Source organism: Oncorhynchus nerka, linkage group LG4, assembly GCF_034236695.1.
Source record: "Oncorhynchus nerka isolate Pitt River linkage group LG4, Oner_Uvic_2.0, whole genome shotgun sequence".
In the NCBI taxonomy this organism is placed as follows: domain Eukaryota; kingdom Metazoa; phylum Chordata; class Actinopteri; order Salmoniformes; family Salmonidae; genus Oncorhynchus; species Oncorhynchus nerka.
Genome location: NC_088399.1, coordinates 55,114,943 through 55,259,121, shown reverse-complemented (window position 1 = coordinate 55,259,121; position 144,179 = coordinate 55,114,943). Strand labels below are relative to the sequence as shown.

At 42.0% G+C, this 144,179-nt stretch overlaps 4 protein-coding genes across 11 annotated transcripts; all 4 read right to left on the bottom strand.

The window, feature by feature from the left end:
• Nucleotides 1-6,165: 6,165 nt before the first annotated feature.
• Nucleotides 6,166-30,257, bottom strand: LOC115128218 (ceramide synthase 2-like). Of its 2 annotated transcripts, none has more exons than XM_029657880.2 (11): nt 30,188-30,257; nt 21,002-21,184; nt 20,614-20,731; nt 18,852-18,970; nt 18,283-18,340; nt 18,118-18,168; nt 17,679-17,771; nt 16,103-16,231; nt 15,680-15,786; nt 15,221-15,374; nt 6,166-8,091 (listed from the first exon to the last, which is right to left on the bottom strand). In XM_029657880.2, the coding sequence occupies exons 2-11, from the start codon at nt 21,181-21,183 to the stop codon at nt 7,930-7,932; spliced, it is 1,173 nt and encodes a 390-aa protein (XP_029513740.1). In that variant the 5' UTR covers nt 21,184; nt 30,188-30,257; the 3' UTR covers nt 6,166-7,929. The 2 variants fall into 2 exon arrangements, with proteins under 2 accessions (XP_029513740.1, XP_029513739.1); XM_029657879.2 differs by lacking the exon at nt 30,188-30,257 and adding an exon at nt 29,150-29,682.
• Nucleotides 30,258-34,305: 4,048 nt separating this feature from the next.
• LOC115128216 (CUGBP Elav-like family member 3) lies at nt 34,306-67,104 on the bottom strand. Of its 5 annotated transcripts, none has more exons than XM_065017664.1 (14): nt 66,749-67,104; nt 65,922-66,198; nt 61,466-61,548; nt 44,563-44,611; nt 43,645-43,773; nt 43,099-43,178; nt 42,626-42,766; nt 40,864-40,996; nt 40,512-40,652; nt 40,245-40,304; nt 40,029-40,133; nt 39,706-39,849; nt 39,361-39,493; nt 34,306-34,983 (listed from the first exon to the last, which is right to left on the bottom strand). In XM_065017664.1, exons 2-13 carry the CDS (start codon nt 66,064-66,066, stop codon nt 39,366-39,368), a joined length of 1,338 nt encoding a protein of 445 aa, XP_064873736.1. In that variant the 5' UTR covers nt 66,067-66,198; nt 66,749-67,104; the 3' UTR covers nt 34,306-34,983; nt 39,361-39,365. The 5 variants fall into 5 exon arrangements, with proteins under 5 accessions (XP_064873736.1, XP_064873737.1, XP_064873734.1 ...); XM_065017665.1 differs by having other exon boundaries at nt 43,645-43,770; XM_065017662.1 differs by having other exon boundaries at nt 34,306-37,532; nt 40,029-40,304.
• Nucleotides 67,105-79,766: 12,662 nt separating this feature from the next.
• Nucleotides 79,767-137,323, bottom strand: LOC115128215 (regulation of nuclear pre-mRNA domain-containing protein 2-like). Of its 3 annotated transcripts, XR_003863486.2 has the most exons (13): nt 136,958-137,323; nt 112,684-112,813; nt 107,600-107,748; nt 107,361-107,413; nt 106,960-107,086; nt 106,479-106,654; nt 105,951-106,299; nt 105,585-105,815; nt 104,113-104,292; nt 98,878-101,050; nt 93,550-93,603; nt 88,676-88,769; nt 79,767-80,135 (listed from the first exon to the last, which is right to left on the bottom strand). XR_003863486.2 is itself a non-coding variant. In XM_029657871.2 (10 exons), exons 1-10 carry the CDS (start codon nt 137,142-137,144, stop codon nt 99,210-99,212), a joined length of 3,423 nt encoding a protein of 1,140 aa, XP_029513731.1. In that variant the 5' UTR covers nt 137,145-137,323; the 3' UTR covers nt 98,140-99,209. The 3 variants fall into 3 exon arrangements, 1 of the variants encoding a protein (XP_029513731.1); XR_003863485.2 differs by lacking the exon at nt 79,767-80,135 and having other exon boundaries at nt 88,386-88,769; XM_029657871.2 differs by lacking the exons at nt 79,767-80,135; nt 88,676-88,769; nt 93,550-93,603 and having other exon boundaries at nt 98,140-101,050.
• A 1,819-nt stretch (nt 137,324-139,142) lies between these two features.
• On the bottom strand, nt 139,143-143,411 carry LOC115128214 (uncharacterized). Its single transcript, XM_029657870.2, has 5 exons — nt 143,155-143,411; nt 141,966-142,282; nt 141,690-141,844; nt 141,455-141,599; nt 139,143-141,333 (listed from the first exon to the last, which is right to left on the bottom strand). Exons 2-5 carry the CDS (start codon nt 142,278-142,280, stop codon nt 140,917-140,919), a joined length of 1,032 nt encoding a protein of 343 aa, XP_029513730.1. The 5' UTR covers nt 142,281-142,282; nt 143,155-143,411; the 3' UTR covers nt 139,143-140,916.
• Nucleotides 143,412-144,179: the final 768 nt, after the last annotated feature.

Below are 144,179 nucleotides of genomic sequence, written 5' to 3'. Positions count from 1 at the left end.
AGCAAACAGCTGGAGGCAGGGCTTTCTCCTATAGAGCTCCATTTTTATGGAATGGTCTGCCTACCCATGTGAGAGACGCAGACTCGGTCTGAAGACTCATCTCTTCAGTAGGTTCTATGATTGAGTGTAGTCTGGCCCAGGAGTGTGAAGGTGAACGGAAAGGCAGTGAAGTGACGAACCGCCCTTGCTGTCTCTGCCTGGCAGGTTCCCCTCTCTCCACTGGGATTCTCTGCCTCTAACCCTATTACAGGGGCTGAGTCACTGGCATACTGGTGCTCTTCCAAGCCGTCCCTAGGAGGGGTGCGTTACTTGAGTGGGTTGAGTCACTGACGTGGTCTTCCTGTCTGGGTTGGCACCCCCCCTTGGGTTGTGCCATGGGGGAGATCTTTGTGGGCTATACTCGGCCTTGTCTCAGGATGGTAGGTTGGTGGTTGAAGATATCCCTCTAGTGGTGTGGGGGCTGTGCTTTGGTAAAGTGGGTGGGGTTATATCCTGCCTGTTTGGCCCTGTCCGGGGGTATCATCGGAGGGGGCCATAGTGTCTCCTGACCCCTCCTGTCTCAGCCTCCAGTATTTATGCTGCAGTAGTTTATGTGTCGGGGGGCTAGAGTCAGTCTGTTATATCTGGAGTATTTCTCCTGTCTTATCTGGTGTCCTGTGTGAATTTAAGTATGCTCTCTCTAATTCTCTCTTTCTTTCTTTCTTTCTCTCGGAGGACCTGAGCCCTAGAACCATGCCTCAGCATGATGACTCCTTGTTGTCCCCAGTCCACCTGGCCGTGCTGCTGCTCCAGTTTCAACCGTTCTGCCTGTGGCTATGGAACCCTGACCTGTTCACTGTGATTACTATTATTTGACCATGCTTGTCATTTATGAACATTTGAACATCTTGGCCATGTTCTGTTATTATCTCCACCCGGCACAGCCAGAAGAGAGCTGGCCACCCCTCATAGCCTGGTTCCTCTCTAGGTTTCTTCCTAGGTTTTGGCCTCCCTAGGGAGTTTTTCCTAGCCTCCGTGCTTCTACACGCTTGCTTGCTGTTTGGGGTTTTAGGCTGGGTTTCTGTACAGCACTTCGATATATCAGCTGATGTAAGAAGGGCTATATAAATACATTTTATTTTATTTTATTTGAAGAAACATGTCCCACCACCCAGAGCTCCTGCTCTCGCTCTCTCTCTCTCTCTCTCTCTCTCTCTCTCTCTCTTTTTTTCTCTCTCTTTTTCTCTCTCTCTCGAAATTGACATGCGCAGGTGTACAGATGCAATTATTGCTTTCAAATAGTTTGCAAATGCGATTACAACTACACAACTTTTTTCATGTTTACAACTCATCAGTTACACATTTGAAAAAAGTGTGTTTACAACTATACATATTTTCAATTTGTTCCATTCAAATTGTGACAACTTCCACATGCTTGATTTTCTCATCTTTCATTAAAATAAGAAAAGAGTATCAACCTCTGGTACAGTAAACATTGCAACGCATTAAACAGTCATCCCTCATCAGGGAACATACAGACTAGAGAAATACATACAGTACAGTTCATGCAAAAACTATATTTACAAAAGGATAAAAATGAACAGTGCAACTCAGCTGCCATTGTGGAAATTATTCTGATTCAAGTTTCAAGTTTTATTAGTCTTATGTGGCTTACGGGATAAGCATTGTATACATCGTCCAACGAAATGCTTACCTGTCGACAATGCAACAACAATAAGAAATAATAAAAGATAAGATTACAAACATAAATGGAATGGCAGTAGAATAGAAAAATACATTTTAGCATAAGTATATAATACAGGAGGGCACAATTTAGTGTCCAATATTTACATGTGAATTATGGAAGGGGGGGGATGAGGGCAAGCGTATAAATGAGAGTCTGGCAGTAGCAGCAGTTGTGATGTGTGTGTAGCATGAATGTATATGTGTGGGTATGTTTGTATGAGTGAGTGCATGTGTGCTAAGGTGCAGAGAATCAGGGGGGTCCTTTATGATGCTGCATGCTTTCCTCAGGCACCGTTTCGAGTAAATGTCCTGGATGGGACGGAAGCACGGTCCCAGTGATGTACTGGGCCATCTTCACCACTCGCTGGAGGGCCTTGCGCTAGTGGACGGAGCAATTCTCGTACCAGGTCGTGATGCAACTGATCAGGAGGCTGTTGATGGTGCAGCAGTTGTATTTGTAGAGGATCCGAGGTGGCATGCCGAATTTCAGTGGTGATCATCTTGTATTGTCATTTTGTCATTTTAATCCATAGAGACGTGAAGGAGAAGCTCGTCGGATGTTGATCTCTTCTCGGCTGGCCTAGCTATTTTTGCTGTATCTCCCAAATAAACCAAAGTTTGTTGCTAATTTAACTGACATCCCTAATTTAGGCTAATTGTATATCTCCAGCATGGTGTTGTGTCAGAATCAGAATTCTTTAGGTAACATTGATAAATAAGATGTTTTATCAATGTTCATAAGTATGCTTATGTGGGAAAGTTACTTGGGTCCCAGAGAGGGGAGAGGTCAGGTTTGTCTTATCTGTGAATGTGTCTAACTATTCCTAAACCATGTGAAGGGATGGTGTGATTAATGGGGAACCAGTTAGGTTGGCTCCACAATGTCTGTGTGCCAGTCACTCCTCTCCGTAAGCTTGTCCAGGAGGGGTTGTATTTTTTATGGGAGTATCTAGAATTGACAATTGATATATACCATTGGGTGAGGTAATGTTTTGGTCCTAAGTGGTACCAAGAACAAGATTAGAACCTCGTCTTAGAGGGCAAACGGAACGATAATTTATAGCTAATGCTGTCTGGCTATAGGATACTCCTTTTTTCTGGTAAAAGGTTCTTTGTGTAATTTTCCTAAGATCTGTTATTTGTCATGTAAGTTTAGATGGGTGTGTCTTGGCTATAAATTATACTAAGAGCTGTTTGTAAGCACTTTCAGAGAATTCATTTATAGACACTGAATTTATCTGAGAGTCACAGGACTATGGTGAAGCTCATATAATTAAAGATGGACTTTATGATAACTCTTGTGTGTGACTTGTGTGTGGTTTGCTCTCTCATGATTTGGTAATACAGGAAATTTCCACGACATTATGGTGAGTGGCAGAATGTCAACTCTCTCCAGCACATGATTTGTGAGGGCCTCTCTTTTGTGGGGGGCTCTCTTCTTAATTGGTGATCTGTTCCTCTTGATAGGTGGAGGTTGAGATGGCTCCATAAGGGTCCACCACTGTCTGAGCGCAGCGCACCACCGTCAGCAGCAGGAAGAAGAAGAGGAGGGCGAGAAAGAAGAGAGCAAAGCCCAGGTCCACCTCCAGCTTGGACAGAGTGGGAGTAGGCTGGTGCTGGTTCATGTGACTTAACGAGGTACGGGTCAGTAGTAGGTTGAGAGATGCTTGTATGCTTGTGTTACAGGTCCCAGGTGTGGGACGCCTTAGGCAGATAATAGTTGTCCTGGATGAACAGGATAAATTAAGAAAATGGAGAGTTATCTGCTTTTCCTATGACTTGTCTTCCAATGTATATTCACTGTTATGTTGAGATCAGTTGCCAGGTAAGTTGTCGTCTTCTCAGGTAGGTAATGTCTCGTCATGAAATTGCAATGCAAATCATATGATTAGAGGATATCTCATTAGAGATCCAAGGTAAGTCATTTGCAGCATAAGTGAACACCACATTGGCTCCCAGCCAAGCGGGTGTCCTCCTACGGGAGAGGAAACATCACTATCAGTCTAACCTGAATCAAACACACTCACTGGCTCTGAGGTGTACAATGTACCCTTGTTAATTTTTGCTCAGTGAAACAAAGAAGACATATTCATACAAACATACTATTTCAAACAGTGCTAAGGATTTAAAACTCACCGTCCCTGCTTATGTCTTTCGTATGAAGAAATGACACCTGACTCCCCGTTGTTTCACCGAACTTTTCCCTACCTGTCTGAACCCCTTTTAACATGAACCTAACCATCAAAGCTCTCAGGGATCTCTCCATTTGAGCTCCTCCCTTAAGTTCTCTTATTGCTTTTTCTTACATTACACTGTCCCTCTATTACAAATCATCCTCCCACAATCAGAGGAAAAATGAGCACCGCACAAAACAGTCCTCTACACATACACATGCAGATAGATACACACTCGGGGACACACACACATCCGTGGGCACACGCGACATCCCCCTGGCGCTAAAGCCTTTATAAATAGTTTCACAGGAGTTGAATAAGGGTCCCTGCAGTTCACACGTGAATCAAATACCCCCGTCCTTTGTTTCCCTGTCAGGAAGACCTTAACCATGGTCACCTGCTAGATTCAACACCTCGATAACTCTCAGCCACATCAGGCGTCAATGTACGTGCCTTCATCAAGGAAGATTGAAAGGTGAATAATGAGGCAGGGAAGGCTTGACGCGAATGAAGGCAAAGATTGAGGAGGAGCAAGAGACAGAGGCGTGCGTGACGTTGGGGAGTGTGTGCCAGAGAGAAAGACAATACACTGTAGCCGAGGGCATGAACAGGATTAAATTGAGATTGCTTCAGTTAGGCTACCAGTCGAGAGGAACGATATACAGTATACAGTAGAGGCCGAGGGTGCCGGCATGAAGTGATCTCGATCGTATGCAATTAACTGAGGCCTTTAGGCTGCAGCCAAACAAAGGGAGCGAGAGGTAAGAGAGAGTATGGTATCTAGTTTCATTGACATATGGATAAGAAACAATATCAAAACAATATTCTTCAATAGTCCAACCACTATCTTTTGGCTAGATCGGCATCTACTCAATTTGCCACTCAAATGCTGACAAGCGTTTCATACTTGACTATACCATTGTTAGGCAGGCCTAGCCTAAGGATCCAAAACGTGTCTTACCTGCCCCACTGACTCCTTAGCATTTATGTGCATACTTAATCCTTAGACTACTGGAGCCCACCACCAACAGAGAAACATTACTCTTATCTTCAAAGGAACAGTAACGTTTGGTCATGCAAACAAACCCAGAATAACATGGCCAAAGGCATATTCATTCATTAATTCATTCCTCCATTCTAATTAAAATGTCTGAAATAGCCCAAATACAAATAAAGTAGGTAGAAAAGGGGCAGTAATGTTGGTGAATAAGTGACCTCGTCCCCAGGCTCAATTACTTAGCATTTAGGTTCAACAGAAAAAGAGAGCCAGCTGGAGGATGAGCTTAGTGAAAAAGATCATTTGATCCACAAACTGTATGGAGGACTAGTAAGAGAAGATTGGGAAGGCGGAGGCAGCAGTGATCCTTCACTAAAGATCACAACTTATTTTATTGTCCTAATGTGGGCCAGCTACAGTCATGTCAGCTGGGGGGGGGTCACCTTAATTTGGAAGAATCTCAATTGCATACTCCTCACGGTCACGCTCCTTGCATCCTTCTCAAAACCCTCTGGCTTTCTCTTCCTGAGGTACCTCCCCTCTGACCTTCTCTTCAAATAAAATTGATTTATAAAGCCCTTCTTACATCAGCTGATATCTCAAAGTGCTGTACAGAAACCCAGCCTAAAACCCCAAACAGCAAGCAATGCAGGTGTAGAAGCACGGTGGTTAGGAAAAACTCTCTAGAAAAGCCAAAACCTAGGAAGAAACCTAGAGGAACCAGGCTATGAGGGGTGGCCAGTCCTCTTCTGGCTGTGCCGGGTGAAGATTAGAACAGAACATGGCCAAGATGTTGAAATGTTGGCAAATGACCAGCATGGTCAAATAATAATAATCACAGTAGTTGTCGAGGGTGCAGCAAGTCAGCACCTCAGGAGTAAATGTCAGTTGGCTTTTCATAGCCGATCATTCAGAGTGTCTCTACCGCTCCTGCTGTCTCTAGTGTTGAAAACAGCAGGTCTGGGACAGGTAGCACGTCCGGTGAACAGGTCAGGGTTCCATAGCCGCAGGCAGAACAGTTGAAACTGGAGCAGCAGCACGGCTCTTCCAATGGGTTTTGAGAAGAATGTGACCCCCCAGCTGACATGACTGTAGCAGGACCGCATTAGGGCAATGGAAGGGAAGTGACACTATAATTAGTACGAGGAATTAGGAATGGAACGCATACGGGACCATTCAGTCATCTTACCTAATTTCTACGGTTTGTACTTTGCTTTGAACTAGAGACACAAAACTTATTCATAAAGAAATAATCACAGGAGACGACCATTAAATTCACAATAACCTTTATCATATCTTTGCAACATGACAAAATAAGAAACTAGTTGGGGAGAAGCTTTTTTATTTTGGGGGAAAAGGGAGGGGTCATAGGGATAGGTCTTTGCGATAAGACATGAAGTGAAGGGGAACAAAGGACCTGTTACAGCACTGCAGGGAGATCATATGCATCCCAAATGGCACACCAATAGGGTCTAGTCAAATGTAGTGCACTATGTAGGTAGTAATAGGGTGTCATTTGGGACAGAAATAATCCATATTGGAGAGTTGAATAAAGAAAGAGAGCAAGATGGTAGACAGGAAATTAAAAAGAGACATGGTGAGAGATTTTATATATATATATATATATATATATATATATATTCTTTTACACGTAACATAAGGCACAGGCAAAACTAAAACATACTTTGGTGTTCATTTTATTTAAAAAACTTAATGAATTGAACCAAACGCTTTACAAAGAAATGGAAAAGGACTCCATGAAAATGAAATAAATAGGAAATGATAACTGTAGTGTAATTGTAAACCCCAATCATAATCCAACTCACTGTATGGCCTGGACGGTCATTTTGCTTTATGTTGTATTGGGTCTATGCTGATCCATAACTGAAACCCATAAAGTGCCTCTTTGGATGAATGGGCAGAAAAAAAACAGATGTTAATGAATATATTCTCCTCCAGTCTGGTTGAATTAAGTGTTGGACTGGTTTGGGTAAGTTGGACCATGTGTCTGGATAAATGACTGGACTTAAATAAAACAAATAAAACAAAATCAAATCTGACAACTAAAAAGTTATTTTCAAAACATGAACATTTAAAAAGTATTATTTCAAGCTGTGTGCTTTCTGCTCCCCAAGAGCCATTGCATTTGGAGACCGGCATAAACTAAGACAAATATCCACACAATGCAAACCCAACTCGTCAGCTTTTAAACCATTAAAACAACTTAATTATTAACCGCCACATTTTTTTTCAACAAAATCTTAAACCAAGAACATTAACAACAATGGCACATTCCAGGTTGAATAAGAATGCCATGGCAACAATAGTAGTGCCTGATCCAATAACAAAATGGCAGGGGCAAAAACCAATGACTAATTTTCCATTATCGCTAAAGTATGCTTTAGTGGTCTGACATGGTGATTTGAACACTTCTACTGACCTGTACCATGCTGTGGTCATTAAGAGCACCTCATCTCTCTTGGCAGTTTTAAGTGTTGGCACATTGCATGTCATTTACCTCAGTGTGTCATTATTTGGGAAGGGTGTCAGTGTACTGAGAAGGCAGCATTTGAACAGTCAAGTTTAAGTCTAGCAATACTCAGAGCGGGGACCCAGGACCCAGTTTGGGGAAACCCTGCCTTAGTGAATGATTTGCAATGTAAGGACTCAGAACAGTTGGAAATCGAGGGGGATGGATAGAAATGATAGGGAATAAAAGTTTGTTGCTAAGGCACTGGACAGCTCAGACCATGCACACAGTTTTACTGTGTGTTTGGGTCCATTGCAGTCTTTCCTGAACTCTCCCCTCCCTCCTTCAACTAGTGTGATCTACAGAGCAGTGAAACCCATCTGGGCCTTGTAAGGAGTGTGATCTTTAGCATTATTTGTGTCTATATCATTCAGTGGTGTGTGCGTGTGTTTGTGTGTGGCTTTTCCACCATCCATTCTGCCATACTTTGGCCTCTTGGCCTGGGCCACATGGGAGTTGTTCTTCCCCATTCCTGACACATCCTCCTTGGTCTCTGTAACAAATCACTCCATTTTGCTGTGGTGGTGGTGGTTGTTGTTAAGCACTGTGTGGCCATTGCCATTCTGCACAAAGCCATTTTTTGTTTTCTCCCTTTTCTCATGGTCATCATCCTCCTCGTCTGACTCAGTCTCTTCCCTGTCGCTCCTCTCATCCTCAACGATATCCTGATGGGAGAGAGAGAGTACATTTAGGTCAAATTAAGTTGAGGCTGCAGAGACAACTTTTCTGAACCCCGCTTCCTAGCAGCTGGAGGTCCCGGGGCTTCTTCTGCGCATGTGCAGGACTCGACTTTGCGCATATTCTCTGAACGTCCACGCAGCATCTGCATACCAACCAATCAGCTTCATGGGGATGTGTATTTAGATCGTCAGTTAAAGGCTACTTTGAAACTGTAGACTATAAGTCAACCACAACGTTTGTACAATCTACACGAGTCATTGTATTTTAGTAAGACCTGTCGCTCCGTAAACATGCCTGGGCGAGAATAAATTATACTAGCAAGTAGGGCCGACCCCATTTAGTCGACAGGTCGATTGTTTGATCGATAGGCTTTTGGTCGACCAAGATTTTAGTTGAGCAGTGGCAAATTTATATATATATATATATATTTAAAAAATGTATTGCACACAAGACACCGGTCTGATTCACACCTGTCTCCGCCTGTCAGGGAAGGCACACCAGTATCACCAGTACATTTACCATGAATTCCCATCATTTCTACAATGTTTGGTTACGGCAATTTCTGTTAATATATTGAATGCATTATTACAACAATCTTACCATTGCAGGAGTGGACACGTTGTTTGCAGAGTGCACAACCTAAGCTACACTTGTGAGAAGTGGTTTATTTCATTCCATTTACGAGTTGTCAATTTATTCATTGTCTTTTGTTTGGAGCGCTCCTGTCAATTTTGAGTAAGGACACACACCTGATTTGACTGGAGACTGGAGTGTCGGCCTTCTCGCCTGCTCCAATAGCACTCACTTCACCAGCACAGGCCATGACCTCCCCAGCATGCATTTGTAGTCTACTTGTGTGCTGCTAATAGCTCCATGCCTTAGCTACTGTCATGGAGTTCGCTAAATATTTTCATAATAAAAAACACACAGGTGCTAAAAGGTGACTTACAAAGACGAGGACCAACAGCAAGAGAGGGAGTGCATTGATGTCGTGTCCACAACTAAAGAATCATTGTGGAATCTGAAAAGACACATATCCTGAAAGCAGCATGGCGTACTTACTACATGCACATGCTAAAAGAAAGGAACAAGGCGGGTAGATCACCAAGTGTGTCATTGTAGCAACATATTTAGAAACAAGAAATCAGATCTCTTAAACGTGTCATTCATTTTTGGTCTATTATATTTACAATGGGCCAAAATTGATTTTGGACCAATAGGCCCTGCATATTCCCACGTTCAAGCTTTCCATTTTGGTTGGGTTATTTTGCCTAAAAACCGCCAGGCCTACCTATACAAAAATAAAATAAACAACTCTACATCTCTAACCAGCCTGGTAAGAGTGGCCAAAGGGTGTTGAACATCCCCAGTGGCTCTGCAGGTGTGGAGAGGATATTCTCTGCTGCTGACCTGCTCTCCAGGGACCATCACATGAGCCAGACTGGCCAAACTAGTGTTTCTAAAAATGAATTCAAAGGCACTAGCAAGTCATTTTTCATTTAATTTGTATTTCCTTATAAGTAAGTCACAGCCTATTAGCACAATTTATAGACTATAATCATTTAATACAACAAAATGTTTAAATGCAGAGTGCCCTATGTCCCAACCAGCCTATTGTGTCACACTCGAAAATGCTTCAAAGTATTTTGTTGTAGGCTATAGCCTTGAAATAAAGCCAAAATAATTCATTTTCGTTCCTTCTTTAGGCTCCCTGTCTGGCTCCTGACCTATTTAATATGACATGTAGTCATCTTTTTCAAATAATTTTTATTCAAATCCATATGGTTTGGTTTAAATGCTTCAAAACCAAATGGTAGCTCCAGGTAGTCACAAAAATAGATGGGTGCAGTTTATTTTTATTTTTACGGTGAGCGCGGAGTGGTTTTTAGCAGAGCGGTTGGAAAGGAGCTTGTGCACAGCTCCACGAAGCGGGATTTCCAACATCACAACTCAGCTCACATGCTCTGGTGGGAGGAGTAGCGTGTAACAGTTTTTTTCCCCTTCTTCTGTTAAGGATATATTGATTTCTGGCTCCTGCTTTAGTCATTTGTGTGTCATCATTTTTAACCGCAGTGCTTAAAACATCAGACAAGCGCAGTACCCTACATTTAATCGATTTTTTTTTCAATCATAGGGTGTGTCTAGATATGTATTTTCTTTGTCATGGACAGCACTACTAGCAAGCAAGCATCGTGACAGACACATCAGCAATGGAATAATTATACAGACAAAGTAGCCCTACTAAACAACACCATGTAGACAGACAAAAACAACCATATTAGCCTCAGCAAAGTCTAAAGGAAATAACTAGATTGAACAATAAGAAGACCGTGTCCCCTTTTTGGTCAGTGGCATTAGAGGAAAGGAAGAGCGGCCCTCAGTTTCTTGCGGTCTCCCCCCGCCGAGACTGACCAGAGGCAGGTGCCATCAACACAGTAAAATAAAAACAAGCAAATGATAATAATTTATGCTCACTCAGCCGTGCCTCACAAGCAATACAACAACTGATCTATTACCAATGTGATCATGTAGCCTACCTCCAATGTTGAAATATATCAAACAAAAATGGTCTGAGGAGAACAATGCATTGGCAGGGCAATTCAAGCATAGCCAACATATGGTGGTAATTTCTTGGGCCTAAAGCCTACTGAACAAACCCATTGCTACAGTAATGTTTTTAATAGGTTAATGTTGCATAGACTTAACATTATTTATTTTAAACACGTCAAAAACATGTTTTATCTGAGCGGTAGAACTCAGCTTGCCTTTTGACTCAAAAAATGATCTTGACTCATAAAAGGTTGGTGACCACAGTCTTTATATCCACCAACCAATGGCATTTCTTAAAGTAGGTCAACCACTAGAGGGATATTTTAAACCTACAAATTCAAGTTTTATGTTTGTGCCGTTGTGTGCCAACATTGCATTGACGCATCCTTGACTAGGCTACTAGCACCAACCAGGGGTGAAAGTAAGGCGGTATGGCAAAATAAATAGTGTGGGGGGGGGGGGGGGGGTAGAAAACAGAAGAAAACATGACTGGTTGTGTTTATGCCATAACAAAAGGTAATACGTTTTTTTTTAAGTCGCAGTGCCTTTAAAAATGATTAACATCCCTTGACTTATTCCACATTGTTGTTACAGCCTGAATTAAACATTGAATAAATATTGGGTAAGTCTAAGCGCTTTGCCCACAAAATGTACAATATTTGCACATAATTATTTTTTAAATTCTTCAAGCTCGGTCAAATTGGTTGTTGATCATTGCTAGACAGCAATTTTCAAGTCTTGCCGTAGATTTTCAAGCCAAAACTGTAACTAGGCCACTCAGGAACATTCACTGCCATCTTGGTAAGCAACTCCAGTGTATATTTGGCCTTGTGTTTAAGGATATTGTCCTGCTTAAAGGTGAATTTGTCACCCAGTGCATGTTGGAAAGCAGACTAAACCAGGTTTTCCTCTTGGATTTATCCTGTGATTAGCTCAATTCCTTTCCACCCCCCCCAAAATGATGGGTATGCTATGGGTGCCTGGTATGCTATGGGTATGCTGATGACAAGCATACCCATAGCATGATGCAGCCACCACCATTCTTGAAAATATGAAGAGAGGTACTCAGTGATGTGTTATTTTGGATTTGCCACAAACATAACGCTTTGTATTCATGACAAAGTTGATTTCTTTGCCACATTTGTTTGCAGTCTTACTTTAGTGCCTTAATGTAAACAGTCTTCAGTCTCTTGTTTTAGTCTTCAGTCTTTTAGGTTAGTATTGTGGAGTAACTACAACAGGGATGGGCAACTGGGGGCCTTTTTGTAGGCCCATGGACCAATTAAAATAACATTTTTTTTAAAGAATGGTATGTTAGTCTAGCGTCCAGCTATCTAAACTTGTAGTGAGCATGGTAAAATTACCGACCAGGGTGGGGTCCATTGATCATCAGTTATCATATTAAAAACCGCACCTTATTGCAAAATGTGTAGAATTGCAGGACATCAGCTGTAAAACTGATATTTTGTTCTCTGGCCCATGACAAAACTTTTACAATTGCATCAAACTTGCTTCAAAACAAACATTTTCTCTTTGCCCCATGGCAAAATGTGCAGAATTGCAGGAAATTAAGTTTAGAATTATTTTTGTGTATCTTTGCTGTCAAGAAAATGTTTTGCTTGCAAGGTGGTGGTGGGCCACTGCGGCCACTCTTCATGAGTTCTGTTTTTTTGTGGAACCCACCCCCATCAAAGTTGCCCATCCCTGAACTACAATGTTGTTTATCCATCCTCAGTTGTTTTCTGCTATCACAGCCATTAAACTTTTATTGATTTAAATCCCTGTGCGGCTTCTTTCCTCCGATAATTGAGGTAGGAAGGATGCCTGTATCTTTGTTGAGATTTTTTAAATATTTTTTACTCAACTACCAATAGGTGCCCTTCTTTGCAAGGCATTGGAAACCCTCCCTGGTATTTATGGTTGAATCTGGGTATGAAATCAGGGACCTTACAGATAATTTTGTGTGTGGGGCAGCAGGGTGGCCTAGTGGTTAGAGCGTTGGACTAGTAACCGGAAGGTTGCAAGTTCAAACCCCCGAGCTGACAAGGTACAAATCTGTCGTTCTGCCCCTGAACAGCCACTGTTCCTAGGCAGTCATTGAAAATAAGAATTTGTTCTTAACTGATCTTGCCTAGTTAAATAAAGGTAAAATAAAATAAAATAAAAAAGAGATGAGGTAGCTATGGAAAAATGTTATACTATTATTACATGTCTTTGGTCTTTTCTGCAAGTCCCGTACGGACTCGGGAGAGCCGAAGGTCAAGAGCCGCGCATCCTCTGAAACACAACCCAACCAAGCTGCATTGCTCCTTGACACAATGCCCACTTAACCCTGAAGCCAACCGCACCAATGTGTTGGAGGAAACACTGTACACTTGCGATCTTGTCAGCGTGCACTGCACCTGGCCCCCCACAGGAGTTGCTAGTGCGCGATGGGACAAGGACATCCCTGCCGACCAAACCCTCCCCTAACCCGGACGATGCTGGAACAATTGTGCGCTGCCCCATGGGTCTCCCGGTCGTGGCCAGCTGCGACAGAGCCTGGACTCAAATCCAGAATCACTAGTGGCACAGCTAACACCGTGATGCAGTGCCTTAGACCACTGAGCCACTCAGGAGGCCTAAACACTATTATTGCACATAGAGTGAGATAACATAACAAAGGGGTTGAAAACTTATTGACTCAAGAAATGTCTGCTTTAAATTAAATTAGTAAAAATGTCCAAAAACATAATTCCACTTTGACATTATGGGGTATTGTGTGTAGGCCAGTGACCCAACATTCGGAATTGTATCCATTTTAAAATTCACAACAAAATGTGGAAAAAGTCAGGGTGGGAATACTTTCTGAAGGCACTGTATATACACCCCCTCTCTCTCTCTTTTACACCGCTACTACTCGCTGTTATCATCTATGCACAGTCACTGTAATAACTCTACCTACATGTACATATTACCTGAGGTTACCCCGACTAACCGGTGCCCCCGCACATTGTACCGGTACCCCCCTGCATATAGTCTCGCTATTGTTATTTTACTGCTGTTCTTTAATTACTTGTTACTTTTACTTCTTATTCGTATTTTATATTTTTAAACTGCATTGTTGTTTAGGGCCTCATAAGTAAGCATTTCACTGTAAGGTCTGATGTATTCGGCGCATGTGACTAATAAAATTGTATTCAATTTGTTTTATTTGATAAATGCTTCATGAGCTTAGTTAAACTGTGTTGTGTCAGAATCAGAATCCTTTAGGTAACATTGATAAATAAGATGTTTTATTAATGTTCATAAGCATGCTTATGTGGGTAAACTTACTTGGGGCCCAGAGAGGGGAGAGGTCAGGTTTGTCTTATCTGTGAATGTGTCTGTAACTATTCCTAAACCATGTGAAGGGATGGTGTGATTAATGGGGAACCAGTTAGATGGCTCCACAATGTCTGTGTGTCAGTCACTCCTCTCATTAGATCTTATCCAGGAGGGATTGTATTTTTGACGGGAGTATCTAAAATTGACAATTGATATATGCCATTGGCTGAGGTAATGTTTAGGTCCTAAGTGGTACCAAGAACGAGATAAGAACTTCGTTTAAGGTTAAAAGCAATTCAATTATATAATGGATGGTCAGTCCTTGCATCCATAGCCCCGTCTATGAATTTAAAAGTGGCTACATTTCTCCAGGCCCATCCCTAAAGTTTATACCAAACAGAGGCAGGGTGTCGCTTTGTTATTGTTTCAATGGAGGACTCTAGGTTTAAGTTAGCTAGGTAAGACAACCACATCAAAATAATTGTAAGTAAACGTTGAGTTTGAGTGGTGATGTCAAACAGTAGGTTTACATGTACAGTTGGGTGATAGAAAGTAGAGCAGTCAGGCTCAGAACAGTTTGACATAGGGGTGGGGTTTCCCAGACACAGATTAATCCTCACCCTGGACTAAAAAGCACATTCAAAGGAAATTCTCCATTGAGTTTGCTTTTTAGTCCTTAGGGGCATTAGGGTTTTCTAAAGCTAGCCAGCTTCAGTTAGCTTCATATTCCAGAGCCCTATATTACGTACGTAGTTTGAGCACCTTTTTCTCCACTCCCATCGATAAAATAATGTGCACACAAGTTTGACTATACGTGAAGATTCAAATGCATTCTGTCATTACTAAATGTGCTAGGTATTTTTAACACGACTATTTTTTTACACAAAAAAACATTTGGCTAATAAAATATTTAATAAGTTGTCTTACTCAAATTAAGGTGATGATGATGATGATGCAACCTTTGCGAAAGGTAATATGATTTTATTTGTCCTCAACTCGCAGCTCAGACATTTCATTCAGGATAAATAGAGTTAGCCCTGAGTTAACCTGCCCGGGAGCAGATTAGTTCTGAAGTATTCGTTGCCATAGAAATGTACCTGGCTAAAAGGTGAGCCACGTTCGTAGTACCGGTTACCCCGAGTTGAACGCAGTTACCTTGCTAACTCCTCAAACCACATACGTAGTATAGGGCTCTGGACTAGGCTCAATCTCTGTCCAGGAAACCACCCTATAGTGATTAGGTTTGGGAATACATACATTTCCAGGTAGGAACTTGATGGCCATGCGCAGGATGAGGCCAGCCCAGAAGATGTGCAGACACTGCAGCACAAACAACAGCCCGTTGAAGAAGTAGAACCCAAAGAAAGGGGGATAGAGGGTCAATGGGTACACCCACGTAGTATGTATGATCCTGGGGGAAGAAACAGACAGATCTAGTCAATACGGATCTACATTAGCAGTCAAAAGGATTTTTGACAAAGACTTAAGCAAATCACTAGAATGCATTGCAATCCTGTATCACTGACAGAAAATAATACTTCACACATACGGAGGCAGTTTCCCAGACACAGGTTAAACCTAGTCCTGGACTAAAAAGCAAGCTCAATGTAAAAGCTCAGTTGAAAAGGCTTCTTAGTCCAGGATTAGGCTTAATATGTGTCCGGGAAACTGCCTCTAGGAGGCAGATGGGTGTCATCCAAGATCTGAGAGTCTTACCAGAAGGGGAGTATGACAAGGCGGGTAAGGATGAACACAGCTGCAAACAGGATGAAGATGTAGTTGCAGGTCTTTCTCCATCCTGCATAGTTGAACATCTTTGCTGACTTAAAAGGAACAGAAAAAAAACAAGGAAAAATAAATAAATAACAAATATATGGTTGCTGTTTCCTATATTCTCCTCTAGATGGCAGGCTTAACAGTATGACCAGTTCTGTGAATAGAAATTCTATATGCACCATTTCTTATTATGATGATAATACAATGACTTTCTGTATAGAAATAACACTCACTCTTCTATACTTATCATGGAATGGATATACTTTCTTTAGGATTGTAATGGTGAAATAGCTGGATGCCTTTTTGCTTGACATTGTATTGCATTGTTGGGGAAATAAGATTGGGTATGGCGGAGGGCTGTACCTCCAGTAGGTAGTCTGAGGCATCGTGCACCAGCATGATCAAAGTCCCGGCACGGATGTAGTTGACCAACCATGAAAAACTGATCAACAGAATAGTGGCCACGTGGTGAACAATCTGCTCCTTAAAATCCTTGAAGAGAGCGAGAGAGGGGGAGTTTGTCAGTTATGCAAATGTTTAGTTTACTTTGTGCACTGCACATCAACTTCAGTCATAACAGAGGTGGTGGTAGTTCCTTTTAAAATCTTGTTGAAACTGGTTCTGATGGATATGGCACCACCATGGTCGTGACATTCCTCGCTCGTAACTAGATCATCGAGTTTCTTTTGGATGCGTCGTTCTGAACTACAGTTATTTTAAATTAGAGCTTTAACACTGCGGAATATCAGCAAAACGTTCAAAGATTTAAATGTCTGGAGGGACACCTAAAGCTACGGTTACAGACACCTGGTTTCAACACCGAGTCATGTAGGTCTCAAATGTTTCCAATGATCCAGGTTTTTTCGTCAAAGTCAATGTCACGAAAATGTGTCATGGAAACAGCAGCTATAGGAGAAATTATCATTTTTTAAATCTGTTCGACAGGGGTTGATTTTTCTTTTGTCTAACTTTCTTCGTGACAAATGGTAATGGAAACTGTTTTCAAATAAATTATGATTAGGGAATCATTTTGAAGGTAGGCCTATGCATGGCACGTGGTTATAAAGCGTCACCACATTTCATTCTAAATGCCTACTGTTTGCTCAATTTTAAAAAATGCAACTATAAAAATAAATGTTTCTTTGCAGGACAAAGACTGTCTTGACTTTCAAGAATGCCTGAATGGCTTTGCCTTGCTTTTCTGGTTGGCTGGATGCAAGTTTCACCAGCCAATTATCTCAGCTTTACAGAAGTGCAAGTTTCACCATGGTTTGCACATGGTAAATTAGTACATACGTGCATTCTATCCAGGCTGGCTTTCGCGGGCTACTTGAGACATGTAACAGATAGTTGGGAAGTCATACAGGCTGACGCTGATTTATTAAATGTACAATTTTCATAAATGGAAACACTGAGTGCATGTAGCCATGTGCACTTTACAATTACAACTCAACTAAAAACCCTACAACAAAAAAAACTGAACAAAAAATAAACAAGCCCAATTTGGAATTCCACTGCAATTACAGCTAACTTAATGACACCATTGTTTTGGATCGGCCCCATTATTTCATTGTGTCTGTCAAATCAACCGACAAACAGGACTGGATTTCAGACAAGTCTGCTAACTGTTTTGAAGAGTTGCCCCCTTTCATTTGGACTCGCCGGCTGGAAAATAAATACGTCTGGAGAACATGGTCAATCAGTCTCCACTGCCATACCTTTCCACAGTGTGCCGGTCACACATTAACCCACAGATTCCCTAGACAAAATAACACCCCTCCCTCCATAACTTAGTTGTGATTCCTTAACTGACATTTGCCGAGATATGGTTAGCTGTCTTTTATCGCTCTCTCTGCCCTCTTGACAACAATCTCTCCTCTTACCACTGTAATGGTACTGAGTGTAAATTGTCGATGTTTCTGAATTAGGCTCCACGTACTTTGCGCTTGATATCCGTTGCCACACTGAATAGTAGCGAGATGTAGAATCCCAACTCAATCATGTAGTACCAGTACTGAGAAGGCAGCAGTGGCTATAAGAGGGAAGAACAAACATTGAATATAAAAGATATGCTATTTATCAGACACTTCTAAAGCTACTTAAAGCATAGTGCATGCTTACATTTTCATAACATTCATAAAAGGTGTCTAGAAATACCAAACTGGAATCTTCAATCAGGCAGCTCATTGAATTTGATAAACAAGCATCATGTACTGGGAACCTTTGAAAAATAATTTGCTTGTGACTCTCCCATATTGTGGCAGACACTGACTTTGTAAAGACTATAAACCAACTAAACATTTAAAACCAATTCAAATTTAGAGACCAACAGTCTTATAGAAAAGCGGGTGAAAAAAGGTGGCACAGAATGTACATACCAGTGTGGGGAAGCCATTCCACATCTCCTCCATGTCATAGAACCATGGTTTCTAGGAAGAGATTTCAGTGTCAAACACAAAATGGCACACGCAAATGTATAAAACATTACAAAGGCAAAGCATTGCTTGAGAAAATATATGCCAACAGTAAATTGTGATACTCACATCAATTAGGGCACCCAGGCCAGCAATGAAAGCAAGAACGTAAAAGGTAAATCTCCAACTGTAAGAGAACGCACAGCAACCTCAAAAACCCCATTTGAACAGAACACAATTTCACACAGCTCACAACAATTTCACATGTTCACACAACAGATCGCCAATAAACTATGGCTCCTTCAAGACAAAGTAAAACATAAGCTACAACTGCCTGTAAAACTATACAAAGGGAGCTTATATTTTGATCAGGTGAATAAGACTCACGTCAAATCACGGTAAAGACAATAGGAGGTACTTTTACAGGGACATAACATGTTACACAGTAGAAATACGCCTACATCGGAAATAAATAAATAAAAGGTTGTTTAATTAATTCAAATGTGGGCAAGTGCAAGTTCCATTGAACCATGTTCATCTGCTCCGCTACTATTCATTTCAGTTAGCGGTACTATACTTTCTTTGCTAAAACAATTGATTTCAACCATATTCAATACAGAAATGAGTGTAGCCTCTGACTGTATAACCACAGACAGAAAAATAAAGCTTGTGGGTTTGCACTTGGCTGCTAAGGGTACCAGGCTTCCCGGAACTTCTTGATCTGGCTCGGCCGTTCCTGGTTCCTCCGCCGTCGGAACCACCTCTGGACCTGCCGCACCGAGCAGGCCGACAGTTTAGTTAACTCCTCCACTGAACTCTGACAGAGAGAAACGAGGGTTAAGAGCAATATACACTTAAATTAAAGGGATAATCCACCCCCCCTCAAAACAAATACAAACATGAAACTCCTGTCAATTTGGTGAAGGCCTATGTTTCATTAGTGTACCAACGCAGTGGCTTTGTGGTTAGTGTCTGCCCTGAGATCTTAAAGTTGGGAGTCCAGACTGCAAATAAGGGGTAAGGCCCTGAACTAGACTAACGTCCTGTTCAGGGGGTGAACTTGTACATCAAGCTGCCGTACGCTACAGAAACAGGCTCTTATGAGTCATTCCAGATCACACAATGACTTAACCTCTATGTGGTCCTTCTGTGAAATCAGGAAATCCTGTAGGAACGTGTCATAGCTACCTGGTTCACGCTTTTAAAATAATTACATGCACTCCAGATCGCCAAATCAGCCAATAGATGGTATGGGTGGGTATACTTGACGATATGAACAGATGGATGTGTTCTTGACGTGACGAAGTACATAATATATTTCGCTTAGATGTGCTCAATCTAAACAGTGTCCCAAATGATTCAACTCAGGGTTTGTTCGTAAAGTCACTGTGGAGTGCCCGAGTGTGCTCAGAGTGTGCTCTGGGCGTTCGTAAATTCAGAGGGTTGTCAGATTGTCCAGTAGGGTTGATCTGAGCGTTCTGACCTCACAACGGCAGTCAAGCACCTAAGCTAACTTACCGAAGTTGTCTAGATTGCTAGCTACTTCCAGACACGAATGAGAGAACACCTCCCTCTGACCATTTTACTCACCTTAGCCGAGCTGGTTAGGTTGTCTACATGTTATCTAGAGCATTGGTGACTAACTGTGCTGCTGGCAACAATTATTTTTTGTTGTTGTTGCCAACAACGTTGACTGACACCCATCGTATTCAACGAGTGTTGCGCGTTTGCAAATTCCTCAGGTATTCTGCTCCATGGCACACTCAGACGAGAATGCTCTGAAACCGGAGTTGATAGCCAAAGTGAATTTACGAATGCACCCTCAGTTTCTCCAAGTACCATCTTGCAATGTGCTGTGTGTGTCTGTGGGAAACGGCTGTTGTTGCCATAGCAATGTACTCTGCACTCGTTTGTTCAGGTGATTTTACAGCTAGCTAGCTACTTCACCTACTGATATTGACTTTGGTATTATTGTGTGTAGTGTAGCTACGTTTGCTAACTAGCTAGCCAACCAGCCCAGAGAGAGCCATGTTTTGTATTCGACCTCAACTGCAGATTTCCAATGACTTTCACATTGCTACCAGCCTTGTTATAACAACAAAATGTGTTCACAAAAAACATTGTTTTTACATTAGTGTTATTTAACACAGTTAATCATAGAAATTAATGGTTTGGGGTGGATTATCCCTTTAAAATCTTATGTACTACTGTCTCCTTCAATTATTTTTTTACTGTAAAGTGTGCTGCGATTTTGAATGCACTTTAAATAATGGTTGATTTAACTTAGTAATCGTGCATGGATTTGACTAAGGAGTTGTGCAGTGTTTGTGTGAGCTATTGAACTGTGTGGTCATTTGGATTTGGTCAGTGGAACTGTATGGTAGTTTACTACATGTAGGATTAGGAAGGTGTTGGCGTTTGACCCCAGTATGTAGCATTACAGTTATGCTGTGCAATTACCTGTGAGGGGAACTTTGATGCATTGCAGAAATAGGATTCCAGTGTGGTGTTGGGAGCAGCTCTGACACGCGGTTTCTCCCTCACTCTAAGTAAAGAGGCAAGTTGAACGGCCACGGTCCTGGATAGTCAGAGGAAGCAAAGGAGGAGAGGAAAGTGTTGTAGGGACTGTAAATCAGTTATGATGGTTGTAGTGAACACAAGTCAACAAGGCTAGATGAACAGGAAAACGAGATTTGAGCAATACTGGTTAAAAACAACAGCAAACTAATGGAACATAGCAAGGCCATTGCAAAATGAGGAGGGGCAGGTAATGACACCCTTGGAATAGGGGGTTCCTACTTCTGACCAAGGCCCAAAGGATTCTTGGTCTTGGGCCTGGAGTACTGACCTCTCAAATATCTGTCTTATAATCAGGAAGCATACTGCGATGGGGAAGATGACCCAGAGATCCCTTCCTTTAGCGAAGACTTGGCCATCCCGGTCCTTGAGGTTGGCCCAACCCAGGCCCGCTGGGAACCACAACCGGTCCTGCCAGATCCAGTCACTAAGCACTCTAAGCCAGGTCAGCATTCTGAGAAAGAAAGAAAGATTCAGACAAAGGGGTAAAGGGACAAGGCTTTTTTGGTGTCAGGTACAGTCTGACGTCAAGACATTTTTGTTAGATAACATACCAAAATAACATCCAAAACGGTTCAAGTAAAGGAAAGCTGCCTCAAATATTTGTACGGAATTTATTGTTGTGTTAGTGAATTTAATGTGGGGGTGTCATGCCAAATGGTGTCCCCCTGCCAAAAAAGTATCCCCCGCTTCACAATGGTATTTGATGAGTTCTAGCTTCTGTTGCTAGGGCTGTTACTAGAACTTGCAAAATTCTGACCGGATTACGTAATGAACCAAAGCGTCTGTTGCTATGCTGGTTGCTTGGCTCTTGTAGCGGTCCGGAAGGATGGAGGACGCGGGGAGTTCTAGTTCCATTTCGCCTCAGTCCGCGCAAAATTATTACCTCAGAATTGCTCTCCAAGGACGGTTGGTGTTTTTAACGGTGACAACCTGCCTACTACCTGCTGCTTCAAAGGATCGAAAAGACGGGAAAGAGAACACTTTCTTAAACATACATGTCTTTATAAGAAAATATTGTTAAAGAGGAATAAATAATTTAAGCTGTTTTTAGACTGACGTTGTTAGCTAGTGTACTTATTTACCTCAGCCTGCCTAGTCAGCTAGCCAGCTAGCAAGCCAGACAGTTTTATTTAGCTACTGTTTAAATATCATTAGGTGAAAGAGGATTACTATTTGCATCCATAACTTTTATGCGATAATTTGTGATGTGATTATTATGTCATGTTGATCTTGTCGTGCTGGTGCATCCATCCATATTTGCATAGTCACTCAGCCATGAAAACATGAGCGAGCTGGTGACACTTAATACACTGACAACCTTATCTGACCCATCAACATTTCCAACAATGTGTTGGCCTGGTGTATAAGAATGTATAACACAATCTACAGATGCTTCAAACACCTACTGCAGGACTTCCTGACATTCCCCAGATGAATCCATTAGCGTTCTGAATACAAGCTTTGACAGTGCAGAGCAGCTGTTGTGGCATAGATGCAGCCATTGATACTAGTTGAGTGGGCAAGATGCTGTGTAGGTTTAATTACAACACAGGCAATGCGATATGCTGTGAAAGACTCAAAGCCACTATGACATCACTGCTACTGTCATTACTGGCTGGTTTACTCGTTTTGTTAGAAATGGCGTGTAAACAAGAGGGCCTGATTCTCATTTTACTGAGGCACCTTTGTGTCTTAAGTCTGTCAGAGCGCAAGAGGCCAGCATGACAACACTACCCGCTTGGTTATTTTAGAACACACACCGACTGTGACAATGATAGTTGTGCAAAGCCAGATCATCAAATTAATGCAGAGAGAGAGCAGATCTGTGCCCAACATCACACTTTTTACACAATCCTAGGCACAGGAGATGCCTTGTGTTTGTTTTTGTTTTTTTCTTTTTGGGGTGGGGGGGTTATTTTCACTTACGATGACAGTTCTTGGTACAAAAGGGTTTAACAGTATTCACATAGGGAAGCCTCAGTGCCAGCTACACTAGAGATGCTCCGAACAAACCAGTCACTGTGTGACACCCAGTGCCCCTCTCCTGTCTGTTGATTGATTGTTTAACAGGGATTGCATGCATGGACTTTGAACACTCCTATGCTTACTGTGAATTAATAGGGCTGTGGCGCTCTGGCGCCTGCCTTTGTTTGCACAGGAGGAAGGACCATTCTTGCAGTTTTCAGAGGAAGCTGGATTTTAAATTTAAAAAAAAAAATTAAACAGTAGAGTATATATGGGAAACATACTGACAATAGTATGCCACATTGTAGTCAGAGGGTGAAATGAGATGAATTGATTGAATACAGAGTAGACGGTCATCACCCCGGAGAGGAAACAATGTTGTGAGCATTCCAATAGTGTGTGCTTTTTGTGGCCTGTGATTTTAATGCAGGGAAACTGAAATCCATTTAACCTCATTTTTACCAGCATGTCACCTGTGCAACTGGAGGCGACAAAACTCTTGAACACCTTTACTCCACACACAAGGCTCTCCCTCACCCTCCCTTCGGCAAATCTGACCATAACGCCATCCTCCTGATTCCTGCTTATAAGCAAACAGGAAGTACCAGTGATGCACTCAATACAGAAGTGGTCAGATGAAGCGGATGCTAAGCTACAGAACTGTAGAGTCACAGTGGGGAGGACAGGAAATGGAGGGCAGACCACGCCCCCTCCACAGGACTATAGTGGAGCGGGTCGACAGCTTCAAGTTCCTCATTGTCCACATGACTAAGGAATTAACATGGTCCACACACCAACAATGCCTTTTGCCACCCAGGAGACTGAAAAGATTTGGCATGGGTCCTCAGAGCCTCAAAACGTTCTACAGCTGCACCATTGAGAGCATCTTGAATGGCTACATCACCGCTTGGTATGGAAATTGCTTGGCATTCGACCGCAAAGCACTACAGAGGGTAGTGCGTACAGCCCAGTACATCACTGGGGCCGAGCTCTGCCATCTAGGACCTCTATACCAGGCGGTGTATGAGGAAGACCCTAAAAACAGTCAGACTCCTGCCATCCAAGTCATCGACTGTTCTCTACTACTGCACGACAAGCAGTACCGATTCACCAACTCTGGAACCAACAGGAACCTGAACAGCTTCTATCCCCAAGCCATAAGACTGCAAAATAGTTAACCAAATACCTACCATACTATCTGCATTGACAAGCTAATCACATACGCTGCTGCTACTGCTTATTATCTATACTGTTGCCTAGTCACTTTACTCCCACCTATATATACATACCTACCTCAATTACCTCGTACCCCTGCACATCAACTCGGTACTGGTACTCTGTGTATATAGCCAAGTTACAGTTACTCATTGTGTATTTATTCCTTATGTTATCTTTATTATTGTTGTCTCTGCATTGTTGGGAAGGGCCCGTAAGTAAGCATTTCACTGTTAGTCTACACCTGTGGTTTACAAAGCATGTGACAAATACAATTTGATTGGATTTTGATTGTGGCCTGCAATGTGGGATGTTCCTGCAATTGGGCTTTCCTACACCTGTAGGAACACGCCACCTCAAGCATCCCAATGTGGGCATCTTCATGCTCGTGTTCAAAGTAACTGCTCAGTGAAAATTACTTTTAAGTTAATATGCTTCCTATTTCCTCTTAGAAAATGATGTAATCTCCCCTAGGAAGGTGAGCTGTCCAATCAGTCTACTTGCACAAATATATATAAAATATATATATATATATATAAAATCACCTTTATTTAAGCAGGTAGGCCAGTTGACAACAAGTTCTCATTTACATCTGCGACCTGGCCAAGATAAAGCAAAGCAGGGCGACAAAAACAACAGAGTAACGCATTCATTAACACGGTACTTAATTTTGTTTATCTGTCGGCCCCAGCCTCGAACTTAGACCGTGTGTAGCTAACTGACACTCTCTACCCATTCATCGCCATCTACCCATGTTGTTGTCTTAGATGTTTACCCATTGTTGTCTTAGCCCTCCCAATCAACATCGGTGATTGCTTTATTCCTCCCTCTAATGTCAATATGCCTTGTATACCGTTGTTTAGGGTAGCTCTCATTGTTTTGTTTTACTGCGGAGCCCCTAGTCCTTTTCTACATGCCTCGGTTAGCTCCCTTGCCCCACCCCCGACACATGCTGAGACCGCACATAGCTTAACTGGCACCTCCAGAGATGCAGCCTCTCTCATCGTCACTCAATGCCTAGGTTTATCCCCACTGTACTCGCACCCTACCATGCCATTGTCTATGCATTATGCCCTGAATCTATCCTACCGCGCCCAGAAGTCTGTTCCTTTTACTCTCTGTTCCGAACGCACTAGACGACCAGTTCTTATAGCCTTTAGCCGTACCCTTGTCTTACTCCTCCGCTGTTCCTCTGGTGATGTAGAGGTTAACCCAGGCCCTGTGTGTCCCCAGGCGCTCTCATTTGTTGACTTCTGTAACCGGAAAAGCCTTGAGTTCATGCATGTTAGCATCAGAAGCTTCCTCCCTAAATTTACATTATTCATTGCTTTAGCAAACTCCGCCAACCCTGATGTCCTGAATCCTGGCTTAGGAAGCCCACCAAAAATACTGACATTTCCATCCCCAACTACAACATTTCCCGTCAAGATAGAATTGCCAAAGGGGGAGGAGATGCAATCTACTGTAGAGATGGACAGAAATCTGCAGGCTTACTATCCAGGTCTATGCCCAAACAGTTCGAACTACTACTTTTAAAAATGAATCTCTCCAGAAATAAGTCTCACTGTTGCCGCTTGTTATCGACCCCCTCAGCCCCCAGCTGTGCCCTGGACACCATATGTGAATTAATAGCGCCCATCTATCGTCAGAGTTGGTACAGTTAGGTGACCTAAACTGGGATATGCTTAACACCCCGGCCGTCCTGCAATCTAAGTTAGATGCCCTCAATCTCACACAAATTATCAAGGAACCTACCAGGTACAACCCCAAATTCATAAACATGGGCACCCTTATAGATATCATCCTGACCAACCTGCCCTCTAAATACACCTTTGCTGTTTTCAAACAGGATCTCAGCGATCACTGCCTCTGCCTGCGTCCATTATGGGTCCGCGGTCAAACGACCACTCCTCATCACTGTCAAACTCTCCCTAAAACACTTCTGTGAGCAGGCCTTTCTAAATCGACCTGGCCCGGGTATCCTGAAAGGATATTGACCTCACCCCATCAGTAGAGGACGCCTGGTTGTTCTTTAAAAGTGCCTTCCTCACAATCTTAAATAAGCATGCCCCTTTCAAAAAAATGTATAACTAAGAACAGATAAAGCCCTTGGTTAAATCCAGACTCGATTGCCCTTGACCAGCACAAAAACATCCTGTGGCGCACTGCACTAGCTTTGAATAGTCCCCGCGATATGGAACTTTTCAGGGATGTCTGTAACCAAAAAACACAGTCAGTTACAAAAGCAAAGGCTAGCTTTTTCAAACAGAAATTTGCATCCTGCAGCACTAATTCCAAAAAGTTATGGGACACTAAAGTCCATGGAGAATAAGAGCACCTCTCAGCTGGCCACTGCACTGAAGCTAGGAAACACTGTCACCACCGATAAATCCACGATAATCGAGGATTTCAATAAGCATCTCTCCACAGCTGGCCACGCTTTCCTCTTGGCTACACCAACCGCAACCCCCACAGCAACTGACCCAAGCCCCCTCTTTCATATCATCTGAGATTCCTAAAGATTGGAAAGCAGCCGCAGTCATCCCCCTCTTCAAAAGGGGGAGACACTCTAGACCCAAATTGTTACAGACCTATATCCATCCTGTCCTGCCTTTCTAAAGTCTTCGAAAGCCAAGTGAACAAACAGATCACTGACCATTTAGAATCCCACCGTACCTTCTCCGCTATGCAACCTGGTTTCCGAGCTGGTCATGGGTGCACCTCAGCCACGCTCAAGTTCCTAAACGATATCATAACCACCATCGATAAAATACAGTACTGTGCAGCCGTCGTCATTGAACTGGCCAAGGTCAATCACCGTATTCTTATCGGCAGACCCAAAAGCCTTGGTTTCTCTAATGACTGCCTCGCCTGGCTCATTAACTACTTCTCAGATAGAGTTCAGTGTGTCAAATCGGAGGGCCTGTTGTCTGGACCTGTGGCAGTCTATGGGGGTGCCATAGGGTTCAATTCTCGGGCCGACTCTTTTCTCTGTATACATCAATGTCGTCGCACTTGCTGCGGGTGACTCTTTGATTCACCTCTACACAGACGACACAATTCTGTATACATCTGGCCCTTCTTTGGACACTGTGTTAATAAACCTCCAAAAAAGCTTCAATGCCATACAACAACACTCCTTCCGTGGCCTCCAATTGCTCTTAAAACGCTGGTAAAACTAAATGCATGCTCTTCAACCGATTGCTGTCCGCGCCCGCCCGCCTAGCATTACTACTCTGGAGAATTCTGACTTAGAATATGTGGACAACTATAAATACCTAGGTGTCTGGCTAGACTGTAAACTCTTCTTCCAGACTCATATTAAGCATCTCCAATCAAAAATTCAATCTAGAAATCGGCTTCCTATTCCGCAACAAAGCATCCTTCACTCATGCTGCCAAACACACCTTCGTAAAACTGACTATCCTGCCGATCCTGGACTTCGGCGATGTCATTTACAAATTAGCCTCCAACACTCTACTCAGCAAATTGGGTGCAGTCTATCACAGTGCCATCTGTTTTATCACCAAAGCCCCATATACTACCCACCATTGCAAACTGAATGCTCTCATTGGCTGGCCCTCAATACATATCCATCACCAAACCTACTGCCTCCAGGTCATCTATAAGTCTTCACTAGGTAAATCCCCGCTCACTGGTCACCATAGCAACACCTACCCGTAGCACACGCTCCAGCAGGTATATTGCACTGGTCATCCCCAAAGCCAACACTTTCTTTGGCCTCTGCCAATGACTGGAACGAATTGCAAAAATCACTGAAGTTGGAGACTTATCTCCCTCTCTAACTTTAAGCATCAGCTGTCAGAGCAGCCTACCGATGGCTGCAGCTGTACACAGACAATCTGTAAATAGCCCATCCAACCAACTACCTACCTCATCCCCATATGTTTTTTTCTGCTCTTTTGCACACCAGTATTTCTACTTGCACATCCTCATCTGCACATATATCACTCCAGTGTTAATTTCTAAACTGTAACTATTTCACCACTATGGCCTATTTATTGCCTTACCTCCTTACTTCATTTGCACATACTGTATACATAATTTCTATTGTGTTATTGACTGTACGTTTGTTTATCCCGTGTGTTGTTTTTGTCGCACTGCTTTGCTTTAACTTGGCCAGGTAGCAGTTGTAAATGAGAACTTGTTCTCAACTGGCCTACCTGCTTAAATAAAAGGTGAAAAAAACCATGTACAGTCAATAACAGTAGAAAAGGAAAATAGAAAAATATATGTACAGTGTGTGCAAATGTAGAAAGTGAAATATTTGTTTTATTAAGTAATGATAAAATATTGCACATGAATTATACACAATGATACCACAAAGCAGAGATGCTAAATAAAAGTGTTGCCCGTGCTACAGACATCATATAAGGCCGAGTGCACTACTTCTGTGAATACTTTTTCAATTATAATTGGTTTATTCTGATCTTTCACGGGGTGCTGCAGCACCCCTCCTTCCCGCAGCTATGGTCCTAGCTAGCTAGCTACCTACAGGTGTTGCCCCTGAAGGCGGGGGCGAAGGTCACCGTCTACCTGTGTCCTAACTAATTAGCTACTGGTGTAGCCCGCTGCCTCCCGCCAGCTACTGTACCGGAGTCCTAGCTTAAAAATTGACCAATAGAATTGGACCCAATAAAGAGGGGTTCCTGCGAATGAAGGAACGCTCCGAATTGCGGGCCGCAATCACACCCTTCTAAACATTTCCGGTAACTTTCCTTAGGGTGTGGGACCTTGTACGTTTCATCATATGTAGGTTATAGCTCGTTATAGGCTATTTCCTACACAACCAAAGTAAACCAAGGACGTCCAAAACATTCGTTTTCACGATTTTCTTCTTTCCAAACTGTTATTGTGCGATAGTTCGTGGCATTTCAAACCATGACCTTCATTTATCGCAGTGTTCCTAAACAAACATCATCACGAGATCAGCACATAGCCTATTCGGGCAAACTCCAGTTTACATGAGTTTCTGTCATCCTGAATTATTTGAAAACATTCAAGTATATTTCTCTGTGTGGCAAGTGGGTGACAAGTTTGCGGAAAAGCCATTACAGGCGCGCATCTTCAGAGGACTAACTCTCAAAGGGAGAGTGAATGTTAAAATACTAACAATGCGAGGTGAGTAGTCCAACGTAGCCTGTTTTAAAATCACAATTGCAAGAATTCAAACAAAACTTATCACATCTAGTTCCATATAACGGTGGGAACTTACCTCCGTTTTATCTTTCACGCAGGTAGGCCTATTCGCCGCAGTGTGAAAAGGCGGAAACTGGTATATTGCTGTATGTCTCCTATAGAATAAGCAATTGAGCTCTATGCCGACGACGCCATCAACGATAATCCAAATTGATTATGAAAATCGGTTGGAGTCTGCATTGAAGATTATTATCCGGCCACTCGATCGCCAATTGTCTGCATTTTCGCGGAAAATGTGATGCTTCCCCTTGGTTTGTAGAACTTTCTCTCTTATGAAATACTTCTACTTTTTGTTGGGATGAGGGCCCGGAACAGTTATTTTACATGCTCGGAGCAATATGGCAGATGTTTGCCGGGAATCGGCGTCGGTTAGCCCGGTTTCTTTTTTGGACAAACGGAATGGGAGTAGGAGCACTGAGGTAAGGGTAGGAGTCGGGACAGTGGGCGTGGCAGGGATCAGACTATTTAAAGTGACGTTGTACGGCATGCGAAAACGCCTGGACTTGTTGGGACGCATCTGCCAAACCCTAGCACAGTCGACAGATTATCCTTTATGTTGACCAGATACTATAGTGCCGGCTCTAACAATGAAAATACATTTCTTAAAAAATGGAAGGCAGTTGTCAAGGAGGCAAATTCAGGTGGGACCATTATAGCCAATGAGAAGGCAGATATGCGTGGGAACAGGCACACCGGTTTCCACTAATTACCACAGCCCCCCCCGAAAAAAATCATGAAAACAAACATTTGCTTTTTGGTCTTGGTTTAGGTTAGCAATGTCATTAAGATTAAGTTTAAAATCACATTTTAAGTAGATACATTGTAGAAATGGGTGGGGTTTGACTAACTAGTGACTACCAGACAATTTCAAGTGTTTTTTTCTCAAAGTTGCCAGGATGTCACGAGTCCGTCCTAGTTATATCCATACACTCGTAACAACCTAATGATTGCGACATTTCTATTCGATCAAATAAGTTTAAAAAAAATAAGCCATTACATAATTTTGTTAACCAAATTCAAAACTCATTGACCACCGTACAAATACTCATCTCACCGTGTGAGCAAAAACGAAAAATGCCACCTGCTGGAGAACAGATTTTGGGCCCAATTATCCGTCTCACTTCTTCTCTTCCTTCTCTGCCACAGTTCAGTTTTGAGCCTTGGCTACATCAGATAGGAAGAGGCGAAGCGAGAGGTTTTACTCCGCCCAAAATCTGTGGAAGAAAAATAAGGTAACGACGTGAGATATTTTTTTTGTATGGAGGTCAATGAGAGTGTCGAATTTTGTCAACAAAAAAACATTTATCTCTATACACCGTTCACACGCGTATAAGCCCTCTCATTGGCTAGAATGGTCCCACCTGATCTCCTCCCCTCCTGCATATTTCCATAACAGGCCATCTTTGGCTTCATGCACTGACCAGTGTACATTTTATCTGAAGGTATCTTTGGGGCTGACCTGTAATAAATGACTGAAACAAATTGTTGGTGTTCGAGCTAGAATGAATCACATTATTAGACAAAATCTTTAAATTAATTGTAGCCTATTATCTAAGCAGCAATTAACATGACAACTCAAACTAAATTATTCCGCTGCTCTCTTTTGCTGCATACTTTAGTCAGACTACCATCGTAGAAGTGGTTAATAGTGAGGAGGGGCGTTGTACAAAACAAAGTCATCAGCAATTGGATCATCTCTAACCAATCAGAGTATCAAAGCCAATTATTCATTTTCAAACTGCTGCTTTACCAGCATAGTCTGAGTAGACAGACAAGGCTGCAATATGAGTGAAAAAGCAGGGCCTATAGCTCTACTTAGATTCCTGTAGGCCTACTTTGTACATGGTTTTAGCTTAGAATGGGTTATGGATAGGGGACAATTTTTCACCTTTACGTGGTGATACTTCCTTATTTCTCGATTTGTAAGGGACTGGTGTCTAATAAACGCCTTTTTCCAGTTGCAGGTAGAAGTCCGATAACAAGGAAATATAAAGAAGTGGCACTGCATCACAGTGCTTGAGGCGTCACTACAGACCCGGGTTCGATCCCAGGCTGTGTTACAGCCGGCCGTGACCGGGAGACCCATGAGGCGGCGCACAATTGTCCCAGCGTCATTTGGGTTAGCAGAGGGTTTGGCTGGCTGGGATTTCCTTGTCCCATCGCGCTCTAGCAACTCCTTGTGGCGGGCCAAGCGCCTGCAAGCTGACTTGGTTGAAAATAAGTTTGCCATGCTTTCAATGGACCATCGGATCGAACTCCAGTACAAACTAGTTTAGCTATGCCGCTGGAGGTTCAATATAGATGCGTTAGGTCTAGGCCAATGGGAATCTGTGTTGTATACCCCTAATACTATAATCCCACATTGTGTCTTACTATATTCCAATGGGGTCTTTTCACCTCAAAAAGCACAAGAAAGAGGCTTGACACCCACCATCTCAGATGATTTTGAAATTGTTTCTGTTGTTAGAAACAGATAAGATTAGCATTTCTGCAACAATTTTGTTGAAGTATAATTTGATCTCTATGAAATTAAGATAATTGATTGCACCCAAATTGGCCACTTTAATTTATACGATTCATGTGGGAATGGCGTGGGGGGTCCATGGTTGGCGTCTGACCATTTCTTTGGATTCCTCATGTCTTACTCATTGTTAGAAAAAAGTTTGCTCCAAATAGAATTTTAGGTACAGTATTTATTGAATATCTGAATCCTGTAAATTAAAATGGTCAATTTGGGCGCAATCAATTAGCTGAATTTTTCAGATCAAATTATATTTCAACAGAACAATATTGCAGGAATGCTAATCTTATGTGTTTCTAACTAACAGACACAGTTTCAGAACAATTTGAGATGGTGGATGTCATGATTGACATGGAACCACCCAATGGGGAAGTAGGGGTACTAGAGTAAAGTGAAAGCCAGAAAATACATCTTTCAAGGTATATAGTTACGGACAAATATTGGCACCCTTGCACTTTTCTTTTGTCTTTTTATTTTTTTTATTTAACCTTTATTTAACTAGGCAAATAATTCCCTATTTCTTCTGAAATAAGTTGAAATTGAAAATACAACTTTTGGTCAAATCCTTATTGGATTTTCAACATTGCAAAACCTATTTTATTTTTGTAAGTTTAAGATTACAATTTTGAATTGAGAAAATAAAGGCAAATGGCTTGGACAATATTATCGGCACCCCGGAGCTAGTACTTGGTTGCACACCCTTAACCATGACAACTGCAGACATATGCTTATTGTAGCCATCAATGAGCTTGCTGCACATTTCTACTGACAATTTGGCCCACTTTTCAACACCAAACTGATCTAATTATTCAATATTTTAGGGTTTCCCTCCACCAACTGCTGTTTTCTGATCTCACCATAGGTTTTGGATGTGATTCAGATCTGGACTCTTAGATGGCCACTCCAAAACAGTCCAGTATCTCTTCTTAACGATTCCTGGGTGCTTTGTGATGTGTTGGGGGTCATTGTCCTGCTGGAAGACTCACAGCCTTCAATGGAGACCCGGTTTTTAGACTCTGGGTTGAACATTGGACTACAAAACACCTGATAATCTGCTGATTTCTTGTACACGTTCAAGACCCCCGGTATCAGAGGCAACAACGAAACACAACAGCATTATCAAACCTCCCCATCTTTGATTGTAGGGATGGTGCATTTGTTGGCATTTACTGTATCTTGGCCAAAAGATGTGCAATCAAGTACTAGTTCCAGGGTAACAATAACTTAATACAATCTATTTTCTTTATTTTCTCAAATCAAATTGTAAACTTAATCTTACAAAAATAAATTTGGTTCTGCAATGTTTCAAATCCAACAATGTGTGGAAACCAAACGTTTTTTTTCAATTTCTTATTTAAGGAAGTGCAAGGGTGTCTATATATTTGGCCGCAACTGTCTATATAAAAACCCACAGCTCTCTGTTACACACCAGGCACACATCATTTTCGAAATTGTACTTTATTTTTTCTTAAAGACATATGTTTTAAAACAGCAATTTTAGAGAATAAATAATGAAACAATTGTGATTTTGATAATTACATTTATGTAATTACAAATTCTACAATACGTGTATCCATAGTCTTGTACTGTAGAACATAGGAATATTCTATTTTCTAAAATAAAAAATAGCCATATCTCCCCCTTCAATTGCATAACAAATACATTAAAAGTAAAAAATTAAGATACAAAAATTCCACCCAATTACCATCCCTCACACCCCTATGCCAATAACAATAGTAGTGGTTGTAATAACTTACATATTTTTTCATTATTTGACTCCATTTAAAACAAAGATATGTACAGTGAGAAGAAGTTGATTGTTCTTCTTGCTTAATTATTCCTCGTCTTTAATTTAAAATAATAAACTAAATCTACATACCAATTCGACCAATGGTAATCATACAAAATAGCATTTACCCCCCCCCCCCCAATAAGGTTACCATCCCACTTCTCCATCCCATATATTGCCCTTCCCTCTTAAGTTATGGACCACAAACCACACTATTCAGTGAAACCCTGTTCATTAGAATAAGTGATATGCTTTTTCATGTAGACCTTGTATCTGATAGTACAGTTTGTACAGTACCAGTCAAAAGTTTGGACACACCTACACATTCAAGGGTTGTTCTTAATTGTTCTATTTTTACATTGTAGAATAACAGTGAAGACATCAAAACTAAGAAATAACACATGGAATCATGTAGTAACCAAAAAAGGTGTTTATCAAATCAAAATATTTTTTAGAATTTAGATTCTTTAAAGTAGCCACCATTTGCCTTGATGACAGCTTTGCACATTCTTGGCATTCTCTCAACCAGCTTCACCTGGAATGCTTTTCCAACAGTCTTGAAGGAGTTCCCACATATGCTGAGCACTTGTTAGCTGCTTTTCCTTCACTTTGCAGTCCAATTCTTTCCAAACAATCAATTCGATCATGAAGGCCTGACTCATGCAGTCTCCTCTGAACAGTTGATGTTGAGATGTCTGTTACTTGAACTCGGTAAAGCATTTATTTGGGCTGCAATCTGAGGTGCAGTTAACTCTAATGAACTTATCCTATGCAGCTGAGGTAACTCCGGATCTTCCTTTCCTGTGGCAGTCCTCATGAGAGCCAGTTTCATCATAGCGCTTGATGGTTTTTGCAACTGCACTTGAAGAAACTTTCAAAGTTCTTGACATTTTCCCGATTGACTGACCTTCCTTCATGTCTTAAAGTAATGATGGACTATAATTTCTTATTTGAACTGTTCTTGCCATAATATGGACTTGGTCTTTTACCAAATAGGGCTATCTTCTGAATACCACCCCTACCTTGTCACAACTGACAAAAGGAAAGAAATTCCACAAATGAACTTTTAACAAGATACACCTGTTAATTGAAATGCATTCCAGGTGACTACCTCATGAAGCTGGTTGAGAGAATGCCAAGAGTGTGCAAAGCTGTCATCAAGGTAAAGGGTGGCTACTTTGAAAAATCTCAAATATAAAACACTTTTTTGGTTACTACTTGATTTCATGTGTTATTTCATAGTTTTGATGACTTCAACATTATTCTACAATGTAGAAAATAGCAAGAATAAAGAAAAAACGTGAATGAGTAGGTGTGTCCAAACATTTGACTGGTACTGTACATAATGACTGAATCCAGCTGTGGAATGGTATGTGTACTCCGAACCACCCACCACATATGTTTTATTCTGTTGTTGCTGATTTTTAGATGATACATATATTTGATCTTATTTTTCGAGAAGTGTTGTTGCTCCTTTGCTATACGGTTTGGGCGAAACCAAAATGCTGGAAGTAGTTTCTTGATAGAACTCATATCTTCCCTGGGAGAGAGAGACAGAAAGAAAGAGAGAGGATGAATACAAATATTAAAATAGTTTAGATTAGCATATACAGTGGAGTCCGAAATTATTGACAAATAATTCTAACACTGAGCTGTATTGTATGCTCAAAATAATGGGGAAATTATATTATTATATACTAATACAGTTGTTCAGAGAAAGATTTAGTTTAACAAGTAATTATTTTTTTCCTCAGAAAGGTAGGGGTCAAAATGATTGACACCCGTTTTCAATACCTCACTTTGCGAGGATAATGTCGCTGAGCCTTTTTCTAAAATGTTTTATGAGTTGGAGAACACATTGGGAGGGATCTTAGACCATTCCGCCAATCAGAATCCTTCCAGATCCTTGATATTCTTTGTCTGCGCTTATGGACTACTCTATTCAATTCAAACCACAGGTTTTCAATGGGTTTAATTTTTTGGGGGGGGTCAATTAACAATTTCTTTGTGGGTTTTGATGTTTACTTCAGTGCTTGGGGTTATTGTCTTGCTGGAAGATTCACTTGTGGCCAAATTTCAGCCTCTTGGCAGAGACAACCAGGTTTTTGGCTAAAATATCCTGGTACTGGGTAAAGCTCATGATGCCGTTGACTTCTTTGACAAGGCCTACACGTAAGCTATTTTGTTTCAACTGGTCCTTGAGCCTTGTTAAGTTTAACGGCATCATAAACATTACCCAACCAGGCAAACCTGGCTGCCTCTGCCAGGAGGCTGAAACTTGTCTGCAAGTGGATCTTCCAGCAAGACAATCACAAGCACACATCTAAATCTACAAAGAAATTGTTAAATTTGCCAAAAATCTTAGGACTTGAAACCCATTGAAAACCTGTGGTTTGAATAGAAGAGGGCAGCCCATAAGCGCATATTAATGATATCAAGGATCTGGAAAGATTCTGTATGGACGAATGGTCTAAGATCCCTCCCAATGTGTCCTCCAACTCATAATTTTTTTTTTAAAGGCTCAGTGACGTTATCCTCGCAAGGTGAGGTATTGAAAGGTTTTGAAAACAGGTCTGTCAATCACTTGAACCCCTACATTTTCTTAAGAAAAAAAGTATTACTTGTTAAACAAAATATATTTCCCTGAGCAGTATTAGTATAAAATGATTTTTTTGATTTTTTTTGGAGCATAGAATATTGATCAGTATTTGAATTATATATTTTCTACAGTAATTTTTCCTCATCTTTATAAAGGGTGTCAATCATTTCTGACCCCACTGTATATTTAATATGTTCACACTCTTCAGTGTGGGAGAAACATCTTCAAACACGTTGGTTACACAGATATCACATGGATGTCCTCATTTTTCACTAAACAAGCACGCCTAGGGTACATGCAACTCATACAGTGACAACCATACTGCTGCATTGATGTGCATTTCTTATTTAAATCTTTTTTTTGTCTTGTTTTGGCAGGCAAATAAATTCCAAACATGCACAATAGGAATTCTGGGAGATATTTTTTCTAGTTCTCTTCTTAATACTCTTAATACTCTAGTTAAATCTCATTGACCAAACAAGTAAAAAAATATACATTCCTATTAAATAATTTTAAAAGATAACAGAGGACGATTTTCAAACTCATCCTCTAAAATAAGCAGTTATATCAAAGGTTGCACATGAGACCGTAGCCTATGGCTTCTTTTTTGATTGGAAATTCGTAGTAACCCAGAATTCCTACAGAGGAATGCTGTACCTCAGTCAGCAGCACGTGTGATGTGTCACAATGACAACATACAATTTTACCCCAAACTCTCACATGAAATGTTAGTGTCTCACTTGGTACACACACAAAACCACACACACTACTTTATTTATTAATACACACAAGTACTTTATGTGGATCTGCACAGGTACACATATGCACACAGCATCATTATGTTACTAATTTGTAGGTAGGCTACACATACTTATTCTCACAACGAGTCATACCAAAAACAAACAAAGTTCAGGCACAAAGTCACTTGGATTCAATTACAACCTCACAAAAACCCTGCGCTCCCAGAAACTAAAACACCAACCAACTAAACATGGGGGATATGTAAGAATGATAATCATGACAAACAACAAAAAGGAAACTAATCAAAAACAAAATCCATCAAAGGAAATATTTATATCCATGTTTGATTTTAGGGTTAATGCTTAATATTGCTCTGCGCAATAAAATACTTATATTACAAAAAAATATAATAGCATGTCATGATAATCAATTGCTTACAAAATCTTGAGTACAGTGATAGTATAATTGATCAGTGTTTGCAAAACAGGACAAAATAATAGAGGAAACTCACAATGCACCAAACACAATTCATGGTCGCCACAGCAACTCGCCATGCAGTTGAGCATGGTGAATAAAGGCAACGGTCAAAAATAAAATTGCTAATGGCAACCATCACAGGCAATATTGCCACAGCAACCAACACAGGCCAATTAACTTACAACGCTGTGAGAGGAAGGTTTTTTTAGCGGTTGCTAGGCAACCATAGCCACGTAGTCTCCACGATATATGTATGGACAGGACAGTCTTGACTGTGGTATGATGTTTTTTCAGGAAAATGACATATGACACAGCACAAAAACAATAAATAAAAAGTACAAAATAAATTAATAACGTATAATAGTTATTGTCTTCAACCCAATCATACAACACTTGCTATATTTGTCTGGACTATTTCAAATCTACTTTTGAATAATTAAACATTTTGTCAACCCTTTTGTCATGGCAGTGTTATGGCCATATCTCAACAAACCAAGTAGTCCTATGATTTTGTGTAAATGTTTTAAACAACTACTGCTTTTAGAAGACTGTCACCTCACTCACATGTGGATCTGGGTCACTTACACTATATATACAAAAGTATGTGGGCACCCTTTCAAATCAGTGGATTCTGCTATTGCAGCCACAGCCGTTGTTGACAGGTGTTTAAAACCGAGCACACCGCCATGCAATCTCCATAGACAAACATTGGCAGTAGAATGGCCCGTACTCAAGAGCTCAGTGACATTCAACGTGGCACCATCATAGGATGCCACCATTCCAACAAGTTATTTCGCAAATTTCTGCCCTGTTAGTGCTGCTATGTTCAACTGTAAGTGCTGTTATTGTGAAGTGGAAACGTCTAGGAGCAACAATGTCTCACCCGCAAAGTGGTAGGCCACACAACCTCACAGAAAAGGGCAGCGTAGCACGTCTGTCCTTGGTTGCAACACTCACTTCCGAGTTCCAAACTGCCTCTGGAAGCAACGTCAGCAATAGAACTGTTTGTCGGGAGCTTCATGAAATGGGTTTCCATGGCCAAGGAACCACACACAACCCTAAGATCACCATGCGCAATGCCAAGCGTTGGCTGCAGTGGTGTAATGCTCGCCGTCATTGGACTCTGGACCAGTGGAAACACGTTCTCTGGAGTGATGAATCACGCTTCACCATCTGGCAGTCCGACGGAGGAATCTGGGTTTGGCAGATGCCAGGAGAACGCTACCTGCCCCAATGCATAGTGGCAACTGTTAAGTTTGGTGGAGGAGGAATAATGGTCGGTCTGTGGCTGTTTTTCATAGTTCAGGCTAGGCCCCTTAGTTCCGGTGAAGGGAAATTTTAACACTACAGCATACAATTACATTCTAGACGATTCTGTGCTTCCAACTTTGTGGCAACAGTTTGGGAGGCCCTTTCCTGTTTCCGCATGACAATGACCCCGTGCACAAAGCGAAGTCAATACAGAAATGTATATTTGTCATGATCGGTATGGAAGAACTGGCCTGTACAGAGCCCTGACCTCAAACCCATCTAACACCTTTTTGGATGAATTGGAACACCGACTGCGTGCCAAGCCTAATTGCCCATCATCAGTGCCCGACCTTGTGGCTGAATGGAAGTCCCCACAGAAATGTTCAAACATCTAGTGGAAAGTCTTCACAGAAGAGTGGAGGCTGTTGTAGCAGCAAAGAGGGGACCAACTCCATATTAACGCCCATGATTTTGGAATGAGATGTTCGACGAGCAGGTGTCCACATACTTTTGGTCATGCAGTGTATTTTATCACAGTTGATCATTTTAATACTGATCTTCCACAAAATTAAAACATAAAATTCTCCCTTTATCCCATAATGCCCTTAAGACACCGAAGCCAGTTCCACTGCATTTTTTCATTGTTGCCCTCTAATCAGATACTGATTTAGACCTGGGACAGCGGTTGGGTGCAATTCATTCTCAGGTAGAACAGAAAACCAGCAGGCTTCGGCCCTCTTAGGTTATAAGATGAATAACCCTGCCATAACCTACCTTTAATAGTTTCCACTCCCTGTCAATCGCCCTGACCATCCATCTCACCCTTCATTCTCATCCCACCTTGCTCACCTCATTTAGTAGGGTCGGTTGGCATCCTTGGGCCTCTTAAGCTGCACCTTGAGTCTCTTCATGCCAATCTGGAAACCATTCATGGCCTGAATTGCTGTCTGAGCACTGGACGGGTTGTCAAAACTCACAAAACCTGAAGAGAAGCAAACAGTTATAGACAATTCTGTGAAAGTATTAATACTACAAGAAGAGAGCAATCCTTCCCAGCACTGCCTCCTCAATATCATCATTGACTGTGTTCCCAATGTGGCACACTATTCCCTATGGGCCCTGGTCAAAAGTAGTGCACTACATAGGGTACATTGTGTCATTTGGGACGCATTCGTTGTCATCGCCGTCACTCACCAAAGCACTTGCTCTGATTGGTGGCACGGTCAACAAAGACCTTTGCTGAGATGACGTTGCCGAAGGGGATGAACATTTGCAGCATCTCTGAGTCAGTGAACTCCTGAGGCAGGTGATAGATGAAGATGTTACACCCCTCAGGCCCTGAGAAGAAGAATACAGTGCAAGGTTAGACCATCAAGGCTCCCTGAGGGGTTCTTACGTGACTTGAGATTATCAGGATGAGGTAGTGATTGAGGCAGTGTAAACTTTGTGGGAAACCAACATTGAAAATAGTCAAAAGTGAGAATTCATAGGAGGGAGGACAAGTAGGTAGAAATTACCTTCTCGTTGCTGCAGTTGCTGAGGCTGCTGATGTTGCTGTGCAAGCATTGTGTGTTGGTGTGGGAATGGCTGCCCCACCATTCCATAGGCAGCAGGGTATGTTGCTGTGGGTGTGTTCGCATAAGTAAACATTAAGGACTGTTGAGAGGGCATTTCAAACCTAAAATTTCCTCTGGGAAATTTTAAGGACTCAAGCGGACTCACTACTGTCCCACCTGTGTAGTGCTGCATCCCTGCGTATGCTTGCTGAATAGGATCCAAAACTGGACTCTGAGCTGAGAGAGAGAATCAAAGAGAAAAATAACAGCATGATTTATCAACTACTGTACAAACAAGCTTTTAGGAGGATGAGTACATGCTCTAAATGGCATTGGGTGCCGTGCACCAGGATTCTTAGTAAACCAACCAAAATCCTAGATAAGGTTCATTGGATTACATTTTCATAATGATACTCTTGACTTTCATCAGATTGAGTGAGATACCTTGGTAAGAATGAATTCCATTGGTGTACAGGGTTTCAGATGCTGACTGTCCATTGGGTGGAGCTGGCACTGGAGGGTAGCTGAGTGGTGGAGGCAGAGCAGGCACTGGTGTGGCTGCCATGGTGGGCGGAGTGCTGGTCCCTGCACAGGAAGAGCATTCGGGGACAGACAGACATGGTCAAACAAACACAATAACAAATGCAATAAAATAGTATCAAAGGCAGAAATATATGGGGCAAAGACTCTAGAAAAACAAAATATATACTGTATAAAGAATAAAGAGAAACTGTGAGACGAGCAGAGAATCCTGTAGGAGGGGATGAAGTGGTGGAGGATGAGAGCTTCTTATTACCTGAGGTAGTGAGTGATGCGATGGGCGTGGCCATGAGGCTGCTGGGGTTGAGGGCAGCCAACTGCTGCATGGTGATGGTGGATACAGGAGACAAATACGCCGACTGGGCCACCAGAGCCTGCTGCTGCACCAGCTACAAAGAATGAAGAGAGAAAGAGGGAGTCCTTCGATGTCATTCACTGTCAGTATGCGTCCCAAATGGCACCATATTCCCCATATACAGTACATTCGGAAATTATTCCCCTGACTTTTTCCCAAAAAATGTTACGTTACATCCTTATTCTAAAATGTATGCATTTTTGCAAATGTATTAAAAATGAAAAGTATTCAGACCCTTTACTCAGTACGTTGTTCAAGCACCTTTGGCAGCAGTTACAGCCTTGAGTCTTCTTGGGTATGACGCTACAAGCTTGGCACACCAGTATTTGGGGTGTATCTCCTATTCTTATCTTCAGATCCTCTCAAGCTCTGTCATGTTGGATGGGGAGCGTTGCTGCATAGCTATTTTGAGGTCTCTCCAGAGATGTTTGATTGGGTTCAAGTCCGGGCTCTGGCTGGGCCATACAAGGACATTCAGAGACTTGTCCTGAAGCCACTCCTGCATTGTCTTGGCTGTGTGCTTAGGGTTGTTGTCCTGTTGGAAGGTGAACCTTCTCCTCAGTCTGAGGTCCTGAGAACTCTGGAGCAGGTTTTCATCAAGGATCTCTCTGTACTTTGCTCTGTTCATCTTTGCCTTGATCCTGACTAGTCTCCCAGTCCCTGCCGCTGAAACACATCCCACAGTATGATGCTGCCACCCACCATTGTTCACTGTGCCAAGTTTCCTCCAGATGTGACTCTTGGCATTCAGGCCTAAGAGTTCAATCTAGGGTTCATCAGACCAGATAATCTTGTTTAGGAGCAAACTCCAAGCAAAGTCTGGCCACTCTACCATAAAGGCCTGATTGGTGGAGTGCTGCAGAGATGGTTGTCCTTCTGGAAGGTTCTCCTATCTCAACATAGGAACTCTGGAGCTCTGTCAAAGTGACCATCGGGTTCTTGGTCACCTCCCTGACGAAGGCCCTTCTCCCCCGATTAGTCTTGGTGGTTCCAATCTTCTTCCAGTTACGAATGATGGAGGCCACTGTGTTCTTCGGGACCTTCAATGCTGTAGAAATGTTTTGGTATCCATCCCTAGCTCTGTGCCTCGACACAATCATGTCTCGGAGCTCAACGGACAATTCCTTCAACCTCATGGCTTGGTTTTTGCTCTGACATGCACTGTCAACTGTGGGACCTTTTCTAGACAAGTGTATGCCTTTCCAAATCATGTCCAATCAATTGAATTTACAACAGGTGGACTCCAATCAAGTTGTAGAAAACATCTCAAGGATGATCAATGGAAACAGGATGCACCGGAGCTCAATTTCAAGTCTCATAGCAAAGGGTCTGAATACTTATGTAAATAAGCTATTTCTGTTTTAAAATGTTGAATACATTTGCAAACATTTCTAAAAACCTGTTTTCGCTTTGTCATTATTGGGTATTGTGTGTAGATTCATATGGATTTTTCTTAATAAGGCTGTAACGTAACAAATTGTGTAAAACGTTAAGGGGTCTGAATACTTTCTGAATGCACTGTAGTGCACTACTTTTGACCCATATAAGAAATAGGGTGCCATTTGGGACATAGCCATTTTACTACAACTAGTGTGTTGGCCTGCGTATTACAATCTCTGCATAATGCCTGTGTTTGGGGTTCAGTACTACTAGTACTCACTACCTGTGTGTAGGCATTGTAAGCCCCGAGGTGTAAGGTCATGGGACTGATGACCCCCAGCTGGGACGCCACCTGCTGCATGCGCCTTATCCCTCGCTCTTTCTCAGAGTCGGCGAACTTCACCACCAGGCTGGAGGAGGCACCCTGCAGGGGGAGATTACAGATATTACACAGCAAAAATGACACACATCTCTGTAACCAAATGACCTATATAACCAACACGAGGACTGATGAGGGCATTCCACAAATATGTTCTCAACTCCTATAAATTACAGTAGGCCATGGAGTGTTTGTGTAGGAGGAGGTCTGACGGTAGCAGTGTTTAACTGTTGATGAGTCCCTATGTTGTGTGAGTGAGTGAGTGAGTGAGTGAGTGAGTGAGTGAGTGAGTGAGTGAGTGAGTGAGTGAGTGAGTGAGTGAGTGAGTGAGTGAGTGAGTGAGTGAGTGAGTGAGTGAGTGAAAGAGAGAGACTGACCGGTAGAGTGCGGCTCCCATGCAGAGTGCTGATGGCTGCCGCAGCCTCTACGTTGTTCTGGTACTTCACAAAGGCACAGCCTATAAAACATGACACATCGTCAAACCCTGGCCTCCCCTCACGTGACACAACATATCCCTAGAAAATGCATCAGACAATCGGCGCTTCATTAGTTATAGCTGCGTCATTAACTGTGGTCCACAAAACATTAATTGCTTCATCAATCATAGCTCATAAACCACGTTGACCAATATTAACTATGACCTATAAAACATATTGCATCATTATATTCCCCAGGTCTTTGCTGTACATGAGAATGTGTTCTCAGTCAACTTACCTGGTCCACTAATAGTTAAATAAAATTATAAATGAGTCATACCTCGTACAACAAACACAGAAAATGAAGCATCCATCTTTGTAGTGGTATGAGTTTGATTGTGACTGATTCCTGACCTTAATGGTAATATTTTAGTGGTGTTGATGTTGTGGTGTTGATATAAGGCTAGACGTTGTAGCGGTCAGTGTTGCAGTAATGGTGTTGGCTACCTTTGCTAGTGCCGTCAGGCCCGCGGAGCACTGTGCACTCTTCAATGCTCCCAAGCTCCTCAAACATCTTCCTCACGTCGGCATCCGACTGCTGCTTCCCCAGCATGCCAACAAACAGCTTCCTGTCTTCTAAGGGGAATGTGAGGTGAGGGGCCAAAACAGGAACGAAGAGAGAGGAATATGGACAGACAGTGATGGAGAGAAGAGCAGAGAGAGTGGTTGGTTGAGGCCAGTAATAGGTAGAGGCAAAGGGCATGAATTAGAATGGAATTATTTAATGGTTGAGAGAGAGAGAAAGGATAACATGTAGGTAAAGAGAAAAAGTTATCATACAACACAAGAACATGCTCAGGAATTTGCACCTTATAAACCAAAATGTGTTAATCAATCAGCTACATTTTTAATTGGATGTTGTTACAATATATGTAGTATATTGACGTCTGTGAATATTGTGCTATAACCCTGCTATATATGGAAAAGGCCACCAGAGTGCAGTATCAATAAACCTGCTGCACAAAGAGCATGATCTGGCTCAGACTGGAATGCTTCTTCGTCATCCAGTTCTGTATGCTTAGGTGACAATGTCTTTGAGGTCATGAAAACAGCAGTTGAAATCCTTATTATATTTACTTTCTTTAGTCTGGCACTTAAGAATAATTCTACTTGAATATGGGGGGGGGGGGGGGGGGTTAGGAAGAATTTCTAGAAGTGTTATTTAGAGGCAGGTGGTGCTTAGCAGCAGTGACGAGTGGGTATTTTTGTTGAAGCTGGGCTGAAGCCATTTCAGGGTTTAGTCTTGATTGTTGTTTAAAAAATGTAACACGTTAGACAGGTGTTTTGGAAAGGTGTTGATTGAACAGTTGCAATTCTCTTCAGGGGTTGTTTGAACAGGTGTTGCTATGGAGGGGTGTCTCTTACCCCCTCTGCCCTCGCTGTCTGCTGGCTTCACTTGAATGGGCCGGTTCATCTGAAATAGAAAGCCCACATTACATGGTCCTCTTATCCCAAGGCACATCCATAATTATGAAGATTCTTGTTTATTTGCTTTACATACAGTACCAGTCAAACGTTTGGACACACCTACTCATTCGAGGGTTTAAAACTATTTTCTACGTTGTAAAATAATAGTGAAGACATCAAAACTATGAAACAACACATATGGAATCATGTAGTAACCAAAAAAGTGTTAAACAAATCAAAAGTTATAGTTTATATTTTGAGATTCTACAAAGTAGCCACCCTTTACCTTGATGACAGCTTTGCACACTCATGGCATTCTCTTAACCAGCTTCATGAGGAATGTTTTTCCAACAGTTCCCACATATGCTGAGCACTTGTTGGCTGCTTTTCCTTCACTCTGCGGTCCAACTCATCCCAAACCACCTCAATTTGGTTGAGTTTGGGTGATTGGGGAGGACAGGTCATCAGATGCAGCACTCCATCACTCTCCTTCTCGGTCAAATAGCCCTTACACAGCCTGGAGGTGTGTTTGGGGTCATTGTCCTGTTGAAAAACAAATGATAGTCCCACTAAGCGCAAACCAGATGGGATGCCGTATCGCTGCAGAATGTGGGGTAGCCATGCTGGTTAAGTGTGCCTTGAATTCTAAATAAATCACCAACAGTGTCACTAGCAAAGCACCCCCACACCATCACACCTCCTCCTCCATGCTTCACGGTGAGAACTACACATGCTGAGATCATCTGTTCACCTACTCTGTATCTCACAAAGACACGGCTGTTGGAACCAAAAATCTCAAATTTGGACTCATCAGACCAAAGGACAGATTTCCACTGGTCTAATGTCCGTTGCTCGTGTTTCTTGTCCCAAGCAAGTCTTTTATTCTTATTGGTGTCCTTCAGTAGTGGTTTCCTTGTAGAAATTCTACCATGAAAGGATGATTCACTCAGTCACCTCTGAACAGTTCATTTTGAGATGTGTCTGTTACTTGAACTCTGTGAAGCATTTACTTGGGCTGTAATCTGAGATGCTGTTAACTCTAATGAACGTATCCTCTGCATCCTCTGGGTCTTCCTTTTCTGTGGTGGTCCTCATGAGAGCCAGTTTCATCATGGTTTTTGCGACTGCACTTGAAGGCATTCTTGAATGTCTTCACATTTTCTGGATTGACTGACCTTCATGTCTTAGTAATGATGGACTGTTGTTTCTCTTTGCTTATTTGAGCTGTTGATGCCATAATATGGACTTGGTCTTTTACCAAATAAGGATATCTTCTGTATACCGCCCCTACCTTGTCACAACACAACTGATTGGCTCAAACGCATTAAGAAAGAAAGAAATAACACAAATGTACTTTTAACCAGGCACACCTGTTTATTGAAATGCATTCCAGGTGACTACCTCATGAAGCTGGTTGAGAGAATGCCAAGAGTATGCAAAGCTGTCATCAAGGCAAAGGGAGGCTACTTTGAAGAATCTCAAATATTAAATATATACTTTTCTGGTTACTACATGATTCCATATGTGTTATTTCATAGTTTTGATGTCTTCACTATTATTCTACAATGTAGAAAATAGTAAAAATAAAGAAAAACCCCTTGAATGAGTAGGTGTGTTCAAACTTTTGACTGCTACTGTACATATATTGTGTATGTATGTAGAACTCAAGAAAGGGCTGGAATATGAGCTGGCCACTCCCTCACATTCTAATGAAGCCCTGCCCATCACCCTCCTGGTTTACTGTTCTTTTTTTCCTCTCTTCTCATTCCCCATCAATTATATTCCCTCCCAGAGAATGAGTGTGTCTCTCTCTTAGACACACACACACACACAACCACGCGGGATTAGGCAAGTGATAAGATTAAGAACGCTCGCTGGCTAATCCGGATTACAGAAGCACGCTGGATTAGAATGGTGGGAGATTCTGAACAGAGAGAGAGAGAGGGGGAAGGAGCTGTAGAGGAATGGATGGAATCAGAGTAAGGAAAGAGCAACCAAAACAAATAAGGAAACAGACAACCTTTCACACATCATAAAAACACAATCCACAAAAATTACTTTTGTGGACCAATGACACAATCATTATAATGATGCAGGTCTAGCTAGGCACTTCAATATTCTCTTTCACATATGTGGTGGTGCACTGAGAAGGAGAGCAGATGGAGGATGCAGAGAGGACAGTGATTGGCGAGGAGCAGAGCAGAGTCAGTGTGTTAACGGTGGCTTAATTAAAGTCTTAATTATGGAGCTGGTGACATTTGAGTCAGTCACTGATCCCTGTCTCTGATTGATTAACCTTGATTGGTCACCAGGAGACAGTATTGATCAGTGCTGGTAGGGCCCTTGCCATCTGCATGCACAAACATCATCACCAGCAGGCCTTGGGTTTTCTAGTGGAGTGTCCCATTGATTACGACAATTAATTAGATGACCATGTGAATTAAGAAGCACCTGTTTACCGGGAAGGATTGAAAACAGTAATCAAAATGCCTTTTTACGTTGTGAATGTTCCCGGGAGTCAGTAAATAGAATAGAATTTTGTGCTCAGAGGTGATGTTTTTCTATACGCCTCAAATGTTCGGCAAAGTCAACTTGGATAAAGTCATCCACTAAATGAGTTGCGGGATAAATCCTCATTTGCAACGGGTGAAAGACTACAGTATTAAAACACAGAACAAAACCAAAAGATCACATTTTAGCCTACACTTCGACTTTAACGACACAACCTAATCATGATACAACAAATGTCTCAAATAGAATTTTAGGATATAATGTTCCCTGAATAAAATATTTGAGTATATTTCATATAAACGCTAGGTTAGTCTATCTATGACTTGAGTTCTTCCACGGTTAAGAAGCGGAGCAAATGGCACAAGATAATGGAATTAGATTATAGTGGAGAAGTGGAGGCCAACAAGGCAGTGGCACTCGAGGTCGACACGGCAACCAGCCCTGCTAATCTGACAAAGTCTGCACCTCGCATTGCGGTCACCATGACAACCTTGTGATGAGATCCACAGCAGGTAAACAACGTTGCCAAGAACATCGTGCGTAGGAGAGAAAAAGAGATGGATGAAGGAGAGAAAAAACCTATGAGAAATAACGGGTTGAGAGACGCTGGGATTATTAGATATGTCGTGAGGGAGAAAGGATGCTTGGGGGGTAACTGGAATTATAGGGACAAAAGGACAAGGGATGGTGCCTGTTGCATTTAATTGCTGCCTCAAGGGCAGATACTGTAGGGACCAAGAAAATGTCTGCTTCTATTACACTGTGCAAGCAGAGCCATTTTAATATTTTTCTCTTCTATATTTTCTCTTTTTCTGCAAATCAACAGGCTCATTTTAAAAACACAGCACAGATTAAACCCGGCCAAAGGCCAAACCCGCCCTATCTGTGACCCAATTTAGCTTTAAATGTTCATGTTGTCCTTTTTCAAATCCAAATATACAGAGACATTATGATTATTATTCAAACTCAACAAACACAGTGGCACAAACACAATGTCCACATAGGCAGCCTTTGCACACATACACTGTCTGTTCCTGGCAGTCTCATATGTATAGGCACTCTCTTGCTCACATTGACATGAGCACACAGTTAATCTTTCCCTCTGTGATGCCAAAAAGGATTTCACTAGGATTACAGTATGAGATATTAAATCCATAGATTATCCAATCAAATCACAGCAAGACCCCTCCCCCACACCTGACCCCCTCCCCTCAATGCAAAACACACACATCACCCTACTGATGCTTGTGCACACACACACTCAGACACACACTTGCATTTATTGAGAAGTGTGAATGTGGGATGGGAGATGATAGGAGAGACATGGTGTGGACATCCCTGTTAATCACATTCTTCCCTCCTTTCTTACCCTCCCAAACCAGAGAAAAGCTCATAATCTCTTGTCCCCTCCACTCACTCACTGTATCAATAAGTCCCAAACAGGCTGAAGTAAAGAGGGTGACATATTTGTCTCCCCTTTTTATCTCAAATCCATTCTGCCTGTCTTCCAGAAAAATAGGGACTCTGAACGGTAAATATATCAGTGGAGACCATCTCTGTATTTTTCAAGAGCATTTACAAGGAGGGAGGGAGGGAAGATGGGGGGGCAAAATGACTATTTTCTCCCTCCTCTCCATCACACAGCACTGGTCATTGCATCACACCGGTTACCTAGCAACCTGGCATCCCTCGTCCCCACCGTCTCCTGGCAACGAGACCTGGGACCATAATCAACCTGCCACCCCATCCCCCCCTCTTCTCTCCGCTCCCTCATCTCCCCCTCCACATCACACACACACTAACAGAGATACTTAGAGTACAGAAAATATATTGGTGGAAATATAGGCTATATCTCTATTCGCAGATGCAAACAAAAAGAAACTCACACAGACAGATAAAACACTCGCACAAAGAGATGAACAAAGTAACAAAGGCAGGCGCAGGAACAGAGGTACAATCCCAAACACAAACAAAGACAGGAAATCTCCTACGCACACACACACATGCCAACAACCTGTTATCAAAGTCTGTTTTCAGTATGTCACTGTTACTCCTCCCTAGTCATGCTCGTTCTGTCTATATATTTAAGGCTCTCTGGGGTTGGGTCGTACATAGAAATATATAATCCCTATTGTAGAATTACTAAACAATTCTATTTCTTTGGGGTCATACAAGAGGAAGAGAGAGAAGTACCACAATTATTTATGCTACTCTTTCCTCTAGCTGCTTTTCTTCATCAGAAGATGCACAGTATATCTCTATACTGAGAAAAATAATAATTTGTCTGGAAATTTTCCATGGGAAGTTAAGCCCGGGAATTTGGGGAATTTTGCTTAAGTTTATCAAAAAAGTTAGCTTATAACAGTGAATCTTTTTTTGTGGGATACACATAAGGCAATTCTAGGTCTTGTGGCATATTTTGGTTAAACTATCCCCAATTCAATGGAATTGCAACCCTCTACATGCACAGTGCATTCTTCCATCACATGTGCAGTGCACTCTTCCATCACATGTACAGCTGATAGTCAAGATCTTGCACACTAATGAGATGGTATTGAGCCCGCATTACTACACTGAGCCAAGGACTACATGCTTTCTGGTACGTTTTGATTACAATACTAGGTGGGGTGAATATATTTTTTATGACATACATGATTTTCTGTGAACTAGTAAATAGCCTACAGCAAAGTGTGTTTAAATCATTTCTAAATTGTTAACAATTTCTGCTAGTTTGTTTTTGCTACCATGTGTGTTTAGCTTGCTTGAGCCTGCTAACTGAGGAGTGTTAATTCACCTGTTTCCATACATGTTTCACTTTAAAACATTTATCTTACAAAGGAGTTGTTTAATCTAACTGATAAACTATTTATTTTACTATTTTTTTCTCTAATCTTTACAGGACAATGCCACAGGCACTATCTGATGTGTGGAGACGTTTCACTGCAGCTAATGTAGAAGGAAAGGCTGTGTACATTTGCAAATACTGTGACAAATCATATGTGAAGAATGTAGTCCTACCCTCACATCACACCCATTGGCTGTGCTGCTCATGCAATGAATCTGCTCCTCAAGGACACCATGGCACTGAAAGCAATGGATACACTCTACAAGAGAGCCAGTGAAATGGTTAGGTATGTGACGGGTCTTCAAGTTATAACAGCAATCTACCTCACCAAGCAAAGTGAGAAGAATAGAATAAGAGAACCACATTGAAGCTGCCCAGCAACACCCGCTGGGGTGGTGTTGTCATCAGGTTTGACAGTCTGCCGATATGGACAGCCCCATCAAGGGGATTCTCCTGGATTATGTATTTTGGGAGAGAGTGGTAAGCTGCCTGAAACCTATAGAAGTAGCCATTGCACGGATTGAGGGAGACAATGCCATCCTGTCTGATGTTCAGACTCTGCCTGCAGATATAAGAGAAGAAATCCGTATCGCCCTGCCCTCTTCACTGTTGCTCCAACCAGAGAATACCTTTGTTCTGATATACATCAAAAAGTGTGAAGACTTCTGCCTGAAGCCCATACACGCCGCAGCTTACATGTTGGACCCCCAAGTGTGCTGGCAAGAGCATCCTGTCTGGTGCAGAGATCAACAAAGCCTATGGTGTCATCACTACCATGTCTCACCACCTTGGCCTGGATGAGGGCAAGGTTCTTGGCAGTCTGGCGAAGTACACTTCCAAGCAAGGGCTTTGGGATGGAGATGCAATATGGCAATCATGCCCACATATCTCTTCAGCCACCTGGTGGAAGGGACTTTGTGGATCTGAGGCTCTTTACCCTGTTGCCTCATCATCCTCCAAATCCCACCAACATCAGCTGCCTCAGATCGCAACTGGTCCTTGTTTGGGAACACACACAGCAAAGCACGCAACAGGCTGACCAATACAAGAGTTGAATAATTGGTGGCCATCCGGGCAAATTTGAGGCTTTTTGAGCCTGACAATGAGCCATCCTCAACAAGGTTGGAAAGTGACAGTGAAGATGAGGCCTTGGAGTCTGATGTTCAAGAGGTGGACATTGAGGAGGTCCAGGGAGAAGACATGGAAGCCTGAGAGGAAGACAACCAAAGCTTTAGTTTCCAGACTATCATTTTACAGATTTTTTGGGAGATGCGTTGGATCATTGGGGATCATTCAATATTCCCTTTCTATTGTTGTTCAGTGAAATCATCCCATGTGAAGTGTTAACTCATTTAATTAAAGTTCAATTCGTAACTAAATCGATTTTTTTATTTCTATTGGAAGGATTTAATAATTTGCAATTATGTCTACTTGATGATAAAGTCAAATGTTTATGTTGCTGTCTCCATGTGATATGGGAAATATATCCAATGCAAAAAACATCTACATTTAAATGGTATTAATATTAATTTGCATATATTTCCGTTAATTCCCATATATTCCCACAGAAAGTTTCCACCTCTGAATATTCCCCAAAATGTGCAACCCTAGTTGCAATGGAAGAGAGACAATTTTTACGCATTCTGTGAGCTTATGTGGCCTACAATTCGTGGCTGAGCCGTTGTTGCTCCTAGACGTTTCCACTTACAGTTGACCGGGGAAGCTCTAGCAGGGCAGAATTTTGACGAACTTACTTGTTGGAAAGATCGTATCCTATGACGTTGAAAGTACCACGTTGAAAGTCAGTGACTTCTGTTGTCATAGGGATGCGTCTTCATTTTTTTAGGTTTAGTCAGTTTAATTCCACCAAAGTGCAATATGTACAGTGGCTTCGGAAAGTATTCAGACCCCTCGACTTTTTCCACATTTTGTTACGTTACAAGCCTTCTTCTAATATGGATTTAAAAAAAAAAATTCCCTCAGCAATCTACACACAATACCTCATAATGACAATGTGAAGACAGTTTTTTGTATGTTTGCAAATGTATAAAAAAAAACTAAAACAGAAATACCTTATTTATATAAGTATTCAGACCTTTTGCTATGAGACTTGAAATTGAGCTCAGGTGCATCATGTTTTCATTGATCATCCTTGAGCTGTTTCTCCAAATTCTTAAATTTCTACATTCTTAAATGGAAGAAGTTTGAAACCAGCAAGACTCTTCCTAGAGCTGGGCGCCCAGAAAAACTGAGCAATCGGGGGAGAAGGGCCTTGGTCAGGGAGGTGACCAAGAACCCGATGGTCACTCTTGACAGAGCTCTAGAGTTCCTCTGTGGAGATGGGAGAAACTTCCAGGACAACCATCTCTGCAGCACTCCACCAATCAGGCCTTAATGGTAGAGTGGCCATACGGAAGCCACTTCTCAGTGTAAGCCACTCCCAGCTTGCAGTCAAAGAAACCTAAAGACTCTCAGACCGTGAGAAACAAGATTCTCTGATCTGATGTTACCGAGATTAAACTCTTTGGCTTGAATGCCAAGTGTCAGGTCTGGGGAAAACCTGGAATCATCCCTACGGTGAAGCATGGTGGTGGCAGCATCATGCTGTGGGGATGTTTTTCAGTGGTAGGGACTGGGAGACTAGTCAGGATCGAGGCAAAGATGAATGGAGCAAAGTACAGAGAGATCCTTGATGACGACCTGCTCCAGAGAGCTCAGGACCTCAGACTGGGGCAAAGGTTCACCTTCCAACAGGACAACAACCCTAAGCACACAGCCAAGTCAATGCAGGAATGGCTTCGTCAAACATCTCTGGAGAGACCTGAAAATAGCTGTGCAGCAACGCTCCCCACCCAACCTGACAGAGCTTGAGAGGATCTACAGAGAAGAATATGAGAAACTCCCTAAATACAGGTGTGCCAAGCTTGTAGCGTCATACCCAAGAAGACTCGATGCTGTAATTGCTGCCAAAGGTGCTTCAACAAAGTACTGAGTAAAGGGTCTGAATACTTTTGTAAATATGATATTTCCGTTTTTAAAATGTTTATAAATTAGCAGACATTAAAAAAAAACGTTTGCTTCGTCAATATGTGGTATTGTGTGTGGATTAATGAGGAAAAAAATACAATTTATTACATTTTAGAACAAGGCTGTAACATAACAAAATTTGGAAAAAGTCAAGGGGTCTGAATACTTTCCATTGGATTAAACGCTGGCCTAGTGCGCCTGAGTTAACAGAGCCTGATGAGTTTTATAATAAGAGCCGTTTTCCACACACAAACACAAACTCGTACCCCCACCCTCTCTGTAACAGATGTCTGTATTTAAGATGATTAACGTACTGCCTCGTCCCTCAACCCCCACTGCCACCCGTTGCTCATTATGTCAAACGTCCATTCATGTCTTACCCCCTCACAGTGTTGTCGTACTCGAGACCCTAGAGTACGGTCTCCAGACCACATATTTAGTATCTCGGTTTTATCTCGGTGTCGGATACATTTGAACTCGGTCTTGACTCAGGTCTTGACGTAGTCTCGGACAGTGAGGACTTTGTCATTTCTTCCCGAGAACAGCGGAGTAGAAAACTCAATTATCAGAGCATAAAACCGCTTCGCCAGGCCAAATATATACATTCCTTTCTTAAAACATTAATATCTTAACAGCCTTTATATATATTATAGACATGTTGCACAGTGACGAACCTATAGGCTTTCAGTGTGTGACAGGCTCATGATTCTGAAAGGACAGCAATCGTAATACCAGCGCACTCATGTAGGAGAGTGCACTTTCTGTAAAACACGAAGGTCCGGTGGTGTAGTGAATGGTAGACGCAGGTATAAACAATATACCCACTTTTTTTCAGAGGTTATTGCTTATATTCACTTCTTAATCCATAGTGATGCGTATCAAAGTAGTGTAGTGGAGGAATACGAATGATCAATTATGACGTACAACAGAGACATAATGCACAAAGTAACCTACACAATTGTAAAGCACGTGGAATATATTCACATGCGCACCACACGTTTCAACGGAATATCATCTGCAGGCAGCAAGAGTGGGCAGCTCTCAACTTTTTTTTTTTTGCATGGAACTGCTCACAGAAGAATGACATCCGTAGCCGGTAGGGTAGGAAAGACGTTTGTTTAAATGTATGATATCCAGTGGTGACGGGTCATTCGGTGTTTTGAGCCCCACCTGTTTAGCACCTATTTAGCTTGCCTGTTTTGCATGTTACTTTGGCATTAATACCTGTCTCATATCAGTTTGCAAACAATGTAAAATACAATAAACATCATTGAGTTAATAAAGCTGTGTCTCTTTTTTTCTTTCTTGAGTAAGGCAGCTCCAAAATGCAGTTGTTTCAGCCTAGCTCAGTTCTTTCTGTGTCCATGGGGCATCCAGCGGAAAATTTGGAGCTTATGGGGTTGGTAATGTTTTCTAGTTGCACTGTGATTGGCTCAGTGTTCTGTCACTCATGGGGACACTACATCACCACCAAGTCTAAGTGTAGGGCTTGAAAATTCAAAACCCTTGGATGACCCTTAGAGTTACATTAGAAGTACCCATCCAATAAGGCTCAAGGTCATTGGCCACAGATAAAATGACGTCAAATCATGTTATATCTACAGTAGCTTAGATTGGACTAATCATGTCAACATCATACTTTCTAAATCTTAGCTAGCAAGCTAGCAGTCATCATCATGAATCAAGCCGACAATCTACTGGCAAATCCTTTTCAATCCTTGTCATATGAAGAGAAATAATTAAGGGACATTTTAGATAAAATGTATCAAACAACAAGTTGGAAATTGGAAGGATCAGTGGCTAACTGCAAGCACTGCAAAGCAATCACTAGCCTGCTATTCAGTGGAGTGGGTGTGTGGTCCCAAGTCTGGGTTTAAGGGTTTCTTTCGCAAGCTTAAAAGGGTAAACATTCAACATTGGCCATGCTGTCAATCCAGCATGACTTCTGCTCGCTCAAAACAACTGGAAACTCGGAACTGGGAAATCTGATTACAGTGCGTTAAAAACAACTGGGAACTCTGAAAAAACTAACTCCGACTGGGAAAATACGTTTTGAACGGTCATCCAACTCGGAATTGCAAGTCGGGAACTCGGGCCTCTTTCTAGAGCTCTGACCTGAAGATCATTGACGTCATCATGATTTGACCTTCCGAGTTCCCAGTTGTCTTGAAAGAACCATAAATCCAGAGAATGCCATACTTTAATGACAATGTTTGATGACAAAATATGCCCACGAAGGACCGCCATGCCACCTTCCTGTTCAAGTGAGCACAACAAGGTGAGTCCAAAAATGTATTGTATGCTGCTATATAAATGATGTAACATGTATACTGTAGCTAAGAAAGGAATACAAAGGGAATGTTGTGTTGTAACGCTGTTAGGCGTTGGTGGTTCATATGTAGCCTATAGCATATGTAGCCTATAGCCTATAGCCTAGAGAAATGTCATCATCGAATATTGTATTTGTCTGTTTTATGTGCCCACTTTATTTATCCTACGGTTTTGACTTGGTGTACAGGGAGAATACTGTAAGAACGGCCCATGTTATGAATCCTGTCACTGTACATTACAAAGGTGCTGAATAAATAGTTATATTGACTACGTCTGTCCTAGCTTGCTCATTAATGTCTTAATCAAAATTACGGATTGCCTCTTATCCGCTCGTCATCCCGTTATGCCATAGTGTGTACATCTCAATTGTCAGTAGAAACCACATTGTTTAAGCAAGTCAGCCATATCTGCTATGTTTTTTTTAAAGGCAGTAAATGAGGCTGAATGAACTGTTTCGCTGCCAGACAAGGCTCTGCTGATAGCCAGGTGTAGCAGTGGTAAGGTGTTGGGACTGCTGTTGAGACAGCTTTATGTAGGCCGTAACAGTTTGTGGGCACTGTTTGTCACCGTTTTAGTGCAATTAATGTATTGTTTAGTGTTGTGCTGTGGCTTTGCTGGCATGCATTCATTTTTTTGTTTTTTTGTTTGCCCAACCAAGATTTACATGCTAAAATCGCCAGTGATGATATCTACCAGTAAATGCTAACTAAGGCAACAATGGGTTTTCAAGTGTTGGTTAGTAGGCTATTTGTGATGCGCAACTGTCATCATGTGCTGTTTGCATCAGTGGCGTGGACATGGTTTAAGCATTGTTGTGGACTTAGACCATCACACCATATTTTTTCTATAAATTAAGAAGTGTGATTTTGAAAGTGAAAATCTGAAAAATTGATAAGCAAACTCATAATTTTGGGGGGCAAAATTAGAGTATACCCTCTTCTCCAGGCTCCACTACACTTCTGCATAGGACCGACGGAAAGACAGCAGTCACACACAGCATGATGTTAAAGCACCACTACACCACTGCATAGGGCTGATGGAAAGACAGCAGTCACACACAGCATGGTGTTAAATCACCACTACACCACTGCATAGGGCCGATGGAAAGACAGCAGTCACACAGCATGGTGTTAAAGCACCACTACACCACTGCATAGGGCCGATGGAAAGACAGCAGTCACACACAGCATGATGGTATTAAAGCACCACTACACCACTGCATAGGGCCGATGGAAAGACAGCAGTCACACACAGCATGGTGTTAAAGCACCACCACCTCAGCATAGGGCTGATGGAAAGACAGTAGTCACACAGCATGATGTTCAAGCACCACTACACCACTGCATAGGGCCGATGGAAAGACAGCAGTCACACACAGCATGGTGTTATTAAAGCACCACTACACCACTGCATAGGGCCAATGGAAAGACAGTAGTCACACACAGCATGATGTTAAAGCACCACTACACCTCTGCATAGGGCTGATGGAAAGACAGCAGTCATACACAGCATAATGTTAAATGATAAGCAGTCCATAAACTCTGATGTAGGTCCCAATCATAATACAAAAACACAACCATTATGCATTTCCCAATCAAAATGTACAATTATTACATCCCATTGCAAAACAGATTTCTCATTTAGCACACAAAGTACCCGGTGAGATAAAGTTTAAAGTGGAACTGACAGCGTTTTAACTACTTTGCAGAAATGAAACAAACAGACAATAATAGTCAAAAAATATCAAATTCCCAGTTTATGCTACAAAACCAACTTAAGAGGTTTTAAAAAAATAGGTTCTATTTGACTCAACATTCCATGACGTACGCTAAGTCATTGTTGGCAGAATAGATGGATGCATTATTGTATTATTAATATAATTCACCAATACATTTCTTGGTTGTCCAAAAAATATTGCTATCAGGTTGTAAATCACAGCTGGCCTGGTACATTGTTCGCTGCCTCCATTCGGGATGCACTGTTTCAGTTTCAATGACTCAATATTCTGGACAAAAATAGACAAATGTATCTAAGGCTACAATAGAATCAAACTAAGATGAGAAAAAATAAAGACCTTCCTGACCTCTCAGAGGGGATCAGCAGGCATTTCAGATTACTCTTGACGTTTTTCTTGCGCTGAGCCTAATGATTTATGAAAACTTGCTTGGTGGGTCGATGTCCTCATTACGGTTTTACAGACGTGTTTGATACGTTATTTGCACACTTTATTTGAATATTTATGAAATGCACAGTGTTATATTTGGTAACAGTTACTTGTTTTCTCTTGATTCCAACCCCATTCGATGCATGGATGTGGTTGTAGCAATTTCTACATAAGGGTGTTAATGAAAAAAACTCACAAAAGCTCTGACGAAGGCTGATATGTAAGAGCTTATTAAAGAGCAGTGATATTAGCAAGAGCAGTGTGCGGGTTTCTTATTTTTTCTCATCTTATTCAACTGTTACCAGGCACCTACAACAAAGACAGCTCAGATGCGCGAGTGTCTTTTGAATACAATCAAACTAACAAGGGCAATGATCACAAGTCAGTCATAATTTGGCTAATATGCTAGTGTATCTATTTATGTAGCAAGCTAAAATCAGGGAGCCTAACGTTAGCAAGATAGCTAGCTGCTAGGAGGATGTCATGTCATGCCCTCATATCGTTTTTCAGTGGCTATACACAGCTAGAGATCCAGGTGTCATTTGGTTAGCTAGCAAGAACTTGAATGACTGTTATCCAGTTAGCATATCTCGGTGTTAACCCTGTCCAACAAAAACTGAAGAGATTAAATTAGATAATTGAAAACAATAATATTATTATTTTTATTATTATAATCATTATTTTATAAATCCTTAGCCTTTCTTTGAAGGCCAATTGTCCCCGAATGTGTGTTAGTAATAATTTGTAGAGTGGCTCTATTGTCCCTCAACATGCCTTTATTCACTATTCTGAATGTCTAAAGAATCCACATGTTGTTCTGAAATATGAACACAGAAATACTGGACATTTTGAACTCTTATTATGGTGGTGATGTGACAAAATTACAACATGGTCTTGAATTGGACTCGCATTTTTCTGGTCTCAGTTTTGACTCACACCCCTTTGTCCCATTCCCGGTCCCGGTCTTGACTGGGACTTGATTTGCGGTCTTGGTCTTGAATTGGTCTCGCTTTAGGTGGTCTCAAACACAACACTGCCCCCTCCCCCACCCTTCTACCCATACCCCCCACCATTCATCCAATTTCTCTTCAATTCACACCCATTTACCTTCCTCATAAATTGAATCTATTCTACATTCATCACAACAGTCTCCTCAAGTGACAGCTGTTGAGCCTTTCTACAGTGAGGTGAGTTTTCACAATATCTGTACCATCCCTTGGCTTGCACACATTGATATCAGTGTATAATGATATGCATATACATGTGCAAATGTAACACACACATGCACACTTTGATAGATCAATCAGACATGTGTGCTCAGATATGCATTCATTATTATAATCATCCCTGCTCAGACTACTCACTGCTTTTTATGCTTACACACATGGACACACAGCACATAGAACAAATAGGCTATCCTCACAGGCATGCTGTGTGCATGCTCAATTGTTAGTGATACAAATGACTTCATTTTCAGACTATTCACAAAATAATGCGTCTGACTTGTCATGGCAGAGTAAATGTCAAGCTTAGTCAGATGTTCCAACTAAATATTTTTTTAGGGATAACGTATTTTCTTTATAAAGATCTTTAAAAAAAGCTCTGACAAAGCTAAATAAACTAAAGTGATACTGGCAAGAGCAGTGTGCAAGTTTTTATTCCTTTTATCTTTAACTTCAACCCAGATCTCTGGATGTTTTATTCCCCTTCAGCAAATCAAGTCAGTCTGAACACCTGCCCTCCCCCTCCCCCACTAAACACACATACAGCTTACATCCTCCTCACACATGTACAATCTCACTGTGCCTTACACACACACGCACGCACGCACGCACGCACGCACGCACGCACGCACACACACACACACACACACACACACACACACACACACAATCTCTGGAGACATGCCCCAGCAATACATATAGAAAAATTAAGTGTATACACATTACATTATTCAAAACTAGTCCTAAAATATTGGAATATCATTCACAGGCAGATTTGATTAAATCCATCATTACCTGGTTATTTCTGATTCTGATTTCTGATTTCAGTAAAGCAGAGATACACTATCATAATAAAGCATTGAAACAAGCATTTGACCCTTATCATTAGGGATGACCATTGTGAAAGCACATCTCTAACTCTGATAGAGATAGAGGGGATAGAGGAGAGGAGGTATATAGGTTACATTTTTGGGAATGGGATAGCAATTTTCGAGTTGGCCCATTTCATGTCTGTGTAGTCATGTTTATCTGCCCAGACTTTTACCTGTCTCAAGCCACTGTAGTAGAGATGCTGACCAGACACACCGGGATGGCAACAAAACAGAATTCAGACAGCAAGGGATAGCAGCGGGGAGATGGAGAGATAAAGATAGAGCAGACAGGAAGACATGAGTACAAGATGGGCAAAGGAGGAGAGAGAGTACAGCTGCAGATTCTTCTTTGTGCGTCTTTTTCCCCTCACTGTCTACAACCTCTCTCTTCCTCCGTGTGCGAATGTGTTTTGACACCATTCCTCTGCCTCCATGTCGGTGAGCTTTGAGACAGATTGTCTCTCACCTGAAATTAAACACACGGCCAGGTGCCACTCAGATCACACCATCTGTTCATCCCGCCCTCCCTCCCTTCACCTCCCCCCCCTCTCCTTCTTACTTCTATATCTGCTTTTAGGACGCAGCTTGTGTATAGTGAGGACAACTAAAAACCTTAACATTTTCCACCATGGCAGGCAGTGTATAGCTCACTAGATACAAAGGGATGTTGAATATAGATGCACAGGGAGAAAGATAATGACACGATTCAGCTTTATGTATTCAGAAGCGCATTGGTGTATTCCCGTCTTTCAATTACTTTCATGTCATTTCTTTGTAGCGTCAGTGACAAGAGGATGGTGAAGTTAATTCTCTGGCAGTGCAGGTGGTATTAGATGATGATTACACCACAGCTGGTAATTGGGGTGAGGATACTACTTGTCTAGGGGGTGGTAGTCAGTGTGTAGCTAAGGAGGTGGTTTTCATCATTGCAGAGGTTAAGATAGGGGACACGAGGGGGTGGTTGTACAAGACTTGGGTGAGGAGGTCTGGGAGGGGAGTCACTGGGGAGACGGAAGAGAAGGTTTAGCGATGGGGAACCTGCCTGCTGATCTCCTCTGAGAGGTCAGGAGGGTCAGCCTAATAATATGATTTATATTGCTGCTAGTGCTAACTACCTCTCTGGCTTCCAGACGCCCGTACTAAAACCCATACTCCCTCACTGTCTCAGCGTACCAGTAAGCATTAAAACCTAACAAAGAATACAACTCAGTAAACATTAATAAAAAGAAGAGGGAGATCAGAGGAAAATATTCAGAGACTGAGTGAAGGAGGACCAGAACCCTATAGGTCCTGGTCAAAGTTAGTGCATTATATAGGGAATAGCATTTGGAACATAATACTAGTCTGTTTCTATAGAGACTGCAGAGAGAGAATGCCTGTCACCTCATAATCTGCTCCATAAATGACACTTGGCAGCACACTTGCTGTGTGGTTATGCTCATCAAGCTGCTCTAACTTTGATTTGAATGTGTGACGAGAGAGAGAGAGAGAGAGAGAGAGAGAGAGAGAGAGAGAGAGAGCAGGATGACTAAGGCGCTGACTGGATGCATCATGTACAGGGAATATAGGAAAGCCACCTCTGACCTTCCTCTTGGGCATATCAACTCAAAGGGAAATGGAGCTCACATGTCAGAGTGAGTTAGTTTTTCTGTGGCACACTGTTGTGTGTCTGTGTGTGTAGTTCAGTGAGGTAGAATGCCACTTGTTCCGCATTTTGCTCATGGGAGTGCCCAAGTCCCAAATGCGACCCGGTCTTTCTATGTAGTACTAGTGCACTCATTTTGACCAGGGCCCATAAGGCTCTAGCCAATAGTGAACTACATAGGGAATAGGGTGCCATTTGGAACTCCACCAGTGTGTGCTGTTGAACGTCAGAGAGGGCACTCACCCCTGGTAGCGTCTTCTGCTCGTGCAGTGCATTCTGGGCTTTGAGTGCAGACTCTCGTTCGCAGTATGTCAGGAAGGCACAGCCTGGGGTAGGATTGAGGGTACATTATACCATTAAACATAGGATGTATTTGTATACTGTGATACAACAGTGGACAAAGAGAAATTGCAGCAGGTTGCACTGTTATTTTAAAGGGGAAGTTGTTGTTTTTCAACCAATTCTCTATTTTTTAAATGTAAATGGCATGTTAAAGAAGGGTCCAGACACCTTTTTGGTTATTTCCCGTTTTTGAAAAACTTACCCCAAACAGCAAATCACTTCCTCATCCTCTTTGTGTAATTTGGAGCCCCCAGAAAAAAACATTAACAAAGGCTCCAAAAACACCCAAATACAGTGCCTTCAGAAAGTATTCACACCACTTGACTTTTTCCACATTTTATTGTGTTACAGGCTGAATTTAAAATTGATATTAGTATTGATTCGATTTTTGAATGACTACGTCATCTCTGTACCACACATACAATTATCTGTAAGGTCCCTCAGTCGAGCAGTGAATTTCAAACACAGATTCAACCACAAAGACCAGGGAGGTTTTTCAATGCCTCGCAAAGAAGGGCACCTATTGGTAGATGAGTAAAAATTAAAAAAGAAGACATTGAATACTTCTTTGAGCATGGTGAAGTTATTAATTACACTTTGGATGGTGTATCAATACACCCAGTCACGACAAAGATAAAGGCGTCCTTCCTAACTCAGTTGCAGGAGAGGAAGGAAACTGCTCAGGGATTTCACCATGAGGCCAATGGTGACTTTAGAACAGTTACAGAGTTGAATTGCTGTGATAGGAGAAAAATTGAGGTTGGATAAACAACATTATAGTAAAAAAATATATATATTTTAATTGAACCTTTATTTAACTAGGCAAGTCAGTTAAGAACTAATTCTTATTTACAATGATGGCCTACCGGTAAACAGTGGGTTAACTGCCTTGTTCAGGGGCAGAATGACAGATTTGTACATTGTCAGCTCGGGGATTCGATCCAGCAACCTTTCGGTTACTGGCCCAACGCTCTAACCTGCCGCCCCTGAGTTACTCATATAGTTACTCCAAAACTAACCTAAATGACAGAGTGAAAAGAAGGAAGCCTGTATAGAATAAAAAACATTCCACTGCAAAAAATGTGGCAAAGAAATTAACTTTATGTCCTGAATACAAAGTGTTACAGTATGTTTGGGGCAAATCCAACACAACACGGAGTGCCACCCGTCACATTTTCAAGCATGGTGGGGCTGCATCATGTTATGGGTATGATCGTCATCGGCAAGGACTACAGAGTTTTTTAGGATAAAAAAAATTGAATAGAGCTAAGCACATGCAAAATCCAAGAAGAAAATCTGTTTCAGACACTGGGAGACACATTCACCTTTTTCCAGGACCATAACCTAAAACACAAGGCCAAATATACACTGGAGTTGCTTTCACCAAGATGACATTTCTGAGTGGCCTAGTTACAGCTCTTACTTAAATCAGCTTGAAAATCTATGACAAGACATGAAAATGGCTGTCTAACAATGATCAACAACCAACTTGACAGAGCTTGAAGAATTTTATAAAGAATAATGTGCAAATATTGTACAATCCAGGTGTGATAAGCTCTTAGAGACTTACCCAGAAAGACTCAGCTGTAATCGCTGCCCAAGGGTGATTCTAACATGTATTGACTCAGGGGTGTGAATTCTTAAGTAAATGAGATATTTCTGTATTTCATTTTGCAAAGATTTCTAAAAATGTTTTTTCACTTTTTCAACAACCTGAAAATAATATATATATATATATATACTAAATAATATATATATATATTATAACATAGTTTTTGTGTCTCAAAATCATTGTAATCTGGTTAATGTTAAAAATCTAAATGAAAATGATTCAAATATAAAATTCAACCAGAGAGCACACTTAGGTCATGGGAAAAGGCTGCACTTGACCGTTGCACTTGAATCATTCCCACAGTGATGGCTAGGCCTGCTACGCTATAACATCACACACTATTGCAGAGACTTTGATAATACAGGCCGGAATTGATATGTTGAAAACAGTGTGTGGGGAGGCAGAGGCACAGAAACTCACATCAATACCTTTGTCAGATAACACTGTTAAATGAAGAATTTATGCTATTGAGGAAACTGACTGAACAACTCAAAAACTCCCCGGCTTATGCTCGCCAAATGGATGTTAAGCTGTGAGGGCTGAGATGCTCATGCATTAGATGCCCATGCATTGACTTTTGTCAGGGGATGCTATTTGTCTGGGGAAGCTATTTACGAGGACATATTGTTCTGTCTCACGATTCCCGAGCATGAAACGATATAGGGGATGCTGCGTGGCTATATTGACGAAAAACAGATGACATATGGGATCGAATGGTGGGCTTTTGCGCAGATGGGGTTTCATCTATGGCGGGCAGGCCGGCCGGCCTCTGTACTCTAGTTATGAATGTGTCTCCCTCTGCCATATGGACGCATTCTATGATACACCGAGAGCAACTGGCGGCAAAAGAGCTGAGCACAGAACTGGGGGGATGTACTGCAGCAAGTAACTTCAATTGTAAACTACATCAAACCACATCCACTGCACGCACGCCTGTTTGCAAAACTATGTGGAGATGTGGGATCAGAGCATGACAATGTTCCATTCCACACCAAGGCTTGGATGTTATTGAGGGGCAATTTTGGATTTTTCGCATTGAGAGAGGAACTGTTGTTTTTCACAGTATATGTAAATGCGCCTTGGCATAGATTCCACAAGCGTCTGGCAAGAGCAGTGTGCAAGCACCCCATGCTTTCATTATACTTTGTATCACTCATTTACTCAAGTGATTCCTTTATTTTGGCCTGTAGAATGGACAGAGAAGTATCGCTCGAGATGAAACAAAATGGAAAATACAATTTCATGACACAACATCTAAAGACCTGCATCACTACACTGAGAACTTTGCCAACGACATATTTGGGTGTTTTTGGAGCTTTTGCTCATGTTTTTTCAGGGCCCCCCATACTAGAGAAAGGGGGATACCTAAGCCAGTATGTTACGCCCTGACCTTAGAGATCCTTATTATTCTCTGTGTTTGGTTAGGTCAGGGTGTGAATCGGTTGGGAAATTCTATGTTTTCTGTTTCTTTGTTTTTGGCTGAGTGTGGTTCCCAATCAGAGGCAGCTGTCTATCGTTGTCTCTGATTGGGGATCATACTTAGGCAGCCCTCTTTCCCACCATTAGGTTGTGGGATCTTGTTTTCTGTTTAGTTACTGTTGCCTGAAAGAATTCAGTGTTTTCAGTGTTTTTATTTTGTTTGAGTGTTTTTTAAATTAAAATCATGAACACTTTCCACGCTGCGCTTTGGTCTACTCTTTCTAGCACCAACGAGAGCTGTTACACAGGACAACTGAATGCATTTAACCCAACCCCTCAAAAAATGTGAGATCACAAAAAAGGTGTCACACCCTAATCTGTTTCACCTGTCTTTGTGCTTGTCTCCACCCCCATCCAGGTGTCGCCCATCTTCCCCACTATCCCCTGTGTATTTATACCTGTGTTCTCTGTTTGTCTGTTGCCAGTTCGTTTTGTTAGTGAAGCCTACCAGCGTTTGTTCCCCTGCTCCTGTCTGTTCTTGCTCCTGTTTTCTAGTCCTTTCTGGTTTTGAACGTTCTGCCTGCCCTGACCCCGCCTGCCATTCTATACCATGCCCTACCTCACTGGATTATTGACCCCTGCCTGCCCTGACCCTGAGACTGCCTGCCATTCTGGACCTTTTGCACCCTATCTGGATTACTGACCTCTGACTGCCTTTGACCTGTTGTTTGCCTGCCCCCGTACTAAAAATAAACTGTGGTTTCTTCGACACTGTCTGCATCTGGGTCATACTTGAAACCTGATAAAAGGTATCTGGACCATTCTATAATATGCCATTTACATCAAAAATAGAGATTTGGTTGTAAAAAAGAGAATTTCTTTTCTATAATGACACCCTATTCCCTATATTGAGCACTACTTTTAACCTGAGCCCTATAGCTCCTGGTCAAAAGTAGTGCAAATCATATGGAATAGGGTGCCATTTGAGACGTAACCCATTGGGTCAGCTGGTCCAAAGACAAGCTGGCAGGTGCACTTATGAAACACATTTATTTTGTAGGCTGGCCATATCTGCCAGTGGCAATACACCTGTTACATAGATAGCATAGCCTAAATACCCTCAATCATATAGCCTAAACAATGTCTCATGCCTGACAGCTGGACTATGCATTGTAATGTACAGTAAATGTCCATACAAAGGAAATAGGGATTCAATGCACAGTGTGGGAGACAACGTATTTCTATAGAACTGTGCATTATATAATCAAGTATTTCCCGTGCGCTCTACAGCATAGCCTACACAGTAATTGTTTCCTCTCCCCTTACCTTTGTGCATCCCCGTGTATTTGTCCTTTATCACCGTCAACTCATAGATCTTCCCGAACTGTTCAAAGATGGGTTTCAAGTCCTTCTCCTCAAGATTTCGGGGTATCTGCCCGATGAAGAGCTTGATTGCATCGGCCTCCTTCATTGAGACAGTGTGGGATTGGAGCAACCCGTTGCGCACCGAGGATGGACACTGAAAAGGTGGTGAGAGGGAGCAGGAAGAACCTATAGCTCTTTGGACGAGTTAGAGATGACGGGGGAAAAATTCAACTCCGTCCTGGAGACGAGGAGAGGGACGATAGAGGAACAGATGAGAAGAAGAGCTCTAGACTAAATTATTAATTCATTCTTAAATGTATAATAACTTTCATTTTCTTTACAATTGTTGAAGAGCAGGAGCAATCTGGTGTAGGCTGACTAACAAAAACATCACGGTCACCAGTTGGTATAGCTATGCAAAATATCTTGGAATCTTGAAATTATAATGAATTGCAATTATTTTTACCTATAATGTTTTGTAATCTGTCCCCAAATTTGATAAATTGATTATAACCAATTATGTTCTGACTCATATATATATACACACACACATATTTGTTTAAATATTTACATGAATGCAAATAAACATAGACATCGAAGTAGCCTACTCCTTTGTTCAACCGTCTATCGGTCTAAACTGCTGGTTTAAACCCATAGGCTATACTGTCACGTTGTGTCAACGTATAGCCTCTTCGGTCCCTTTGTCAAGATGGGGTGACAATAACAATGACTTGAACATAATCTGTAATTTTACACCACGTCAATAGGACAACAAAATAATCACCTACTATTTATCTATGATCCTCCTTCGTCTTAAGGTTCGTTGCTAGCTGAATCCCCCCTTTCTCCTCTGTCCCCTATCAAATCGGGTTTCTTTTCGGTTTGTGTCTATTCTCCAGTTCAATTCATTTGTCTAATGTAGGACCCCTCTGATTCCGTGCCTTGACAAGTTACCCCCAAAAGAGCGCACGTAACAAATCGAGCGACGTCCTTCTTTATCTATAAACATGAGCATGTGATGCTTTACCCAGTAGTTTTTTAGGTGTTATTTGTGTACAAACCCTGTTTACCACATTAAATACACACAAATTAGGATTTTATATAATAATGACAACCTCTGGGATTATTCAAGCGGTTGGTGGTTATCAGGATAGACTCCCTATGATCCAACACAGGAAATGGGAGGTTATTGCTGCCGCTCGCTCCGGCATTGGCTGGCTCTCTGTCTGTCTACTTAGTTGCATTTGACGTCGTAATCCGGTGTCTCCCTCCGGTCGATCTATTGCTGCCAAAGGGCCAGGGTTCGGGTCTGAAAGCGCGCTTTTGACTGCAACTACAGTATTGCTTCCGTACTGCATGTTAACTGAATTACGGATGTTTAAGACAATTCACATGTATTACCCTATAGAGAAGTAAGAGAGATATAGTCCCAACGATGCGACCCAGTCGTTAAATATTTTTGTTCTAACGGTGCGTTCGTAAATTCCCTCTGGAGTGCCAGAGAGTGCTCAGGGTGCGCTCTGGGCATTCGTAAATTCTGAGAGTTGTCAGATTGTCCCTTCTTACATTCAGAGCGCACACTGGATGTGGACACTCTGGCCGAGTAGGGTTGACCCGAGCGTTCTGACCTCAACCGCAGTCAAGCACCCAAGCTAACTGGCTAACGTCGGCTAGCTTGCTAGATACTTCCAGACACAAATGAGAGAACACCCCACTCTGACCACTTTACTCACCCTAGAGGTAGTCAGGCTGTTATCAAGCTATCTAGAGCATTGGTGACTGTAACTATGCTACTGGCAACAATTTAATTATGTTTTTTTCCCTAGTGTTAACTGACACCGGTCATATGTTTGTAAATTCATCAATTAAAGGCCCTACATGGTCAATCCAAAAACTGCAGTGGCCATACAGCATTTACTGCATGCTGCCTATGCAGAAGTCAGAGCAAACATTCTTTTGGGATTTAAACAGCAGAGCTGTTGTGAAGGAAGTTGTCAAGGAACTGAGTTTGTGTTTATACAGGACCTCCCACCGCCACCTACCATCAACCAATCATGTCAATGCGGCGATATACTGGAGCCATCTGCATTATTAAAACATTTTGGAGGGCACGGTGATGCGGTACTGAGATCAATTTGCCCTCTGCATGCCTCCAGAGGCTCCACAATTGTGTCACACCCTCCATACGGAGCCTCCGACCACATTTTCGATTCAAGCATAAATGTGCTTTTATTCTGCAATCTGGCACACTCAGACGAGAGTGCTCTGAAATTGGAATAGATAGCCAGAGTGAATTTATGAACGCACCCTAAATCTATGGACCCAGTCGTTCATTCTAAGTGTTCCATTGCCATGATGGCAATGTTCGTATCCCTTGCTTGCTAGCTAGCCAGGCAATTTTGGCTAACGCAGTCACTTGAAACAGTGTAGCCAGAATAACAGCAAATTAGCTGCATCTGTGTTTGTTTAAACTGTTTTCTAGTGATTCTTTTGGGGATACATCCATAACAACGAGCTAATAATGTGTGATTTCGCCATGTATAGAACATTTGCTCTCTTGCCAGGCCACTGCTCAGAAGAGATAAACAACTACACAGCTAACACAGTCAGTAACTGTGTGTGGGTAAAATCAATGGGAAAGCCAGAAAAAAAGCCATATTACAATCTACAGTGCATTCGGAAAGTATTCAGACCCCTTTACTTTTTCCACATTTTGTTACTTACAGCCTCATTCTAAAATGCTGTTTTCTCTCATCAATCCACACACAATACCCCATAATGACAAAGCAAAAAATGTTTTTTAAGACATTTCTGCAAATCTATAAAGAAAAAAACAGATATATCACATTTACATAAGTATTTAAGACCCTTTACTCAGTACTTTGTTGAAGCACCGTTGGCAGTGATTACAGCCTTGAGTCTTCTTGGGTATGACGCTACAAGATTGGCACACCTGTATTTGGGGAGTTTCTCCCATTCTTCTCTGCAGAACCTCTCAAGCTCTGTCAGGTTGTATGGGGAGCGTCGCTGCACAGCTATTTTCAGTTCTCGCCGGAGATGTTCAATGGGTTCAAGTCTGGGCTCAGGCTGGGTCACTCAAGGACATTCAGAGACTTGAAGCCACTCCTGCAATGTCTTGGCTGTATGCTTAGGGTCGTTGTGCTGTTGGAAGTGAAGGGTCACTCAAGGACATTCAGAGACTTGAAGCCACTCCTGCAATGTCTTGGCTGTATGCTTAGGGTCGTTGTGCTGTTGGAAGGTGAACCTCTGCCCCAGTCTTGAGATCCTGAGTGCTCTGGAGCTGGTTGTCATCAAGGATCTCTCTGTACTCTGCTCCATTTATCTTTCCCTCAATCCTGACAAGTCTCCCAGTCCCTGCCGCTGAAAAACATCCCCACAGCATGATGCTGCCATCCACCATGCTTCACCGTAGGGATGGTGAGAGGTTTCCTCCAGACGTGACGCTTGGCATTCAGGCCAGAGTTCAATCTTGGTTTTATCAGACCAGAGAATCTTGTTTCTCATGGTCTGAGTGTCCTTTTGGTGCCTTTTGGCAAACTCCAAGTGGGATTTCATGTGCCTTTTTCTGAGGAGTGGCTTCCGTCTGGCCACTCTACCATATAGGCCTGATTGGTGGAGTGCTGCAGAGATGGTTTTCCTTCTGGAAGGTTCTCCCATCTCCACATAGGAACTTTGGAGCTCTGTCAGATTGACCATTGGGTTTTTGGTCACCTCCCTGACCAAGACCCTTCTCCCCCGATTGCTCAGTTTGTCCGGGCGGCCAGCTCTAGGAAGAGTCTTGCTGGTTCCAAACTTCCCTTCCCCAGATCTGTGCCTCGACACAATCCTGTCTCGGAGCTCTACTGGCAATTTCTTCAACCTCATGGCTTGGTTTTTGCTCTCACGTGCACTGTCAACTGTGGGACCTTATATAGACAGGTGTGTGCCTTTCCAAATCATGTCCAATCAATTGAATTTACGACAGGTGGACTCGAATCAAGTTGTAGAAACATCTCAAAGAGGATCAATGGAAACAGGATGCACCTGAGCTCAATTTTGAGTCTCATAGCAAAGGGTCTGAATACTTAAATAAGGTATTTCAGTAAAAAAAAAGAAAACTTTTACAAAAATGTCTAGAAACCTGTTTTCGCTTTGTCATTATGGGGAATTGTGTGTTGATTGATGAGGAAAAAAATACTTAATACATTTTAGAATAAGGCTGCAACGTAACAAAATGTGGGAAGTGGTCTGAATACTTTCCGGAGGCACTGTATGTGTTGTGATAATTGCGTTATTTGATCTATAACCTGTTAGCTCATATGCCTTCAGACCGTGCTATATAGGCCTAAGGTCGAGACAATAAGGAGACACAATGGCAGGAAAAATTCAACCACACCTTTGTTTCATCACAAAACCGGAGAGCAACTTCTGTTCAGTGGCGTCCATAAAGCATATTGCAGGTAACAAACAGTTACATGACCTACAGCATGGTCAAGCAAGTTAATGTTTCAGACATTTTCAGACTACTAAACAGCTATTGATTTAGAACCACGGAGAGTTAACGGAAGTCACAAAGAAAACAGGAGCTGCAATTCCAGCACCATTTCAACATCATCATTTCAACATAATCAAATCACCTATGTTTAGTCTAATACAATGGCAACTAAAATATACCAAAAACAATTAAGTCCAATGTAAGCTAAATAGGATGTAGCTGTCCATGGTTCTGATTTATGTATGTGTGTGTGTGTGCATGCATGCATGCGTTTGTGCAAAAAGAAAAAAAATGTTGACTCACCCTACAGTACATCTAGAGAAACGACAATGTCATCGGTCTATGACTGTTATACAGTACACACTTTTATTTTTTGCTGTCCTAGGCTACCTGGCTAAAATGCTTGCTCACTAGCCTAACTTCCTTTCATGGGCAATGTTAGCTACTTGAAAATAAAGGAGAGCGGCACACTCTAGGAGCTCAGATGCAAAAATGTTATTACCAACGTTTCGACAGCCAAGCTGTCTTCATCAGGGTATAATCACAAACGCTGCAGGGTGACTCTTTTATATAGTGTCAAAAGACACACAGGTGTCTGTAATCATGGCCAAGTGTGGCCTAATATCATTGGTTAATTCTCATATTAAAATGGCATACAAAGAACAGCATACAAAAAACAAATGGATAGCATACGGTCATACATTTATTTTAGACTACACAAGCTTACAAACAATTACAATGGCAAAAGTCACAATAATCACAAGAATTGCTTCAGATCAACAGCTTGGCTGTCGAAACATTGGATATGACATTTTTGCATCTGAGCTCCTAGAGTGTGCGGCTCTCCTTTATTTTCAAGTTTTCTACTCCGCTAGCCAGCACCTCGCCTAAATAGGTGTGCGTTTCTTTTTCTTCTAGATTGCAATGTTAGCTACTTAACATTAGCCTTCTAGCTACATACTGAACTTCCAACATCTCAGTCCAGGGGCCCAAAGTATGAATTTATGGTTGGATCAGAATTACCGTTGTAATCATTGGCCAGTATGGAGAATTAAGTAAAGTGGCGTGTCCAAATCCCTATCTCCATCCATGGCTAATTTAGGAAAAGGGCCAATTTTGTGCGAGCTAGCTAGCCACCTGACAACAACACAATGAGATGCAACAATTCAAGTTATTTCTGTCAATGATGCATTTCTCTTGATGCGATTCAGATCAACTTTATTATCCCACCAGGGGGAAATTAATTTGGTCATGTGCTTCTTCTGTATGTTGTAAAAGCGTTACATGGTCGCTGCACATATAATTGCATAATGCAGAAAATACACGAGAGTTCAGGGGCTTTGATTTAACAAAGTTAAACATTTTCACTGTAGTGTCCAAAATGTCTTTCAAGCGGTCAGTTATTCCCTTGGAAGCAAAAGCTTCTCGGTAGATGCTGCAGTTCACCCAAATGGTGTTGGGAACAACTGCTTGCACGCGTATTACCACTCCACTATGTCTCCCTGTCATGGCTTTTGCACCATCAGTACAGATACCAACATCTTGATGCCACAAAGCCATCCAGTACTTTAAAAATATCCTTTCATGTTGTCCTGGTTTCCAGTGGTTTGCAAAAGAGGATGTCTTCCTTAATTGACCCCCAATAAACGTAACGGACATATACCAGTAGCTGTGCCAGGCCCACCTCGTCCGTTGACTCATCCAGCTGTAACACATATAATTCACTGTATGCGAAGCAGTAATTGTTTCAAAACATCTCCTGTCATGTCACTGATGCCTCGTGAAACAGTGTTAATGAAGGTACTGTCTGTATAGTTTTTTGGGGCCTTTTCCCCCAGCATTGTCCCAGCCATATCTGCTGCAGTAGGAAGAATTAAGTCCTCCACAATAGTATAGGGCTTGCCTGTCCTGGCCACTCGGTAGCTCACCATATAAGACCCTTTTAGCCCCTTCTAATTAATGGTATCTGTTGCTTTTATACTACTCGAGAGTCGTCTTTATTCTCCCTCAAACTCTGGTGGCTTATTTTTCAAATAGTCATGTTTAGTTTCTAAATGTCTGCTCAAGAGTGAAGGTTTCCCACGAGAGAGTAACGGTTCATGTGAATTATTTGACTAGGCTACCTGTATTTAACATTGTGTTGTTATTTCGCTTGAACATTAAATGGTGTAATTTTATTTTTGGCAGTGAAACGAGGCTACTCAGGCGAGAAAAAAAACTCACCCAAATGTATAGCGCCGTTGGAAAATATAAAATGTACTGTTTGAAACTGTGAAAACATATATATATTTAAAAATGGGATTCACATTTTTTTATTTGGTGTACCCCAGTTTTGGAATACTGTAATGCTAGGCTTACAGACTAGAATCTGGGTTTAGGATTGTAATTCAACTTTGTCATGGTTTGGTTAGCGAGATGCAGGTAGCCTATAGATCTTGATAGCCTAGGTAAGAAGTCAAATTAACGATTTAGCAGCTTGCTTATTTAACATGAACAGAGAGGTGATTTCGAGGTAAGCGCTTCTGCTGCCCAATACCCTGCTGGAATAGGCTACTGAGGATGGGGTTGTAATTTCAATCACTCAATCATATATTAATAATATGGATATGAACTGAATAGGCCTATGCTTGTCAACAACAGCCATTTTTAATTTACCCATAGCCTAATCTGATTGACCATTACCTTCAATCTAAAGCATTCTAACAACAGCTGATCGGCAATTGAGATATAACTGTGACCATGTTCACAATTGATAACTTCCTATTTCATTAACTAAACATGGCCATTAATAATTGCATAATAACTCAAGGCTACAACAACAATAAACTGAAGTTATAGGCTATTTATTAAATCTGCCTGCCTGCCAGCTCCAGGTTTTTTAAATTGTATTTTTAATTTCACCTTTATTTAACCAGGTAGGCCAGTTGAGAACAAGTTCTCATTTACAACTGCTACCTGGCCAAGATAAAGCAAAGCAGTGCGACACAAACAACAACACAGAGTTACACATGGAATAAACAAACATAGTCAATAGAAAAAAAGGGAGGCTACACAAGTGGCACAAATTGATTTGCAATGACTCCAGTGGTATCATAATGTCATAATTTTTTATTGTATGAAATGGTGGGCTACAGTATCCTATATATGCGTAGAAATCAATACACTCTCCATATTCAATGTCAGCTTCATTGTGGACTTTTCCCCATATCAGAAGCACGCAAGGGAGTTCCATAACTTCCATTTAAAATGTCCACCTGCGCAGTGCTCGAGACCTAAGAACTGAGTGTGCGTAAAACCCTTCGCTTGATATGGTTTTCCAAAAGCAAAGTCGACATTAGAATGCAGTTTAAACAACCTCCGAGCAAATGTATCTCATAAGGTCATTTTTCTGTGCATTGTCGCCTTATTTCTTGATGTGCATCAGTTCGAGCTCGTTAATACGTTCTATGGAAAAAGGTTGGAAATAGGTGTCTCCATAATGCCAATCTAAATAGCCTACCTACAACTGGTAAAAAGTTATCATGACTTGCGCTCGTACTGCTCCGCCTCCTCTCACTCACGTGACTCAGATGTCTGCTGCAGCGCTGACTCAACACACACACATTTGGGGAGTGATTCAGGCCAGAATTCAGCCTTTTGCAGCTAGTGATATCTCTCGCCATGTTCCTTAACTTCTTCCATTAATTAACATGGACTGTCAATGCAGACAAGTATTTTTCTAAGGCCTCAAACTGCCAACACGTCACATTCATGTCACGTGACAGTACACGTCATGTAGACGTAGTGTTCACGTTGTGTACACGTGACACAGACGTCACGTGCCAGTTTGCGTGTAAATTTATTATGAAAGACCTCTCCACTGTGTAGATATGCCTATTTGTCAAATCAATATGGACACAAAGGCTTCTTTGTTGGAGGGAGCCCTATTCAGAAATAAGAGGTAGCCTAGGTCTCTAGTGGTGCGTTCAAAACACCTGGGAACTCAGCAATCTCCGACTTCAGCGCGTTCATGAAAAACAGCCCCCCCCCCCGGGTTTTACCGGTTTAACAGACACAATCACTGTCACCATGCAATCCTTAGGCTATCAATTTCTGTGGAGTTAATAGCAGGGATTGAATTGAGGGGGTATGAGGGGATATTGGCCTAACCCTTGTTATAGAGATGGGCAAGTAGCGTATGCTACCCCTTGTTGTTTAGCCTTTAAAAAAAACAATAGTCCAGATGATATATAGCCATCTTGGCTATAACAATGATTAACTCCGCGATTATTTCTGCAGTCTACTATCCTATTGAAGGCCTTGCTCTGCCTCAAACATGGTAGGCCTATAGGCTTATGAAAACATGGACTTTTAAATAAAAAGCAACTGTCATTATCACACAGAAAATATGGTTGTTTTATTAAATGCTCTGCAATTTAGAATATTAGTGGTAGACTATGCCTATAGCAAAATACCAAAAATATAGATCGGAATGGGTCTAACAGATAAACATTTTTTAAATTTTATTCAGGAGAATCGCATTGAATCAGGGTATTTTTCTCAGTGCAGTTGCCTTCTTTGCATAACCTTAGCCTACACCGAACCGAAAACATCCCAGCATATTTTGATCACAGATCATGACAATGCCTGAACATTTCAACTACATTTTTCATTGATTTAGCCCACTATTGCCTACAGATTTGATACACACTTAGGTCTATATTTAATCTGGATTTGACAAACAGCCTGACTAGGATATCCAGGCACTTGTCATCTCCCGTCTGGATTACTGCAACTCGCTGTTGGCTGGGCTCCCTGCCTGTGCCATTAAACCCCTACAACTCATCCAGCTACAAGACCATGGTGCTTGCCTACGGAGCTGTGAGGGGAACGGCACCTCAGTACCTCCAGGCTCTGATCAGGCCCTACACCCAAACAAGGGCACTGCGTTCATCCACCTCTGGCCTGCTTGCCTCCCTACCACTGAGGAAGTACAGTTCCCGCGCAGCCCAGTCAAAACTGTTCGCTGCTCTGGCCCCCCAATGGTGGAACAAACTCCCTCACGACGCCAGGACAGCGGAGTCAATCACCACCTTCCGGAGACACCTGAAACCCCACCTCTTTCAGGAATACCTAGGATAGGATAAAGTAATCCTTCTCACCCCCCTTAAAAGATTTAGATGCACTATTGTAAAGTGGCTGTTCCACTGGATGTCTTAAGGTGAACGCACCAATTTGTAAGTCGCTCTGGATAAGAGCGTCTGCTAAATGACTTAAATGTAATGTAAATGTAGGATCCTTTGACTTCTCCCTGCGCCATATGTGTTCCTAATTTAAATAAAGGTTAATTAAATAAAAAATAATAACACAGAGTATATGACTGTCACCAATAGGCTAAAACAGCGTGGTTACACGTCTTCAATTCAGAATAATCTCTAAGAGAAAAAAATGTGTGTCTGATACACACAGGAGCTTGGTAGCTAGTTCTCAAAGTCACTTCCATTTTAACCAAATTCAAGCAGAAACTCATGCCAAACCTGAATTAACATTTCTTTGCATTTAGAGCTAGTTAAAACAAAAGACTGGGAAACACAGGCAGATTCTAATCTAATCAACTCTGAACTGTCCGCTGTCCTGTAACAATAAATCCATAGCACTTGCAGTACAATAAAATATGACAAAATACATAAGTCTTAATGAACTCTTGAACAATCCAAACATGACAATTTAAATCACACAGTAACATTAATTAATTAATTGATTCACGTTTTCATCTGTCTTCACACCTTTCCTGGCGTCAGTGAATCCAGGACTTCGATGGGAATGTATCTTCTCAGAGATGACCACAGATAAGGTATGTTTGAACGTTGCAATAGCCCACAGATGGCATGTCATCCAGACAATGTCATAAATCACGATTGAGTCATCATGCTGGGCCTCGCACGCCAGCCAGTCATCAGTCGCGAGTATATCTATCAGTCTCTCATTCTTCCACTACAGCAGTCATTTAGGGAAAACAAATTAAAAATCAAATTCCCATGTGGATCATCGAAACATAGACACTGCTCAAAAAATAAAGGGAACACTTAAACAACACAATGTAACTCCAAGTCAATCACACTTCTGTGAAATTAAACTGTCCACTTAGGAAGCAACACTGATTGACAATAAATGTCACATGCTGTTGTGCAAATGGAATAGACAACAGGTGGAAATTATAGGCAATTAGCAAGACACCCCCAATAAAGGAGTGGTTCTGCAGGTGGGGACCACAGACCACTTCTCAGTTCCTATGCTTCCTGGCTGATGTTTTGGTCACTTTTGAATGCTGGCGGTGCTTTCACTCTGGTGGTAGCATGAGACGGGGTCTACAACCCACACAAGTGGCTCAGGTAGTGCAGCTCATCCAGGATGGCACATCAATGCGAGCTGTGGCAAGAAGGTTTGCTGTGTCTGCCAGCGTAGTGTCCAGAGCATGGAGGCGCTACCAGGAGACAGGACAGTACATCAGGAGATGTGGAGGAGGCCGTAGGAGGGCAACAACCCAGCAGCAAGACCGCTACCTCCACCTTTGTGCAAGGAGGAGCAGGAGCACTGACAGAGCCCTGCAAAATGACCTCCAGCAGGCCACAAATGTGCATGTGTCTGCTCAAACGGTCAGAAACAGACTCCATGAGGGTGGTATGAGGGCCCGACGTCCACAGGTGGGGGTTGTGCTTACAGGCCAACACCTTGCAGGACGTTTGGCATTTGCCAGAGAACACCAAGATTGGCAAATTCGACACTGGCGCCCTGTGCTCTTCACAGATGAAAGCAGGTTCACACTGAGCACAATGTGACAGGCGTGACAGTCTGGAGACACAGTGGAGAACGTTCTGATGCCTGCAACATCCTCCAGCATGACCGGTTTGGCAGTGGGTCAGTCATGGTGTGGGGTGGCATTTCTTTGGGGGGCCGCACAGCCCTCCATGTGCTCACCAGAGGTAGCCTGACTGCCATTAGGTACCGAGATGAGATACTCAGACCCCTTGTGAGACCATATGCTGGTGCTGGCCCTGGGTTCCTCCTAATGCAAGACAATGCTAGACCTCCTGTGGCTGAAGTGTGTCAGCAGTTCCTGCAAGAGGAAGGCATTGATGCTATGGACTGGCCCACCCGTTCCCCAGACCTGAATCCAATTGAGCACATGTGGGACATCATGTCTCGCTCCATCCACCACAGACTGTCCAGGAGTTGGCGGATGCTTTAGTCCAGGTCTGGGAGGAGATCCCTCAGGAGACCATCCGCCACCTCATCAGGAGCATGCCCAGGCGTTGTAGGGAGGTCATACAGGCACGTGGAGGCCACACACACTACTGAGCCTCATTTTGACTTGTTTTAAGGACATTACATCAACGTTGGATCAGCCTGTAGTGTGGTTTTCCACTTTAATTTTGAGTGTGACTCCAAATCCAGACCTCCATGGGTTGATAAATTTGATTTCCATTGATAATTTTTGTGTGATTTTGTTGTCAGCACATTCAACTATGTAAAGAAAAAAGTACTTAATAAGAATATTTCATTCATTCAGATCTAGGATGTGTTATTTTAGTGTTCCCTTTATTTTTTTGAGCAGTGTGTATATATATATATATATTTTTAACCGATGCCTGTTTATTCATAAAAAGCAGAAGATAGTAAATCATAATAATCACAATGGTTAGCCTATGCAAAATAATAGGAAAACATTCTAAGCTTATTAATATTACTACATTTTGCCTAACTAGGCAAATCAGTTAAGAACTATTCTCATTTACTATGACGGCCTACCCCAGCCAAACCCTGACGACGCTGGGCCAATTGTGCGGTGCCCTATGGGACTCCCAATCACGGCCGGATGTGATTCAGCCTGGATTATAGCCTGGATTCTATAATGCGCCATGTAATTGTTTGGTTTAATTCTTTCATGACTAATCCATCCTATTAGTAGAATAGAGTAGCTGCATTCCTCATTTTAAAGCGTAATTATTTGACTAAACACTTATAATTCAGTTCTATTGGTAGTTATTTACACTATACACATAACATATTCTTGGGTAACCCACCTTGACATCTCTGATCTGATCAATAAATGCTAGAACATTGGTCGCCAGGATTAGCTATTTATATCTAGTCTCTTAATAATTGTTCATTATAGTCACACTTAGTGGTTGATGCAAGGTTCGCTACCTTGACTAGATAGATCTTCCAGAGGCGCACAGTGCATGTTGCATTTATTCACATAATTATGGAGTCAGATGGAGAACTTTAGTTTTATTATATTGAACATAACTTCTACATAATGGTTGCATCATTTACTTCAAACTACATAATGATGACCCGCAATCAGTCGATGGGGGCTTTATACCTCACCACATTTTTTAAGGTTAGGTTTAGGCCTATTCCTTGTAAAGATCATGCTATGAGTATATTAATAAAAAAATGTCTAGAAAGGAGGGAATGTGTGTGTGGCGAAGACACTAAAAGGCATTTTCTGTCTCCCGACAAATCGTGCACATTTATTGTGTCATTGTGTGAATTATTTAGGCTACCCTTTATTAATATTGATCAATTCCCCATTATATCACCACCAGTAAATGTTGACCATTAATTCACATTTTTATACTCTACAATTTTGGATTTACTGTAATTTATGTTAATGCAATTCAAATTGATCAACAAGTTTTGTGTTATTTCATAACATTTTCTTCATTTTTTTTTTTTTTGTCGGTCTTGTTAATGTTGAGTGATCACACATGCTTCCGGCACACATAGAAGGCTACTTTGCCTGCTTGCAAAATGTGTGCTAAAAGGGGGGATATTTCATAGTATTTCTGATGATCTTAACTCACCACCACCAACAAACATTTTTTTCCCAGACAGCCATGGAACCACCACTGCATTATAGGCCTGCACTCAGAAAAAAATGTGTTTTCTAAAACCTAAAATGATTCTTCCGCTGTCCCTTTAGGATAACCCTTTTTGGTTCCAGGTAGAACCCCTTCTGTGCCTAGGTAGAACTGGGTTCTTACTGGAACCAAAAAAGACTTCTACCTGGAACCAAAAATGGTTATCATTTGGTGACAGCCAAAGAACCCTGTTGAAACCCCTTTTTCAAAGAGTGTACTCAAGTTCAACCTTTTCAGTTTACACCATTTCATTCTGTACTCAAACACCTGCCTGGTATTCAAGATAACACGCAACATAGCACCATCACCTTTGAAGGTTTTCATCAACCTCTGATCAGATCTAAATAGCAGTGTTCCAGGGTTACTGGAGCATCCTCAAAAATAAATAAAAAAGGAGACAAGAGGGCACCCCACATTCATTTTAGATCCCATGGGGTCTTTATTTTCATATGTTCTCTCACACATTACTATCTCCTTTGCCATCTTCCATTTATGGCATTTCAACATTGACAGAGGGGCACATCACACGTCTTTTCTTCAAGCTCCATCCATCCACACACACACACACACGTAGTATCTTGCTTACATTTCTCACATTTTAGGTGTTCAGCGGAGGGCTTGGATGGATCATGTTGCACTGAGATGAGCACATGTACAGTCCTGTACAGGGGTATGTATGTAGTTGAACAGGAGGAGAGGATGTGTTTGCTTGTGGAAGGAGAGCAGTGGGGGTGGTGGATGATTGGTTGCCCTGGCTCAACCACATCTTTTTGACTAAAAGAAAGATCGATTTAGAAATGAGTTCGACATTGCCATAGTTTAACAGCTGAAAAGCCTTCAGTAACATGCTCCCAGAGATAGCAAGACATTCAGTATTCACTGAATGACATAACCTACCCATGCTCATATACAATTGAATTCATTCATTAAATCAATTATACTACAGCACATTCAATTAAGTTATTATTGAAGACTATAGGCTACTCCTGTATGTACCTTATTTATACACAGTGGAGGAAAAAGTACCCAATTGTCATACTTGAGTAAAAGTAAAGATACCTTAATAGAAAATGACATGTGAAAGTCACCCAGTAAAAGAATATTTGAGTAAGTCTAAAAGTATTTGTTTTTTATCAAAAACATCAAATGTAAATGTAATTCCTCAAATAAGCATCAAATGTAGAAGTATAAATCATTTCAAATTCCTTATATTAAGCTAATCAGAAGGCACCATTTTTTTTTTTTTTTTAATTTTTTTTTTTTTTAAAATTTACTGATAGATAGGGGCACACTCCAATACTCAGACATAATTTAAAAACGAAGCATGTGTGTTTAGTGTGTCTACCAGATCATCAGTAGGGATGACCAGGGATGTTCTCTTGATTAGTGTGTGAATTGGACCATTTCCCTGTCTTGATAAGCATTCAAATAATGAGTACTTTTGAGTGTCAGGGAAAGTGTATGGAGTAATAACTACATTATTTTCTTTAGGAATGTAGTGGAGTAAAAGTAAAAGTTTAAAAAATATATAAATAGTAGAGTACAGATACCCCCCAAAAATACATAAGTACTACTTTAAAGTATTTTTTACCTAAGTACTTTACACCACTGCTTATACAATACTGTAATCAGTACTGTAAGCAGTGTACCATCCACATTTACACTTTCATTTATGAATTAGATAAATAATACGAGCACCACATACAGCACCATTATTATAAAATAGGCTACTCCTGTATCCACACTATAATAGGATACGCTTATAATTTCATTGGTCTTGTCAGGCATGATTTTAAGTCTTCAACTGAAGTTGTATGTTTTCCCTCGTTTCCCTCCATCAGGGAAAAGTAGTTATGCATAGGGTATGAATGTGTAGGCCTACATGACAGTGGAAAAATAAACCCATTGCTCCAGCACACAATGGCATGTAGGGGTAGTGTATTACAATGTAGAATATGTATACAGTGCCTTCGGAGAGTATTGAGACCCCTTGACTTTTCCCACATTAAATTAGGTTACAGCCTTATTCTAAAATTGATTAAATAAAGCATATTCCTCAGCAATCTACACGCAATACACCATAATGACAAAGCAAAAAAAATAAAAAATAAAAATAAAAAGAAGAGGCACAGTTCTGGGGAAGGGTACCAAAAAATGTCTGCAGCATTGAAGGTCGCCAAGAACACAGTGGCCTCCATTATTCTTAAATGGAAGAAGTTTGGAACCACCAAGACTCTTCCTAGAGATGGCCGCCCGGCCAAACTGAGCAATCGGGGGAGAAGGGCATTGGTCACTCTGACAGCGCTCCAGAGTTGGGAGAACCTTCCAGAAGGACAACCATCTCTGCATTACCCCACCAATCAGGCCTATATGGTAGTGGTCAGACGAAAGCCACTCCCCAGTAAAAGGCACATGACAGCCCACTTGGAGTTTGCCGAAAGGCACCTAAAGACTCTCAGACCATGAGAAACAATATTCTCTGGTCTGATGAAAGCAAGATTGAACTCTTTGGCCTGAATGCCAAGAGTCACATCTGGAGGAAACCTGGCACCATCCCTACGGTGAAGCATGGTGGTGGCAGCATCATGCTGTGGGGATGTTTTTCAGCGGCAGGTACTGGGAAACTGGTCAGGATCAAGGGAAAGATGAACTGCGCAAAGTACAGAGAGATCCTTGATGAAAATCTGCACCAGAGCACGCAGGACCTCAGACTGGGGCGAAGGTTCACCTTCCAACAGGACAACGATCCTAAGCACACAGCCAAGACAACACAGGAGTGGCTTCGGGACAAGTCTCTGAATGTCCTTGAACGGCCCAGCCAGAGCCCGGACTTGAACCCGATCGAAAATCTCTGGAGAGACCTGAAAAAAGCTGTGCAGCGATGCTCCTCATCCAACTTGACAGAGGATCTGCAGAGACGAATGGGAGAAACGCCACAAATACATGTGTGCCAATCTTGTAGCGTCATACCCAAGATGACAAAGCTGTAATCGCTGCCAAATATTCTTCAATAAAGCACTGAGTAAAGGGTCTGAATACTTATATAAAATGTGATAATTCAGTTTATTTTTATACATTTGAAAACATTTCCAAAAACATGTTTTTGATTTGTGATTATGGGGTATTGTGTGTAGATTTTGTGTAGAGGATTTAATGTTTTAAAATCTATTTTAAAATAAGGCTGTAATGTAACAAAATGTGGAAAAAGTCAAGGGGTCTGAAAACTTTCCGTATGCACTGTATATAGTGGTAAATTCCCTTTCCTCACTTTGATACAAATGCAGCATATGCACCAAGTATACAAAACAACCATGACAGACTGACCAGGTGAAAGCTATGATCCCTTATTAATGCCAGTTAAATCCACTTCCAATCCAATGTAAATTGTCCAGTGGTGGTTTAATTAATTGTTCAGCAATCTTATGGGAGTAAAAGGTGTTGAGGAGCCTTTTGGTCCTAGACATGGTGCTCCGGTACCGCTTGCCGTGCAGTAGCAGAGAATACAGTATATAACTTGGGTGACTGAAGTCTCTGACAATTGTATGGGCTTATCTCTGACACCGCCTATTATATACAGTTGGGCAAAAAAGTATTTAGTCAGTCACCAATTGTGCAAGTTCTCCCACTTAAAAAGACGAGAGAGGCCTGTAATTTTCATCATAGGTACACTTCAACTATGACAGACAAAATGAGAAAAATAATTCCAGAAAATCACATTGTAGGATTTTTAATTAATTTATTTGCAAATTATGGTGGAAAATAAGTATTTGGTCAATAACAAAAGTTTATCTCAATACTTTGTTATATACCCTTTGTTGGCAATGACAGAGGTCAAATGTTTTCTGTAAGTCTTCACAAGGTTTTCACACATTGTTGCTGGTATTTTGGCCCATTCCTCCATGCAGATCTCCTCTAGAGCAGTGATGTTTTGGGGCTGTTGCCCCAAAGATTTTCTATGGGGTTGAGATCTGGAGACTGGCTAGGCCACTCCAGGACCTTGAAATGCTTCTTACGAAGCCACTCCTTCGTTGACCGGGCGGTGTGTTTGGGATCATTGTCATGCTGAAAGACCCAGCCACGTTTCATCTTCAATGCCCTTGCTGATGGAAGGAGGTTTTCACTCAAAATCTCACGATACATGGCCCCATTCATTCTTTCCTTTACACGGATCAGTCATCCTGGTCCCTTTGCAGAAAAACAGCCCCAAAGCATGATGTTTCCACCACCATGCTTCACAGTAGGTATGGTGTTCTTCGGATGCAACTCAGCATTCTTTGTCCTCCAAACACGACGAGTTGAGTTTTTACCAAAATGTTCTATTTTGGTTTCATCTGACCATATGACATTCTCCCAATCTTCTTCTGGATCATCCAAATGCTCTCTAGCAAACTTCAGACGGGCCTGGACATGTACTGGCTTAAGCAGGGGGACACGTCTGGCACTGCAGGATTTGAGTCCCTGGCGGCGTAGTGTGTTACTGATGGTAGGCTTTGTTACTTTGGTCCCAGCTCTCTGCAGGTCATTCACTAGGTCCCCCCCGTGTGGTTCTGGGATTTTTGCTCACCGTTCTTGTGATCATTTTGACCCCACGGGGTGAGATCTTGCGTGGAGCCCCAGGTCGAGGGAGATTATCAGTGGTCTTGTATGTCTTCCATTTCCTAATAATTGCTCCCACAGTTAATTTCTTCAAACCAAGCTGCTTACCTATTGCAGATTCAGTCTTCCCAGCCTGGTCTACAATTTTGTTTCTGGTGTCCTTTGACAGCTCTTTGGTCTTGGCCATAGTGGAATTTGGTGTGTGACTGTTTGAGGTTGTGGACAGGTGTCTTTTATACTGATAACAAGTTCAAACAGGTGCCATTAATACAGGTAACGAGTGGAGGACAGAGGAGCCTCTTAAAGAAGGTCTGTGAGAGCCAGAAATCTTGCTTGTTTGTAGGTGACCAAATACTTATTTTCCACCATAATTTGCTAATAAATTCATTAAAAATCCTACAATGTGATTTTCTGGATTTTTAAAATCATTTGTCTGTCATAGTTGAAGTGTACCTATGATGAAAATTACAGGCCTCTCATCTTTTTAAGTGGGAGAACTTGCACAATTGGTGGCTGAATAAATACTTTTTTGCCCCACTGTAGATACTTTTGTACCCGTTTCCTCCAGCATCTCCACAAGGTCCTTTGCTGCTGTTCTGGAATTGATTTGCACTTTTCGCACTAAAGTATGTTCATCTCTAGGAGACAGAATGCGTCTCCTTCCTGAGCGGTATGATGGCTGCGTGGTCCTATGGTGTTTATACTTGTGTACTATTGTTTGTACAGATGAACGTGGTACATTCAGGCGTTTGGAAATTGCTCCCAAGGATGAACCAGACTTGTGGAGCTCTACAATTTTATTTCTGAGGTCTTGGCTGATTTCTTTTAATTTTCCCATAATGTCAAGAAAAGAGGCACTGAGTTTGAAGGTAGGCCTTGAAATACATCCACAGGTACACCTCCAATTGACTCAAATTATGTTAATTGGCCTATCAGAAGCTTTTGAAGTCATGACATCCTTTCCTGGAACTTTCCAATCTGTTTAAATGCACTGTCAAGTTAGTGCATGTAAACTTCTGACCCACTGGAATTGTGATACAGTGAATTATAAGTGAAATAATCTGTCTGTAAACAATTGTTGGAAAAATTACTTGTGTCATGCACAAAGTAGAATTTGTAGAGTGGTTGAAAAACAAGTTTTAATGATTCCAACCTAAGTGTATGTAAACTTTAGATTTCAACTGTAGGTATTAGACTCTTTCTGGGAGAGGTTGAAAATATCAGTGAAGACACTTGACAATTGGTCCACGCATGCTTTGAGTACACGTCCTGGTAATCCGTCTGGCCCAGTGGCTTTGTGAATGTTGACCTGTTTAAAGGTTTTGTTCACATCGGCTACCGAGAGCAAGATCACACAGTCATCCAGAACAGCTGGTGCTATCGTTCATGCTTCAGTGTTACTTGCCTCGAACCGAGCATAAAAGGCATTTACCTCGTCTGAGAGGCTCGTGTCACTGGGTAGCTCGCGTCTGGGTATCCCGTTGTAGTCCGTAATAGTTTTCAAGCCCTGTCAAATCCGACGAGCATCAGAGTCGGTGTAGTAGGATTCAATCTTAATCCTGTATTGACGCTTTGCTTGTTTGATGGTTCATCTGAGGGCATAGCAGGATTTCTCATAAGCGTCCGGAGCAGTCTCCCGCTCCTTGAAAGCGGCAGCTCTAGCCTTTAGCTTGACGCGGATGTTGCCTGTAATCCATGGCTTCTGGTTGGGATATGTACGTACAGTCACTGTGGGGACGACGTCGTCGACGCACTTATTGATGAAGCCGATGACTGAGGTGGTGTACTCCTCAATGCCATTGGATGAATCCCGGAACATATTCCAGTCTGTGCTAGCAAAACAGTCCTGTAGTGTAGCATCCGTGTCATCTGACCACTTCCGTATTGAGCGAGTTTTTGCTTGTAAGCAGGAATCAGGAGGACAGAATTATGGTCAGATTTGCAAAATGGAGGGCGGGCAGAGCTTTGTATGCATCTCTGTGTGTGGAGTAAAGGTGGTCTAGGATCCCCCCCCCCCTGGTTGCACGTGACATGCGGGTAAAAAAAAAAATTAGATTTGTCCATTTAAATAATCATGGCACTTCAAAGAATCACATACTGTACAATATTTTCTCACAATAACTAACATTTATGAGCTCTCGCCAAAACCACAATGTGTTTATCCCAGTTTTAAATAGCCAGTGGTGTTTCTCGTTTTGCCAATCTTGTACTCAACCCAAACCACTTCATTTCCCCTCGAATGGTGAGATTACCATCTGCCATCTGTCCTTAAATCCTATCTTCCATCCCTGTGCACATGCATGGATAAAGGACCAAGAACTTTAAACTACCTTTTGACTTCTTCTTACTCAACTTAATGATAAAATACAATGACTGACGTTTAGATGTTGTTGTTTTTTTAATTGGCAGGAGATTATTTCAGATGGTGCATTTCAATGAAAAAAAGAAGAGAAAAAATACAAATATTTGGGGTAGCTGACCAAGGACATCAGTCGACCATTTCCAGAAAACCACTACAATGCCAGGGTTTGTTATGTACATAATTATCATCTCTTTTGTCATATTGTAGTAATTTCACTGTTGACAAAATAGAAGCCTGAGAGAACTACAGATTGTAGTTATCATTACATTAAAATCACATTAAAAGGGATATTTTACTAATTGCTCATTTGTCTGGTGTTGATTTAGAAATATTTTAAAAAAAGATGCATGTCAGCTGTGATATTTTCAAGATAGAGCACTTTCTATAAACATTCTAAAGTGTGATCTATCCCACAAATATTAATATGATGATCCTATCAACACAGCTGGGAGTATCTAGACTGTCACTCACTGTGCCTCATAATGCATCAACAATGGCCATGACGTCAGCCTATAGTTTATGCAAAAGAGTAATTGAGCAATAAAAACAGTTTGCTATGATAATATAAATACAGTGCCTTGCGAAAGTATTCGGCCCCCTTGAACTTTGCGACCTTTTGCCACATTTCAGGCTTCAAACATAAAGATATAAAACTTTATTTTTTTGTGAAGAATCAACAACAAGTGGGACACAATCATGAAGTGGAACGACATTTATTGGATATTTCAAACTTTTTTAACAAATCAAAAACTGAAAAATTGCGTGCAAAATTATTCAGCCCCTTTACTTTCAGTGCAGCAAACTCTCTCCAGAAGTTCAGTGAGGATCTCTGAATGATCCAATGTTGACCTAAATGACTAATGATGATAAATACATTCCACCTGTGTGTAATCAAGTCTCCGTATAAATGCACCTGCACTGTGATAGTCTCAGAGGTCCATTAAAAGCGCAGAGAGCATTATGAAGAACAAGGAACACACCAGGCAGGTCCGAGATACTGTTGTGAAGAAGTTTAAAGCCGGATTTGGATACAAAAAGATTTCCCAAGCTTTAAACATCCCAAGGAGCACTGTGCAAGCGATAATATTGAAATGGAAGGAGTATCAGACCACTGCAAATCTACCAAGACCTGGCCGTCCCTCTAAGCCAAGAGGCCCATGATCACTCTGGATGAACTGCAGAGATCTACAGCTGAGGTGGGAGACTCTGTCCATAGGACAACAATCAGTCGTATATTGCACAAATCTGGCCTTTATGGAAGAGTGGCAAGAAGAAAGCCATTTCTTAAAGATATCCATAAAAAGTGTTGTTTAAAGTTTGCCACAAGCCACCTGGGAGACACACCAAACATGTGGAAGAAGGTGCTCTGGTCAGATGAAACCAAAATTGAACTTTTTGGCAACAATGCAAAACGTTATGTTTGGCGTAAAAGCAACACAGCTCATCACCCTGAACACACCATCCCCACTGTCAAACATGGTGGTGGCAGCATCATGGTTTGGCCCTGCTTTTCTTCAACAGGGACAGGGAAGACGGTTAAAATTGATGGGAAGATGGATGGAGCCAAATACAGGACCATTCTGGAAGAAAACCTGATGGAGTCTGCAAAAGACCTGAGACTGGGACGGAGATTTGTCTTCCAACAAGACAATGATCCAAAACATAAAGCAAAATCTACAATGGAATGGTTCAAAAATAAACATATCCAGGTGTTAGAATGGCCAAGTCAAAGTCCAGACCTGAATCCAATCGAGAATCTGTGGAAAGAACTGAAAACTGCTGTTCACAAATGCTCTCCATCCAACCTCACTGAGCTCGAGCTGTTTTGCAAGGAGGAATGAGAAAAAAATTCAGTCTCTCGATGTGCAAAACTGATAGAGACATACCCCAAGCGACTTACAGCTGTAATCGCAGCAAAAGGTGGCGCTACAAAGTATTAACTTAAGGGGGCTGAATAATTTTGCACGCCCAATTTTTCAGTTTTTGATTTGTTAAAAAAGTTTGAAATATCCAATAAATGTCGTTCCACTTCATGAGTGTCCCACTTGTTGTTGATTCTTCACAAAAAAAATACAGTTGTAATATCTTTATGTTTGAAGCCTGAAATGTGGCAAAAGGTCGCAAAGTTCAAGGGGGCCGAATACTTTCGCAAGGCACTGTATGTTATTGTTGTTTGAAGAGAAGTAAACATGTTATTATTGCTTTTATTTTAATCAAATCTGGGAAGTAAAATACATGGTTTAAATGTACAGAATCTTCCAAAGTAGAATACTGTGTGTGTGTGTGTAACAGAGATATTAGCCTGTCTGGCCTTGTGTTTGGGGCACCATGCTCACTCAATTCTGGCTGCACTTACTTTCCCTGACTAAGTGGCAGTGGCATGTCCTTCAGCTGTCTCTCACCCACTCTGCTCCCCTCTGGTTGTCGTCCTCATCTCACAGCCCATACCTCTATTTTCAAGAGACACATTCAAAGAGAGAAGGGACAGTTACACACAGCAAATCAAATCATAACAATACAGCCAGTTGGCCAGTTGAGCTCGGTAGGTATGTATTAGGCTGCTCTGCGTCCCCAGGCTATTGCGCACGGCGCATATGAGTCTGGGATGTAAACGAATCAGTGGGCCTAGTGGGAGTGGTCATAGAATTCTATGGGCGTGACCTACAGAGTAAAGTGTTTGTCATCATTTAAATGTAGCGAATTACAAATGGAGGCATGGACTCAGGCATGAACTTCTGCCAGTGGGATTGCAAAAACACAACTTCCATCTAGCTAATTAGCAAAAAAACATAGCTAGCGAATGGCTTAACTGAGAAGAAAGCCTACACCCTTAAAATCAGTTAAATGTAACTAAATGTAAATCGGAAATGTAATCTACGTCATCCCCAAAAGTAATAATTTATCATGCGAGGGCCATAAACAATAACTAGTAATGCAGAATACTCCAAGACAGGTTAGAATCTCACCTTTCTGGTAAAAATAGTCATAAATTGCTGAATTGTAGTAGCTTTTGAGGACGAATGCTCAAGTACACAGTACAAATATGATACAAATATGGAATATTTTATACAATGTATTTTCTATTCAACAAAACTGTGAATAAGGCTAGAAATTACATATGCTTTCCAAATATAGCATCATCAAATTATAAAAAACGATTAACTATAAGATTTCACCTTCCTTATGTAAAATACATATTTGTATGTTTATAGTTCGAGAAAATGTGCATATTTTTTCAAAACGTCTTTCCCCATCACTGTGATCATCTGAGCTCAAGCCTGGCTTGTCCGTCTACGACAAACAAAGTGTTTTTTTTGTTTGTCGGGGGGGGGGGATTCATGGAAATACATGGAAGATGGAAGGCAGGCAGGCAGGAGGTGGCGAGATCAGGTGGGACCATTCTAGCCAATGAAAGGGGAGATGCGCAGGCCATAGAGCGAGATAGAGGACTCATCTTATGATCTGTTACAGAATGGGCAGCACCATTGAGGCCATCTCAATTTTAAAGTAGTAAATGTTCTTGTTTTTCATTGGCTGAATGCTCCCAACATAGAAATCCCCACCCAGTTGACTACTTTCAAATGGTGGACGCCTTCAATGACAATGTCCATGTTAAAATGGGTTAATGATGAGTCCTCTATGACAACAGGCACTACTCAAATCAAATTGTATTTATCACATGCGCCGAATACAACAGCGTGAAATGCTTACTCACAAGCCCTTAGCAGAGTTTTGCAGAGTTTTAAAAGAGTAAGAAAAAAGTGCTAAATAAACTAAAAGGAAAAATAGAACACAATAAAATAATAACAAGGCTATATACAAGAGGTACTGGTTAGTTGAGGTAATATGTACATGTAGGTGGGGTAAAGTGACTATGCATAGATAATAAAAAGAGAGTAACAGCAGCATATGTGAAGAGTGTGAAGGAATGTGAATGTGTGTGTGTGGATGTGTGTGTGTGCGTGTGTGACGCACACAATAAATAGTCACCAGTCTCAACGTCAGCAGTGAAGAGGTGACTCCGGGATGCTGGCCTTCTAGGCAGAGTTGCAAAGAAAAAGCCATATCTCTGACTGGCCAATAAAAATAAAATATTAAGATGGGCAAAAGAACACATACACGGGGACAGAGGAACTCTGCTTAGAAGGCCAGCATCCCGGAGTCGCCTCTTCACTGTTGATGTTGAGACTGGTGTTTTGTGTACTATTTAATGAAGCTGCCAGTTGAGGACTTGTGAGGCATTTGTTTCTCAAACTAGACACTCTAATGTACTTGTCCTCTTGCTCAGTTGTGCACCGGGGCCTCCCACTCCTCTTTCTATTCTGGTTAGAGCCAGTTTGTGCTGTTCTGTGGAGGGAGTGTTACGAGATCTTCAGTTTCTTGGCAATTTCTCGCATGGAATAGCCTTAATTGCTCAGAACAAGAATAGACTTGACGAGTTTCAGAAGAAAGTTCTTAGTTTCTGGCAAATTTGAGCCTGTAATCAAACCCACAAATACTGATGCTCCAGATACTCAACTAGTCTAAAGAAGGCCAGTTTTATTGCTTCTTTAACCAGAACTAGTTTTCAGCTGTGCTAACATAATTGCAAAAGGGTTTTCTAACGAGCCTTTTAAAATTATAAACTTGGATTAGCTAACACAACGTGCCATTGGAACACATGAGTGATGGTCGCTGATAATGGGTCTCTGTACGCCTATGTAGATATTCCATTCAAAAAATCTGCCGTTTCCAGCTATAGTAGTCATTTACAACATTAACAATGTCTACACTGTACTTCTGATCAATCTGATGTTATTTTAATGAACAAAAAACGTGCTTTTCTTTCAAAAACAAGGACATTTCTAAGTGATCCCAAACTTTTGAACGGTACTGTAGGTATTACAGAGACTGGGTCAGGGAGAGGTTGAAAATGTCAGTGAATACCCTTGCCAGCTGGTCAGTGCATGCTCTGAGTACGCATCCTGGTAATCTGTCTGGCCCTGCGGCCTTGTGAATGTTTAAAAAAGTTAAGGTCTTACTCCCATCGGCTACAGAGAGCGTGATCACACAGTTGTCCAGAACAGCTGGTGTTTCTCATGCATGGTTCAGTGTTGCTTGACCCGAAACACGCATAGAAGGCATTTAGCTCATCTGGTAGGCTCGCGTCACTGGGCAGCTCGTGGATGGGTTTCCCTTTGTAGTTTGCACGCCCTGTCACATTTGACGAGCATCAGAGCAGGTGTAGTAGGATTCGATCTTAGTTCTGTATTGATGCTTTGCCTGTTTTATGGTTTGTTGGAGGGCGTAACGGGATTTCTTATAAGTGTCCGGATTAGTGTCCAGTTCATTGAAAGCAGCAGTTCTAGCCTTTAGATCAGTGTGGATGTTGCCTGTAATCCATGGCTTCTGGTTGGGATATGTACGTACAGTTACTGTGGGGACAATGTCGTCGATGCACTTATTAATGAAGCGGGTTACTGATGTGGTATACTCCTCAATGCCATCGGATGAATGGAGGGCGAGCTTTGTACACATCTCTGTGTGTGGAGTAAAACTGATCTAGACTATTTTTCCTCTAGTTGCACATGTGACATTGCTGGTAGAAATGAGGTAAAAAGGATTTCAGCTGTCCTGGATTGAAGTCCCCGGCCACCAGGAGCGCCGCCTCTGGATAAAATTGTATTGTTTGCTTATGGCTTTATATAGCTCATTGAGTGTGGTCTTAGTGCCAGGATCGATTTCTGGTGGGAAATAGACATCTATGAAGAATAGAGATGGAACTGTGGTCTACAATTTGTTGTCTACAATTTATCAGGAGGTACTCTAACTCAGGTGAACAAAACCTTCATACTTCCATAATACTAAAGATCACACACCAGCTGTTGTTGAAAAAGAGACACCCCCCCCGATCTTACCGGAGGCTGCTGTTCTGTCTTGCCGATGCACGGAAAACCCAGCAACTGTATATTATACATGTCCTTGACTCAGTGAAACACAGGATATTACGTTTTTTAATGTCCTGTTGATAGGATAGTCTCAAATGGAGCTCATCCAGTTTATTCTCCAGTTCGCCAGTAGAACGGAGGGTAAAGGCAGATTATCCACTCATCAACACGGACTCGCGATGCATCCGGCTCTTTGACCTCTGTAATGCCGTCTCCTCTTCACACAAAATGACAGGGATTTGGGCCTGGTCCGGGAGGAGCAGTATATCCTTTGTGTCAGACTCATAAAGATAAAATCCTCGTCCAGTTCGAGGTGAGTAATCTCTGTTCTTATGTCCAGAAGCTCTTTTCTGTCATAAGAAGCGATGGCGGAAACATTATGTACAAAAAAAAGTAACAAACAGAGCAAGAAAACACAAAATAGCACAATTGGTCAGGAGCCCGTAAAATGGCTGCCATCCCCTCCGGCACAATAATCTGATGTAAAATAGTTTTTTTCCAAAGTTGACGAAGTACCACGTGTGTCCACTTATATCAGTGCATTCGTAACAACCTAAGCATCACTAAAGTTAGATTAGATCAAATAAGCCTCAAGTAGCAAATTTGACACAAAAATTACTCAATTGTGGGCTTATTTTTCAAGGACAGATTTTGGGCAAAGTAAAACCTTTTGCTTCACCTCTTCCTCTCTGATATGACAGAGGTGCTCAAGAAAAGTGGGGGAAGGTGTAGTGGGAGATGATTGTTTGGTAGATTAAGCCGATTAAGCCCATGCCTATCACGCTGTAAATTTCACGTCAATCTTATTGGCTTTCTTATTTTGGCGGAATTGTCAGGGAACAAGATTATTTATATAGTGCACTACTTTGACCAGGGAGCCATTTGTGACGCAGCTTAATGAATCATACCATCACCCTGATAATAACACTGTGGCCCTTCTTGAATAAGTCACATTGCACCACTAGAGGGTGCTTGAGTAACAATGTACCTTGACTAAAATTCTATCACAAACCTGTGGAATTGATCAATATAATTACTTTGCTGAACTAAATTATGGCCAACACAAGGCCTGTCATGTAGGGGAGTTGTCCCAGACACGGATTATGCCTAATCCTGGACTCAAAAGCATTTTCAATAGAAATTCTTGCTCGATCTTGAATTTTATACCATCACAGGGCTACATCTGTGTCAGAGAAACTGCCCTGTATTTAGTACTTCTTTGGCGGTGTTAAATGTGTTATTACTGTGGTTTAGTGGACATTGAGATGACATCAGTCCTTGTTGTATTGTATGTCACTCTCACCAGCGGTTTCCCACTCCTCGCACAGGTCACCATATCACAGAGTCATCCAGCTTACTGTTAACAGAAGGAGAAAGGAAGGATGGAAAGAAAATAGGTATTAGAACAGAGTAAGATAAGGTGAGGGAAATCAATTAATAAAGCAAATAAAACAACTTGCATCATAAATTAGGCTAACAATTATCCTTGTAGGGGCAATGCACAGAGACCAGAGTTAGACTTCACTTCACAGTTGTTTTATGAAAACAAAATCCCACAAGGTTTACACATTTAAAAACAATCTGTAAGGTCGCTACTCTATTGTTTCGTTTTTTGTTTGTTCACATGAGACCTTGTAAAATAAATGGTAGGCTATAGCTGCAAGTCATGTTCTAATTTTAAAGTAATTTTGCATTCATGGAATATCCTTCCTTGAGCACTGCACATATATTTGCACATGAAAATTACAGGGGATGCATTAGCTCCTTTGTTAATGTGCATGTTCGTTGATGATATGCACACTTGTAGAGTGTGGCTCTAATATTCAAATAACAGTCTCTTTACATCATGTTGACATTTTTTTTACTCTAGAATTTTCCATTCAACATTCGTAAAAACGTTACAATTTGTAGGATATTAGCCTCTGACCTGTAATTCTTATCTGTTTGTGCGTCTGTTTACTGAATGTGCCTGCACCTGGGCCACGTTCAGTTGCAAAACGTTCTCGAACGTTGCAGATAGAAATTCAATTAATCGGCCCGACGAGTCTTTATTCTACATATCGGATTATAGGCATGTTTGTTCTACATACCGTATTTCTATCCAAATGTTGCGCCCTGCTTAACACGCGCCTGGCCTACACACTGCACAGTTCGAAAACGCGCACTTGGGAAAGAGCCTGGGCAAAACATGGGGCCACTGAGCTATTTTTTATGCACGGTTCCGGGCACTGATTGGCCACAATTTAAAACATTCGTCAAGACCATTAAATGCGGGGCTCTTAAAATGGGCGGGGAAACGTCCAACGCTCTCGCCAGGCGAGGCAGCACGGTCCTTATGAATAGGCAATATTACGCTGCATGTAAACCATGACCGTGTGATACTTTACTTGTGTCTCAAAACATTGTTCAGTCAGATGTTATCGTATGGTCCTACTGCGATACAAATGTCTGAGAGTCTTTACTGACATCTAGCGCCCGAATACTAAACATTGCCTACGTTTGTATGTGTTCAACATGCACACACATCCTACACTATGTCAAATATTACCCTACACTAAAGTTTTGATTCCCTTTATTTGATTTTATATATAGCCCTATGTGATCTTGGGCTCCCGAGTGGCGCAGCGGTCTAAGGCACTGCATCTCAGCGTAAGAGGCGTAACTACTGTATCACATCTGGTGATGATTGGGAGTCCCATAGGGACAGTATCGACAGGGGTAGGCAGCTATTTGTTCATAACTCACTTGTCTAGTTAAATACAGGATACATAAAAAGTGAATCTCCATTGTTAATTACAGAGAAACTGTTTGTAACCATAGCAGTCAGGGTCAACACACTGGGATGTAATATGTAAAATAATCACCTATCTTTTGGTATTTAAAAAAAAAAAATGGGTAGCTCACAAGCACTTTTCCCATTACTGAAAAAGCTACAATGATCTTGTCTATTTTCAAATCAATCTCAAGCTCAATTTCAATAAACAGTCTTCCTTAAATGGTTATTCCCTCAGTACTTATTCAAAGCCTACTTGAGACATATTTGCCCTGGCAGCATTTAAGTGTTTGGTTAATTTGTCTTATTCTAGTATTGTTAATATTGTAAATAATCACATAGAAAATGTTTTATATTAAAGTCAAGGTCAAGGCCAGAATTTGATCAAAACAGCACTGCATTTAATTTAAACTACATTTATCAAAGCTCATCTTTTTAGTAAAGAATAATGTACACTACATGTCCACAAGTTTGTGGACACCCCTTCAAATTAGTGGATTAGGCTATTTCAACCATACCAGTTGCTGACAGGTGTATAACATCAGGCACACAAGCCATGCAATCTCCATAAACAAACATTGGTAGTAAAATGGCCCGTACTGAAGTGCTCGGTGACTTTCAAAGTGACAGCGTCATAGGATGCCACCTTTCCAGCAAGTTAGTTTGTCAGATTTCTGCCCTTCTGGAGCTTCCCCGGTCAACTGTAAGTGCTGTTATTGTGAAGTGGAAACGCCTAGGAGCAACACTGGCCCAGTGAAGTGGTAGGCCACACAAGCTCACAGAACGGGACTGCCGAATGCTGAAGCACGTAAAAATCGTCTGTCCTCGGTTTCAACACTCACTACCGAGTTCCAGCACAATAACTGTTCGTCGGGAGCTTCATGAAATGGGTTTCCATGGCCGAGCGAGCAGTCAGACACAAGCCTAATATCACCATGCACAATACAAGCGTCGGCTGGAGTGGTGTAAACCTTGCCGCAATTTGACTCTGGAGAAGTGGAAACACGTTCTCTGGAGTGATGAATCACGCTTCATCTGGCAGTCCGACGGACAAATCTGGGTTTGGCGGATACCAGGAGAACACTACCTGCCAGAATGCATAGTGGCAAATGTAAAGGTTGGTGGATAAGGCATAATGGTCTGGGGCTGTTTTTCATGGTTCGGGCTAGGCCCCTTAGTTTCAGTGAAGGGAAATCTTAAGGCTCCAGCATACAATAACATTCTAGACAATTCTGTGCTTCCAACTTTGTGTTAACAGTTTGGAGCAGCCCCTTTCCTGTTTCAGCATGATAATGTCCCCATGCACAAAGCAAGGTCCATACAGAAATGGTTTGTCAAGATCGGTGTGGAAGAACGTGACTGGCGTGCACAGAGCCCTGACCTCAACCCCATCAAACAGCTTAGGTATGAATTGGAACGCAGACTTCGAGCCAGGCCTAATCGCCCAACATCAGTGTCCGACCTCACTAATGCTCGTGGCTGAATGGAAGCAGCAATGTTCCAACATCTAGAGGAAAGCCTTCCCAGAAGAGTGGAGGCTGTTATAGCAGCAAAGGGGGGGGGACAAACTCCATATTAATGCCCGTGACTTTGAAATTAGATGTTTGACGAGCAGGTGTCCACATACTTTTGGTCATGTAGTGTATGACCCCATGCCGAAAGGTACAGGTTTTCTACAACTGAATGTCGAAAGGATTTTCATGGAAGCATAGTGATACAGGCTACGGTGATAGACATCTCTAATAGTGTGCACTGGCAGCAAAAACATTGACCTAAGGCCGGGGACAGTCTAGTCCTAATGTTTAGGTAACCTTAAATTGAGGTCCTTCACTAACCACTCATTATTTAACATATCCTATCAACAGCAGATCCAGCCGTTGTACTTTTGCTGTCTAAATTGATCGACAGACCATTCAATTCAATTTAACCTGGGGCAAATATGTATCAAGAGTCTCAAAGGATCAGGTCAACTGTCCATGAAATCGTATTTATTGTAATCGAAATTGCAAAACTGATCCTAAATCCGCACTCCTATTCTGAGACGCTTTATGAATAAGGCCCCTGATCTAAAAGCCCATCAACCTGTCAATCTAACCAATCATGTAAATAATGTACTTTATTGCTTGTTGTTTTATATCTTAGTTACAGGTCAGTGGAGGTTTGCACTGTCGTCACGGAATACTTCGTGTTTCAAAAACATTTTATATCAGGCACCAGCGGGCTATGATCCTCCCCCCATGAAAACTAGCAGTTGAGAATATCAGTCATCTAACCATCGAACGAAAACGGTTGGCAACATCGTATGAATCTGTGCCGATATTCATAAAGCTTCTCAGAGTATGAGTGCTGAAAACTGATCCTCGATCAGCACTCCTACTCAAAACGCTCTATGAATAGAGGCCCTAGTCTGAAATAACAAGGTCCTGCATGCAGAATAAATTACTTTCAAAAACATGCCAGGTCTGACAAAAGTTTCCTAATCAAGTTTAATTCTTTGGTGTTTACTGTTGAAATGCAATGATATGCCTCTAATACACTTGCTAAGTCTTGTGTCGTAAGATGTAGGCCCCGAGTGTTTCTAAGCTGACCTACAAGGTATGACCTTGTTGGCTGAACTAATATATGGTCACGAGCTAATTAACTCAAAGTAAATTAATTATGTAGCACGTTGCATGGCAACAGATGCGATTCACTTAGGCTATTGCTTCCTATAGTACAACAGACGAGAAAGCACTTACATTTCTCTGTTTGATTTCCGTTTAGTGCATGGGCATCAGGGTTGGGGTCAATTAGAATTTTAGTCAGTGAATCCAGGAAATTACTTGAATATTAAATCCCTAAATAGATAAATACCATCTCCCTTTGAACTTATTGAGAAGTCATTGAAAATAGCTTCTCAATAATGACATTTAAAAAAAAAAGTATTATTGAATTGGAACTTCAGTTTACATCTTGAATTGACTGCCTTAAATTCAAATTGACCAAAACCTGATGGACATTTAACGTTATTGTGGAAGAGGTGACGATGGGAAAGAATCGTGGTGGAAGAAGAATAGGCAAACATGACTCAGGCAGCTGTGAGAGGCATTTCCGCAGGCTGAGAAAGAAAGAAACCTTCCATTGCGGTTTTCAAAATCAGGTTTTTATTAAAGTCAGTACAAGTAAAAGGTAGCTGAAGCCAGAACGTTTCTTGATCCAATTCGAAAATGAACTTCTTTTCTTCTTTGTTGTTTAGGGGCAAAGAAAAATACCATCCCCCTCCCACCCCTAAGCCTTGTTTTATTCTAATATTACCTCTGTGCTGGTGTCATCTTTCTCTGAGAAAATGATGACACAGCCAGTAAAAGGTTCAATCTTTCGCACTGAACAAAGTGTTGCTTAACAAATATAACATTCAAAATCATAACATTTATGGAATTTATCATCAGTTTCCCCCCAGCTACACAAACGGATAATATAGAAGGAAATAACGTAATATTAAGTTCAGATTCTCTTTGCGTCTACGTACATAAAATGTAGCGTAAACAAAAAGAGACCACGTAGTAGAGATTATCCTGATTGACGGGATCATGGCTAGGTCTTTTCAATGGGAAAACGGGGCTCTACTTTTCATTGAAAAATTACAAGAGAAACGACCCATCCCTGACGCTTAGGCCTACTTTGCAAAAGAATAACGTCTTAAAATGCAGTTTAAATAATGAACAGTAGTAGTCTTGGATTTAGCTCACTCACGCTAACGCATGCACACAAGCATATTGCACGCTTAGCACTAATTCAGGGGGGGAGATGAATAAAAGACTTAACGTTTTATATTTGAACAAATATGAGAACAAAAATCAAACTGAATTATATATCCACCTCTTATTTTCTTCTATTCCGCTGTGTCTCCGTTGTTCAGGCCGACCTCTCCATTCCCTCTTTCTCCAGATCCACGTCTTCACTCATCCTCTCCTCGATTCCTTTAGATCCTCCCAATTTACTCCTCCTCCAATTGTACTCATCTATTCCCCTCTTCCTCTCAGAACTCTTAAACCAAGAAGGGGAGCAGAGAAAAGTACACCTCAATTCTTCTGCCTCTTCCCAACTCATCTCTCCTCCTCTTCTATCCTCGATGTGTCGCTCCCCCTGCCACAATGACATTCCGGTAGCCTAAGCACTGTAATTTGATGTCACCCCAGTCAGTTGACAAGTCAGAAGCGCGGAGGTAGGTGTGGTCTTTTGGGAGGAAAGAACGGACCACCTGGTCCCCCTCTGGGGTGTCCCCCGAAAGGAGGCCCTGGCCGTTTCCCCCTGAGCATGGGCCCACAGAGGGTTGGGCGTGGGGGACCCCACGGGAGGCCTCTCAGGTGTGGCTGGTGAACTGGGTGGAGAGGACGGTGTGGAGGATCGGGAGGCAGGGGCATGTGGTCAGGGTGGTGCAGGTCCATGTGAGGGTGAAGGGGGGGTCTGTGACCATATGGAGGGGAGTTATAGTAGTAAGGGTCTTCTGAGGGAGAGAGGGGGGGAGTGAGGCGCTCTCTGACTCTATAAGGATAATGAGGATCGTCTACAGGTAGATGGTGGAAATCGTCTGGGTGACGATGGAGGTCGTGGGGGTGCTGACGGAAGTTGTCAAGGTGATGCAGGTCGTCAGGCTGACGGCGTAGATCGTTGGGGTGGCGGCGGAGGTCGTCAGTGTGACAAGGGAAATTGTCAGGGTGATGACGGGGGTCATCGGCATGGCGATGAAGGTCATCTGGGTGATAGGGTTGGCCCTCAGGGTGGAAAGCAGATTTGTGCTGGTGATCACTGATAATCACTGGACCGCCCAATGCACTGACGCCCGCCCTGTCATCCTCCATCTCAGGGTTTGGTGGGGGTTGCTCCACAGGCACCATCACCCCTCGCACAATGACAGACGCGGGCGAGCTCTGGTAGTCCTGAGGTGGGGCTGGTATTCCAGGGAAGGGCGGTGGAGGCAGCTGGGGAATGGGGGGCAGAGGGCTGGTGAGGAAGCTTGAGGGATTGGCCCCCTGTTGGGAAAGCAGAGTTTGAGGATCCTTTGTTTGGTAGGGCTGCGTCTGCCCCTCCCCCTGGTATGCATACCGTCCTGACATGGGGGTTTTGCCATCTCCTGCCCCTGATGCAGCCATGTTGTGGTTGTTAGGATGCAGGGCCCGTCCCTCTGGGTAAGGATTACCATACCATCCTCCTTCACTCACACTGGGGCTTGGCCCTGCCGGAGGCCCTCCTGGTGTGTTACTGGGTAACCCCTCCCTGAGGGTTGGGGCTGACACCTGTGTCGTGATGGGCTGGTAATGGGCCAACCCAGACTCTCTGAGGGAAGGACCTATTCCATGCATCTCTTCATTCCCTCCATAAGGCAACTGGTGGTACCCCTGTCCATTCGGAGCACCTGGTTGTGGTCCTAAGTGGACATGAGGGTTGTTGGGATCATGCCAGGCTTGGTTGTGGTAGGCAGTTGGAGACTGAGACAGGCTGCCATCTGGTTGTTTAGGAACTCCCCCAGAAGAGACCTGACCTTGCTTGGCCAGGAAGGGCTCTGCTCCTCCTGGTGTGTCCAAGAACTCATCCAGGGTGGGGGTGCCTCCTCCGGCCTCGTCCCTCACCGGGGTGCCCTCTAGGGTCGCTGTACCCGCTAAGGGGCTGATGTCGCTGCCTCCCGCTTGCATGGTCTCGCTAGTCAAGCCCAGGTTAAAGGCATTAAAGCCAGGGTTACCCTGCAGGAAGCTGTGGATCTTGGACTCCAGGCTGGAAGCAGAGGGCTTTTCTTCCTTCTCTTGCTCAAGGACCAGCCCTCTGTGAGGGCCGATGTCTAGAGGCTGTGTGGGCTGGGTAAGGGACGCTGCCTGAAGGACGGTGGTGGTATTCCCCACTGTAGGGGCTGATGGGGTTGGTTCGAGCGTAGAGGAGGTGAGAGGAAGGCCTCGAGAGGGTACTGTAGGGGTGGAGGCGGAGGGAGGGAGCTTGCCTGTACTGGGGGAGTATGAGGAGAGGTTTCCCGCTGGGCTGTTCAGAAGAGTGGAGAGGCCTACGAGGGAGCGGGCAAAAAGGAGAGAAAAGGAAATGTGTTAAAATACATGACAACTATGAATGGCAACCTCAATTGTACGAATCTGAACAATTCAGTACAACAGAGTAGAGATCTATACTCTCCGTCTGTCACCATTTTTGCTACTCAATTAGCAACATTCTGTCAAATAGAAACAATGTTTTTTTCACCCTCGAAATCAGTGTTTGTCTCGTACCCGTATGCGGGTTAAAAATAATAAGCACTTAAATTTGGAATGTAGTGGCTGTACAGTAACATGCCATACATTACGTCAGAACTCTGGCTCAGCGCTTCACAGTGCTGTATCGGTTTTACATTTACATTTGAGTAATTTAGCAGATGCTGTTATCCAGAGGGACTTACAGTAGTGAGTGCCTACATTTATCATACTATTTCGTACCGGTCCGCTGTGGGAATCAAACCCGCAACCCTCATGCTCTACCAACAGAGCCACATGGGACCACTATGAGGGACAGCCGTTCTGAACTTGAGCACCGCGCGACAAGAAGTTGCCCCCAGTCCTCCCGGTAATTGGGCAACTTTTGCGAATGAGGGAAATGCTGTGAAATAAGACGACTCAATGTATTTTGAAAGATGAGACGTTGAGTATTACAATAAATATCGCGTTGATGTCATACAACAAGCCAAACACCTGAGTCCAAATGTGCACTTCACATTTCCATATCATAAAACTCATGTCATACAGTGTCAATGTTTATAATCACTAGATTTTATGTAGTTTCAAGATGACATGGCGTCATACCTGGGTTGTCCTGAAGAGAATGAGCCTGGCACCCGCACCTGAATGAACTCATAACTCCTTTCTTTGCGCAACAAAATAACAATCTGGTTCTCTGAATTTATGACTAAGCAAAAACAGGTTTAGACATTTTAGCAAATTCATAAAAAATTAACTTAAATATCACATTTACATAAGTATTCAGACCCTTTACTCAGTACTTTGTTGAAGCACATTTGGCTGCGATTACAGCCTCGAGTCTTCTTGGGTATGACGCTACAAGCTTGGCACACCTGTATTTGGAGAGTCTCTCCCTTTCTTCTCTGTAGTTCCTCTCAAGCTCTGTTGGTTGGGATGGGGAGCGTCGCTGCACAGATATTTTCAGGTCCCTCCAAAGATTTTCGATCGAGTTCAAGTCCGGGCTCTGGCTTCGCCCCAGTCTGAGGTCCTGAGGGCTGTGGAGCAGGTTTTCATCAAGGATCTCTCTTTACTTTGCTCTGTTAATCTTTCCCTTGATCCTGACTAGTCTCCCAGTCCCTGCCACTGAAAACAATCCCCGCAGTATGATGCTGCCATCACCATGCTTCACCATACAGTTGGTGCCAGATTTCCTCCAGATGTGGCGCTTGGCATTCAGACCAAAGAGTTTAATCTTAGTTTCATCAGACCACAGAATCTTTTCTCCTGGTCTGAGAGTCCTTTAGGTGCCTGTTGGCAAACTCCAAGTGGGTTGTCATGTGCCTTTTACTGAGGAGTGGCTTGCATCTGGCCACTACCATAAAGGCCTGATTGGTGGTGGGGCAGAGATTGTTGTCCTTCTGGAAGATTCTCCCATCTCCACAGAGGAACTCTGGAGCTCTTTCAGAGTAAACATCAGGTTCTTGGTCACCTCCCTGACCAAGGCCCTTCTCCCCCGATTGCTCAGTTTGGCTTGGGCGGCCAGCTCTAGGAAGAGTCTTGGTGGTTCCAAACTTCTTCCATTTAAGAATGTGTGTTCTTGGAGACCTTCAATGCTGCAGAATTGTTTTGGTACCCAGATCTGTGCCTCGGAGCTCTACGGACAATTCCTTCGACCTCATGGCTTGGTTTTTAATCTGACATGAAATGTCAACAGTGAGACCTTATATAGACAGGTGGACTCCCATCAAGTTGTAGAAAAATCTCAAAGATGATCAATGGAAACAGGATGCACCTGAACTCAATTTCGAGTCTCATAGCAAAGGATCTGAATACTTATGTAAATAAGGTATCGGTTTTTCATTATAAAAAATAAATAAATTTGCACACAAAAAAAACTGTTTTTGCTTTGTCATTATGGGGTATCGTGTGTACCGTAGATTGATGTCATTATGGGGTACTATGTGTGTGTGTGTGTAGATGGGTGAGAGAAAAAAAATATATTTAATCTATTTTAGAATTAGGCTGTAACATACCAAAATGTGGAAAAAGTCAAGGGGTCTGAATACTTTCCAAATGCACTGTATATTGAAAAACTGAGTTTTGTTGGATTTGTTGAAAGAACACTTGGTCCATGAGCCCTTTATGGAGTGGCCACTTACAGTGCCTTATGAAAGTATTCATAACACTTGACTTATTCCACATTTTGTTATGTTACAGCCTGAATTCAAATGGATTAAATAGATGTTTTTTCTCTCACCCATCTACACACACACACACAAAATACCCCATAATGACAAAGTGTAAACACGTTTAGACATTTTTGCAAATGTATATAAAATGAAATACAGAAATATAACATTTTACATAAGTATTCACACCCCTGAGACAATACATGTTAGAATCACCTTTGGCAGCGATTACAGCCGAGAGTCTTTCTGGCTAAGTCTTAAAGGGCTTTGCACACCAGGATTGTACAATATCTGCACATCATTTTTACAATTCTTCAACTCCAGTGTATATTTCCGCTGAAATGTGAATTTGTTTTGCAGTGTGTTGGAAAGCAGACAACCAGGTATCCTTCTTTTCTTGTGCTTAGCTCCCTTCCATTTATTTTTATCACCCCAAAAAACTCCCTTGCCAATTACAAGCATACCCCCCCCCCATAACATGATGCAGCCACCACCATGCTTGAAAATATGAAGGGGGCCTCCCGAGTGGTGCAGTGGTCTAAGGCACTGCATCGCAGTGCTAGCTGTGCCACTAGAGATGCTGGTTCGAGTCCAGGCACATCAAACCACACCCTCAAGACTGAAATCATGTTTTTCTTCATGAGCAACAGAAAAACATGGGGGATCGATGAGTTCAGTCGCTCTTTGACATTTGCTCTACCCCAGTTTCTCACCATGTCGCCCGCTGGCCTGCTCCTGGGTTTTGGACAGTGCACTGAGGAGCGCCTCGGGAGTCATGTCCACTTTGGATAAGACGCTGGCCAGAGGGCTGGCTACCTGGGGGGCTACTGGGGCAGGAGGGGTGGTCTTGGCTGGAGAGGAGGGGCAGACCAAAGAAGCACCTGGACTCACTCCTGGAGAGGGAGGAAAATACAGATTTTAATTTTAAAATTGGCCATTTATTATCCTCTCATGGGGTAGTGGAATATGTATTGTCGATGATCACTGTGACGGAACCTTGTTAATGACCAGCAGACTGAATAGTTGGTAAATGCTCTAAAAACTGGCTTCTCAGTTACACTGACTTCACAAGATGTTGTGATGTCAAATGCTGTTAAACAATGTAATAGTAATGTAATAGAATGTTATGGTTGTCACAATCAACAGGATGTTTTGAGGATGTAACAGTAGCTAAAGGAACAATACTAGGCTACAAGTGACATAAGAATAACAGCGTCGATTCTGAATTGAACTGTGAATTGAATTATAATTCAATTATTGTATTACATTTTAATTGACCACACCCCACAGAAAACACAATTTGAATTAAAGGAAATTGAATTTAATTCAATGAAATTCAAATAGGTAACGGCTATTTATACTGAACACAAATATAAAAAACGCAACATGCAACAATTTCAAAGATTTTGCTGAGTTACAGTTCATATAAGCAAATCATTCAATTGAAATTCTTTAGGCCCTAATCTATGGATTTCACATGACTGGGCAGGGAGTGCAGACATGGGTGGGCCTGGGAGGGCATGGGCCCACCCACTGGGGAGCTAGGCCCAGCCAATGAGTATGAGTCTGGGATCTTTTATTTCAGCTCATTTGTGTTCAATGTAAATGGCTATTATTTATCTGTACATACATCACTATACATGATGTATGGTAGCCAATACTATGTTTAACACATGGATGAACCATTTCATTTTTAACTCATTCCCCTAAAACAATAATTTTGTAGGTTGTCTTCAATAATTTATATTTCACTTACATGTTATTAAATTATTTCCCCAGAAGGCATTATATCAAATCAAACACACCAGAACAACCTAACATATCATGACAAAAGCACACAAAAATACTGTTCGACATCTATGAGTTATAATCAAGCTAATATTTGAAATTGTATCTATTTGTTAAAGAATTAACTGACAGATGCTTTTGGTAAAATATTGGTCAAAGGAATGAGACTTTCACGTCATAGTTTAATTTACTTTAATAAAATTATACTTTTAATTCAAATTAAACATTTGAATTCAAGGGTTGAATTGACCCCAACCTTGGACTGCAAAATCAGAATAACAGTGTTGATGATGTAATGGTGCTTATGATGTGCCATCAGAATAACTGTGCCGTTGATGCAATAGTGGCTGCCTGCATGTAGTGCCTTTATGATGTTACAATAACTGAAGTGTCTCACCTGGTTTCTTCATGACAGAGGTGATGCTGCTGAGGATAGAGCTAATTTTACCCAGGTCTACATTGGCGAGGTTGCCTGATAGGTTGGTTATAGGGGTCACTGGGATCATGAGAGCTGGGAAAGGTGTGGCCTGTGGGACAGGCTTTGCCTCTGTGGCCAGCGGCAGCTGTGTGACAACAGGCACAGGAATGGGGTCTGGAGATGGGACGGGACTTTCAACTCGCTCCTCAACTGTGAAAACAGAGGAAACAATTTGCAATACAATCTAGTCTTATAGCTATAATGAGGCACATAAAAGTAATACATCCTGTCCCTTAACACCCTGCGCCCAATCCCTGCTCTGCATCACCTGCCATTCCCCCTCACCTATGATACCGACGCTCTCTGCCTCCTCCTCATCCGAGAGCTCCATGTCCTCCACATCGCGGTTGTCTGACTCCCCGACAGTGAAGCCCTGCTTTGGGGAGCCACCGGGGGAGGACAGGGGGCTGGGTGCTTCCCCCAGAGTGATTTCCGCCTCATCATCCATGGCCAGGCCATCCAAGTCAGATTCTGGGTCGGCCAGGCCACGGAAGGGGGACTCTGAGCCATTGGGGGACGGGGCGTCCATCGAGGGCGAGGGGAGGGGCGACTCATCCAGGTCTGGTAAGGTGGACTTGAGGCTGTCCAGCTTACGCTTGAGGTGGGACACCCGGTTGGCAAACGTCTTGTAGGCCTTAAATAGAAGTTTTTTTTAAAACACTCAGACTCAAACACATGGCCAATTATTTTTTACAAATCTATGCAACTCAACTCTTACTGCTAAAGCCCACCACTAAAACCAAAGAGAACCGCTTTCAACCTTTCACAACAGATGCAAAGGCATTACGGACACCATCTAGTTCAGCTACTCACATTGGCGACTATCTTGACCTCCTTATACTGCATCTCGTAGAAAATGTCTGCGTTGCCAAGAGCATTCAACAGAGGGGACCCTCCTTTGATCTGCCGGTCAAGGAAGGCCACAAACTCCTTTAGCTTCGCACTGCCATCCTCAAAGTCCTTGGAGTGCCTCTTTCCCCCTGCCTTATCTGAAGGGGTGGTTGATTTGGAGAGAGAAATAATAAAGACTTGGTCAGGCTAAAAACAAGCCTCATCTCCTCCTAGGTCAGAGGGGCCAGACAGGGGTCAAGGCCTTTTCTTTCTGAGTAGTAAGAGACGGCCTCGTGTCTTTTCCAGTTCCTGTGACAAAGCTCATTGACAACATTACAGGAGGACGTGGGCCCTGGTCAAAAGTTGCACTGTTTAGGGAATAAGGTGCAATTTGAGACACAGACAGGGCCAATGCTCATGGACGACTTTGCAGGAGGTTCTGTGTCAGCCTAAACCTTGTTACCTTTCAGTCTCTTGAGGTCCTTGGTGCTGCAGACGTCCACCCTCATGGCTGCCAGCTGTTTCTCCTTTAGCGCCACTTCCTCCACAGAGCTGTGGTACTTAGAGAGATGATCGATGAATGCCTGGGGCTGCATGACAGGACACCGTCAGAGAGCCGAACCACAGGACATGGCAATAGTTAAGGTCAAGTTCAACTCAACATACTAGCTTTGTAGTACAAGCATTTACTTGAAGTATTTACAGTTCTCATAGTACAGTAGTTACAGTTCATTTGGTATGATTTGGTATTTCTCGAGAGGATATGCAGTAACAAAAATTCTGAATATACAATTGAGATTTAAAAAAAGAAGCCAAACAGAGCAGAACATAGAATATATCCTATAGTCGGTAGTGGACACTTACAACAAATTCAGCTACAATCTTAGATTGAAGAGCAGCTTTAGGGTTGACTGGAGCTGAAATTACAAAAGAAATGTCCATGACAAAGTTAACACAACACACAAGCATTGAACAGAACAGCTAAAATGCCACACAATTAAAAGTGAAGTACAACAATAAACATGATGCCTCATTCTCTTGACATTTGTACAATTTCGAAAGACACTCTGCTGGTGGTACATGGTTAGAACTGATTCACTCACCTTTAGGTGTTTCTAAAGCAGTAGGTGACTCCTCTTTGACCAGACTGGCCCTCAGCTCAGCTATGAGCTCCTCTTTGTACACACTCCTCTCCTCCCAGATGGATAATATCCTGTCCACTGACTTCATCACCTTAGAGTCTCCCACATTACTGCAGGACAGGAGACAGAAAAGTTAATCACTGACATGGCAATGATGTGTAAAGTGATAGAGTAGCCCTGATGAGAAGATCAAACTCTCCTTATTTCAACCACAATGAGGTACCGGGTCGGAACGCCCTTTGCCCCCAGAACACCCCGATTTCTTCGGGTGTGGATTCTACAAGGTGTCAGAAACATTCCACAGGGATGTTGGTCCATGCTGACACGATGACATCACGCAATTGCTGCAGATTGAGAGAATGGCGATTGATGCCGTTTTACAGGCTCCTAACCAATAGTGGTATTTGTTTATAATTAATGTGCGTTTTTTTGTACCTTTTGTTTTACATTAACATACGGTGGCAAAAACATTATGACCGAAAAGAGCTTCTGGACATCAGAACAGCGATTACTCAACTCGAATTGGACGAAGATTTTTTCTTTAATGAATCGGAGCCTAAAGTTTTACGGCTCCTAAGCAAACAAGAGAACGCACACCCAGAAGTGTCTCTCCTCGTGGCCGGGGCCTTTAATGCAGGTAAACTTACATCCATTTGACCTCATTTCTACCAGTATGTCACATGTGCAACAAGAGGGAAAATCATATTTTGTACACATGACTCTTCCGTGGTGCTGTAAAATTTGTGAATGTTGTCTCTTGTATAATACAGTAAATTCTATACATTAGTTTATACTGGATTAAGAGTACAACTGTAATTGCATTAGTTATGCTCCAATATCCCATCAATCTTGTGACAACATCAGTTCTTTTTAAGTCTTGGAAAAATAAGCCAATAGAAAAATATATAATCTAAGAGATTGTCAGTAGGATATGCTCTCTGCAAGGTTTTGCATATCTTATCTATCATATGAACATCCTTTTCTGACTAAGATAAGACTCCCTCAACATTGTGCAAAATTGCTTTTTAATTCTGTCACATGGAAATGTATTTCCTGTTACCAAGTCATTTACAGTTCATTTACAGACTTCAGTTTTCCATGTGGCTAAATTTCTAGGTGTATTTTGAAAAGCTATCCAAGGATTGTTCCGTAGGGTTGTGTTCTTGTGATATTGGTTCTTGTAGAATACGTTTTATTTTCTTACATATTGTTATAGTGTTCTTAACTATGAAGATGTTAATGTTCTTAGCTTTATCCTTTGGAAATAGACACGTGAAAAAATGCTGGGGATGAGCATGCACATTTTCAATATGTACCCATTGTTCCTCTTTAGTGCATTTAACTATTCGTTGCAAGTAAAAGCCTTGGGTTGCAAGCAAAAGCCTTAGAATTCCAAGTCTGGAAGGTTAAAACCACCCTCAGACTTAGTAAGATGTAAAACCTTTTTATTCTATGAATTTTAGTTGCCCATAAAACGTTGGGAGCCATGCCATTCTGAAAAGGTTTATTCTACTTGTAAGATTTATGGAAAGATTGTTCCATATAATTAGACCACATTAATTTTAAATCCTGATATTTTTGTGTATTCTGAAAATATGTTTAGCAAAGGGGGTATTGAGTTTTCAATATTGGTGAGGTATATCAGGAGATCATCTGCAAATGAGTTTAGTTTATATTCATGTTTACCAATACTGATACCTGTTACCTTTGGGTCCTGTCTAATTATTTCTGCTATCGGTTCAATTACCAGTACAAACAGGAGAGGGAGATGGGACATCCCTGTCCTGTGCCCATATCTAAAGCAATTATATCAGATAATGTATAATTTGTGTATATTTTTGTTTTAGGACATTTATATAATTATCTTAATGACATTAATTTTTTTCAGCCGGAAAGTTGAAAGCTTACAAAGTTTTTAATAGAAAAGGCCACTCAAGACGGCCAAAAACCTTTGACATCAACATCCATTATTGATAAATCTAGTTTTTTTGTAACGTATTGTATTAAACTGAAACATGTTCTTGTATTTCTTTTGTAAGTGTATTTTTAATAAACTCTGTTTGACTGACATGTATCAAGTTTGGTGAGACTTTTTCCATTCTATTGCTTATAAGCTTTTGAAGTCTATAATCAGCAGGGGACTCCAGATTTTCCTTGTTTTAATATAATTGAAATAACTGTTTGATACATGTAACTAGGAAGTACTGAATTGAGTGACGTGTTTTGCCATGAGTAAATAGGGGCGCTACTTTGTCCCAAAATGTTGAATAGAATTCTATGGAAAAGCCATTCGTTCCTGGTGCTTTTCTCCATGTGAATGTTTTAACAGTATCTAATATTTATTTTTGGGTGATCTCGGTTTTTAGTGATTATTTTTTTGTCTGCTGATAATTGCTATAGGATCCATCCAACTGTTGTTTAATTCTGATTTATATACATTTTCATAGAAGCTTTTAAAATAGTATTTATTAGCGTTGTTGTTTCTAATTACTGCATTTGTATCTGTTTCTTATAACTGGTTTAGCATGTATTCATTTTGTGACAGCTGTAAGATATTTGAAAATAAAAATAAAAGAGAGCCGCACACTCTAGGAGCTCAGATGCAAAAAATGTAATGCCAACGTTTCGACAGCCAAGCTGTCTTCATCAGGGTATAATCACAAACACTGCGGGATGACTCGTTTATATAGTGTCAAAAGACACAGGTGTCTGTAATCATGGCCAGGAGTGGCCTAATATCATTGGTTAATAATCAAATATTAAAATGGAACAGCATACAAACAAATGGATAGCATACAATCATAGATTAATTTGACTATACAAGTTTACAAACAATTACAATGGCAAAGTCACAATAAGTGTAAGTGTAAGATATTTACCAGTTTTATTTGCCATTAAGTAGTATGCTTTATCTGAGTTTAACCTGTAGTTGTTGGCTCTCTTCAAAAGTAAAAGATCTCATACTTGCTTAAATTCAGAAATGGTATTTTCTTCTTTTATGTCCACATTTGTAATGTTAAAGGTTCTTTTTTCGTTTAAATATTTAATACATCTTGGGTCCAGAAGTTCATTCTCCATATTCTGTAGCTAAGTGTATTTTCTATGTAATTAAGCACGATACCGGAGATTTATACTATATCATACATTTTTATAATTCAGTAAATTGTTATTAAAATGTAGTCAATTCTTGAATAGATTTTATTACTTTGAGAAAAAAAAGAATTGTCTTTTGCAGTTGTGAATAGTAATCTCCAGGTGTCCTGTAAATTATTTGCTGAGATTACATTTTTCATCCTCTTGAAGGCTCCCTAAATTTGTCTTTTTTATTGCTATTACTATTTCATTGTCTATCAATTTGATCAAATGTATGATTGAGATCATCTGCTAAAATAATAGTTCCTGATCCAATATAGTTTGAACTCTATCTAAAAACACCAGATTTGCCCCCTGATGGGATACACAATGAAATCATTGTTAATTTTCCACCATGTAACAATGTACAATTTAATTTACACCACTTTACTTACTCATCCATTTTTCTTCATTCACACACACCTTATGCCTCCGCACACCCATTCATATGCACAGACACATGCACCCACACACACAAACACATCCATAGAATAATTATTGACAAACATTCCTCTTTTATATTGCATTTTCAGTGTCCATGTATCTCTTTTTTTTACCCCTATTTTCTCCCCAATTGGTAGTAGTTGCAGCGATGAGACACTCGGGAGAGGCGAAGGTCGAGAGCCATGCGTCCTCCGAAACACAACCCAACCTAGCCGCACTGCTTCTTGACACATTCAATCCGGAAGCCAGCCGCACCAATGTGTCGGAGGAAACACTGTACACCTGGCGACCTGGTCAGCGTGCACTGCGCCCATCCCGCCACAGGAGTCACTAGTGCACATTCAACCCGGAAGCCAGCCGCACCAATGTGTCGGAGGAAACACCGTACACCTGGCGACCTGGTCAGCGTGCACTGCGCCCGGCCCGCCACAGGAGTCGCTAGTGCGCGATGAGACAAGGATATCCCTGCCGGCCAAACCCGGACGACGCTGGGCCAATTGTGCGTCGCCCCATGGACCTCCCGGTCGCGGCTGGCTGCGACAGAGCCTGGGACCGAACCCAGAATCTCTGGTGGTAAAGCTAGCACTGCCTTAGACCACTGCATCACCCGGGAGGCCCTGTGTCCATGTATCTCATTGGCATCGGCTAATTATAGCATTACTTCTTAAGAGGTAAACAGTTACTTTTGACAATAGAGTCTAGATTGTATTTGTAGTCTCAATTTACAATAAGCTGGTCTTGGGTATCACTGTATGTAGCCTAGTGCGCTCTCTTTCAACTGTAAAGGTCTCCTGTAACCTGTTCAGGGCTTCATCGTTGCTTGTGAACTCCATGCTCTGTGTTCCCTACCATACCCACAGCACTGCCAGGAATCGGAGTTGAGACTTCATTCCTTTTTCCTCTGGTGACTGACTGTCTGATCGGAATGAATTGCTTGCGTTTTTCCCTCAGCTTAGCAAGACAGGTCCAGGACGAATCGAATGGACTGGCCATGAATTTTGATCTCCTTTTCCCCCTCATTTTGCCCAATCTAACATTCAATCTAACTGTAACTGAATGCCTCGATGCCTGATTTATATAGCAAGTCATGGCCACGTGACTCACTGTCTGTAGGAACGATACATTTCATGACCGGGTTGTACCTAATAAACTGGCCACTGAGTGTATAGTGCACTACTTTTGACCAGAGCTCCATTGGCGCAGGTCAAAAGTAGTGAACTATAAAGGGAACAGGAATAGGATGCCATTTGGGACAGTCATTGACTCGTATGGTGAATAAACAAAAGTATTGTAGACGTTAGCTCTGACCCTGACCGTGTGGTTTACTCCAGGGTGAAGTTTCCCCATAGGTACAGATCTATGATCTGCTCACCCTCCCCCAATCCTAAACTTAACCATTAGTGGGGGGAAATGTTAAACCGACCCATGATCAGCATCTAGAGGCCACAAACAGTGTGTGATTTACTCACTTGACCAGCTGGAAGGCCTCAGGGAGCACGTCGGCGAAGGCAGTACGGTAGACAATGGCATTTTTCCTCTTACAGTTCTGAATGACATCGTTGGCGAGGTAGAACAAATTGAGACGGTGAGAAGCCTCAGCTGCCAGGAGAAAGGAGCAGGAAAAAGGAGGGAGAGAGAGAATAGTTGAATTGAAAACTTAAGTGGCGGAACTGTACAAAAATTGACCATGCCAAGTGTTACACACACAAATACCATACAACATCCTATTTGTCTAGCCTTTCAGAACCCGACACTGACACTACTACAGCATTAGGTTTATATAGGTAACTGCCAAAATAAAAGGTAACACCAGTGTCTTAATAGGGCGTTGGGCCACCATAACAGCTTTAATGAGTCTTGTCTTAGATTCAACAAGTGTCTGGAACTCTATTGGAGGGATGCGACACCATTCCTTCACAATCAATTTCATAATTTGGTGTCTTGTTGATAGTGATGGAAAACACTGTCTCAGCCACCACTCCTGAATCTTCCGTAAGTGTTCAATTGTGTTGAGCTCCAGTGACAGACAGCCATGGCATATGGTTTACATCGTTTTCATGCGCATCAAATCATTCAGTGACCACTCGTGCCCTGTGGATGAGGGCATTGTCATCCTGGAAGAGACCACTCCCATCAGGATAGACCATAGGTTGAAGGCGGTCACTCAGAATGGCTGCGTATTTATTGGTGTTTACCTTGCCCTCTAAGAAGTTGACTGGACCTAAACCATGGACCCCACCTGCTTTCAATATACTTTGTATCCCTCATTTACTCAAGTGTTTGCTTTATTTTGGTAGTTACCTGTACATTGCCTTCTCGTAACCTAAGGCTAACTTGCCTGCATTTCATACAAACTAGGCTACTCTTCATTCTGTCCTGCACTGACTGAAACCATGTTTTGGGTGGTTTAACAGATGCAGGCCGAAAGCCTTGCACCGGGTCCAAAATACCCTGGCCTAGAGCCTGGGCTGTTCCACTTTCAAAGGCTATGACACAAAGCTTTACCCAAGGCCAAGTAGGCTCTACATTTAAAAATGATATATTTTCCCTTATTTTCCCTGCTTTCCCCTCGTTGTCAAACGAACCCCAACGTCTCAATACCTTTAGCAGGTGATGACGGCATCATTGTCACCGATACTGTTATGGTTCTATATAATACCAAGACAAAGCACTGCAAATACCAGACAAATCCAAACCAAATTTGATTTACAAAAGAACCAAGATTACATTTATTCGAGGGTTCCATTAGCTTTCAAATATCTGCATGCCATCTCCCCCAAAAAATAGTTTTCAAAGATTTCACCTGCGTTCTAAACAAAGCAGCATTTAATAGGCTACCATGACATTTAGCCACGCTATTATTCAAATGAGACTCCCAAAGCGGTTGAACAACTACAGTTAGCTTAAAAAGTATTGGGACAGTGACCCATTTTTTTATGTATTGGCTCTGTACTCCAGCACTTTGGATATGAAATGATACAATGTAAATATGACTAGAATATGTTTCTAAACACTTACATTAATGGGGATGCTACGGCCCGTGATTACGGATAATCCTGAATGAATCCTGAATATTGATGAGTGAGAAAGTTACAATAACAAGTGAGGTTAACATTTGGGGGGGGTGACATGATGATTTCTGCCATAGAAACCCTTGGACGTGCCGCCTAAGCGTTTTTTCAGGACACCAAAGTCCAAACTAAAAACAATATTTAAAAAAAATTGGGATGAAAAAATGCTTTCAGTTAAACATAAATGACTACAACCAAATATAAAGTATTTGGTAAAAAATATAATGTACCTACAGTGCCTTCAGACAGTATTCATATCCCTGGACTTTCTCCAAATTTTGTTCCATTACAGCCTGAATTTGAAATGGATTACATTTAGATTTTGTCGTCACTGACCTACACACAATACCCCATTAATGTCAAAGTAGAATGATGTTGTTCTACATTTTTTTCAAATTAATACAAAATTAAAAGTTGAAATGTCTTGGGTCAATAAGTATTCAACGCCCTTTGTTATGGCAAGCCTAAATAAATTCAGGGGTAACAATGTGCTTAACAAGTCATATAACAAGTCATATAATAAGTTGCATGACCTCACTCTGTGTGCAATAATAGGGTTTAACACATTTTTTAATTACTACCTTATCTCTGTACCCCAAACATACTGTAAGTTCCCTGAGTCGATGAGTACATTTCAAACACAGATTCAACCACAAAGACCAACCAGGGAGGTTTTCCAATGCCTCGCAAAGAAGGGCACCTATTGGCAGATGGGTAAAAAAAAGACATTGAATAACCCTTTGAGCACGATGAAGTTATTAATTACAATTTGGATGGTGTATCAATGAACCCAGTCACAAGGAGACAGGCGTCCTTCCTAACGGAGTTGCCGGAGAAGAAGGAAACCGCTCAGAGATTTCACCATGAGGCCAATGGTGACTTTAAAAGAGAGTTCAATGGCTGTGATAGGAGAAAACTGAGAATGGATCAACAACATTCTAGTTAATCCACAATACTAGCCTAATCGACAGAGTAAAAAGAAGGAAGACTGTACAGGATACAAATATTCCAGAGCATGCATCCTGTTTGCAACAAGCACTAAAGTTCTATTGCAAAAAATGTGGTAAAGCAATTAACTCCTGAATACAAAGTGTTATGTTTGGGGCAAATCCAATCCAACACATTACTGAGTACCACGCTCCATAATTTCAAGCATAGTGGTGGCTGCATCATGTTATGGGTATGTTAAGGAGTTTTCCTGGACAAAAAAGAAACACAATGGTGCTAAGCACATGCAAAATCCTAGATCAAAACCTGGTTCAGTCTGCTTTCCACCAGACACTGGTAGATTAATTCACCTTTCAGCAGGACAATAACCTAAAACAAAAGGCCAAATCTACACTAGAGTTGCTTACGAAAGAGACAGTTAACGTTCCTGAGTGACCTAGTTACAGTTTTGACTTAAATCTACATGTAAATCTATGGCAAGACCTGAAAAAAAAACATGTTTTCACTTTGTCATTATGGGGTAATGTGTGTAGATGGGTGAGAGGAAAACATATATTTAATACATGTTTAATTCAGGCTGTAACAACAAAATGTGGAATGAGTCAAGGCAATGTTTCCTCTGCATTCATTTAAGTGTGGCGATGCGCAACGGCAGACAATCATTGCTGCCACACCAACAAAAAAAAGCATCCTATTTCTTCCAAACATAGTTTTAATAAAGTTCTGTAACTAGCACATTCGCTTTTATTGGTAAATATATAATCTGTCTGGGTTCAACACAGTTCTGAAGGTTATTTAGTTCTGTGAGCTGTGGCAGGCAGCCTGCAACTCAAGAAACACAGTGTGCCAGTGACCAGTGCTCGATACAGACGCTCTGCGGCGTGAAACACAATTAATTTGAATCGCTTCAGAATGCACCTACATGAGAAACGGCACGCCAGGGACCAGCAGGCAATACAGAAGCCCTGCAAAGCATAACACAATTCACATGAATCACCGGAGTGCTTCTGCCTGAGAAACTGCAAGAAAGGTACGTTGGCTAACTGATGTTAGTCAAACAAGCTAACTAGTTAACTACATAAGCTAGCTATAACCTAAAACTCCACTAACATAATTTAGATCTATAATGTTGCTTCCACAATTGGAACAGCAATTAGCCATCCAATATCCATAAGTGTTTTTTTATTTCACCGTTATTTAACCAGGTAGGCCAGTTGAGAACAAGTTCTCATTTACAACCTGGCCAAGTTAAAGCAAAGCAGTGCGACAAAAACAACAACACAGAGTTACAAACGTACAGTCAATAACACCATAGAAAATAAAAATAGAAAAATCTATGTACAGTGTGTGCAAATGTAGAAGAGTAGGGAGGTAGGCAATAAATAGGCCATAGGCGCAAAGTAATTACAATTTAGCATTAATACTGGAGTGATAGATGTGCAGATGATTATGTGATTATATGATTAAATGAACACTTATTTTAACTTAATATAATACATCAATAAAATCAATTTAGCCTCAAATAAATAACGAGACATGTTCAATTTGGTTTAAATAATGCAAAAACAAAGTGTTGGAAAAGAAAGTAAATGTGCAATATGTGCCATGTAAGAAAGCTAACGTTTTTAGTTCCTTGCTCAGAACATGAGAACATGTGAAAGCTGGTGGATAATTTTAACATGAGTCTTCAGTATTCCCAGGTAAGAAGTTTTAGGTTGTAGTTATTATAGGAATTATAGGACTATTTCTCTCTATACCATTTGTATTTCATATACTTTTGACTATTGGATGTTCTTATAGGCACTATAGTATTGCCAGTGAAACAGTATAGCTTACGTCCCTCTCCTCGCCCCTAACTGGGCTCGAACCAGGAACACATCAACAACAGCCACCCTCGAAGCAGCGTTACCCATGCAGAGCAAGTGAATAACTACCCCAAGTCTCAGAGCGAGTGACGTTTGAAACGCTATTAGCGCGCACCCCGCTAACTAGCTAGCCATTTCACATTGGTTACACCAGCCTAATCTTGGGAGTCGATGGGCTTGAAGTCATAAACAGCGCAATGCTTGAAGCACAGCAAAGAGCTGGTGGCAAAATGCACAAAAGTGCTGTTTAACCTTTTTGGGATAGGGGGCAGCATTTTCACTTTTGGATGAATAGCATGCCCAGAGTGAAAGGCCTCCTACTCTGTCCCAGATGCTAATATATGCATATTATTAGTATTGGATAGAAAACACTCTGAAGTTTCTAAAACTATTTGAATGATGTCTGTGAGTATAACAGAACTCATATGGCAGGCGAAAACCTGAGACAAATCCAACCAGGAAGTGGGAAATATGAGGTTTGTAGTTTTTCAACTCAGCCCCCATTGAAGATACAGGGTGATATTAGTTATGTTTCACTTCCCAAGGCTTCCACTAGATGTCAACAGTATTTAGAACCTGTTTTGAGGATTCAACTCTAAAGGAAGGGCTCAAAAGGGCGCTTTGAGTGAGTGGTCTGGCGCGCTCACATGAAAGGTAGCTACGTTCCACTTCATTTGTACAGACAAAGGAATCATCCGGTTGGAACATTAATGAAGTTTTATGTTAAAAACATCCTAAAGATTGATTCCATACTTAGGTCGACATGTTTCTACGGGCTGTAACGGAACTTTTTGAACTTTCCGACCGACGTTCGGCGCGACCTGAACGTGCTTTTGGATTTGTTGACCAAACGCCCTAACAAAAAAAGATATTTGGACATAACTGATGGACATTATCAAACAAATCAAAACATTTATGGTGGAACTGGGATTCCTGGGAGTGCATTCTGATGAACATCCTCAAAGGTAAGTGAATATTTAAAATGCTATTTCTGAGTAATGTTGACTACCCAATATGGCGGGTATTGCTGCTTTGTTGTCTAAAGGCTGTACTCAGATTATTGCATGGTTTGCTTTCTCCGTAAAGTTTTTTAAAAATATGACACATCAGTTGCATTAAGGAAAGGTTTATCTAAAGTTCCATGTATAATAGTCGTATCTTTATCAATGTTTATTATGAGTATTTCTGTAAATTGATGTGGCTCTCTGCAATATCACCGCATTTTTTAGAACTACTGAACATAACGCACCAATGTAAACTCAGATTTTTTAAATATAAATATGAACTTTAAAACATACATGTGTTCTGTAACATGAAGTCCTATTAGTGTCATCTGATGAAGATCATCAAAGGTTAGTGATCTCTTTGGCTGGAAAAAATGGCTGTGTTTTTCTGTGGCTTGGTAGTGACCTAACAATCGTTTGTGGTGCTGTTGCTGTAAATCCTTTTTGATGTCAGACACCGTGGCTGGATTAACGGGACTTTTATCTTTAAAATGGTGTAAAATACGTGTATGCTTGAGGAATTTTAATAATGAGATTTTTGTTGTTTTGAATTTGGCGCCCTGCACTTTCACTGGCTGTTGCGGGGGGGTTCCAGTCCTAGACAAGTTAAAGATACAGTGATCAGTAAGCTGCTCTGACAGCTGAAGCTTAAAGTTAGAGAGGGAGATAAGTCTCCAACTTCAGTGATTTTTGCAATTAGTTCCAGTCATTGGCAGCAGAGTACTGGAAGGAAAGGAGGGAAAAGGAAGTGTTGGCTTTGGGGATGACCAGTGAAATATACCTGCTGCAGCGTGTGCTACAGGTTGGTGTTGCTATGGTGACCAGTGAGCTGAGATAAGGCAGGGATTTACATTGCAAAGATTTATAGATGACGTGGAGCCAGTGAGTTTGGCGACGGATATGTAGTGATGGCCAGCCAACGAGAGCATACAGGTCGCAGTGGTGGGTAGTATATGGGGCTTTAGTGACAAAACGGATGGCAATGTGATAGACTACATCCAGTTTGCTGAGTAGAGTGTTGGGTGCTATTTTGTAAATTACATCGCAGAAGTCCAGGATCGGCAGGAGAGTCATAAAACCCACTCCCGCCTTATATAAAGAGGGCTTGTAATTTCAACCAATAACCGCACATTTACTGCATAATATGGTTCAACCAAGCCACATGTCAAACTTTTCCCCTCAGTGAATGCGTGACAAATTAGACAAAATCATTGCATATTGCCATACAAATTTTGGTAACAGGGTTGGTAACAGCTGAAGAGTTCCATCAGTCACTCCTGGGCTACAACACGGGGGCCCCACAAGGGTGCGTTCTGAGCCCTCTCCTGTACTCCCTGTTCACCCACGACTGCGTGGCCACGCACGCCTCCAACTCAATCATCAAGTTTGCGGACGACACAACAGTGGTAGGCTTGATTACCAACAACGACGAGACGGCCTACAGGGAGGAGGTGAGGGCCCTCGGAGTGTGGTGTCAGGAAAATAACCTCACACTCAACGTCAACAAAACTAAGGAGATGATTGTGGACTTCAGGAAACAGCAGAGGGAACACCCCCCTATCCACATCGATGGAACAGTAGTGGAGAGGGTAGCAAGTTTTAAGTTCCTCGGCATACACATCACAGACAAACTGAATTGGTCCACTCACACTGACAGCGTCGTGAAGAAGGCGCAGCAGCGCCTCTTCAACCTCAGGAGGCTCGGCTTGTCACCAAAAGCACTCACGAACTTCTACAGATGCACAATCGAGAGCATCCTGGCGGGCTGTATCACCGCCTGGTACGGCAACTGCTCCGCCCTCAACCGTAAGGCTCTCCAGAGGGTAGTGAGGTCTGCACAACGCATCACCGGGGCAAACTACCTGCCCTCCAGGACACCTACACCACCCGATGTTACAGGAAGGCCATAAAGATCATCAAGGACATCAACCACCCGAACCACTGCCTGTTCACCCCGCTATCATCCAGAAGGCGAGTCAGTACAGGTGCATCAAAGCTGGGACTGAGAGACTGAAAAACAGCTTCTATCTCAAGGCTATCAGACTGTTAAACAGCCACCATTGAGTGGCTGCTGCCAACACACTGTCATTGACACTGACCCAACTCCAGCCACTTTAATAATGGGAATTGATGGGAAATGATGTAAATATATCACTAGCCACTTTAAACAATGCTACCTTATATAATGTTACTTACCCTACATTATTCATCTCATATGCATACGTATATACTGTACTCTACATCATCGACTGCATCCCTATGTAATACATGTATCACTAGCCACTTTAACTATGCCACTTTGTTTACTTTGTCTACATACTCATCTCATATGTATATACTGTACTCGATACCATCTACTGTATGCTGCTCTGTACCATCACTCACTCATATATCCTTATGTACATATTCTTTATCCCCTAACACTGTGTATAAGACAGTAGTTTTAGAATTGTTAGTTAGATTACTTGTTGGTTATCACTGCATTGTCGGAACTAGAAGCACAAGCATTTCGCTACACTCGCATTAACATCTGCTAACCATGTGTATGTGACAAATAAAATTTGATTTGATTTGATTGATTTTACAATCACCTATCCGGACCCGTTTAACTGCCAACGCGGAGCCCCACCGGGCCTTCACAACTGGACTACCGACGTTATCTGCCCGAGGAGTTATCCGGCTGGCTCCTCCGTCGTGACGTTGCCCGAACGCCCATCTACGGTCCGCTAATCGTTAGCTGTCTTATCGGCTGCTATCAGAATAGACCTATCGAAGATTTTTTTTTCTTTTTCCTTTTTTTTTCTTGGGCCTCTATAACTATATCTATTGTTTTTTTTTGCGAATTGGATTGATCCCCTCTACCACGCGGAACCCCACTAATCCTACCGACGGAAACGCACGAGGTGGCTAAAAACAGACCTCCATCCTATGCTAGCTTGCTACCGATGGCCCGGCTAGCTGTCTGAATCGACGTGACCCCAACAACCTCACTACTCACTGGACACTTTTGATCACTCGACTAAGCATGCCTCTCCTTAATGTTAAAATGCCTTGTCCATTGCTGTTCTGGTTAGTGTTTATTGGCTTATTTCACTGTAGAGCCTCTAGTCCTGCTCACTATACCTTATCCAACTTATTAGTTCCACCACCCACACATGCGATGACATCTCCTGGTTTCAATGATGTTTCTACAGACAATATCTCTCTCATCATCACTCAATACCTAGGTTTACCTCCGCTGTATTCACATCCTACCATACCTTTGTCTGTACATTATACCTTGAAGCTATTTTATCGCCCCCAGAAACCTCCATTTACTCTCGGTTCCAGATGTTCTAGACGACCAATTCTTATTGCTTTTAGCCGTACCCTTACGGCTAAAAATCTTTGGATATTCACTCATCCTGCTGGCACCTGGTAGTCATTGGATTCTTGAAGTAATATTGAAGTGTTATTGTGTAACACTGTAAGTCTTTGATTGTGTCATTTCACTATAGTACAACGGTTTGATTTGTCTAATCTTAGCAATTTCTTCTTAGCTAGCTACATAGCCGTCTTTGTATCAAAGATAATTGCGTAATTATCGTATTTCGTCGTCCTAACGTAGTCTACACTGCTATCTGCCCAGCAGCTAGCCAGCTAGCCAGCTAGCTAACGTCCACCGTCTACCGAATAGCAGCACTGTAAAAAACTATTACACTCAGCAGGGGCAGTCTATTACACTCAACTGAATGACCTGATTAGTGTAGTGTTAGCTAGCTACATAGTTGTCTTTGCTGTCTTCGTATCCAAGATAATTGTGTAGTTTAGAGTGTGTAGTCTTAGAGTGATTATCTTAATTTACCGAGGTTAGCTAGCCAGCTATTTGTCGTCCTTAACGTAGGAGACACTGCTAGCTAGCCAACAGCTAGCCAACGTCTACCGAATAGAACTTCCTCACTCAACAACCCGGTCGCATTCCGCTTCGCTCCACAGGTAGTATCAGGTAGTATCACATTTTCATTTCATTTCATTACAGTACAACGGTTTGATTTGTTTGATCGTAGCTAGCTACATAGCTAGCTACATAGCCGTCTTTGTATCAAAGATAATTGTGTAGTCTAGAGCGATTTTCTAGGTTAGCTAGCCAGCTATTGTCGTTCTTTTAACGCAACGTAACGTAATCAACACTGCTAGCTAGCCAGCTAGCCCCCGAATAGCAGCACTGTAGAAACTATCACACTCAACGGAACGACTTGATTAGTGTAGTGTCAACAACGCAGCCACTGCCAGCTAGCCTACAAAGTCAACAACGCAGCCACTGCCAGCTAGCCTACTTCAGCAGTACTGTATCATTTTAATCATTTTAGTCAATAAGATTCTTGCTACGTAAGCTTAACTTTCTGAACATTCGAGACGTGTAGTCCACTTGTCATTCCAATCTCCTTTGCATTAGCGTAGCCTCTTCTGTAGCCTGTCAACTATGTGTCTGTCTATCCCTGTTCTCTCCTCTCTGCACAGACCATACAAACGCTCCACACCGCGTGGCCGCGGCCACCCTAATCTGGTGGTCCCAGCGCGCACGACCCACGTGGAGGTCCAGGTCTCCGGTAGCCTCTGGAACTGCCGATCTGCGGCCAACAAGGCAGAGTTCATCTCAGCCTATGCCTCCCTCCAGTCCCTCGACTTCTTGGCACTGACGGAAACATGGATCACCACAGATAACACTGCTACTCCTACTGCTCTCTCTTCGTCCGCCCACGTGTTCTCGCACACCCCGAGAGCTTCTGGTCAGCGGGGTGGTGGCACCGGGATCCTCATCTCTCCCAAGTGGTCATTCTCTCTTTCTCCCCTTACCCATCTGTCTATCGCCTCCTTTGAATTCCATGCTGTCACAGTTACCAGCCCTTTCAAGCTTAACATCCTTATCATTTATCGCCCTCCAGGTTCCCTCGGAGAGTTCATCAATGAGCTTGATGCCTTGATAAGCTCCTTTCCTGAGGACGGCTCACCTCTCACAGTTCTGGGCGACTTTAACCTCCCCACGTCTACCTTTGACTCATTCCTCTCTGCCTCCTTCTTTCCACTCCTCTCCTCTTTTGACCTCACCCTCTCACCTTCCCCCTACTCACAAGGCAGGCAATACGCTCGACCTCATCTTTACTAGATGCTGTTCTTCCACTAACCTCATTGCAACTCCCCTCCAAGTCTCCGACCACTACCTTGTATCCTTTTCCCTCTCGCTCTCATCCAACACTTCCCACACTGCCCCTACTCGGATGGTATCGCGCCGTCCCAACCTTCGCTCTCTCTCCCCCGCTACTCTCTCCTCTTCCATCCTATCATCTCTTCCCTCTGCTCAAACCTTCTCCAACCTATCTCCTGATTCTGCCTCCTCAACCCTCCTCTCCTCCCTTTCTGCATCCTTTGACTCTCTATGTCCCCTATCCTCCAGGCCGGCTCGGTCCTCCCCTCCCGCTCCGTGGCTCGACGACTCATTGCGAGCTCACAGAACAAGGCTCCGGGCAGCCGAGCGGAAATGGAGGAAAACTCGCCTCCCTGCGGACCTGGCATCCTTTCACTCCCTCCTCTCTACATTTTCCTCTTCTGTCTCTGCTGCTAAAGCCACTTTCTACCACTCTAAATTCCAAGCATCTGCCTCTAACCCTAGGAAGCTCTTTGCCACCTTCTCCTCCCTCCTGAATCCTCATCCCCCCTCCCTCCTCCCTCTCTGCAGATGACTTCGTCAACCATTTTGAAAAGAAGGTCGACGACATCTGATCCTCGTTTGCTAAGTCAAACGACACCGCTGGTTCTGCTCACACTGCCCTACCCTGTGCTCTGACCTCTTTCTCCCCTCTCTCTCCAGATGAAAACTCGCGTCTTGTGACGGCCGGCCGCCCAACAACCTGCCCGCTTGACCCTATCCCCTCCTCTCTTCTCCAGACCATTTCCGGAGACCTTCTCCCTTACCTCACCTCGCTCATCAACTCATCCCTGACCGCTGGCTATGTCCCTTCCGTCTTCAAGAGAGCGAGAGTTGCACCCCTTCTGAAAAAACCTACACTCGATCCCTCCGATGTCAACAACTACAGACCAGTATCCCTTCTTTCTTTTCTCTCCAAAACTCTTGAACGTGCCGTCCTTGGCCAGCTCTCCCGCTATCTCTCTCAGAATGACCTTCTTGATCCAAATCAGTCAGGTTTCAAGACTAGTCATTCAACTGAGACTGCTCTTCTCTGTATCACGGAGGCGCTCCGCACTGCTAAAGCTAACTCTCTCTCCTCTGCTCTCATCCTTCTAGACCTATCGGCTGCCTTCGATACTGTGAACCATCAGATCCTCCTCTCCACCCTCTCCGAGTTGGGCATCTCCGGCGCGGCCCACGCTTGGATTGCGTCCTACCTGACAGGTCGCTCCTACCAGGTGGCGTGGCGAGAATCTGTCTCCTCACCACGCGCTCTCACCACTGGCGTCCCCCAGGGCTCTGTTCTAGGCCCTCTCCTATTCTCGCTATACACCAAGTCACTTGGCTCTGTCATAACCTCACATGGTCTCTCCTATCATTGCTATGCAGACGACACACAATTAATCTTCTCCTTTCCCCTTCTGATGACCAGGTGGCGAATCGCATCTCTGCATGTCTGGCAGACATATCAGTGTGGATGACGGATCACCACCTCAAGCTGAACCTCGGCAAGACGGAGCTGCTCTTCCTCCCGGGAAGGACTGCCCGTTCCATGATCTCACCATCACGGTTGACAACTCCATTGTGTCCTCCTCCCAGAGCGCTAAGAACCTTGGCGTGATCCTGGACAACACCCTGTCGTTCTCAACTAACATCAAGGCGGTGGCCCGTTCCTGTAGGTTCATGCTCTACAACATCCGCAGAGTACGACCCTGCCTCACACAGGAAGCGGCGCAGGTCCTAATCCAGGCACTTGTCATCTCCCGTCTGGATTACTGCAACTCGCTGTTGGCTGGGCTCCCTGCCTGTGCCATTAAACCCCTACAACTCATCCAGAACGCCGCAGCCCGTCTGGTGTTCAACCTTCCCAAGTTCTCTCACGTCACCCCGCTCCTCCGCTCCCTCCACTGGCTTCCAGTTGAAGCTCGCATCCGCTACAAGACCATGGTGCTTGCCTACGGAGCTGTGAGGGGAACGGCACCTCAGTACCTCCAGGCTCTGATCAGGCCCTACACCCAAACAAGGGCACTGCGTTCATCCACCTCTGGCCTGCTCGCCTCCCTACCACTGAGGAAGTACAGTTCCCGCTCAGCCCTGTTCGCTGCTCTGGCCCCCCAATGGTGGAACAAACTCCCTCACGACGCCAGGACAGCGGAGTCAATCACCACCTTCCGGAGACACCTGAAACCCCACCTCTTTAAGGAATACCTAGGATAGGATAAAGTAATCCTTCTCACCCCCCCTCCCCTTAAAAGATTTAGATGCACTATTGTAAAGTGGCTGTTCCACTGGATGTCATAAGGTGAACGCACCAATTTGTAAGTCGCTCTGGATAAGAGCGTCTGCTAAATGACTTAAATGTAATGTAATGTAATGATGTAGAGGTGAATCCAGGCCCTGCAGTGCCTAGCTCCACTCCTATTCACCAGGCGCTCTCTTTTGATGACTTCTGTAACCGTAATAGCCTTGGTTTCATGCATGTTAACATTAGAAGCCTCCCCCCTAAGTTTGTTTTATTCACTGCTTTAGCACACTGCCAACCCGGATGTTCTAGCCGTGTCTGAATCCTGGCTTAGGAAGACCACCAAAAATTCTGACATTTTCATCCCAAACTACAACATTTTCAGACAAGATAGAACTGCCAAAGGGGGCGGTGTTGCAATCTACTGCAAAGATAGCCTGCTGAGTTCTGTCCTACTATCCAGGTATGTGCCCAAACATTTTGAACTTCTACTTTTAAAAATCCACCTCTCTAAAAACAAGTCTCTCACCGTTGCCGCCTGCTATAGACCACCCTCTGCCCCCAGCTGTGCTCTGGACACCATATGTGAACTGATTGCCCCCCATCTATCTTCAGAGCTCGTGCTGCTAGGCGACCTAAACTGGAACATGCTTAACACCCCAGCCATCCTACAACCTAAGATTGATGCACTCAATCTCACACAAATTATCAATGAACCTACCAGGTACCTCCCCAAAGCCTTAAACACGGGCACCCTCATAGATATCATCCTAACCAACTTGCCCTCTAAATACACCTCTGCTGTCTTCAACCAAGATCTCAGCGATCACTGCCTCATTGCCTGCATCCGTAATGGGTCAGCCGTCAAACGACCTCCATTCATCACTGTCAAACACTCCCTGAAACACTTCAGCGAGCAGACCTTTCTAATCGACCTGGCCGGGGTATCCTGGAAGGATATTGATCTCATCCCGTCAATAGAGGATGCCTGGTTATTTTTTTTGAATGCCTTCCTAACCATCTTAAATAAGCATGTCCCATTCAAGAAATTTAGAACCAGGAACAGATATAGCCCTTGGTTCTCCCCAGACCTGACTGCCCTTAACCAACACAAAAACATCCCATGGCGTTCTGCATTAGCATCGAACAGCCCCCGTGATATGCAGCTGTTCAGGGAAGCTAGAAACCATTATACACAGGCAGTTAGAAAAGCCAAGGCTAGCTTTTCAAGCAGAAAAAAGTTCTGGGACACTGTAAAGTCCATGGAGAATAAGAACACCTCCTCCCAGCTGCCCACTGCACTGAAGATAGGAAACACTGTCACCACTGATAAATCCACTATAATTGAGAATTTCAACAAGCATTTTTCTACGGCTGGCCATGCTTTCCACCTGGCTACCACTACCCCGATCAACAGCACTGCACCCCCACAGCAACTCGCCCAAGCCTTCCTCATTTCTCCTTCTCCCAAATCCAGTCAGCTGATGTTCTGAAAGAGCTGCAAAATCTGGACCCCTACAAATCAGCCGGGCTAGACAATCTGGACCCTTTCTTTCTAAAATGATCTGCCGAAATTGTTACCACCCCTATTACTAGCCTGTTCAACCTCTCTTTCGTGTCGTCTGAGATTCCCAAAAATTGAAAAGCAGCTGCGGTCATCCCCCTCTTCAAAGGGGGGGACACTCTTGACCCAAACTGCTACAGACCTATATCTATCCTACCCTGCCTTTCTAAGGTCTTCGAAAGCCAAGTCAACAAACAGATTACCGACCATTTCGAATCTCACCATACCTTCTCTGCTATGCAATCTGGTTTCAGAGCTGGTCATGGGTGCACCTCAGCCACGCTCAAGGCCCTAAACGATATCTTAACCGCCATCGATAACAAACATTACTGTGCAGCCGTATTCATTGATCTGGCCAAGGCTTTCGACTCTGTCAATCACCACATCCTCATCGGCAGACTCGACAGCCTTGGTTTCTCAAATGATTGCCTCGCCTGGTTCACTAACTACTTCTCTGATAGAGTTCAGTTTGTCAAATCGGAGGGTCTGCTGTCCGGACCTCTGGCAGTCTCTATGGGGGTGCCACAGGGTTCAATTCTTGGACCGACTCTCTTCTCTGTATACATCAATGATGTCGCTCTTGCTGCTGGTGAGTCTCTGATCCACCTCTACGCAGACGACACCATTCTGTATACTTCTGGCCCTTCTTTGGACACTGTGTTAACAACCCTCCAGGCAAGCTTCAATGTCATACAACTCTCCTTCCGTGGCCTCCAATTGCTCTTAAATACAAGTAAAACTAAATGCATGCTCTTCAACTGATTGCTGCCAAATATCTAGGTGTCTGGTTAGACTGTAAACTCTCCTTCCAGACCCACATCAAACATCTCCAATCCAAAGTTAAATCTAGAATTGGCTTCCTATTTCGCAACAAAGCATCCTTCACTCATGCTGCCAAACATACCCTTGTAAAACTGACCATCCTACCAATCCTCGACTTCGGCGATGTCATTTACAAAATAGCCTCCAATACCCTACTCAACCAATTGGATGCAGTCTATCACAGTGCAATCCGTTTTGTCACCAAAGTCCCATATACTACCCACCATTGCGACCTGTATGCTCTCGTTGGCTGGCCCTCGCTTCATACTCGTCGCCAAACCCACTGGCTCCATGTCATTTACAAGACCCTGCTAGGTAAAGTCCCCCCTTATCTCAGCTCGCTGGTCACCATAGCATCACCCACCTGGAGCACGCGCTCCAGCAGGTATATCTCTCTGGTCAACCCCAAAACCATTTTTTTCTTTGGCCGCCTCTCCTTCCAGTTCTCTGCTGCCAATGACTGGAACGAACTACAAAAATCTCTGAAACTGGAAACACTTATCTCTCTCACTAGCTTTAAGCACCAACTGCCAGAGCAGCTCACAGATTACTGCACCTGTACATAGCCCACCTACAATTTAGCCCAAACAACTACCTCTTTCCCTACTGTATTTATTTTATTTATTTATTTTGTTCCTTTGCACCCCATTATTTTTTATTTCTACTTTGCACATTATTCCACTGCAAATCTACCATTCCAGTGTTTTACTTGCTATATTGTATTTACTTTGCCACCATGGCCTTTTTTTGCCTTTATCTCACCTCATTTGCTCACATCGTATATAGACTTGTTTATACTGTATTATTGACTGTATGTTTGTTTTACTCCATGTGTAACTCTGTGTCGTTGTATGTGTCGAACTGCTTTGCTTTATCTTGGCCAGGTCGCAATTGTAAATGAGAACTTGTTCTCAACTTGCCTACCTGGTTAAATAAAGGTGAAAAAAATATACAAAATGTCAGAATTGAAGCAGCAAAATCAAGCATTTTTGCCTGCACATATCACAAAAAATGTCTGTGAAATCCTGGAGGGACTGTTTAGAATCATGGCAAAGTTGGTTCCTGTTTCAGCCACTTCTTTGGACACCTTAATGAGTGGTTAACAAACGGTACCTCCCACAATGCAGGTCATGGCTGCATGGTGCATTTGGTGAGATGCATCGATTTTGGTAAAGCTCATGCAGTTGACGTGTAGTAGTCGCAAGTCGGACAATTTTTATACCAATAATGCAACACAATTTGAAAGGCGGTGATCAACGGCGGTGATCAACGATGCTTGAGCCTGTCCAGTAACATTATAAAGCCCTGCTTTAGGGGAGGAGGGGGGGTTGATAGTTATATATCAAAAAAAATTTATGATATTTGACAATTTCACAATATTATTTTTGCGCTAGTGAGCTGTACCTGCACCTAACTCCAGTAGTTATTTCATAAACTCTGCAAAAAAAGAAACATCCTTTTTTCAGGCAGACCATGTGTAACAACACCTGCACAGTTTCAACTGTTCTGCCTTATTATTATTCGACCATGCTGGTCATTTATGAACATTTGAACATCTTGGCCATGTTCTGTTATAATCTCCACCCGGCACAGCCAGAAGAGGACTGGCCACCCCACATAGCCTGGTTCCTCTCTAGGTTTCTTCCTAGGTTTTGGCCTTTCTAGGGAGTTTTTCCTAGCCACCGTGCTTCTACACCTGCATTGCTTGCTGTTTGGGGTTTTAGGCTGGGTTTCTGTACAGCACTTTGAGATATCAGCTGATGTACGAAGGGCTTTATAAATACATTTGTTTATTTATTGTAATATCACCTCTTGAAGAGCTTAGTCAGAACTACACATTTCTGATTATTCCATGCAAAACAATTGCGCACATTTATCTCTATCAGAGTTAAACAGCAGGTAACTGCATGCTTTTCATGATCAGTAAACATCAATTGATCATGTACTTTCAGATACGTTAGAGTAGCCTTACAATATCTCTCAATATTGGCCACCATTAATTGGATATTTGAGTGATATAAAAGTGAACTATACCAGACAAGTATGAGTGGTTTAGGTTCATTTCCCCATCCTTTGTGGGCTCTGCCTGTCAAGCAGCAGAAGCATTTGCCGATGAAACATTATCAGCTAACAGTGCATTTGCAAGCTACCGGTAGAAACTTTGTACAGTTGGCTAAACATAGTGGTAAGTAGACCTAACATACTTTTTTCTCCAACCAACATAGGCCTGCCTACCTAGCAAAGTAAGCTAACAGTATCCCCTTTTCAACAGTGTTTAATCACGATTGCTGCTGACAGACATGATTCGTGGACCACGTCAAATTGGCTAACTAGCTAATAACTGATCACGTCAATATGGCTAGCTAGTTAACTAGCTAACTTTCAGGGGATAAACAGTATACAAAACATTAAACACCCTCCTAGTATTGATTCACCCATTGAATGGCACACATACACAATCCATGTCTCAATTGTCTCAAGGCTTAAAAATCCTTTGTAAAAGTTGTCTCCTCCCCTTTGTCTCCACTGATTGAAGTGGATTTAACAAGTGACATCAATAAGGGATCATAGCTTTCAACTCAATTCACCTGGTCAATCTGTCAGGTGTTCTTAATGTTTTGTACACTCAGTGTTTAGTGGTGATGACAGTAGTCATACTGACAACTTTACCAGGGTGAAAACTTGCCGATGTCAAGCCCTTTCCAAAAGCCTACACAGCAATTGCTCTGATGAAGCAAGCTAAATGACACCTTTGCTTAACTAGATAATGTCTGCGGGTTTTCACTCATCCCTTGTACTTGATTGATGAATTAAGGTCCCTAATTAATAAAGAACTCCCCATAGCTGGTTGCCTAGGGCTTAATTGAAAGGAAAAAACAAAAACCTGCCAACACTAGGCCCTGCATGGAATGAGTTTGACACCCCTGCACTATAACATCACCAACACAGTTGTTCGAAAGTCATATAGGCTAAAGAGGTAGGCAGTTAACCACCATTAGCCTACATAATAAAGACGGTTATTCTGATGTCACACCATAAAAGGCAGACACTAACTCTAAGAAGGTTTCAGGCCTACATTGGGCAAGTTCGTTTTGCATGGCCCAGTGCCCCAGGTGGGTGAAATTTGTACATTTTAGATCATCAGTCCTTAAGTGAAATCTTCACCCACCCGGGGAAATGGGCCATGAAAAACAAACTTGCCCTTCATGACCTATAAGGCTCAAATTTCTTTGTGTTATTATGTTATAATTAAGTCTATGATTTGATATTTGATAGAGAAGTCGGACTGGGCGGTGTTAAGCAGCAGCAGGCTCGTAAACATTCATTCAAACAGCACTTTCGTGCATTTGCCAGCAACTCTTCGCTGTGCTTCAAGCATTGAGCTGTTTATGACTTTTAAGCCTATCAACTCCCGAGATTAGGCTGGTGTAACCAATGGGAAATGGCTAGCTAGTTAGCGGGGTGCGCGCTAATAGCGTTTCAATCGGTGACACCACTCGCTCTGAGACCTTGAAGTAGTTGTTCCCCTTGCCGCGGCTTTTGTGGAGCGATGGGTAACGATGCTTCGAGGATAGCTGTTGTCGATGTGTCCCTGGTTCGAGCCCAGGTAGGGGCGAGGAGAGGGACGGAAGCTATACTGTTACACTGGCAATACTATAGTGCCTATAAGAACATCCAATAGCCAAATGTATATGAAATACAAATGGTAGAGAGAGATATAGTCCTATAATTCCTATAACTACAACCTAAAACTTCTCACCTGGGAATATTGAAGACTCATGTTTAAAGGAACCACCACCTTTCATATGTTCTGAGCAAAGAACATAAACGTTAGCTTTTTTACATGGCACATATTGCAATTATACTTTCTTCTCCAACACTTTGTTTTTGCATTATTTAAACCAAATTGAACATGTTTTATTATTTGTTACTAAATTGATTTTATTGATATATTAAGTTAAAATAAGTGTTCATTCAGTAATTGTCATTATTACAAATATATATAAAATCTGCATCGGCTTTTTTTGGTCCTCCAATAATCGGTATCGACGTTGAAAAATCATAATCGTTTGACCTCTACTTAAGGCCTACATCATACCATTTTTAAGCATATCCTACATCAGCTTCTGGTGCTGAAAGGCAGGGGCTCACACTAGAGCACCAGCAAACAGTCATGGTTTTCTGAAAAACCCAAGAGAGCTCTGCCTCCAAAGCAACCACTTGTTCCTAAACTAGCTCTGTAAAGGCATCATGTAAATGGACCCGTTCACCAAGCTGCATGGCAATACACCTTTAGTACATCTCAGCTGTTGCTTGGCCCTTCAGTGTAGCCTATGGATGATCACTCAGCGTAATAAAAGCCCATCACTGTCGATTGAGGTTCCATCAGCATTTGTTTTACAACAACGTACACAGAATAAGCCTAATTAGGCTATTACACAGCAATGAAAGTCACATCTGACACTGCAAACACGAGGCCTGCCACCTGACTGAAAATTCAATCATTGAATTTCAGTGATACTTGAACATAGTGCATGTGTAGTACAGTTCGGTGCATGAATAGAAGTCATATAAGCATTGACAAAGGTGCAGTAATGTGGACAAATATGAAGCATAATGACCCAACCCATCCATTGGATCCTTCACAACCAACAACATATTTCAATATTATCAGGTATGTCATTGTTTCCCCCCAGCCTTTCACTCTCACTCCCCGCTCTCTTTCACCACAATCACTGCATTTCCCACTCACGGAAAATTACCTTAAAAAGGGCAATCTGCAGTTGTTACATCCATTTTGGGACTTATAAATTCATGATATATAGGCCTATCCATTGACTCTGGAAGAATATAACCTATATAAGCTCCAATAAGCTCAAACACTATACATCTTCAAAACATACAATACCAGTCAAAGGTTTGGACACGCCTACTCATTCAGGGGTTTTTCTTAATTTTTACTATTTTCTACATTGTCGAATAATAGTGAAAACAGCACAACTATGAAATAACACATATGGAATCATGTATTAATTTTAAAAAAGTGTTGAACAAATCTGAATATATTTTATATTTGAGATTCTAAGTAGCCATCCTTTACCTTGATGACAGCTTTGCACACTCTTGGCATTCTCTCAAACAGCTTCATGAGGTTGTCACCTGGAATGCATTTCAATTAACTGGTGTGCATTGTAAAAAGATCATTTGTGGAATTTATTTCCTTCTTAATGCATTTGAGCCAATCAGTTGTGTTGTGACAAGGTAGGGGGGTATACAGAAGATAGCCCTGTTTGGTAAAAGACCAAGTCCATATTATGGCAAGAACAGCTCAAATAAGAAAAGAGAAACGACAGTCCATCATTACTTTAAGATATGAAGGTCAGTCAATCTGGAAAATTTCTGTAACTTTTAAAGCCTTTATGGTCGAATTGCTGCAAGGAAACCACTACTAAAGACATGGAGATCAGTCAATCTTGAAAATTTCAATAACTTTGAAAGTTTCTTAAAGTTCAGTCACAAAAACCATCAAGCGCTGTGATGAAACTGGCTCTCATGAGGACCGCCACAGGAAAGGAAGACCCAGAGTTACCGCTGCTGCTACAAACCTTAAAACTTGCAGCCCAAATAAATGCTTCACTGAGTTCAAGTAACAGACACATCAACTGTTCAGAGACTGTTCGGAGACGGCATGAATCAGGCCTTCATGGTTGAATTGCTGCAAAGAAACCACTACTAAAGGACACCAATAAGAAGAAGAGACTTGCTTGGGCCAAGAAACACAAGCAATGGACATTAGACAGGTGGCAATCTGTCCTTTGGTGTGATGAGTCCAAATGTAATATTTTTGGTTCCAACCGCTGTGCCTTTGTGAGACGCTTAGCAGGAAAACGGATGATCGCATGTGTGGTTCCCACCGTGAAGCATGGAGGAGGAGGTGTGATGGTGTCGGGGTGCTCTGCTGGTGGACGAATATGTAGTAATTTATTTAGAATTCAAGGCACACTTAACGAGCATGGATACCACAGCATTCTGCAATGAATGCCATCCCATCTGGTTTGCGCTTAGGGGGACTTTAATTTGTTTTTCAACAGGACAATGACGCAACACACCTCCAGGCTGTGTAACATACTGACCAAACCTGACGCACGCGTGCGCCATCACACGCATGTTGATTTTGTACCCCACACACCAGACACGATCAGGACACGCAGCTTGAAATATCAAAACAAACTCTGAACCAATTATATTCATTTGGGGACAGGTCGAAAAGCATTAAACATTCATGGCAATTAAGCTATCTACCTTGCTGATGCTAGCTAATTTATCCTGGGATATAAACATTGGGTTGTTATTTTACCTGAAATACACAATGTCCTTTACCCTGACAATTAATCCACAGATGAGAAAGGAATTTGGTTTACCGTTATGTCATCTCTCCTCCTTCCTCAGGCTTCTTTTTTACTTATTTGGACTTTATATGGCGGTTCGCAACCAACTTTACGGTGTTACCAACTTTATTACCACAACCGACTGGAGTGTGGACGTCAGTTCATTTTTCAATCTCCCAAGTGGGTATATGCTTCGAAAAATCAATGAGGAGATGGGAGAGGCAGACTTGCAGCGTGTTGAGCGTCACAAATAGAACCAATTTCTATTTTATCTCATGGCCACGCAGATGCTCGCTGAGGCGCACGAGCAGTTTGGTTGCAATGATTGAATAACATGTATGTGTACATTTATGTTGCAACGCTCCCACACGCGATGCGAGCGGTGTGGTCAGCATGTAAGGGCTATTTGACCAAGAAGAAGAGTGATAGAGTGCTGCATCAGATGACCTGGCCTCCCTCCACAATCACCAGACCTCAACCCAATTGAGATGGTTTGGGATGAGTTGGACCGCAGAGTGAAGGAAAAGCAGCCAACAAGTGCTCAGCATATGTGGGAACTCCTTCAAGACTGTTGGAAAAGCATTATTCATGAAACTGGTTTAGAGAATGTCAAGAGTGTTTAAAGCTGTCATAAAGGCAAAGGGTGGCTACTTTGAAGAATCTCAAATATAATATATATTTTGATTTATTAAACACTTTTTTGGTTACTACATGATGCCATATGTGTTATTTCATAGTTTTGATGTCTTCCCTATTATTCTACAATGTAGAAAATAAAAAAAAAAACTTGAATGAGTATGTGTGTACAAACTTTTGACTGGTACTGTAGTTGAAACTATAATTTTGATATCATGGATTGTGAGTATTTGCATCCTTAGCTTTGTCTATGCATTTGATAGTGGTTACATTTCTCCAGCCCCATCTCTCAGCTTTTTACAGAAACATAGGCATGGAGATTGCTTTGTTATTGTTGCAACTGCTGTTGGCCACTTTAAGGACTAAAACATGAGCAGCATCAAACAGTAATTTACAGTTAGGTATACTTTAGCAGTACTACAACAATAATCACATGTGGTTTCTAAAACACAGCACATATTGAAATTATCAATATGGACTACCAAAGCTCATTAACAAAAATGCAGAGGAAAACATATATAATACCACAGTATGAGTCATAATACCCAATAAAACCTAGCGGTTAAACAGAAAAATGTTTCCAATCATTTTTTCACCATTCATTTTTCCCATAGGGGATTTTAGAATCACTTCAAATAAAGGCTATGTTTCGTGTAGGCTTACACTAGCGTGATGTTTTGATAACCGTGTAAATCTCTCTAGGACAAGGTGACTTTTATCAATATATTTGCCTGCATTTACCCCACTAAAATGCAACGCTAATTAGCTGCTAATGTGGAGAACTCATAAAGAACTCCAAATGCCATGATATGGACAAGACTCTCTCGATTAACTATCTAATGCTAGCTAAATGTAGTTACTAATGAATAGTTGGGTAAATGTATTTAGCTAGATATGAGCTTGCAGGGACTTGTAGTTTTGCATTATGTCTACTTTAATGTTAGTTAGCTATTCAAATCAGAGAGTAAATAGAGAAGAATATATTGACAAATGTCACCTTGTCCAAGAGATTTACATGCTTATCAAAACGTTACGCCAGGGTAAGCCTACACGAAACACAGTCCTTATTTTAAGTGTTTCTAAAATCCCCTATGGGAAAAATGAATGGTGGAAAAAACGATTTGAAACATTTCCCTGTTTGACCGCTAGGTTTTATGATACCTTCACTTGGGCTTTATAGCAGCAGCACAGCGTGTTTCAGTTTCTGGGAGAACACAATACATCCAGGCATCTTCAATTATTGGCAATAATAATTGCTAGTACTATACACAAGCATTATACACTCCCCATAGGCCTACAACACCTGAAGCTCCCAAAATGAGAGGTTAGCCTACTCATGTCTGCTCCTCACACATTCCTATGTTTGGTGTGTAATAACTACTATGTAGTAAACAGTAAGTTACAGTAGCAATAACATCAATATCGTTAACTAGTGTTCGACTTGTTACGTTACCACTTAGTAACTTTTATAAACATGTAGCTAGGCTAACTAGTTAATTAACTAGCTCGAGAAATGGCTAACATGTATCTTGATTATTTTACTGTTTTGGACACATCTTCTAAATCAAACTGATGATTGTGATTCTAATTTCATCCCATCAAGACCACTAAGAACAGAGAAAGGTAGCCATCCATCCATCCAGACAAAAAACAGGGATGGCAATGGCTTCAATGAATGTCTGAACAGGAGAACCTATTCCAGGGTAGGATTTATAGCGAACAGCTTTGCACTAACGTTACATCTATGCGGAAAATACTCGTTCACTAAAGCCATTGTTTGCCAACTACTGACCAGATACGTTGTAACAAACATTTGCTAGTTAGATGTCAACAGCTTGTAGTGACAGCATTGTCTTGCTGGGACTCCAAGTCCTAGCTAGCAAGGCAGCATTTACCTAGCTTACTAAGAAGCTCCAGGGTACTACTTTGCGCGCACCCGGCTTAACTAAAAAATAGCTAACAGTTATCTAGCTAAAGTAGGCTAAGCTAGCCAGGCAAACCAGCTAACGTTAGCTAGCTAAGATTAGCAACTCACATTTCCTCAACCATTTCATCCAGTAACGCACGATAAGACTGTGGTATTTCTTGTTCTCGATACACCAATTTGATAGTCCTTGAATTGATTCCATTGTGTTCGACACTCCTTGAAACCGTCGGTCCAAAGTTGACTCAAGGGCCGCAGGCGGACCGTGACCGCTTGACGCGCCAGATCCTGCAGCCATTTTCCAGGCCTTGCACTGACAAGCTAGCTGGTTCTTGCCTGTCGCGCGTTGTGATCAACCTAGTCAAGAGTGCACTTGTGCGGTATGGTGCTGTACACATTAGTAAATTGTCATTGTTTTAACAGTACATTCAGTTATTACTGTATTTGCTAACGAGTAGGTATATCATGTCATTGGTTTTATTTCAACAACTTGTGCAACAAAGGAATGTAATTATTATAGAGTTGGTTGGTCGTTACTAGAAAACTCATTCAAAACAGACGATTTAATGTGAATGTAGCGCCACTATGTGGCTAAATAGCTGCAGCTCAGCATGGCCTGTCACTAAAATCATGCATCTTTCTTTCTTCCCCTCCTTTACATTCCAAGATCACTTTCCTAACTCCCTTTCCTTTCCTCCTATCCTAGCTCCATTTCCTTCTTTCCTATCTTCCTTTTTTTTTTAAATCTAGCATGCTTTGCTTGATCCCTTTTCTTCCTTTCCTCCCCTCCTTTGCTTTCCTAGCTCCCTTCCCACCTATCCTCTCCTAACTGCATATGACTTGTTCCATTCCTAGCTTCCTTTCCTCTTTTCCTAGCTCTTTTCCTCTTTTCCTAGTATTTTGTTTTTATGCTATAATCTTGTGTATATTTTGTTTTAATTTATTTTCAAGAGGACCAAGTGTCATCCTCGATGATTTTAAAGGCATTGTACTGTATCCACGTGTGGTTGTATTGTGTTTAAAATCCAATCAAAACGTTAGGAAAGGAAAGGGAGCTAGGAAAGGAGGAAAATGAGCTAGATGGAAAAGAAAGATGGAAAGGAGGCTAGGAGAAGAGGAAAGGAAAGGCAGCTAGGAAAGGGAGTTAGGAAAGGAACAACATTTATATAGGAAAAGGGATCTAGGAAATGAAAAAAGGGAGTTAGGAAAGAAGAAAATTGACTAGGAAAGGAAGCTAGGAAAAGAGGAAAGGAAAGGCAGCTAGGAAAGGAGGAATTGAAAATCAGAAAGGAGCTAGGAAAGGAAAGGAGGAAATTCAGCTAGGAAGGGAAAGGAGGAAAGGAGGAAAGGAAAGGAGATGGTATAGGTAATAGTATAAGTTTTTTGTGAAAGGCCACTTTTGGTGACAGGCCATGCTATAGGACTGCAGCTGGATACTTAAGCAATAAGGCCCGAGGGTGTGGTATATGGCCAATATACCATACCACGGCTAAGGACGGTTAGACTAGACGCAACGTGCCTGGATACAGCCCTTAGCCATTGTATATTGGCCATATACCACAAACTCCCAAGGTGACTTATTACTATTATCAACTGGTTACCAACATAATTAGAACTGTAAAAATAAATGTTTTGTCATATTCGTGGTATACCACAGCTTTCAGCCAATTAGCATTCAGGGCTCCAACCAAGTGGGTTATAATATATATTTGCTCAGGCTTTAACGGGCATATCCACAGTTGAAACAATATACCGTATACAGTGTTTGTATACATTTATAATGTTTACTAACATTGGAGTAAAACAAGCTTATATTTTAGGTTCCGATGGGAGTGTGACAATTGAACTAAGTCCATGAGTCATTGAAAAGTTATATTGTTCAAGAATCGAATACAACTTATAAATTCTAAATTAATTGTAGCATCTGCATATTGCCCCTTTAATCCATTGTTAGGATGAGTAGAGGTGGCTGAGGTCTTCATCTGAAAAAAGTAATACAAGTACAGGTGACTGCCAGCTTGTCATCAGTCACCTGTACTCATCCTAACAATGGAATAAATCTTGAGCAAATAAGAAATGAATCTCTGCCTTTTTTGTTGAGTGCGCCAACTCATTTCTGCCTCGAATTACCGGTAGTCCTTTTGAATGTTTTTCTTGGTAAGCCATTTTGTCCGATTTTTGTCATGGTTGTCGAGAACCCCTTCTTTCTTGCTGTAGCCTGGAGGCCTACATGAATTCTCATGTCGCAGGGCAACAGTCAATTCAATCATTTGAATTTATGTGACAAGAGTTCAAGTTCTGATTAACAAAAACATTACTTTATTTTAGCAAAAAGGGTACAATTTATCAAAAACAATTTAGGTCTGAAACAATTATATATAAAATATTAAGCACAAGTACATGGTGTATAACCAAAACACTATTATATTATGCCCAACCCAAAAATGTGATGGAGGGTCTTGAGTAAAAGTTGGGAAGAGAGGAGGCAAAGGAAATGGATTGAATCAAGGAAGACAACATTAAACAGCAAAATATCCTTCTCAGCCCAAACATTTGTCCTCTTTTGATAAACAGAGAAAATGTGCAAAACATAGGCCCTACATACACCAAAAAATGACATGAAATTACAATATTTCCTCACAGGAAATATAAAAATAAACAACTCCCCAATGGGCTGTTTGAACAGTTTTTAGGAAGGGTTGTGCATTGCCTCAACAGTTACCTGTATTTACTGCTGCAGTGATCTCTCGGTTGTCCTCTACCTGGGCCTTTCCTTGGCATGGTAAAGAACAATAACATATACTACCAGTATGGTAAATCACCCCCAAGCCATAAGACTGCTAAATAGTCAATTAATGACACTCAAACTATCTGCACTGACCCTACGCACACTCACTAGACTATACATACAAACACTGACTCACACATACACAACATTGACACTCCCATCCAAAACCCACACACATTCATAAAATGTTGATTTGATTTTGATCATGATGTTTCGGTTGTCTTGTATTAGGCTTAACTGTTGTCAGTATCCAGCTATTCTTGGTTTCCCCCTAACCCCATCTAGGTAGTTACAGCTCAAGAGACTCTCTGAAAGTGGCCAGGGATAGAGTCATTCAACATGAATGATAATTGCTAAGCAAAAACATTGTGGTTCAAATACCCAATGACCTAATGAAAGGTTTTTATGTATTTTCTCCCAATACAATAGAAACACTCCTAGAAGATTCAAAATGATTTGTGTTTTGCGTCGTCACAATAGTAACATTTATAAGGTACAATTTCCTTTGTTATCAAATGTAAAATACTCATGTGCAAAATAGTTTTGGCACACCATAGAAAACAGACAAAAAAAATAACAAAACTGACAAAAAAATAAAAATAATCCAATGAAGTTAGAAAGCATTAAGCCAATTAATATGCTCTAGTCTGCACCCAGGATTTTCGAGCAGACCTATTTGATGAGTAATACCTTAAATCTAACGGTTGTTATTTCTCCTCTCGTAGTTCTTCGTGGTTGCTGTCATTCCAGTTGCATGCTACTGCGGTTGTTAGTATTCACACTGAGGTGGATTTAGTCGATAGTTACATTAAACGGTGGCTAACAGACTCGGCAGAGTGTGTAATAAAAGCAATGGTTTTGTTGCCACTGGTTGGCAGAGGTTTAGTGCCAGTTGTATCAGCTGCCCATTTCACTGTTCCCTGTGCTGGATCCGCTAAAGGATTAACAGGTTCTTGTAATGTTTTTCATTGTATTGTCAATGTTTTATGCTTCACTACTATTGATAACTTTATCATAACTAACTGAGTTTATGTTAGGTTAAAAGGTATTCCATAAATCTTGAGCTATGTTACTTTCTTTTATATTTCTGCATAGTGTATTTCATGTGATTGTATTTTTGTTGATAATTCTGAAATACAAAATTATCTTGTTTCAAACCAGTATAAAAATAAAATAAAAAAATATTCCCAGGTACATTTCTTTTCTTTTTTTAAATAACTCTCCAACACTGACAAAAGATGGTCAAACGGTGCAATGACTTCCGAATTCAGTTTTATATCTTCTACTCCGGCTCTTGTTTCATAGACCTCAGTAATATGGGGATAGACTGACCCCTCCTTTGGGTTTCCACTGATGCAATATCTGTCTCTGTCTTCACTGTTACAGGCCTGCTGTGGTACCTCTGTGGCTGATGTCCATGGAGGGAGAGCTGATGTGAGTGAAAGACCAGGAGGGTGGAGGAGACACGGCTGTCTTGTGTGGCTGGGCTACCACATGCTGAGCAAGGTGAAATTTCAAGCCTCTTATTTCCCTTTCTTCTCTTGCTGACAGTCAGACATGACGGGTAATAGGTGTCTGTGCTCAATGGGCAAGAGTCTTGTGAGGTCATTTCCTGGTAGTTGTCCTCGCGCTGCAGGCGCTTGCAGCTGGGTGGGGCGGCATTGGGGAAGTCAGAGTCCAACCAGCTAAGCTTGCGCTTCTGATGGAGCAAGAGTGAAGAAAAACAAATGAGATACAAGTCTTACATACTATAGATTGTGTGAGAATCATTATAACAATTATATATTAAACAGCGATAACTAGAGCAGTAAGAGACCCACCTTGACTGGCATGCACAGCTGATTTTGGTGCCATCGTGGCGGAAGACTGGGTGTGGGGTTCTGGGTGGCAGCGACAGGGGTCACATGGGGGAACCACATCTTCAGCATCATCTCTACCTGCAGAAGGGTGCGGAGGAATTTCTCTCTGTGGAAAGAGTACTGTCATTAATAACATTTTAACTACGCCATAAATTACTGTTTGCTAGACATACACAAGATGGATTGGTTTGCTTACCCCATTTCAGGTTTCTGAAGAATACCCAGGATCCTCTGAAGTCTATCGATGGCAACGCTCGACTGGAAACTGCTAAGACCTCTCTCAAATCTCCCTGTCTTGAGTCCATTCAGAAGCTCCAACAGGGGTCTGATAAACTTTTGCAGCTCTGAACACTAGGAGAGAAAGGAAACAGAAAACATACATATCCACTGTCTGATAATGTCTCTGGATGCAAAAATCAATAACTCAGTATTTTCAAATCAGTCAAAGCAGTCATTAAACAACAAAACTCACTTTCTGAGCGAAGGCCAGGTCTCCTTGCATGGTCTCCTCTGTGCTTAACACAGCACTGCCAGGGGAAGCCATCATGGATGGGTAGGCGGTGGTGTGAGGAAAGCATTTTGCTTGTCCACTCCCAGCCATGGACCAGTGTAACCTAGGTACTGAGCAGGTCTTGCCACCCCCTGAGCTATCTCCCTCACTTTCAGAGGTGAAGACATCAATGTCTGCCTCATCCTCAGTCACGTCGCTCTCGCTGAGGAGGAAGCTGGGTGTGGAGGAGCGGGAATCATAGGTCGGCCATTTGGTGGACATGCTCAACAAATGCATCCCTAGAGAAAGTGAGAGAGATCAGTCACAAGGAATATCAGAAATACCTCAGAGTAACTGATGTAGAGTTAATGCTGACCTAGGCATTATAAAAAGTGCTGTATGTAGAACAAAAAAACGTGAACAAAGTGACAGTCATATCTATCACAATTTAAATTGAAAACTATGAATACAAAACAATAACAATGCAAATTTGTGGTTTTCACACCATGCTCCAGGAAACTAGTAGGTGTGTCCCCTAATAAATATTCAAGAAGGAATGCTGTTAGTCACTGATCTTGGGATAAACTCCACCAGCTGTTGATTTGCTATACATGTGAACATGTGCTGTGTGGGGGTGTGACGTACAAGGTCATGTGGGGTTTGACTGTATGGCTCTCGGATTTTGTCAGCTATTATTTACATTTCAAACATCTGATCTGACCACTGTAACATCAAACTAACTGATTATCCTAAAACAAAATGACAGAGGCTGCCTTATACACTACATTGTTTCACGCATTACAAAGTTGTGTATGTTCATTGAATGCTTCTCATAAACTCGCTATGCTTTTACTTTCAATTTTAGTCTATACTGTATGAAGCGCTTATATATAGAGATAACATACACAGAAACAACTGTAGAGACATTAACTGATTCCAGGTTTGAGGCGTTAGCCATGATGGAAGGATCAGACTAGAGCAGGGAAAGCTGATCCTGAACCAGCGCATACTTAATTAAGGAACAACCAATAATGATTAGACTTTTGGCTTAAATATTGTAGCCAAGAGTGCAGGTTGAAAGTTCAAAGCTAGTTAAAATAGATCTGGGGAAGCAGATATGTATAGAAAAACACAAGTTACAGTTGTCTATAGCCTATGATATATATATTACCTTTTAGGATGAAGTCGATGCGAAGACAATTCAAGAAAACAGTCAAATGGATAACTAGTTGAACAACCGGTATTCCTTCTCCAATTGCAATTGTAAGAAGATCTTATTCAAAAACCAATGACCAACACTGATGTTGATGGCGCGCTATAGTTGTAGAGTCCTCTGTTCTCAACGTCTCAGTACTGTTTCCTCCTTTCCCTCGTTTTAGATTCCGTTTACCTTTCAAAGTCCTCAGTACAGCGAGGGGTAACATGTGAATCGCTACCATGCGCTGCACGTGCTGAACTGTGTGCTCGGCCGTGGTTGGTTGGCAGATGGTACAAAGCGCTCTCATTGCTTGAGAATATAACCACACAGTGACTACATAAATACTGATTGGCCAGTAACTGTTACTTGTCACGCCTCTCTCACTGTCACACGTGTGAGACGTGTGGAGGGCTGTGGCTGTATACTACAGTTGTCAACAAGGAAAACACGAGGCAGTAACGACACCGGTTATACAGTGTGGCTGATTATCGTAATGTAGGACTGGCTAGTCACTAGTCTAGGTGCTAACGGTTTCGACCCCACGTGGAGAACACCGGACAACAACTGATGTCATCAACTTGGACCAGCCTGATGCACCAAAGCTATATGTATACTGGGACAATTCATAACTGGATTATGGTAGAGTTCTAGGCTGACGACCAACTACTTGACAGTAAATACAATGTTGTTCTAGTGGGGTAGGCATGCATATTCTGCATTTGTCCAAAACTGCCATGCACTTATTGCTCCCCAAAATGTATAATTTTGTGCATCTTTTTTTATTAGTGTAGATAAATTATTCCCTATCATTTCCATTTATTGATATTTTTTGTATGATCCAACCATTCCTAAAACATGTATAATTTGATCTATAAATGAACAGGCCTAATTAATCAAGCAATTACATTTTCATTGGGAGGTCCTTCTCCAATGTTCTTACAAAGTGTTTAGGAACATATTCAATCTCTCCATATCCCCAGTCTGGTGTCCCCACTTGC

Excerpts from the sequence above, each read along its gene's own strand:
- LOC115128218 (XM_029657880.2), bottom strand. The coding sequence starts at position 21,183 with ATGCTGACCTGGCTTAGAGTGCTTAGTGACTGGATCTGGCAGGACCGG. Across the intron at positions 18,341-18,851 it reads AAGAAGTTCCGGGAAGCCTG|TTGGAGATTTACCTTTTACG; the intron begins GTACCCTTAGCA and ends GTTCTCTTACAG. Across the intron at positions 16,232-17,678 it reads CAACGGATATCAAGCGCAAA|GATTTTAAGGAGCAGATTGT; the intron begins GTACGTGGAGCC and ends GCTCTCTTCAAG.
- LOC115128216 (XM_065017662.1), bottom strand. The coding sequence starts at position 66,066 with ATGAAGGAGGCCGATGCAATCAAGCTCTTCATCGGGCAGATACCCCGA. Across the intron at positions 40,997-42,625 it reads CTTACAATGCCTACACACAG|CTGGTGCAGCAGCAGGCTCT; the intron begins GTAGTGAGTACT and ends CATTCTTTGTAG. Across the intron at positions 40,305-40,511 it reads TGGAATTCATTCTTACCAAG|CTCAGAGTCCAGTTTTGGAT; the intron begins GTATCTCACTCA and ends TCTCTCTCTCAG.
- LOC115128214 (XM_029657870.2), bottom strand. The coding sequence starts at position 142,280 with ATGCATTTGTTGAGCATGTCCACCAAATGGCCGACCTATGATTCCCGC. Across the intron at positions 141,845-141,965 it reads ACCTGGCCTTCGCTCAGAAA|TGTTCAGAGCTGCAAAAGTT; the intron begins GTGAGTTTTGTT and ends TTTCTCTCCTAG. Across the intron at positions 141,334-141,454 it reads AGCTGTGCATGCCAGTCAAG|AAGCGCAAGCTTAGCTGGTT; the intron begins GTGGGTCTCTTA and ends TTGCTCCATCAG.
- LOC115128215 (XM_029657871.2), bottom strand. The coding sequence starts at position 137,144 with ATGGCTGCAGGATCTGGCGCGTCAAGCGGTCACGGTCCGCCTGCGGCC. Across the intron at positions 112,814-136,957 it reads GATGAAATGGTTGAGGAAAT|CTGAGGCTTCTCACCGTCTC; the intron begins GTGAGTTGCTAA and ends TTCTCCTGGCAG. Across the intron at positions 104,293-105,584 it reads CTCTGTCATGAAGAAACCAG|GAGTGAGTCCAGGTGCTTCT; the intron begins GTGAGACACTTC and ends CTCCCTCTCCAG.